The 120,483-nt window shown below is 56.3% G+C and overlaps 2 protein-coding genes across 13 annotated transcripts; both read left to right on the forward strand.

The window, feature by feature from the left end:
• Positions 1–60,144: 60,144 nt before the first annotated feature.
• TCF3 (transcription factor 3) lies at positions 60,145–106,621 on the forward strand. 12 transcript variants are annotated; one of them, XR_004433962.1, is made up of 21 exons: positions 60,145–60,461; positions 62,426–62,536; positions 66,259–66,331; positions 85,431–85,504; positions 85,716–85,794; positions 89,070–89,137; positions 90,485–90,617; positions 92,335–92,384; positions 93,941–94,043; positions 94,132–94,301; positions 94,383–94,515; positions 94,996–95,054; positions 95,148–95,226; positions 96,262–96,335; positions 96,631–96,789; positions 96,870–96,993; positions 100,458–100,593; positions 100,760–100,995; positions 103,482–103,708; positions 104,060–104,205; positions 104,550–106,621. XR_004433962.1 is itself a non-coding variant. In XM_033197581.1 (20 exons), the coding sequence occupies exons 2-19, from the start codon at positions 62,465–62,467 to the stop codon at positions 104,200–104,202; spliced, it is 1,965 nt and encodes a 654-aa protein (XP_033053472.1). In that variant the 5' UTR covers positions 60,145–60,461; positions 62,426–62,464; the 3' UTR covers positions 104,203–104,205; positions 104,550–106,621. The 12 variants fall into 12 exon arrangements, 7 of the variants coding, with proteins under 7 accessions (XP_033053472.1, XP_033053475.1, XP_033053476.1 ...); XR_004433963.1 differs by having other exon boundaries at positions 103,485–103,708; XR_004433964.1 differs by lacking the exon at positions 103,482–103,708 and having other exon boundaries at positions 100,795–100,995.
• A 3,475-nt stretch (positions 106,622–110,096) lies between these two features.
• On the forward strand, positions 110,097–118,436 carry LOC117075323 (cytochrome b-c1 complex subunit 10). The gene is made up of 3 exons (XM_033197592.1): positions 110,097–110,257; positions 116,909–117,057; positions 118,269–118,436. Exons 1-2 carry the CDS (start codon positions 110,208–110,210, stop codon positions 117,027–117,029), a joined length of 171 nt encoding a protein of 56 aa, XP_033053483.1. The 5' UTR covers positions 110,097–110,207; the 3' UTR covers positions 117,030–117,057; positions 118,269–118,436.
• The last annotated feature ends 2,047 nt before the right edge of the window (positions 118,437–120,483 follow it).

Genomic DNA, 120,483 nt, shown 5'->3' on the forward strand with positions numbered 1-120,483 from the left:
CAGGTCTTGGCGTGTGTCCTGGAGAGTCAGGAGTGACCCACCTTCCCAGGGCCCGGGAGGCCAGGTGGGATGGCGTTTGACCTTGTGGACTGGGCAGTGAGGGGGGTGCTGCAGGTTGGCAGCATCTGTCTCCCACGCCGATCAGCCCTCTCCCAGCAGATCCATGTGGGTCGATGCAAAATTAATTAGAGTAATCAACTCGGCCACACCGCGGAGAGCATGCTTGCAGGGTTAGGTCACTAATTGGTAGGAGCTGCCACTGTGTCCCTGTGTCTTTAAGGTATTAACATCCCCCTCCCGCCACAGATTAATTACCATTTTGCATCTTCCACCGTATTCGTGGCTCCTGGATCTGCTCTTGCTGGGGAGGAGGTTTGCAGGCTAGCGTGGGAGGGGCAGCAATGTGGAATCTGTGTCCCCTCCCCCAGGGTGAGTCTGTGCAGGGAGACTGGGACCCGGGGAAGTGGCAGGTGGCTACATTCAATCCTGGAAGTGCAATACCTGTGAGCCAAGAGGCCCTTGGAAGGGATGGCATGCATTCCCCATTGAAGTGGGACTCTCAGGGACGATTGTCCACCTAACTGTCTATTCATCTCCTCACCCATCCATGCGTATCCTTATCCATGCACCCATCCACTCATCCATCCGTCCATCCATTCATCCATCCATCCACATACACATGCACCTGCCCATCCATCCATCCATCCATCTATCCATCCCTCTGTCCATCTATCCACCCACCCATTCATCCACCCACCCATCCATCCATCTACCCATCCACTCATCCACCCATCCACCCATTAATCCATCTATTCACCTATCTGTCCATCCATTCATCCATCCACCCGCCCATCCATCTACACATTCACCTGCCCATCCATCCATCCATCCATCCATCCATCCATCCATCCATCCATCCCTCTGTCCATCCATCCACCCACCCATTCATCCACCCACCCATCCATCCATCTACCCATCCACTCATCCACCCATTTATCCATCTATTCACCTATCTATCCATCCATTCATCCATCTACCTCCCATCCATCTATACATTCACCTGCCCATTCATCCATCCATCCAATCACCCACCACCCACCCATCCATTCATCCACCCATTCACACACCCACTCATCCATTCATTCATCTGTCTATACATCAATTCATCCATCCACCCATCCACCCACTCATCCATCCTTCTGCATATGCACCTGCCCATCCCTCCATTCATTCACACCTCCATCCATCCATCTACCCACCCTGCCCATCCATCCATCCATCCATTCATCCTTCCCTCCTTCCATCCATCCATCCATTCCTCCCTCCCTTCATCTAGCCCTCCCTCCTCCCGCATCCCTCCCTCCATCCATCCACCCCACCATCCTCCATCACACATGCATATGCCAATCCATCCATCTATCCACCCACCCACTCATCCATCCATTCACACATCCATTCATCCATGCATCCATCCATCCATCCATCCACCCATCCATCCATCCATCCTCCATCCATCCATCCCCCCACCCACCACCCATCCACCCATCTACACATGCACCTGCCCATCCATCCATTGACCCATCCATTCCTCTATCCACCCATCCACCCATCTATTGATCCATCCATCCATCCATCCATCCATCCATCCATCCATCCACCCATCCTCCCATGTGCCCAGTCTATTCATCTCCTCACCCATCCATGCGTATCCTTATTCATGCACTCATCCATCCATCCATCCATCCATCCATCCATCCATCCACCCATCCATCCATCCATCCACCCATCCATCTACACGTGCACCTGCCTGTCCATCCATCCACCCACCCACACATCTATCCATCCACCCACTCACACACCTACCCACCCACCCATCTATTTATTCATCCATCCACCCACCCGTCCATCCATCTACAGATGTACCTGCCCACCCACCCACCCATCCATCCATCCATCCATTCATCCATCCCCCTGCCCATCTATCCATCTACACATACACCTGCCCATCCATCCATCCATCCATTCATCCTTCCCCCTTCCATCCATCCATCCATCCATCCATCCATCCATCCATTCCTCCCTCCCTTCATCTAGCCCTCCCTCCCTCCCGCATCCCTCCCTCCATCCACCCACCCATCCATCCATCTACACATGCATCTGCCAATCCATCCATCTATCCACCCACCCACTCATCCATCCATTCATCCATCCATTCACACATCCATTCACCCATCCATCCACCCATCCATCCATCCATCCATCCCCCCCCCCACCACCCACCCATCCACTCCCCATCGACACCTGCACCTGCCCATCCATCCATTGACCCATCCATTCCTCTATCCATCCATCCACCCATCTATTGATCCATCCATTCACACATCCATCCATCCATCCATCCATCCATCCACCCATCCATCAATCCATCCATCCATCCATCCTCCCCCATCCCCCCACCACCCACCCACCCATCCACCATCTACACATGCACCTGCCCATCCATCCCATCCCGACGACCCATCCATTCTCTATCCATCCATCCACCCATCTATTGATCATCCATCCATCCATCCATCTATCCTCCCATGTGCCCAGTCTATTCATCTCCTCACCCATCCATGAGTATCCTTATCCATGCACCCATCCATCCACCCATTGACCCATCCATCCATCCATCCATCCATCCATCCATCCATCCTTCCATTCATCCACTCATCCATTCATCCACCCACTCATCTACCCGCCCATCCATCCACTCATCTACCCATCCACCCATCCACCTATCCACCTGCCCACCCATTCATCCATCCATCCACCTATCCATCCATCCATTGTCATCCATCCACCCATTCATCCCTTCCTCCCTCCATCCATCCACCCACCCACTCATCCATCTGCTATGGTTTGGATATGATTTGTTTGGTCCCAAGTCTCATGTTGAAATTTGATCCCCAACATTGAAGATGGGGTCTGGTGGGAGGTGTGTGCATGGTGGGGGTGGATTCCTCATTCATGGCTTTGTGCCATTCTCACAGGTGTGAGTGAGTTCTCACTCTTATTTCCTGCAAGAACTCATTGTTGAAAAGAGCCTGGCATCTTCCTTCTCTCTCTCATTGTGTCACTGCACAGGGAGGCTTCCTGCCTTGAGTGGAAGCTTCCAGAAGCCCTCATCAGAAGAAGACATTGGTGCCATGCTTCTTGTACAGCATGCAAAACTATGAGCCAAATAAGCCTCTTTTTTTTTAATTTTTTAATTTTTTTATTTTTTGTTTTGTATAAGCCTCTTTTTTAAAAAATGAATTACCCAGACTTAGGCATTCCTTTGTAGCAACGCAAACAGATTAAGACACCATCCATCCACCCACTATTACCCATCTGTCTATCCATCCATCTGTCCATTGATCTGTCCATCCATACTTCCACCATACATTCACTATCCATTCATCTGTCATTGATCTGTCCATCCATACTTCTACCATCATATTCATCATCCATCTATAGACTCATCCATTCACATATCCATCCATTCATTCATCTATCCACCTATCATCATTTGTCCATCTATACATTCCTCATCTATTATAATATACCTTCCATAAATTCATCCATTCATCTGTCCATCCTTCCTTCCATTAATCTGTATACCCATTCATCCATCTATTTCTATATCGTTCATCCATACACCCATCCAACCATTCATCTATACACTACCTACCCACTGATCCATCAACCCACCTCTTCCATGCATCCATCTATCCACTCATCCACCAACCATTTACTGACATATTGATATATTGATATTATTAATGTATTGATATTTACAATCAAATATACTTATGTATATATATGTATGTATGTATTTATTTTGAGATGGAATCTCGCTCTGTCTCCCAGGCTGGAGCACAGTGGCACAATCTAGGCTCACTGCAACTTCCGTCTCCTGGGTTCACACCATTCTCCTGCCTCAGCCTCCTGAGCAGCTGAGATTACAAGTGCTCACCACCACATCCAGCTAAGTTTTTGTATTTTTAGTAGAGACGGGGTTTCACCGTGTTAGCCAGGATGGTCTCGATCTCCGGACCTCGTGATCCACCCGCCTCGGCCTCCCAAAGTGCCGGGATTATAGGCTTGAGCCACCGCGCCCGGCCTATGTATATTTATTTATATAGCCACTAACTAGTGTACCTAGTGTGCCTATGTATTCTTTTGTCCATCGTGGCTTCATTCATTCATTTATCCACCCTTCTACTACATAGTCACTCATCTACTCCGCTGTCTACCCCTGAATCCCTCCCCAAACAGCGAACAGCTCACTGACTGCTCACTAGATGCTGGGCCCTATTCTAAGTCCTCCCCCTCCATGTATCCATCTTTTGGGCTGTCTCTCCATCTGTGTTCCTGTCTATATGTCTGTCTTCTCCTCATCCAGTAAACACAGTATGTGCAGGGGGAGTTCAAGTGGGGACTTCCGGCCGGGCGCAGTGGCTCACGCCTGTAATCCCAGCACTTTGGGAGGCCGAGGCGGGCGGATCACAAGGTCAGGAGATCGAGACCACGGTGAAACCCCATCTCTACTAAAAAAAAAAAAAAAAAAAAAAAAAAAAAAAATTAGCAGGCGCGGTGGCGGGTGCCTGTAGTCCCAGCTACTCAGGAGGCTGAGGCAGAAGAATGGCGTGAACCCGGGAGGTGGAGCTTGCAGTGAGCCGAAATCGCGCCACTGCACTCCAGCCTGGGTGACAGAGCAAGACTCCGTCTCAAAAAAAAAAAAACAAAAACAAAAACTGGGGACTTCATCAGCAAAGTATCTTCAACTCAAGAAACAATGTCCGCCGGGCGCAGTGGCTCATGCCTGTAATCCCGGCACTTTGGGAGGCCAAGGTGGGTGAATCGTGAGGTCAGGAGTTCGAGACCAGCCTGGCCAATGATGAAACCCCGTCTCTACTAAAAATACAAAAAATTAGCTGGGCATGGTGGTGGGCACCTGTAATCCCAGCTACTCAGGAGGCTGAGGCAGGAGAATCACTTGAACCCGATAGGCGGAGGTTGCAGTGAGCTGAGATTGCACCACTGCACTCCAGCCTGGGCTACAGAGACTCCGTCTCAAAAAAAAAAAAAAAAAGAAAGAAAGAAAGGCCGGATGTGGTGGCTCATGCCTGTAATCTCAGCACTTTGGGAGGCCAAGGCGGGTGGATCACGAGGTCAGGAGATCAAGACCATCCTGGCTAACACTGTGAAACCCCATCTCTACTAGAAATATAAAAAATTAAATTAGGCCGGGCGCGGTGGCTCAAGCCTGTAATCCCAGCACTTTGGGAGGCCGAGACGGGTGGATCATGAGGTCAGGAGATCGAGACCATCCTGGCTAACCCTGTGAAACCCCGTCTCTACTAAAAAATACAAAAAATTAGCCGGGCGAGATGGCGGGCGCCTGTAGTCCCAGCTACTCGGGAGGCTGAGGCAGGAGAATGGCATAAACCAGGAGGCGGAGCTTGCAGTGAGCCGAGATCGTGCCACTGCACTCCAGCCTGGGTGACAGAGCGAGACTCCGTCTCAAAAAAAAAAAAAAAAAAAAAATTAAATTAGCCAGGTGTGGTGGCGGGCGCCCATAGTCCCAGCTACTCAGGAGGCTGAGGCAAGAGAATGGTGTGAACCCGGGAGGTGGAGCTTGCAGTGAGCTGAGATCACGCCACTGCACTCCAGCCCGGGCGACAGAGTGAGACTCTGTTCCAAAAAAAAAAAAAAAAGAGGAAAAAAAAAAGAAACAATGCCCAGTGCCAGCAGCAATGATTTTTTTTTTTTTTTTTTTGAGACATAGTCTCCCTCTGTCACCCAGGCTGGAGTGCAGTGGCCTACCAGGTACAAGCAATTCTCCTGCCTTGGTCTCCCGAGTAGCTGGGATTACAGGCACCTGCCACCATGTCTGACTAATTTTTTGTATTTTTTTTTTTTTTTTTTTTTTTTTGCGACGGACTCTCGCTCTGTCACCCAGGCTGGAGTGCAGTGGCTGGATCTCAGCTCACTGCAAGCTCCGCCTCCCGGGTTCACGCCATTCTCCTGCCTCAGCCTCCCGAGTAGCTGGGACTACGGGCGCCGCCACCACGCCCGGCTAACTTTTTGTATTTTTAGTAGAGAAGGTGTTTCACCAAGTTAGCCAGGATGGTCTCGATCTCCTGACCTTGTGATCCGCCTGCCTCGGCCTCCCAAAGTGCTGGGATTACAGGCTTGAGCCACTGAGCCCAGCCATGTATTTGTTTAAACACCGCTTTTCAATTATTTTGGGCACATATCTAGAAGTGAAATAGCTAGATAATATACTTTGATTTTTTAAAATATAACAACTCCCTTTATTGGCATGAATGAGAGTAAATGAACAGGCTGATGTACAACGGAAAGATATGTATTTTATGAAGTTTCAGAGATAATTTAATAAAATGTATCAAAAGCCTTACTATTTTTTTATGGTCTCTTAACAAGCAACTCCAGGATGAATTTGTCCTGAAGAAAAACTTCAGCGTGTGTAAGAGATTCATGTCCAAGGATGCGCATTGCTGCGCTTTTTCTTTTTTTTCTTTTTTTCTTTCTGAGACGGAGTCTCGCTCTGTCGCCCAGGCTGGAGTGCAGTGGCCCGGTCTCAGCTCACTGCAAGCTCTGCCTCCCGGGTTCACGCCAGTCTCCTGCCTCAGTCTCCCGAGTAGCTGGGACTAGAGGCGCCGCCATCTCGCCCGGCTAGTTTTTTTTAAAAAATATTTTTAGTAGAGACGGGGTTTCACCGTGTTACCCAGAATGGTCTCGATCTGCTGACCTCATGATCCGCCCGTCTCGGTCTCGCAAAGTGCTGGGATTACAGGCTTGAGCCACCATGCCCGGCCGCTTTTTCTTTTTTTAAAAAAAAAAAATTTCAGCCGGGCGCGGTGGCTCATGCCTATAATCCCAGCACTTTGGGAGGCCGAGGCAGGTGGATCACAAGGTCAGGAGTTCGAGACCAGCCTGGCCAATATGGTGAAATCCCGTCTCTACTAAAAATACAAAAATTAGCCGGGTGTGGTGGCAGGCACCTTTAGTCCCACTACTGGGGAGGCTGAGGCAGGAGAATCGCTTGAACCCGGGAGGCAGAGGTTGCAGTGAGCCGAGACTGTGCCACTGCACCCCAGCCTGGGTGACAGAGTGAGACTCCGTCTCAAAAAAAAATTCTAGAGATGGGGTCTTACTACGTTTGCCAGGCTGGTCTTCAACTCCTGGGCTCAAGTGATTCTCCCACCTTGGCCTCCCAAAGTGCTGGGATTATAGGCATGAGCCACCGCACCTGGCCTGTGGTGTCTCTTTTCTTTTCTTTTCTTTAGAGACAGGGTCTCCATCTATCACCCAGGCTGGAATGCAGTGGCATGATCTCAGCTCACTGCAGCCTCAACCTCTAGGCTCAAGTGATCCTCCCGCTTCAGCCTCCCGAGTAGCTGGGATTATAGAGGAGAGCCATGTGCCTGGTCCAAGGTAACACGTTAAAATTGTAGACATTTTGGAAAATGCTGATACTGCAGCTGGATTTGAACTTCCACCCCACCTTCACTCAATTGTTCTTGCCATTTGAGTACAGTTTCCTAGTTCTTTTGTTTGTTTTCTGTGTGGTTTTTTTTGTTGTTGTTTGTTTGCTTGCTTTTGAGATGGAGTCTTGCTTTGTTGCCCGAGGTGGGGTGCAGTGGTGCGGTCTCGGCCCACTGCAACCTCTGCCTCCCGGGTTCAAGTGATTCTCCTGCCTCAGCCTCCCGAGTAGCTGGAATTACAGGCGCATGCCACCACGCCCGGCTAATTTTTGTATTTTTAGTAGAGACGGTTTCTCCATGTTGGCCAGGTTGGTCTTGAACAGGCTGGTCTCGCACTCCTGACCTCAGGTGATCCACCCACCTAGGCTTCCCAGAGCGCTGGGATGACAGGCGTGAGCCACCATGCCCAGCCCAGTTTCCTAGTTCTTGTACCACAAGTGTCTTGGCTGTTAAGGGGCCCCTGCCTGTCTCCAGGAAATGGTGTGTCCTAAAACCCCCATTTTGCAGACGAGAGCCCTGAGGCTCCAGGGTCCCACTCTGAGGAAGACGCCAACTTGGGAGGGTAGAACTCCCCCACGCAGTGCTCTTTCCACCACCTGAGGCTGTGGATTCTGGCCGGGTGGCTGGGGAAAGGAGGGGAGACTGCTTTCATCTGCCCACTGGCAAGGGACCCCACCTCACAGCCGGTGAGGGGTCAACCAACCCGTGCCAGGAAGTCGGCCACGGCGGGAAGTCTGTGGGGCCAGGACCCACCCAGGATACGGACGTGGTGGCAGCATTGGAGTGGCCGAAATAGGATTCTCCAGGGAAATCCGAAGGCTCTGGTGTGTTGGGAAGGTTCAAACTTGAACAAACACTTGGTGGACAGGAGACAGCCAAGGCGGGCCAGGAGCCACCGGAGTAATCCGGACTCTGCCCGTCCTCAGCTGGGATGGGCTCCCTAGGACACCTTCTTGGGGAGATTTCAGGTCCTGCTTCGGGTTCTGTGATGGAGAGAAGGGAGCAAAGAGAGAGAGGGAGAAGGAGAGAGGGAGACAGAGAGAGAGAGAATGAGATATATATAGAGAGAGAGGCAGAGACAGAGAGACAGAGACACAGAGACAGAAAGATAGAGGCAGAGAGAGACACAGACAGAGGCAGAGACAGACAGTCAGACAAAGAGAGACAGATAGAAAGAGATACAGTCAGACAGAGGCAGAGACAGAGACAGAAACAGAGATAGAGGCAGAGAGAGACAGTCAGACAAAGAGAGACAGATAGAAAGAGATACAGTCAGAGAGAGGCAGAGGCAGAGACAGAAACAGAGATAGAGGCAGAGAGAGACAGTCAGACAAAGAGAGACAGATAGAAAGAGATACAGTCAGAGAGAGGCAGAGACAGAGAGACAAAAAGATACAGAGACAGAAGAAATGGAAACTGAGAGACAGAGACCCACAGAGACAGAGAGATACGGAGAGATAGAGAGACGGAGAGCACGCAGGAGCCAGGGACACAGGAGAGACGCCTGCAAATGAGAGGCGGGAGAGGAGACCCGGTGGGCTGCAGATTCGCCGGCCGGTCTGCACCTCTGGCCCCAGCTCTGGCTGCCCCGCACCCAGCCCCCACCCCACAGCCAGAGGAGAGAAGCCCCCGCCGCCGGCCTCCTCAGCTATTGATCGGCCTTAGTTGCTGCGGCTGGAGCAGGCAGGGATCAGAGTGGCCTCCTCTCCCTCCGCGGCAGCCACAATGCCGGGAGACCCAGCCCAGAGACCCCAACACCCGCGGGCCAGCGACGGGGGCCAGGAGGAGTCACGTCCCGTCTCTGCCCCTTGGGAATACAGATGGGGGTCAAGATCTGGGCGCCCCCACCCCAACCCACGGGTTTGCCCCAGGCACCATCTCAGCCTCTGACCCTCTGACAGGTGTGCATGGAGCATTCTTCCTGCTGCAGGTTCCAGGGCCGGGGGGCCGGGACCCCCAGCACACAGTGGGTCTTGACACCCCTTTGTTCTGGAAATGGAGCGTCCGTCTGGACCCTCCTTGGCTCCCTGACAGGTCTACGCTGGAGCCTTGAAGCCGGGCACAGTCGGATCTGACACCCGGGCCCCCGTGGGCGTCTCCCAGGCCTCAGTGGCCACGCCTGTTAAATGGGGCCGCGTCTCAGCCATGAGGGAGGCGGTGACAGTCACTCCAGAGCCTGGGCTCCTCCTGGCAGGCAAGGACCAAGGTCCAGGCCAGCTCCTGTCTCCCGTCCCCATACAGGGGTCGGCGTGGGGGTGGGAAGTGACCGGGACCAGCAACCCCCCGGCTCTGTGAGGCTTGGGCGGGGAGCAGGACCCCACCAGCTTCCACATGCTGGTGCCTTCTGAGCCCCACTCTGTGTTTGCATCCTTGGGGGGTCACAAGCGCGGGAACCCCTGGACCTGTCACAGACCAGGACACTGAGGCTGGAGCAGTGCCCCTGCCTGGGCTTGCCTGCGGCCCCCAAGACCCCCATCCCTTCCCCTCCAGGGGCATGGGTGCCAAGGACCAGTCTGCCGTCGATGTTTAGAGCAGCCAAATCCCCAAACCCAGGGTGCCTCCAAGTCCTGCCTGGGGCCTTCTCCACCTCCTGGTGAGGGACCCACCTTCCCATCCCCAGCAGCCGGGGCCAGGCTGAGTATACCCTGGGTTCTGGTTCATTCCAGCACGAAGCCCCATGCCCCCAGCCCCACTGTCAGGGCCGCCCCGGCCCGAGTAGAAGGCAGAGCCCGTTGCAATCAGAAGGAAATTCAAGTCCTGACTCCGAGACAGGCCGGATCGGCTGGAAGGTGGCATAGTGACACCGAGACTCCCTCGGCGGGTGCCATGTGGAGAGGGTGCAACACCCAGAGACCGCCCAGGGAGCCAGCCCCAGGAGGGTGGGAGCTCCAGGGCCTCCCTCCTGGCAGGGATTCTCATCCCCCAGACAGCCCAGGGTCACAGGACCGGGCACCCAGCCACCCATAAAGGCTTCTTAAACAGCCTGCTTGGCCAACTGTCATCTCCATTAATGCATAAAAATCATTAGGCACCAGTCCCGAGACCCCGATCGTAAACCAGCAGGTCCCTGGGGCCCTCACCCAGGCGGCAAATGGCATCCAGGGGAGGCTCCCGGGCCCCCACGGCGCCCGCCCCGCCCGGCCCTCCACTCGGAGCCTCTTCCGATCGATTTTATGAAGCAGCTTGGGGTTCGTCAATGCTCCCGCTCCCGCTTTATGCCCCTGTTTAAAAATTCTTAATTAAGCAGGTTTTTTCTGTTTACACTTGAACTAATTACACTTTTAAAACCAACAATAAAACATTAGGCCCAGGCTATTAAGAGCTTCGGTGCAGGCCTGCGGCGCGGCCCACGGGGCAATTCAGGAACTGGGTCCTTCCATGGGAGATAGGAGTGCCGGGCGGCGGGCGGGTGCCTGGCGTCCTTTAAGAGGGTCCCCGGGCCTTATCCGCCTTCCTGGAGGGTGGGGAGGGGATAGCAGGCGCCTGGATGAGCTGCGCTTCCGCCCCGCCGGTGGCCGATGGACCTATTGATCGCATGGCCTTATCCACGGTGCATCTTCCGGGACATCCTCGGAAGACGAGGTCCGTGCCAGGGAGGGCCCAGGGCCAGCCAGAGGGAGAACGGGAGGGCCAGGAGGGTCTCAGGCGGAAGACTCGGGTACCGGGTCAGCAGACAGTGACTCCGGCCCCTGGACAGTGTCCTGAAGGGCGTTCAGTGGCCTGGCCCCAGAGATGGGAGCATATTTGGGACTGGGGCGACACGTGCAGGCCCAGGGGGCCCCATGGGGTTCCCAACAAAGCCCCCCATCCCCTGATGGACATCTGAAGCTCTGTCTGGGCTGGACGGAAGCCGGCCTCCCCTCCCACTGCAGGGGCACCTGGGCCGGGTCACTGGTGGTGACTTTAAATGCTCCAAGTACACCACCAGCCATGGCTTATGGGCGCCTTGGCATGAAATGTCCTCCACCAATTTCCTTCTCTTCTTATTTATTGAGACAAGGTCTCGCTCTGTCACCCAGGCTGGAGTGCAGTGGCACAATCATAGCTCACTGCAGCCTCCACCTCCTGGGCTCAAACAATCCTCCTGCCTCAGCCTCCAAAGTAGCTGGGACCACAGGTGTGCGTCATCACACTCAATTAATTTTTGAATTTTTTTTTTGTTTGCTTTGTTTTGTTTTTTGAGACGGAGTTTCACTCTTGTTGCCCAGGCTGGAGTGCAGTGACACGATCTCAGCTCATTGCAATCTCTGCCTTCTGGGTTCAAGCAATTCTCTTGCCTCAGCCTCCCAAGCAGCTGAGATTACAGGCACGAGCCATCAGACCCGGCTAATTTTGTGTTTTTAGTAGAGACAAGGTTTCACCCTGTTGGTCAGGCTGGTCTTGAACTCCTGACCTCAGGTGATCCACCAACCTCAACCTCCCAAAGTGCTGGGATTAGCGGCGTGAGCACCGTGCCCGGCCTTAATTTTTGAATTTTTTGTATATGTCAGAGGGTCTCACTATGTTGCCCAAGCTCATCTCGAACTCCTGAGTTCAAGCAGTCCTCCTGCCTCAGCCTCCCAAAGTGCTGGGATTACAGGCGTGAGCCACTGTGTCTGGCCAACCTCCACCAACTTAGGCCTTAGCTGCCTCCGCCCATCCCTCAGCCCAGCTTACTGGCTGCTCCAGAGAGCTTCCCGAACCTGATGTGAGCCTCCTGAGCTCCTCAGACTCTAAGAATTTTGGAGGTGTGGGGCCTTCTAGGCTGTATCCGCAAGTTGCTGTGAGCACTGATACCTCGGGGGCTGCTCTGAAGACAACCACAGTGTCCTCCAGGGTTCACTGGGGCCTTGGTCTGCCCTCTCTCCATGACCTCATCTCACCCACGGCCCCACCATCCATCCCATCTCCCAGGAGAGTTGCTGTCCTCTTTCCCACCCCGCCCCGATGGTTACCTTCTCCAGCATCCTCGGGTCTCACCCCTGAGTCTCCCTGGAATACACTCACTCTGCCATGTCCCCGCAGACCTCAACTTCTCCCAACCTCACTTCTGAACTCCACCCTCGAGACCAGGCTCTGCAAACTTTCTGTAAAGGACCAGGTAGCCAACGTTTTTGGCTTTTGAATTGGACGGTCTCTGTCAGGACTGTTCAGCTCTGCAGTGGCAGTGAAACCAGCACAGACAATATGTAAGTGAGTGGCTGTGGCTGTGTGTCAATAAAGCTTTATTTATAAAAACAGGCTGGCCGGGCGCAGTGGCTCACACCTGTACTTTGGGAGGCCAAGGTTGGTGGATCACCCGAGGTTAGGAGTTCAAGACCATCCAGTCTGAGTAACACGGTGAAACCCCATCTCTACTAAAATTACAAAAATTAGCCGGGCATGGTGGCGGGCACCTGTAGTCCCAGCTACTTGGGAGGCTGAGGCAGGATAATCACTTGAACCTGGGAGGTGGAGGTTGCTGTGAGCTGAGATCACACCAATGCATTCCATCCTGGAGGACAGACTGAGACTGTGTCTCAGAAGAAGATAAAGAAGAAAGGAAGGAAGGAAGGAAGGAAGGAAGGAGGGAGGGAGGGAGGGAGGGAGGAAGGAAGGAAGGGGAAGGAAGGAAGGAAGGAAGGAAGGAAGGAAGGAAGGAAGGAAGGAGGGAGGGAGGAAGGAAGGAAGGAGGGAGGGAGGGAAGGAAGGAAGGAAGGAAGGAAAAAAGTATCATTCAAGGTACTAACATATAAAGCTTTTTTCTTTCTTCTACAGTCTCTCTCAACTTGTCATAGTTTTCTTCAGCTTGCTATTCCACATCATTCTACATTTTATTTTACGTATTTTTTAGACAGGGTCTCACTGTCACCCAGACTGGAGTGCAGTGGTACAATCACAGCTTGCTGAAGCCTTGACTTCTTGGGCTCAAGTGATCCTCCCACCTCAGCCTCCCAAGTAGCTGACACCACAGGCATGCACCACACTGTATCAGCCTGTTTTCATGCTGCTGATAAAGATGTACCTGAGACTGGGAAGAAAAAGAGGTTTAATGGGTCAGGCGCGGCGTCTCACGCCTATAATCCCAGCACTTTGGGAGGCCTAGGCAGGCGGATCACGAGGTCAGGAGATTGAGACCCTCCTGGCTAACACAGTGAAACCCCATCTCTACTAAAAATACAAAAAATTTAGCCAGGCATGGTGGCGGGCCCTTGTATTCCCAACTACTCGAGAGGCTGAGGCAGGAGAATGGCATGAACCTGGAAGGTAGAGCTTGCAGTGAGCTGAGACTGCGCCACTGCACTCTAGCCTGGGCAACAGAGCGAGACTCTGTCTCAAAAAAAAGAAAAGAAAAGAAAAGAAAAAGAGGTTTAGTGGACTCACACTTCCACACGGCTGAGGAGGCCTCACAATCATGGCGGAAGGCAAGGAGGAGCAAGTCATGCCTTACATGGATGGCAGCAGGCAAAGAGAGAGCTTGTGCAGGAAAATGCCCGAATTCAGTCACTTCCCACAGAGTTCATCCCACGACACATGGGAATTGTGGGAGTTATCATTCAAGATGAGATTTGGGTGGGAACACAGCCAAACCGTATCCACCACACTTGACTAATGTTTTCATTGTTTTCTAGAGATGGAGTCTCACTATGTTACCCGGGCTGGTCTCAAACTCCTGGGCTCACATGATCCTCTCACCTTGAACTCCCAAAGTGCTGGGATCCCAAAGATGTGAACCACCTAAAATTTTTAAAATTTTAAAACTTTAAAAACGTTTAAAATATTTTTAAGCCTGAAAATTTTTAAATTTAATTTATTATTGTGAATTTGACCATTCATCTTTATGTTATGCAATGCCAGGTTTAAATACAAATATTGAAACAATTTCATCATTTGGTCTGAAAATATTGACTATCTGATTCTTTCAGAGCATGTGACTTGTCTACAGAATCACCTAAATTAGGCCATTTGTGTTTTGTAGATTGCATGAACATATGTGTTTGATTCTGATGGGAACAACTGAAACGCTGAACAAAACTAACCTGTTTTTATTGTTTTTATTTCACTTTTACTTTTCTTTTTTCTTTTTTCTTTTTAGAGATGGGGTCTCACTCTGTTGCCAAGGTGGGAATGCAGCGAGTGGTGCAATCATAGCTCACTGCCATCTCAACCTCCTGGGCTCAAATGACCCTCCAGCATCAGCCTTCAGAGTAGCTGGGACCACAGGCATGTGCCACCATGCCCGGCTTATCATTTGTTTGTTTATTTTTTAGAGATGAGGTCTTGCTATGTTTTCACAGCTAGTCTTGAGCTCCTGGGCTCAAACAATCCTCCCACCTTGGCCTCCTAAAGCACTGGGATTACAGGTATGAGCCACCACGCCCAGACTTTTTTTTTTGTTAAACAGAGTCTCGCTCTGTCACCCAAGCTGGAGTACAGTGGTGCGATCTCCGCTCACTGCAAGCTCCACTTCCCGGGTTCACACCATTCTCCTGCCTCAGCCTCCAGAGTAGCTGGGACTACAGGCGCCCACCACCTCGCCTGGCTAGTTTTTTGTATTTTTTAGTAGAGACGGGGTTTCACTGTGTTAGCCAGGATGGTCTCATCTCCTGACCCCCAGGCTGGAGTGCAGTGGCATGACCTCAGCTCACTGCAACCTCTGCCTCCCAGTTCAAGTGATTCTCCTGGCTCAGCCTCCCAAGTAGCTGGGATTACAGGCATCTGCCACCACACTTGGCTAATTTTGTATTTTTAATAGAGACGGGGTTACACCATGTTGGCCAGGCTGTCTCGAACTCCTGACCTCAAGTGATCTGCCCGCCTCGGCCTCCCAAAGTGCTGGGATTGCAGGCGTGAGCCACCGCGCCCGGCCCACGCCCAGCCTTTATTTTACCTCTTTGTACATGCCTATTCCACCAACTCTCTCACACACTCACCTGGCACTCGTTTTGGATCTCACCGAACTCTCATGGGCTGTGGGACCCTGGAGCTCTGTGCATAGTGCCCCTGGGCATAGTGATTGCCAGGTGCAAACAGACCAGCATGGAACATCTAAGCACACACGTTTTGAGGATTTTCCCTGCTCTGAGGCATGCTCCGTTGTTCCACTGGACTTCACTTATAAAACACAAATTCGGCCGGGCGCGGTGGCTCAAGCCTGTAATCCCAGCACTTTGGGAGGCCGAGACGGGCGGATCACGAGGTCAGGAGATCAAGACCACCCTGGCTAACACGGTGAAACCCCGTCTCTACTAAAAAAATACAGAAAACTAGCCGGGCGAGGTGGCGGGCGCCTGTAGTCCCAGCTACTCGGGAGCTGAGGCAGGAGAATGGCGTAAACCCGGAGGCGGAGCTTGCAGTGAGCTGAGATCCGGCCACTGCACTCCAGCCTGGGCGACAGAGCGAAACTCTCCGTCCAAAAAAAAAAAAAAAAAAAAAAAAAAAAACACAATTCAGGCGGCGTGGCCAAGGTGGGCAGATCACGAGGTCAGGAGTTTGAGGCCAATATGGCCCACATGGTGAAACCCCGTCTGTACTAAAAATACAAAAATAATTAGCAGGGTGTGGTGGCGGGCACCTGTAATCCCAGCTACTTAGGAGGCTGAGGCAGGAGAATCGCTTGAACCCGGGAGGCGGAGGTTGCAGTGAGCTGAGATCACTGCACTCCAGCCTGGGTGACAGAGCGAGACTCCATCTTGAAAAAAAAAAAAAAACAAGTTCAAAGATCAAATTAGCAAAAGTATCAAGATGGTGACAGACAGCAGAGCGTTAAACCAAACATGAACCCTGAACCGCTGGGCTGCACATCCGTGAAGCCGAGCCAGCCAGATCGGCCTGGTACACAGCAGGCACTTAATAAATGCTTGCTGAGTAAGTAAATCGTTGGAGGATGTTGGAGATCATCTCATCTCCGGGAGGTTTGCAGTGTTCCTGGCAGCCTCAGAGACTGTGAACATCTCCCAGCTCTAAAGTGGGGTCAGGAATGGGGGGGTGGGTAGGGAAGTGTCCTCTGGGTGAGTTGAATAGTGGCCCCCCCACAGATGTGCACCCCCTAATCCTAATCCCTGAAACCTATGGATAGGTCACGTTATATCCCTAAAGGGACTCTGCAGGTGGGACTAAATGAAGGACCTTCGATAGGAGATCATCCTAGATTATCTGGCAGGGTGCCCAATGTCCTCACAGGGTTCTTTTTTTTTTTTTTTGAGACGGAGTCTCGCAGTCGCCCAGGCTGGAGTGCAGTGGCCAGATCTCAGCTCACTGCAAGCTCCGCCTCCCGGGTTTACGCCATTCTCCTGCCTCAGCCTCCCGAGTAGCTGGGACTACAGGCGCCCGCCAACTCGCCCGGCTAGTTTTTTCTATTTTTTAGTAGAGACGGGGTTTCGCCGTGTTAGCCAGGATGGTCTCGATCTCCTGACCTCGCGATCCACCCGTCTCGGCCTCCCAAAGTGCTGGGATTACAGGCTTGAGCCACCGCGCCCGGCCCTCACAGGGTTCTTTTAAGAGGAGGCGGGAGGGCCAGGCGCAGTGGCTCATGCTTGTGATCCCAGCACTTTGGGAGGCCAAGGCGGGCAGATCACTTGAGGTCAGGAGTTCGAGACCAGCCTGGCCAACATGGTGTAACCCCGTCTCTATTAAAAATACAAAATTAGCCAATTGTGGTGGCAGATGCCTGTAATCCCAGCTACTTGGGAGGCTGAGCCAGGAGAATCACTTGAACTGGGAGGCAGAGGTTGCAGTGAGCTGAGGTCATGCCACTGCACTCCAGCCTGGGGAGTCAGAGAGAGACTGGAAGAGGTGGCGCTGTGGCTGTGAAGGGGGAGGAAGGGCCCTAAGATGAGGGATGCAGGTGCCTCTAGACCCTGGGAAAGGCAGGCAATGGGTTCTCCCCAGGAGCCTCCAGGAGGGACCAGCCCTGCCCATGCCTTGATTTTAGGATTTCTGATCTCCTGAACCATGACAGCATAAATCTGCGAAATTTCAGGCCAATACATTTGAGGTCATTTGTTACAGCAGCTGCAGGGCAGGCACCCAGCCTGCACCCCCACCTGGAGGAGAGGACTCTCTGCTTGCATCCGTTTGACACACCCACCTTCTGAAAATTGATTCTTCCCGCCAGGCGCAGTGGCTTATGCCTGTAATCCCAGCACTTTGGGAGGCCAAGGCGGGCAGATCACTTGAGGTCAGGAGTTCCAGACCAGCCTGGCCAACACGGTGAAACCCTGTCTCTACTAAAAGTACAAAAATTAGCTGGGTGTGATGGCGGGTGCCTGTAATCCCAGCTATTCAGGAGGCTGAGGCAGGAGAATCCCTTGAACCCAGGAGGTAGAGGTTGCAGTGAGCTGAGATCACGTCACTGCACTCCAGAGCAAGACTCCAACTCAAAAAAGAAGAAAGAAAGAAAGAAAGAAAGAAGAAAAAAGAAAAAAGAAGAAAGAAAGAAAGAAAGGAGGGAGGGAGGGAGGGAGGGAGGGAGGAAGGAAGGAAGGAAGGAGGAAGGAAGGAAGGAAGGAAGGAAGGAAAAAAAATTGATAATTCCAATACAGCATTCTGACCAGGCAGTGGCTCACACCTGTAATCCGAGCACTTTGGGAGGCCGAGGCGGGCGGATCATCTGAAGTCACGAGTTTGCGACTAGCCTGGACAACATGCTGAACCCTCATCTCTGCTAAAAAATGCCAAATTAGCTGGGCGTGATAGCACACACCTGTAATCTCAGCTACTCGGGAGGCTGAGGCAGGAGAATCTCTTGAACCGGGAATGCGGAGGTTGCAGTGAGCCAAGATTGCACCATAGAATTCCAGCTTGGGCGACAGAGTGAGACCCTGTCTCAAAATTTTGTATTTTTAGCAGACATGTGGTTTCAGCATGGTGGCCAGGCTAGTCTCAAATTCCTGGCTTCAGATGATCCGCCCGCCTTGGCCTCCCAAAGTGCTCGGATTACAGGCGTGAGTCACCATGCCTGGTCGGAATGCTATATTGGAAGCATCAGTTTGGAGGCTGGGAAATTTGCAGGCTAGAGGTGACCCATTAGTGATTTCAGAAGGAGCGGGGACACACCAGGGGAAGGAAGAAGGTTGCAGGGCATTCATGGGGGGTTACCCCATGGAAGACCCCAAAGGGGGGACAGTGGGGACCTCTGAACTGAGACACCCTAGGCACAGAGGCAGCAGGCGCCAGGCTGGGGACCTCTCCACACGCAGAGGCTCCGGATCCTTCCAAAAAGACTGCCTGGATTTTCGGGGCAGGTGCAGGTCATGGTTTGTGTCCCTCCCTGACACTGGGCCTCCCCTGCATTTTGGCCTCAGCTGCCTACAGCCCCCTTCCTTCTCATGGGCACCTGGGACAAGTAAGGGGCACAGGTGAGTTAACACCTCACTGAGGATGAGTCTCTCTCTTCTGGGCAGGGCCCTGGCTGAGACCCCCGTCAAGGGCGGCCATCAGCTGGTCAGTCCAGAGCCTGCTCCAGGGCTGCAAGATCGGGGCGTGGGGTGGGGTGTGCTCCTGGGCTGAGGGCAGTTGAGTCTGTTTTGGGGAGGATCCACTCTGGGGAGGCTCCTGTGTCCAGCATGGCCGAGCTGGTGGGGAGGACGCGCTTCAGGTCACAGTGGCCCCCTTCCCCGTGTAGGGAGGGACAGAGGGCACGGCAGGTGGACGGCAGCAGGCGGGGAGCATGGGGACCCCTTGGGGACAAGCAGGTGGCAGGAGACACTGAGCTGGGGTGGAGGTCACAGCTGGAGAAGGGGGACATTCCCAGCAGCCTGGGGCAGGGGCTCCAAAGGGACCGGTCCTAGCCCCCTGCCCGCAGCCAGCCCAGCTTTGTGGAACAGGCGTCTTCCCGAGTCTGGGGCGGGGGAAGCATTTCTGGGAAGGAAAAGAGTCCCTCAGGGTCTCGGGGTTTCTGAGAACCGTGTCCACCTCTTCTCAGAAGTGCCTCCCCCAGACCCAGCCCCGGGCCCCAGCCTGACAGGCATCACATCTCCACTCCACTCCAGGGCGCTGGGAGGGGGTGAGCTCCCCGTCCCTGGGGAGTGCAAGCCCGCGCGGAGATGGGGGCCGGGTTGGGGACCAAGGCTCCCTCCGAGCCGGTGAGGGTCTGTTCCCAGCTCAGACAGGGGCACGGAAATCAGTTGCGGTCACTTCAGTGTTGGAGAAACTGAGGCGCAAAGACGAGACCTGCTCCGGTGATTTGCATGAGTTCAGAGAGGCGAACCGAGTGGGTGGGGCGTGGCCTCATCTGGGGAGCAACTGACCAGGGGCGGGGCGGGTGGGCGTGGCCGTGTTGGAGGGGCGCGGCCTGGTGTGGGCGAGGCCTATGTTTGGGCGTGGCCTGCCCGTGGCTGGCTTTCTCAGGGGGCGGCGTGGCGCCGGGTCCCCTAGAGGGAAGGGGACATTGCGACCCCCCTCCCTCCCTTTCACATCCAGGCTCTGGAGAAGCAACACAGAACGAAGTCAGACGGCCTCTCCCTGCAGGAGCTGAGAGTCTAGCGGGGCGAGGATGTGGACGGCGGCAGTGGTTCCTTTGACACGGAGTAATTTCATTCTCGCCACCCAGCCCCTGACTTGCTGCTTTGGAACTCCACCCTCTTTCACCATCGCTGCAAATCACCTGTCTCACAGATGGGGAAACTGAGGCTTTGAGAAGCCAAACAGCTTGCCCAAGGCCCACGGAGGGTCTGAACTCGGGTCCGGCTGCCTCTAGAAGGTTTACAGAGAATCTGGCCTCAGCCTCCTCCAGACCACCAATTTCCAAACTCATCCAAAATTGTCCTCCAACTGCCAGCTTCCTCCTTTCTACCAGGCGGCTCCAGAAAGAAATGCCAACTGTCTGTCGGGCGCAGGAGCTCACGCCTGTAATCCCAGCACTTTGGAAGGCTGAGGTGGGAGGATCGCTTGAGGCCAGGGAGTTGAGATCAGCGTTAGCAACACAGAGAGACTCCCATCTCTAACAAAAAAATAAAAAATAAAGCCAGGTGTGGTGGCTCACGCCTGTAATCCCAACACTTTGGGAGGCCAAGTTGGGCTGATCATGAGGTCAGAAGTTCAAGACCATCCTGGCAAATATGGTGAAACCCAGTCTCTACTAAAAATACAAAAATTAGACCAGGTGCGGTGGCTCACACCTGTAGTCCCAACACTTTGGGAGGCTGAGGCAGGCAGATCACAAGGTCAGGAGTTCGAGACCAGCCTGGCCAACATAGTGAAACCCCTTCTGTACTAAAGATACAAAAAAATTAGCTGGGCATGGTGGCATGCACCTGTAGTCCCAGCTACTTGGGAGGCTGAGGCAGGAGAATCGCTTGAACCCAAGAGGCAGAGGTTGCAGTTAACCGAGATCACACCATTGCACTCCAGCCTGGTGACAGAGCCAGACTCCATTAAAAAAAAAAAAAAATTAGCCGGGCGTGGTGGTGCGCGCCTGTAATCCCAACTGCTCAGGAGACTGAGGCAGGAGAATTGCTTGAATCCGGGAGGCAGAGGTTGCAGTGAGCCAAGATCGTGCCACTGCACTCCAGCCTGGGCAATAGAATGAGGCTCTGCCAAAAAAAAAAAATTATCAGGCCTGGTGGCATGCACCTGTAGTGCCAGCTCCTCTGGAGGCTGAGGTGGGAGAATCGCTTGGGCCCGGGAAGTCGACGCTGGCACAGTGAGCTGTGTTTGTGCCACTGCTCTTCAGCCTGGGAGACAGAGTCAGACTCTGTCTCAAAAAAAGAACAAAAAAATCTGTTCCTAATCCAGCGACTTTTCCCCACCTCTGCAGCCCTCGGCAGTCCTTAGCACCCTTTGTCTCCAGCCTGGTGTTGCTCCCAGACCTCCTCTTGTCTCTCCTCCTGCACTCCAGGTGGTCCAAGAAGTGACAGAGTCTGGCTCTGTCACCCAGGCTGGAGTGCAGTGGTGTGATCTCAGCTCACTGCAACATCTGCCTCTCGGGTTCAAGCGATTCGCTTGCCTCAGCCTTCAGAGTAGCTGGGATTACAGGCACCCACCACTGTGCCCAGCTAATTTTTTGTATTTGTAGTAGAGACGGGGTTTCACCATGTTGGCCAGGCACATCCCAAACCCTGACCTCAGTTGATCCACCCACCTCAGCCTCCCAAAGTACTGGGATTACAGGCGTGAGCCACCGCGCCCGGCCAGAAGGAACTTTTCCAAGTCGGGGATTTCACCGTGTTGGCCAGGCTGGTCTCAAACCCCCGACCTCAGGTGATCCACCTGCCTCGGCCTCCCAAAGTGCTGGGATTACAGGTGTGAACCACCATGCCCGGCCCTAATTTTTGTATTTTTATACAAACTGCATTGTGGCCCATCTCCACCTGCAAACTGCATTGTGGCCCATCTCCACCTTTCAGAAGCCCCCATGGCTCCTCCACTTCTCAGGAAAGCACAAATCCCCGCCCTGTCCCCGTCTCCACCTGGTCTCCCAGGCTCTTCCACGCACCATGCACCCTGCTCCAGGCAAACTGGCTTTTACGCTGCTGGTGTCTCAAGGCCTTTGCACATGCACCCCCTCTGTCTTGTCACCCGGCTGTCCTCTGTCAATCCTCAAAGCCTCCTCCTTCAGGAGCCCTCCCCGACCCCCAGGCAGAGATTCCGAGGTCCCCTCGGGGTCCTCCTCAGCCCCGGCTCTCCCTCTTCCGCCCCATTCTGGTCCCACAGGGCTGGAGGTCATCCATACCTGGCAAAGGTCTACCGGGTCTCAACGACTCCTTGGGTGGATGGGTCTTTGCAGCCTTAGGCCTGGTCCTCAAACAGGGGAGACCCTGGCCGGGCGCGGTGGCTCACGCCTGTAATCCCAGCACTTTGAGGGGCTGAGGCGGGCGGATCACGAGGTCAGGAGATCGAGACCATGCTGATTAACACGATGAAACCCCGTCTCCACTAAAAATACAAAAATTAGCTGGGTGTGGTGGCGGGCACCTGTAGTCCCAGCTACTCGGGAGGCTGAGGCAGGAGAATGGTGTGAACCCAGGAGGCAGACCTTGCAGTGAGCTGAGATCACGCCAATGCATTCCAGCCTGGGTGACAGAGTGAGACTCTGTCTAAAACAAAAACAAAAAAACTGGGGAGGCCAGGCACAGTGGCTCAAGCCTGTAATCCCAGCACTTTGGGAGGCCGAGACGGGTGGATCACGAGGTCAGGAGATCGAGACCATCCTGGCTAACCCGGTGAAACCCTGTCTCTACTAAAAAATACAAAAAAAAAAAAAAACTAGCCAGGCGAGGTGGCGGGTGCCTGTAGTCCCAGCTACTCGGGAGGCTGAGGCAGGAGAATGGCATAAACCCGGGAGGCAGAGCTTGCAGTGAGCTGAGATCCGGCCACTGCACTCCAGCCTGGGTGACAGAGCGAGACTCCGTCTCAAAAAAAAAAAAAAAAAACCCGGGGAGACTCTGTCTGGGACCCCCTTGGCACGGTTGCACCCAGGCCACCCCCCGGGAAAGTCGGCCCCTATAGACCACGCCCACATGTAGTTAGTGCGTTTGGCCCCGCCCCTCCACAAAAGCCTCACTCACCTGGCTCTGCCCCCTCGTCAGTTGCTCTCAATTGCGGCCACGCCCTGCCCATCCCACCCATTCGGCTCCCCCAGCTCCAGCATGGTTCCAGGTTTGGGGGCTTTTTTGATCATACGTTTTCTTTTGTTTTGTTTGTGTTTTTTGAGACAGAGTCTGGTTCTGTTGCCCAGGCTGGAGTGCAGTGGTGCGATCTCGGCTCACTGCAATGTCAGCCTCCGGGGCTCAAGCGATTCTCCTGCCTCAGCCTCCCAAGTGCCTGGGATTACAGGAACCCGCCACCACGCCCAGCTAAGTTTTGTCTTTTCGATAGAGACGGGATTTCACCATGTTGGCCAGGCTGGTCTCGAACTCCTGACCTCAGGTGATCCACACGCCTCGGCCTCCCAAAGTGCTGGGATTACAGGTGTGAGCCACTGCACCCGGCCCAAATTTTTGTTTGTTTGTTTGTTTGTTTATTTTGAGGCAGAGTCTTACTCTATTGCCCAGGCTGGAATGCAATGGCCAACCTTGGCTCACTGCAACCTCCACCTCCCAGATTCAAGTGATTCTTCTGTCTCAGCCTCCTGAGTAGCTGGGATTACAGGTGCGCACCAACACGCCTGGCTAATTTTTGTATTTTTAGTAGAGACGGGGTTTCACCATGTTAGCCAGGCTGGTCTCAAACTCCTGACTTTGTGATCTGCCCACCTCGGCCTCCCAAAGTGCTGGGATTAAAGGCATAAGCCATGGCGCCCAGCCTGATCATAGGTTTTCTAGAAACCCCTTCATAGCAACCCCATTCTTCTTCTTTTGGGGATAATGATAGGCCGTTGGCCACGCCTCCCTCTTGGCCCTTCTTCTTCCAGGTCTTATGCCTCCTCCTCCAGGAAGCCTTCTCTGACTCCTCCGTGGTTGTCTTGTGTGCGTGTGTGGGTGTGTGGGTGTGTGATGAAGTTTCACTCTTGTCACCCAGGCTGGAGTGCAGTGGTGCGATCTCAGCTCACTACAACCTCCGCCTTCTGGGTTCAAGTGATTCTCCTGCCTGAGCCTCCCAAGTAGCTGGGATTACCAGGGCCCACCACCACGCCCGGCTAATTTTTTGTATTTTTTGTAGAGACAGTTTTGCCATGTTGGGCAGGCTGGTCTCGAATTCCTGACCTCAGATGACCCACCCACCTCGGCCTCCCAACATGCAGTGGTACGATCACAGCTTCCTGCAGTCACTATCTCCCGGGCTCAAGCCGTCCTCCCACCTCAGCTTCCAGAGTAGCTGGGACTACAGGCGTGCACCACCATGTTCTGCTAATTATTTTTTAATTTTTTTGTAGAGGTGGAGTCTTGCTATGTTGTCCAAACTGATCTCAAACTCCTGGCCTCAAGTGATCCTCCCACCTTAGCCTCCTGAGTAGCTGGGACTACAGGCATGCACCACCATGCTCAGGTAAATACTTTTTGGTTTTTATTTATTTATTTATTTTTAGATGGAATCTCACTCTGTCGCCCAGGCTAGAGTGCAATGGCACAGTCTCGGCTCACTGCAACCTCTGCCTCCTGCGTTCAAGCAATTCTCCTGCCTCAGCCTCTTGAGTAGCTGAGATTACAGGTACCCACCACCATACCCGGCTAATTTTTGTATTTTTAGTAGAGACAGGGTTTCACCATGTTGGTCAGCCTGGTCTCAAACTCCTGACCTTGTGATCCGCCCGCCTCAGCCTCCCAAAGTGCTGGGATTACAGGTGTGAGCCACCACGGCCGGCCAATATTTTTTAATTTTTTTGTGCGGCGGGTTTTGCTCTGTTGCCCAGGCTAGTCTCCACCTCCCGGGCTCAAGAGACATTCCCACCTCAGCCTCTCATAGTGCCAGGGTTACAGGTGTGTGCCACTGCGCCTGGCCAAGCTGTTATTATTAGCCGTTTTCCAAGCCCTTTGCCAATCTGCTATTGTGGTAGCATGATCCCATCCTGTAGAAGTGGAAACTGAGGCTCAAAGAGCAGCCAGCACCCACCCAGACCCCTCTGGCCGCCTTCCCCGGGCTGGCCATGCCGAGTTGGAGAAGATAAAGCCGTGAGCCGTTATCAGCCGGTGCTGTTGTGACGGATGAGACGGAGAATTCCTGGCCGTCGCCGAGCCCATCGATCGGGCGTTTCAGCCTCCGTGGCCGGCCACGATTAATTTATGTGGGACTGGAGAACACTAATTAAGTCTGTTTAAGAGGAAGTTAACTTTAATGCCCTGACCGCCCGCCTTAAGCACCATCAGAGTGGCTGAGAGTTTCTGCACATGCGCCAGGGCCACCCCAGACTCGGTGACACTTCCTCTGGGGACTGGGTGTCCTGCCTGGGATGGAACCCACACTGGCCCGTCGCACACTATCAGGCCACCGAGAGCTGGCTCCCAGCTCCTGACCGCTTCAGCAGTTTCCACCAGTGCAGGCAGGGCAGGGGGTCCCTGATTTGAATGCCTGGACTGGCCTATGGGGCTGGCCCCCAACTGTGTGCCCAGGAGCCTGCGTGTGATCTCGCCTCTAAGGCTGAGGCCAAAGACAGGCACACAGTAGGTGCTCAACCCATGCTTGCCAAACCGGAGCTTCCTAATGGAACCTTGAACGCTGCCACTTGTACTGAGTGCAGCGATCAGTCTTGAAGGCCAGCCGAGGCACATTCCTCCCCCTGCTTGAGATCCTGAATGGCTCCCCAGTGCCCTCCCGAGCTCAGAATCCCTAACTGGAACTTTGGGAGGCTGAGGAGGGAGCATCACTTGAGGCCAGGAGCTCAAGACCAGCCTGGGCAACATAGGGAGACCCCGTCTCTACAAAAAATTAAGATATGACGCTGCTGTGGTGGCACCTGTAGTTCCAGCTACTTGGGAGGCTGAGTCCGGGAGGAGGAGGCTGCAGTGAGCTGAGATGGTCGCTGCACTCCAGCCTGGAGGAGTCTCTAGGGCTGCCCCTTCACATCTCTGAGCCTTTGCACGTTCTGGTCTCTGCCAGAGGTCCCTTCCTGCTTCCCTTAGCCGATTTCCCCCCACTCATCCTCCAAGCCCCACTCCCTGCAGCCCTCCCACCCCCCAGGCCCAGCCCTCAGCCCCACTGCCCCATTCCCCAATCTCAGGTCTCTCCCTCTGATCCCACCCTGAACGCACAGAGCCAGGAATGCCAGTGTCCAGCTCTGTCCAGACCATGCCTGGGACGCACCCACTCAGGCTCCAAATCCTCCAGGGTGGGGTCTGAGCAAAGAAAGGTTCAGACACCCGGGTGTTCGAATGAATGAATGAATAAGCAGCTGACAATTCGCATGACAGCTGTGTAGTAGAGGTTTAACCATTATCATTATTATTATTATTTTGAGACAGGGTCTCACTCCGGTTGCCCAGGCTGGAGGGCAGCGGTGCAATAGTAGATCACCGCAGCCTCAACCTCCCAGGCTCAGGTGATCCTCCCGCCTCAGAGTAGCTGGGAGTCCAGATGCGTGCCCGGCTAATTTGTTGTATTGTTTGTAGAGACGAAGGGCTTCCCTGTGTTGTCCAAACTGGTCTGGAACTCCTGGACTCAAGCGATCTTCCTGCCTCAGCCCCCCAAAGTGCTGGGATTACAGGTGTGAGCCACCACACCCAGCCTCATTATTAATATTACTATTATTAGTAGATTATTATTATTGAGACAGAGTCTAACTCTGTCACCCAGGCTGGAGTGCAGTGATGTGATCTCAGCTCACTGCAACCTCTGCCTCCTGGGTTCAAGTGATTCTCCTGCCTCAGCCTCCTGAGTAGCTAGGATTACAGGTGTGCACCACCCCTCCTAGCTAATTTTTGTATTTTTAGTAGAGACTGAGTTTCACCATGTTGGTCAGGCTGATCTCAAACTCCTGACCTCAAGTGATCCGCCCACCTCAGCCACCCAAAGTGCTGGGATTACAGGCGTGAGCCACCGCACCCCACTTAATATTATTATTATTGTTATTATTAGTGCCTGCTGGGCAAGCCCACTAACTGCTGCCCCTCCGTTTCCTCATCTATAAAATGGGCAGTGGCCGGGCACAGTGGCTCCCAGCACTTTGGGAGGCCAAGGCGGGAAGATCACCTGAGGTCAGGAGTTCAAGACCAGCCTGGCCAACGTGGTGGAACCCCATCTCTGTTAAAAATATAATAATTAGGCCGGGCGTGGTGGCTCATGCCTGTAATCCTAGCACTTTGGGAGGCCGAGGCGGGTGGATCAAGAGATCAGGAGATCGAGACCATCCTGGCTAACACGGTGAAACCCCGTCTCTACTAAAAATACAAAAAACTAGCCGGGCGAGGTGGCGGCGCCTGTAGTCCCAGCTACTCAGGAGGCTGAAGCAGGAGAATGGCGTGAACCCGGGAGTCAGAGCTTGCAGTGAACCGAGATTGCGCCACTGCACTCCAGTCTGGGCGGCAGAGCGAGACTCCGTCTCAACAACAACAACAACAAAATATATATATATATAGCGGGCATGGTGGCGGGTGCCTGTAATCCTAGCCACTAAGGAGACTGAGGCAGGAGGATGGCTTGAACTTGGGAGGCAGAGGTTGCAATGAGCCAAGATGGTGCCACTGCACTCCAGCCTGGGAGACAGAGTAAGACTCTGTCTTAAAAAAAAAAAAAAAGAAAGAAAGAAATGGCCTGGATATTGGGAGGCTGAGGCGGGAGGATCACTTGAGACCAGGAGTTCAAGATCAGCCTGGACAACATAGTGAGAACCCCCCATCTCCACAAAAAAAAATAAAACTTAGCCAGGCGTGGTGGTGAGCACCTGTGGTCCTGGCTACTCGGGAGGCTGAGGCAGGAGGATCGCTTGAGCCAGGGAGGTTAAGGTTGTCGTGAGCCATGATTGCACCACTGCACTCCAGCCTGGGTGACAGAGCGAGATCCTGTCTCAAAACAAACACAAAACAAAAAACCTGGAGACCCGGACGCGGCACCTAGCGCCTGCAGGGAACGGGCAATGGGGGCCAAGAAGCCAGAACACAGGGCCCCAGAAATGTCTGCTGTGGAGGGGCGGTGGCTGCTGAGTGCCATCTACTCTCTGGGACAGACCAAGGTGAAGCTGGAGGAGAAACAGATAACAAAAAACTAAACCCGGAAATCACCAAGATCTCGGAGGGAAATCACACAGGGTCATGGGTGATGCGGAGGTGCTGGGGGCCCTGGGATTGGGGAGGTTGGAGAAGGTGCTCCCAGGGAGATGACGCTGACGCTGAGACCCCAGGGAGTGAAGGAGCTGGGAGGAGACGTGCGACGGCAGCTCCCAGGTGAGGGCACAGCCAGGGCACAGGCCCTGTGGCCGGAAGGACCTGGGAAGGTTCCAGCAGCAGCAGTGGGCAAAGGGAGACAGCAAGTGGAGAGTGAGGGAAGACGACGGAGCCACAGAGGCCGCCCAGGGTTGGATGAATGTGGGTTTTTCTCTTCAGGGCACTGGGGAGCCATGGACAATTCTTGAGCAGGGTAGGTATGTCATCTGATTATTTATTTCTTTTTATTTTTAATTTTTTTGAGACAGAGTCCCACTCTGTTGCCCAGTCCGGAGTGTCGTTGCATGATCCCGGCTCACAGCAACCTCCGCCTCCCGGGTTCAAGCGATTCTCCTGCCTCAGCCTCCCAAGTAGCTGAGACTACAGGTGCCTGCCACCATGCCCAGCTAATTTTTTGTATTTTTAGTAGAGACAGGGTTTCGCCATGTTGGTTAGGCTGCTCTTGAACTCCTAACCTCAGATGATCTGCCTGCCTCAGCCTCCCAAAGTTCTGGGATTACAGGAATGATTTTTTTTTTTTTTTTTTTTTTTTGAGACGGGGTCTTGCTGTGTCACCCAGGCTGGAGTGCAGTGGTGCGATCACAGCTCATTGCAGTCTCAACCTCCCAGGCTCAAGTGATCCTTTCATCTCAGCCTCCCCAGTAACTGGGACTACAGGCACACACTATCACACCCAGCTAAAAAAAATTTTTGTATTTTTAATTTATTTTATTTTTTAAATTTTGAGACAGAGTCTCGCTCTATCACCCAGGCTGGAGTGCAGTGGTGTGATTTCGGCTCACTGCAACCTCCACCTCCCAGGTTAAGTGATTCTCCTGCCTCCGCCTCCTGAGTAGCTGAGACTACAGGTGCACGCCAACTACACCCAGCTAATTTTTGTATTTTTAGTAGAGATGGGGTTTCACCATGTTGACTAGGCTGGTCTCGAACTCCTGCTTCATGTGATCAACCCGCCTTGGCCTCCCAAAGTGCTGGGATTATAGGAATGAGCCACTGCGCCTGGCCTGTATTTAAATTTTTTTAATTATTTTTTTATTTTTTTTTTATTTTTCGTAGAGATGGGGTCTCAACGTTACCCAGACTGTTCTCAGACTCCTGGGCTCAAGTCCTCCTCCAACCTCAACCTCCCAAAGTGCTGGGATTACAAGTATGTGCCACCATGCCCAGCTGACATTTCTTGAGACTACCCTTAAGACCCAAATCTGAGCCCCCTTTCTGCATTCCTGGCCCCGCCACCAACTAGCCTCCCCTCTCAGGCAACATCTTCATTATGGAGCTGAGTTGTTTAAATAAATGAATTAATATTGACGAACCATCAGTGACCTAATAAATGATTAGTTAAGGTGCACATACATCACGCCGCGGGGACGCTGGGAGCCCTTAATTACTGCTGTGGAGGGGCCGGCAGGGCCACAGCCACTACCCTGCACCCCTTGGTCCCCAGACCCCTGCCCAGCCGTCCAGCTGCCCCCGGGGTCACAGGAGCTGGGCAGGAAGGCAAACCTTGCCTCTCTCCTTGTCTCTCCATCTCTGACACAGTCTCCGGCAGAGATCATCTCCGTGACCTTAAATCAACCTCAACCCAGCCTCCCAGCCTCCCCATCTGCTTCCAACAACCCTTCCCTGGAAGCCAGCAGGGCTGGTGGCTTAAAAAACACGACTTTAGGCCGGGCGCGGTGGCTCAAGCCTGTAATCCCAGCACTTTGGGAGGCCGAGACAGGCGGATCACGAGGTCAGGAGATCGAGACCATCCTGGCTAATACGGTGAAACCCCATCTCTACTAAAAAAAATACAAAAACTAGCCAGGTGAGGTGGCGGGCGCCTGTAGTCCCAGCTCCTCAGGAGGCTGAGGCAGGAGAATGGCGTGAACCCGGGAGGCGGAGCTTGCAGTGAGCTGAGATCCGGCCACTGCACTCCAGTCCGGGCGACAGAGCGAGACTCCGCCTCAAAAAAAAAAAAAAAAAAAAAAAAAAAAAAACACGACTTTAGGCCCGGGTGCAGTGGCTCACGCCTGTAATCCCAGCACTTTGGGAGGCTGAGGCAGGAGGATCATCTGAGGTCAGGAGTTCGAGATCCGCCTGACCAACATAGTGAAACCCCATCTCTACTAAAAATACAAAAATTAGCCAGGCGTGGTGGCGCACGCCTTTAATCCCAGCTACTCAAGAGGCTGAGACAGGAGAATTGCTTGAACCTAGGAGGCAGAGGATGTAGTGAGCCAAGATTGCGCCGCTGCACTCCAGTCTGGGTGACAAGACTGCCCAGAGCTTTGGGAGACCAAGATGGGAGGATCACTTGAGTCCAGGAGTTCAAGACCAGTCTGGGCAACATAGCAAGACACCATCTCTCTCTCTCTCTCTCTCTTTTTTTTTTTAAATGTTTTTTGAGACTGAGTCTCTGTCGCCCAGGCTGGAGTGCAATGGCGTGATCTTGGCTCACCGCAACCTCCCCTTCCCGAATTCAAGGGATTCTCCTGCCTCAGCCTCCTCCTTAGTAGCTGGGATTACAGGTACGAACCACCACGCCCTGCTAATTGGCAAGACCCTATCTCTAAAAGAAAAAAAAAAAGGAAAAAGAAACAAGGAAACATGACTCTGTTCACAACAGCCTCCTGGGGCTCCCCAGTGCACCCCAGAAAAAGACCTAGGTCCTCAACGCAGCCCACAGGACCCTGCATGGCCTGGCCCCCAGCTCCCGCATCCGGTCTTGCTTCCCCACAGCCTGGTTCCAGCTTCAGGGCACTGTCCTCCTCCTCCCTGTACCAGGAGTGCTGTCCACTCTCTGAGCTCCTGCTCACCTCAGGCCGCAGCTCAAATGTCCCCTCCTCCAGGAAGCCCTCCCTGACTCCAGCCCGTGCTGGGTCCTTGGCGCTGCCCTAGGAGTTTCCTTCTCTGCCCGTCAGCCCCACCCTGGGCTACGCTACTGTATTTAGGGGTCCTCATGTTGAATGCACCTCCTTCTTTGCCCTGAAGCCTGGGAGGGCAGGGCGGGGCCTGGCCGGATCACTGCTGGGAAGGGCATGGAGTTGGCTCTGGGGAAGTGTGTTGAGGAGTGGATAGGACCAAAGCCTCCCACAGATCCTGGCCTCAGTCTCCCCGTCTGTCCAGCGGAAAGTGACCCTGACCAGGTGCCTGACGTGCAGGCAGAGCCCCTTCCTGCCCATGCCTTCATTAAGGCTGGAAAGAGGGCCAGGAACCAGCATGGGAGCACTTGGCAGGGCGCCATGGAGGAGGTGGTCCCAGCCTCAGCCCCAGGCCTGAGGCATCTCCACACCCTGCAGACAACGAGAGGGACACCCGGGCGCGACCCCTGTACCCTGCCTGTGCCTCAGTTTCCCCAGAAGATGGGGGATCTTTGTGGGGATCTGGCAGAAGCAAGGTGAGGCCTGAGGGGCTGGTCCTGGCTGGCTCATTTACTCTCTTCTCCTCCCAGCTCTGGGGTGTCCACCCGCGGTGGGCGCTGGGCTCTTAGGGAGTCCCAGGCTGGGGGGACCGAGCCAGACACCAACCCTCCCAGATTTCAATGGCAGGGCAGGGCTCAGGGAGGGCAGTGGCTGGCCAAGGCCATGCGGCCTGCTCAGGTCGGGGGACAGAGTGGAGTTAGGGCACCCAGGAGCTTCTCAAGTCTAACTCTCCAGCACTAAGGCCCACCAAGGGCATTGGGTGCGATGGCCCCACTCCCATGAGGGGCACCTTCTGTCAGGGGAGGGGGCACCCAGAGAGACCGTGGCTGAGGGCTCCCGAGGTGGGTGGGGAGGGGGCCAAGGAGCTGGGAAGGGGAGAGATGTGGCTCCAGAGTCAGGGGGAGGAGAGGGCTGGAGACAGAGATGGGAGCATGGAGAGAGAGATGGACAGACAAAGAGAGACAGAGACAGAGAGAGGGACTGGGGGTCGAAGAGATAGAGATGAAGAGAGCGTAAGAGACAGAGTCATAGAGATAGGGAGACAGAAGAGATGCAGAGAGAGATGAAGATGGAGAGACAGAGACACAAAGGGAGAGAGAGAGACAGACAGTGGCAGAGATGGAAGGGAGCCACAGAGAGACAGAGATGGAGAGAGATGAAGATGGAGAGAGAGACACAAAGGGAGAGAGAGACAGAGACAGTGGCAGAGATGGAACAGAGACACAGAGAGAGACAGAGATGGAGACAGGGATGGAGAGAAAGAGACAAAGATGAAGAAAGAGTAAGAGACAGAGACATGGAGAGAGACAGAAAGAGGCGGAGATGGAGAGAAGAAAAGAGAGATAGAGAGGGAGAGAGTGGTGGAGATGGAAAAAGAGAGAGATGAAGAAAGAGAGAAGGAGAGAGACAGAGGAGAGAGATACAGGCTTGCCCTTCGGGATGTCCGGCATTTGGGGGCTGCAGGGGAGACTCTGGGGGAACACGGTTGGACCCCCATCCCTGCTCTGGCCCTGCCCAGAGGCTGAGATGCCCTGGCAACCCGCTCCAGCAGAAGGAATCACCTGCCTTGACCCCTAAGTATGACCTCCCCGACATTCCTCTCCTGAACTCCCTCCTCTCATGTCCCCCCCACCATGGCACGCCCAACTGCTCCCTACTGAAGCGGTCCCAGGTGGTCCTGTGTGGTTGTAGCTCAAGCCAGCCACATCCCCTCCTTCTGCCTGCAACCTGGAGGGTGAGTCTTGGCCTCCTGTCTCCTCATGAAAGCTCTGTGACTCGGTTTCCTCCCATTCAGAGCCTCAGAAATACAAGCCCAGGCCCCTTTCCCAGGAGGCAACCTGAGGTTCAGACCCAGATGGGTCTGGCCGGGCACAGTGGTTCACGCCTGTCATCCCAGCACTTTGGGAGGCCAAGGCGGGCGGATCACTTTAGGTCAGGAGTTCAAGACAAGCCTGGCCAACATGGTGAAACCCCCCTGTCTCTAATAATAATACAAAAACTAACTGGACGTGGTGGTGGACACCTGTAGTCCCAACTACTCGGGAGGCTGAGGCAGGAGAATCGCTTGAACCCGAGAGATGGAGGTTGCAGAGAGCTGAGATTATGCCACTCAACTCCAGCCTGGGCAACAGATCAAGACCCTGTTTGAGGAAAAAAAAAAAAAACAAAAGACACAGATAGGTCTCGGTTTACGATCTTATCTTCTGGGCTCTGCGGCCTCAGACAAGGTCCTCTACCTCCCAGATCCTCAGTTTCCCCTCTGTAGACTAGGCCAGTCATATTTCCTGCCTCACAGGCTGCTGGGAGGATGAAGAAGGTAGCAGGGGCATACAGTCGGTGCTCCATAATGTTAGGAACAATGGAAGGATAGAGGTTTTCGGGGACAATGGGACAGGGAGGGTCACCGAGACCCAAATGAAGTCCAGCCTAAGCGGTTTGGATTTAATCTACTGCTATTGCAAAATACTGTCATTTGGTCAATCAACAAACGTTGACTGTGGGACCATTCGATGGGGTCTCTGGAGGTGCATCTGGGTGAATGTGGGTGAGCACTGGAACCAGCTCCTACTGTGCCACAATTGGCAGGGGGACGGTTCAGGGCCTGGCACACGGTAGGTGTTCAATGAATGCATGTTTGCCCACCCTCCAGGCCCCCGTGGGCACGGGGTCGCATGTGTGAGCAGACAGCCGCGGAGTGGGAGGGAAACTGGTCCTGTCCACTGCCCGCCAGCTCCCCACTCATGCTCATGGGCCAGGGGGCTTTCTGCTGAGGCTTCAGAAATTGGTGGTGGAGGGGCCTCCTCCTGCCCCCAGCCATCCGCTGGCCCATCCTTTCCTCCCACACTCCAGGGTACATCTGCTTCAGCTCAAGCACCTACCAGAGGCCTTGGAGGGTGCATAAGGGGTCACAGTGGATAAAGGGGCTGGTCCCCAACTCTCCCCACAACCTGTCCCTTCCCTTTCTTCTACAGGGACCCAACTAGGGAGGCTCCCCAGAAGCGAGCCGGGGGCCCGCCTGTCCCGGTTGGGCCCCTCTGGCTTGTATGAGCTCCGGCCTCGGTTTGCCCATCTGTATAATGGGACCAGGGCCTCTGCAACTCTAAGTGTTGTCGTGAGGATCACAGACAACGCGCATAAAGGCAGGAGCGAGTCAGGAGCACAGACATTCATCATCACCATCATCATCCCTGACTCCGTTTTTATATGAAACGCTAATTGGACTAATGGGCCCATCGCACGCGGGGCACACACTAGGCGCTCAATAAATGCAGCTGAACAAATAAACGCGTCTTCCTGGGTATGTGGCCTCGCAGAAAGGCGCACCTCTCTCTGCGCCTCAATTTCCAAACCCACAAAATGGGGGCCCCAGTTACCCATTCCCCGTCCCAGGAAGCGCTGGGCCTCACCGCACCGGGACGCCCCCGCAGCGGGAACGAGCCCCTCAGGCCCCCGGCCCAGCTCCCTTCGGGGAGCCGTTTACAAGAAGCGGCGCGCTTGCCCCGCGCGGCCCCCGCCAGGCTGCCGTTCCCAGCCGGGATAATCTAATCGCGTTTCCAAGGCTGCGATCGATAACCCCGAGGCGGCGCCAAAACGAGGCTCTTAAAGGGCCAGCAGCCCCGCCCGGGCCGGCGGGGAGGGGACCGTGAGGTTGGGAGGGGCTTTGCGCGTCTGCGCCCCCCGGCCGGCCCCCACCTCCAGGCTGTGTGGCCCTAGACAGGCAGCCTGACCTCTTGGAGCTGCGGTGCCTGCCGCAGCCAGAAAACGGGGTACCCGGAGGCCAACGGCAAACCTATTGCCTATCTGCGTCTTCCCCCTTTGCCCGGATGGGGAAACTGAGGCTTGGGAAAGGAAGAGAGCAGCCTGAGCTAGGTTCTGCAGGCGATCCCACCCTCTCCTGCCTCTGGCCCCCCAAGGCCCTGCCTCCCCTCCTGCTCCAGAATCCACACAAATGCCTTTAGCATGCAAGTCCTCCAGAGCCTGGCTCACCGACCTGCCGCAGGGCCCCTGGTGGCCCCACCTGGGCTGTGCCGCCCCGAGGAGGTGTCCCCAGCGCCCCACCGAGGAGGGGGAGCCAACTTCTCTCGTGGGCTTGGAGGGTCCTCTCCCTGCCTAGACTGCCCACCTGTTCCCCAAAGGGAAAAACCTAAGGCCAGGGCACCTTCTTCCTTCTGCCCTGGTGGCTGGAATGCGGAGCTACTAAGACAGGCAAAGATGGAAGCTTCCAGACATGGCAATGGTGGAATCTTCTAGAAGCAGCAATGGTGGACTGCCCGGGAGCTATAATGGTGACTTCTTTTCTGGTGGGTTCCCAGCCCTGACCACTGCCTGGCCCGGCGGCCTGAGGCCAATGTCTTCTCCTGGGCATGTAAATTGGGATGAGGGCACATTGTCCTTCCTCACCGTCAGCCCAGGGACTGTGTCTCCCAGGTACTGGGTTCTCCAAAGGACTGGCCTGGACTGGACCTGGAGTCCGGACGGACATCAGAGAGGCTATGCCTCAAGGGAAACTGGGCCCAGGGAGGGTCACAGTCAATGTGTGGCCCAGGGCTCACCGGACCTTTGGCCCTGCTGACCCTCCCAACAGGGGCCAGCTCCCCCTCTCAGAGTCCCACCACCCCTGCTGCAGCTGAGGGATCCCCGTCCTACACACACCGGGTCCCTCCCGGGAAGCCAGGCCTGACCCCACTTCCTTGTCACCTTCCGGGTCGGCGTGAGGGCTGCAGGGGTGAGAGGAGATTGATCCAGCAGACGACCTTGTGGCCACTGTTGCCAAGGAGATGGCCCCGGGGGGCTGTGGGGGTGGCCAGGGCCAGGGAGTGACAGAGGGACAGAGGGAGGGAGGGATGAAGGAAAGGAGGGAGGGACAGAGGGAAGGGAGAGACAGAGAGAGGGAGGGAGGGAGAGAGAGGCACCAGCAGTGGGTACGGTCCTCACGTCAGAGCCTCATGGGCAGCTGGTCTGCTGTGGTGACACAGCCTGGGAAGACTGGGAACCAGCATTCGCCCCTGCCTGGCGGTCTGCCATTGATGAACCACCACTGGGCTCCTGTCTGCAGACGTGGCTTGGAAGTGAAGCGCAGCTGCCACCGCCCAAGTTCACCCAGGAGGGCTGGGAGCCTGGGAGCTGGCATCTGGTCTGCTCTCCAAGGTAGTCTCTGGTCCATTCACCCCCAGGACCAGGATAGATATCCAGAAGTAGGGCCCATGTTCCAGGGCCCCGCAGGATGAATAGGAGTTCGCCAGGTGGAGAGGGAACGGTAAAGAGGAGGGAGGTGGCCCGCTCATCCAGCCCCACCAGCGGAGAGGAAGGGGTGGGTGCGTGTCAAGAGGGTCTCTGCTTGGCAGGCTCTGTGACGGGGGAACCTCTGGCTAAGGCCAGCTGGTGACCGCTGGGATGTGGGAGCTGAGCATGGATTTCCCATAATGATGGGAGCTGCTGGCATGGCTGAAGGACAGTTAGGTTTCTGACCTGGTTACCGCGTGCCGGCTGGATACCAGAGATCAGGGTGCAGCCGTGGACCCCAGACACAGCGCTGCCTCCTAAGAGCTCTGCATCTCTTGGGGACACAGGCAGCAGCTGGGACTGACTGGGGACCAGACCCAGAAGCCACCACAGCAGGAAGAGGGTGCGGGTGCAGAAGGCGCAGCCACTGAAGTGGGGGAGATCAAGTGGAGAGCTGGGGGTTGGGGCAGACCAGGGAGAGGCTGGCTGGGGGCGACCTGGACCCTTGGGCTGCAGGGACGGGCCCACAGGGTCAGGGTGTTCAGAGCAGCGGAGCTGTGGGAGGGCCCTGGGGTATGTGGGGCCTGACTCAGAGGTGGCCTGCAGGGACCCGGTCCATAAGGGGCCATTGCACTTGGGCACCCGAGCATGAACTGTGGCTGTGAGTGCACCCGCATGCACACACACAAATGTACATATGCGAACATGCGCAAGCACACCAGAACATGCAAACACACGTGTTTACCAGAACACGCATGTGCAGATACAGCAGGCTGCACATGAGGTGTATGTGTGAACATTCTCAGCACATACCTGCCCATGCGTGCACATGTGTAAACATGACTGTTCACGTGCAAACACACCTGAGCTCATGGCAGTGAGCGAACATGTCACAGCCTCTGTGTGCACCCACACGAACATGCCAGCACACGCATACAAACCTGTGTACAGGCGTGAGTGCACATGCTAGGATGCACATGAGCAGATGGGAGAACACGCATAAACATGCCCTGTATACATCACGTGCGGCACACCTGAATCTATGTGAGCACTGTACACGCAGAAACACACTAACCACACAAGAGCACATGTGCCTCAGGGTCAAAGTGCCTGAGCCGGCTGGGCGCGTGGCTCATGCCTGTCATCCCAGCATCTTGGAAGGTGGAGGTGGGCAGATCACAAGGTCAGGAGTTCGAGACCAGCCTGACCAACATGGTGAAACCCCATCTCTACTAAAAATACAAAAATTAGCTGGCCGTAGTGACACGCGCCTGTAGTCCCAGCTTCTCTGGAGGCTGAGGCAGGAGAATATCGTTTGAACCAGGGAAGCGGAGGTTGCCGTGAGCCGCGATCGCGCCACTACACTCCAGCCTGGCGACAGAGCGAGACTCCTTCTCAAAAAAAAAAGAAAAAAAACGCCCGAGCCGCGAGGCACTGGGGAGCCGCGGGTGCACGTGTGAGCGCGCACGTGGGGAGCGCCCGCGGGTTTCTGGGCTGCGGGCGCGCCCTGGTGGACGCCAGCCCCGCTGCAGCTCCGTCCCTGGAAGGGGGTCCCAGTCCTGCCTCCCTCGGTCTGGGTGTCATGCAGGGATGAGAAGCGGACAGGACGGGTCCAACAGCAGAAGTCCCAGGGGAGGCAGCCCGCAGGACCCCCACTTCCTCATCATCCAGCTCCCTCCATTCTTCCCATGGCGCACCCGAGTTTAGAGGAGTCTGGCGAAGCTCCGTGTCCCACACCCCTGGCGTCCCGAACGGGGGCCGCGGCTTTCCTGAGCCCACCTCCCCCAGCGCAGGTTGGGCTTCGTGGGGTGGGGGCCCGGACGACCGGGGGGGACCCACGGCCTCGCCCCAGTGGCCACCAGGTGGCAGCACGCACGCCCGACTGAACCCCAGGACCAGCGAGGCCCCCGCGCCCCACCCCACCGCACCCCCGGACCACAGGGAGCAGAGGGGCCTGGGGAGGACCCCGGGGGGCCGTGAGAACCAGCCTCGCAGCTCTGCGCCTCGGTTTCCCCACCTCCAGGGAGAAGGAGAGTAACTGAAGACACAGGTGTGGTGAAGTAACCAGGAGGGCTTCCCTGGGGAGGTGGGCTTGAAGGAAAAGAGCAGGCAGGTGCAGAGGCCCGGGGAGGGCGCGCTGGGGGCGAAGGGAACTGCGTCCTGTGCCTGGGCGGGATTGTGGGGTAGGGTTTGGAGGCAAAGGTCCCAGGTTTCCGATCTGAGCGCAGGAGGTGGGGACAAAGGCAGGATTTAGGGTCTACCTAGGACAGAGATTCCAAAGGGTTGTTCTGATTTTTTTTTTTAAATGATATTCTTGGCCGGTAAATATTCTTACTATCCTCAACCTCAGTGGGTAAAATCCAAAGGTTTTAAGATACCCGAACGTGAATTCACAGCTTTCCAAATATGGGATTCTCAGGATGGAGCCAATTGGAGAAAATTCCAGAATCCCAGTTCCCCTGGCCAATGCCAGCGTTGATGCTCAAATGCAAGAGTGGCAAAGACAGGGCGTGATGGCTCACACCTGTAATCCCAGCACTTTGGGAGGCTGAGGCAGGAGGCTCATTTAAGCCCGGCAGTTCGAGACCAGCCTGAGAAACATAGCAAGACCCTTGTCCTACAAAATTTTATTTACTTTTTTTTTTGGGGGGGGGCGGAGTCTCGCTCTGTCGCCCGGACTGGAGTGCAGTGGCCGGATCTCAGTTCACTGCAAGCTCCGCCTCCCGGGTTTACGCCATTCTCCTGCCTCAGCCTCCCGAGTAGCTGGGACTACAGGCGCCCGCCACCTCGCCCGGCTAGTTTTTATATTTTTTTTAGTAGAGACGGGGTTTCACCATGTTAGCCAGGATGGTCTCGATCTCCTGACCTCGTGATCCGCCCGTCTCGGCCTCCCAAAGTGCTGGGATTACAGGCTTGAGCCACTGCACCCGGCTATTTACTTATTTTTGAGATGGAGTTTCACTCTTGTCCAGGCTGGAGTGCAGTAGTGCCATCTTGGCTCACTGCAACCTCTGCGTCCTGCGTTCAAGCGATTCTCCCTGCCTCAGTCTCCTGAGTAGCTGGGATTACAGGCACTTGCCACCATACCCAACTAATTTTTGTATTTTTAGTAGAGACGGGGTTCCCCTATGTTGGCCAGGCTGGTCTCCAACTCCTGACCTCAAGTGATCCACCAGCCTCGGCCTCCCAAAGTGCTGGGATTACAGGCGTGAGCCACAGCACCCAAACTCAAAATTTTAAATAATTAGGCAAGTGTGGTGGTACACGCCTGTGGCCCCAGCCACGTGGAGGTGGGAGGATCAATTGAGCCAGGAGGTGGAGGCTGCAGTGAGCTGTGATTGCATCACTGCACTCCAGCTTGGGCAACAGAGCAAGATCCTACCTCAAAAGAAAAAAAGAGTGGGCCGGGCACAGTGGCTCACGCCTGTAATCCCAGCACTTTGGGAGGCTGAGGTGGGCGGATCTCCTGAGGTCAGGAGTTGGAGACCAGCCTGGCCAACATGGTGAAATCCCGTTTCTACCAAAAATACAAAAAGTTAGCCGGGCATGGTGGCACACACCTGTAATCCCAGCTACTCAGGAGGCTGAGGCAGGAGAATCACTTGAACCCGGGAGGCAGAGGTTGCAGTGAGCCGAGATTGTGCCATTGCACTCCAGCTTGGGCAACAAGAGTGAAAGAGAGAGAGGAGAGAGAGGAGAGAGGAGAGAGGAGAGAGGAGAGAGGAGAGAGAGAGAGAGAGAGGGAGGGAGAGAGGAGGGAGGGAGGGAGGCAGGGAGGGAGAGAGAGAGAGAGAGAGAAGAAGGAGGAGGAGGAGGAGGAGGAGGAGGAGGAGGAGGAGGAGGAGGGAAGGGAAGGAAAGGAAAGGAAGAGAGAGTGGCAGAGACTCTGTGATTCCTGTGAGCCTCAGAGGCAGGGACCCCATAATCCCCAAGAGTCCCTGCAGCTCCCAGAGGCAGGGGCAGCTCCTGGGGCAGAGACCCTGTAACCTGTAACCTGAGGACCAGCACTCCCCAGGCCAGGTAAGGAAGGCCCGGGTCCTCACCCCCTTACCGTCTCAGTAGTTTCAGAGCTACTGTACCTTTAAAATCGTGCCAAAATCAGCAGCTCTGTTGTCATTAATATGCAAAAATGCAAATCAGGAACTGATTAAGCCCCAACCCCAAAGGATGTTTCTACAGTGATGAATTCTATTGTCTGCGAGGATTGGTGGGGTGGATGTGCTGGTGGGGGGATCAGGGGTGTAGATCCCGGAAGGGAGGGTCTTTGGGGGGAGTCCCAGCCCTGCCCCCTAGTGCACACACAGCCCCTTCTAGCTGCCCTCCCCAGGACCAGTGGGCAGGGGCGACTGGGCAGGTTCCCTGTGTGACCTGGGAATGTGGCTGGGGGCGGCCTGGGGAGGGACTCTCAGGGCCCTTACCCTGCCTGCTCCCCGACCCGGGATTCCTCTGGCCTCTGCCTGCAGAGTTTCAAATGCCTGTAAGGTGATTCCTTCAAAATTCTCCTTCCCCATCTGGCTGAGAGCACCGAGGGGCTGAGACCTCTGCCCTGTTGTTCCCCAGAGCGTTGCTGTGAGAGGGCTCTGCAGACACCCTGCATGTGGGGAAATGGAGGCTCACAGGGGAGCGATGCGCACCGGGTTCCCAGCCTGGGAGAGGGTCATGGGCTCCTCCTGGTGGGTAGAGACCTTCATGCCAGCACAGAGGCGCTGGCTGACTCAGGGGTGCAGGCAGCCGGGAGTGGGGTGGAGCAGGAGATCCGGAAGAGAGGGCGCAGCACCGTGACCAGCCCCTGTCCAGGCCAGTCAGGGGAGGCCCCAGTGTGAAGGAGAAGGAGAGAGAGACAGAGACAGGGAGACAGAGAGGCAGAGAGAGACAGAGAAAGAGAAAGACAGAGATAGGAACAGAAATAGAGACAGAGAAGCAGAGAAAGAGACAGAGAAAGAGAAACAGACAAAGAGATAGAGAGATAGAGATACAGAGAGACAGAGAGGCAGAGAGAGACAGAGACAGGCAGAGAAACAAAGAGAGAGACAGAGACAGGCAGAGAGACAGAGACAGAAAGAGATAGAGAAAGAGACAGAGACAGAGAGACAACGAGAGAGATGGAGACAGAGAGAGAGATGGAGACAGAGAGAGACAGACACAGACAGACTGACAGAGACAGAGGGATAGAAAGAGATACACAGAGACAGAAAGAAACAGAGACAGAGACAGGCAGAGAGACAGACAGAGACAGAAAGAGATAGAGAAAGAGACAGAGAAAGAGAAACAGACAAAGAGATAGAGAGATAGAGATACAGAGAGACAGAGAGCAGAGAGAGACAGAGACAGAAAGAAACAGAGACAGAGACAGGCAGAGAAACAAAGAGAGAGACAGAGACAGGCAGAGAAACAAAGAGAGAGACAGAGACAAAAAGAGAGACAGAGACAGGGGAAGAGAAAGAGACAGAGACAAGGGAGGCTGACACAGAGAGAGGACAGAGAAAGAAGACAGAGACACAGACAGAAAGAGACAGAGACAGAGAGACAAAGACAGAGATGCAGACCAACCAAGAGAGGCTGAGGGGGACTCAGACGGGGACCCAGAGGCGGCGTGAGCCGACCCGGCGCTCTCCCTCTGCACAGGCTCCAGCTGGCCCAGGGCCAGCCACCAGCTGCTGCCTGCCGCCCACCCTCCCCCACGGCCGGAGCCCCAGCTGCCACCGCCACACACACGGCCACCCTTTGGCGGCCCCACCAGCTGCCCCGGGACCCCACAGAGCACTGGGCCGGGAGGAAATACCTTCGCCTGGACCAGGCTCCCAGACGCCTGTCAGGCCTCCCTCTTTGGAGCCTCAGTTTCCTCACCTGTAAGATGGGGAACCCCCCCAACTCAGCCTGTGCATTTATGGAGCACCTACTGTGTGCCAGGCCCCAGCTGGTTGCTGGAGATGTGGGGTGGCCAGGTTGGGCCCAGGGCTCCCCTCACAGAGTCAGGCAAGCCCAACAGGCGCAAGGGGGAGAAACGATAAACCGGTGAAGGCTGGAGAGTGGGGAGGAACGGCTCCCGGCTAACGGACATCCTAGGCACAGACCCTGAGGTCACAGGGAGAAAACGGTGTCCAAGCAGCAGCAAGGAGGTGGCCAGCGCGGCTGGAGGGAGGTGGGCAGAGGGGATCGAGAGACTGGACATGGAGGGGAATGGAGCCTTCCGAGACAAAATAAAGCTCTGGGTCAGCCGGGCCAGGGGGGGTCCCACCTGGGATCCCAGCGCTGTGGGAGGCTGAAGCAGGAGGATTCCTTGAGGCCATGAGTTTGAGACCAGCCTGGGCAACACAGCGAGACCCCCCTCTACACAAAAAATAAAAGTTAGCCGGGCATGGTGACGTGTGCCTGTGGTCCCAGCTACTTGGCAGGCTGAGGTGGGAGGATTGCTTGAGCCCAGGAGGTAGAGGCTGCAGTGTGAAATGGCTGCACTCCATCCTAGAGGACAGAGCAAGACCTTGTCTCAAAATAATAATAACGAAGAAGGAGAAGGAAGAAGGAGAAGGAGGAGGAGGAGAGGCCGCGCACGGTGGCTCATGCCTGTAATCCCAGCACTTTGGGAAGCCGAGGCGGGCAATCACCTGAGGTCAGGAGTTCCTGACCAACATGGAGAAACCCTGTCTCTACTAAAAATACAAAATTAGCCGGGCGTGGTGACAGGTGCCTGTAATCCCAGCTACTCAGGAGGCTGAGGCAGGAGATTTGCTTGAACCCGGGAAGCAGAGGCTGCGGTGAGCTGAAATCGTGCCATTGCACTCCAGCCTGGGCAACAAGAGTGAAACTCCATCGGGGCCGGGCGCGGTGGCTCAAGCCTGTCATCCCAGCACTTTGGGAGGCCGAGACGGGCGGATCACGAGGTCAGGAGATCGAGACCATCCTGGCTAATACGGTGAAACCCCGTCTCTACTAAAAAATACAAAAAACTAGCCGGGCGACGAGGCAGGCGCCTGTAGTCCCAGCTACTCCGGAGGCTGAGACAGGAGAATGGCGTGAACCCGGGAGGCGGAGCTTGCCGTGAGCTGAGATCCGGCCACTGCACTCCAGCCTGGGCGGCAGAGCAAGACTCCGTCTCAAAAAAAAAAAAAAAAGAGTGAAACTCCATCTCAAATGGGAAAAAAAAAAAAAAGGAAAAGAGGAGGAGGAGGAGAAAGAGAAGGAAGGGAGAAGTAGCCGCTGCTGCCAGGCCCAGCCAGGTGCAGGGCAGACACTTCCCACCCCTTCCCCAGTTTGCTGCTTCCCTGGACTCCTCCCATGCCCCTGGGCCTGCCCTGACTCAGCCCTAGCTGCAGGCGCCTGTGCCCAGTTCTGTGTCCCCTCTCAGCCCAGGTCTCCCTGGCAGGGTCAGGTTCAGGGTCAGGACAGGAATAAGGAGTGGCTGGTGAATTTCTTGTCTGTCTCTGCCCAGTGTTCAGACCTTATGCATGAGGTACAGAGAGGCCACGGACCAGCCGGGGACTGGCATTCTGCCCTGCCCTGCGGGTAGCTGAGGTTAGGAGGGGGCCATGCCCCCACCCAGACAGCCAGGGTGTTAAGGAGGCCAGGCCTGATGGAGCAGGAGCTGGGGGAACCAACAAGAGTCTAAGGCAAATAGAAAACCTGAGACCAAGCTTTAGGGGGTGGCTGAGACCAAGCTTCAGGGGGTGGCTGGGGGGGGGTTGTCACATGACCCGGTTCCTCCCGGGCAGTCCTTGGGGCCGTCCCTGGCTTCTGGAAAGGGGCCTCCCCTTCTCACACCCCTGCCACCTGCTGGGAGACCCAGAGGCCCAGCCTCTGCTGGGGCCTCAGCCAGAAAGCACCTGCTCCTTCCCGGGCAGGACTGCTGTGTAGGGCTTTCTGGGGCCAAGGCACTTTTGCCATCCTGAGTCCTTTCCTCTACTGAAAAAAACATATATATGCTTGAGGTTAGAATTATTATTATTATTGTATTATTATTATTATTTGAGACAAAGTCTCGCTCTGTCGCCCAGGCTGGAGGGCAGGGGCGCCATCTCGGCCCACTGCAAGCCCCACCTCCCAGGTTCAAGGGTTTCTTCTGCCTCAACCTCTCTAGTAGCTGGGATTACAGGCGCCCACCACCACGCCCAGCTGATTTTTCTATTTTTAGTAGAGACGGGGTTTCACCATGTTGGCCAGGCTGGTCTTGAACTCCTGACCTCATGATCTGCCTGCCTCGGTCCCCAAAGTGTTGGGATTACAGGTGTGAGCCACTGTGCCCGGCCTTAATTCATTATTATTACTGTTCATTGGAAAACAATTATTATTCATCAATTTTCTTCTGATGTAATTTTTTTTTCTTCCCGAGACAGGGTCTCACTCTGTCTTCCATCCTGCAGTGCAGTGGTGCAAGTTTGGCTTACTGCAGCTTCAACCTCCTGGGCTCAAGCCATCCTCCTCTCTGAGCCTCTCCAGTAGCTGGAATACAGGTGCCTGCTGCCACGCCCGGCTTGTTTTTTTTGTTTGTTTGTTTTTGAGACGGGATCTCGCTGTATTGCCCGGGGTGGTCTCGAACTCCTGAGCTCAAGTGATCTTCCTGCCTCGGTCTCCCAAAGTGTTAGGATTACAGGTATGAACCACACCGTGCCAGGCCCTGATTTTAAAAGAAATTAAAACATTTTCTGCCAGGTATGGTGGCTCATGCCTCTAATCCCAGCACTTTGAGAGGCCAAGACAGGTGGATCACCTGAGGTCAGGGGTTTGAGACCAGCCTGACCAACATGATGAAATCCCATCTCTAGTAAAAATACAAAAATTAGCCAGGCATGGTAGTGGGAACCTGTAATTCCAGCTACTTGGGAGGCTCAGGCAGAAGAATTGCTTGAACCTGGGAGGCAGAGGTTGCAGTGAGCCGAGATTGTGCCATTGCACTGCAGCCTGGGTGACAGAGCAAGACTCTGTAACAAAGGAAGAAAGGAAGAAAGAAAGAGAGAGAAGGAGGGAGGGAGGGAGGGAGGGAGGGCAGGGGAGGGGAAGGGAGGGAAGGAAAAGAAGGGAAAGAGAGAGAGAAAGAGAGAGGGAAAGAGAAAGAAAAGAGAGAGAGAAAGAAAAAGAAATAAGAAAGAAAGACAAAGAAAGGAAGGAAAGAGAAAGAAAGAAAGAAAGAAAAAGAAAGAAGAGAGAGAGAGAAAGAAAGAAAGAGAAAGAAAGAAAGAAAGAAAAGATGAAAGAAAGGGAGGAAGGGAGGGAGAGAGGGAGGGAGGAAGGAAGACAGACACTTTCATGGGACCCTAAAAGCCTCCGGGGCCTGGGTCTGTTGCGTCTGATGGACAGATTGAACTCACCCTGGCGGGTGCTGCTGTTAACCTCCTTTGACAGATAAGAGCTCGCACTGTTGTGTGACTACAGCCACAGCGGACTCGCTCAGCAGTGCTCCTTGTCCTGAGCTCCTGCTCAGGATCAACCTGGTGGGGCCTCCCCAGGACACCAAGGGTTTCCCCCAGGGGACCCTGGGACAGCAAGAGGCCTCCCCACCCCCAGGGAAACGCCCAGGCAGTGCGGATCCTGCAGGACAAGGGGGTGTCCCGGTGAAAGCCCACCCACGCCCGTTCCGTGGTTCTGCAATTTCAGTCATGCAGCATCTATGGTGAGGTGAAAAACCAAACGTTCTTTTAATTTTAAAAAGGGGCTGGGGCCAGGCACAGTGGCTCACACCTGTAATCCCAGCACTTTCAGAGGCCAAGGCAGGGCTGATCACCTGAGGTCAGGAGTTCGAGACCAGCCTGACCAACATGGAGAAACCCCATCTCTACTAAAAATACAAAATTATCTGGGCATGGTGGCACATGCCTGTAATCCCAGCTACTCAGGAGGCTGAGGCAGAAGAATCGACTGAACCCGGGAGGCGGAGGTTGCAGTGAGACGAGATCGCACCACTGCACTCCAGCCTGGGCAACAAGAGCAAAACTCTGTCTCAAAAAAATAAAAGGCGGCGGGGGAGGGAATGGAGCCAGGCATGATGGCTCATGCCTATAATCCCAACACTTGGAAGGCCAAGACGAGAGGATGGCTTGAGTCCACGGGTTGGAGACCAGCCTGAGCAACATAGCAAGATCCCATCTCTACAACAAAAAAAGAAAGAAAGAAAAATTAGTCGGGTGTGGTGGTGCATGCCTGTAGTCCCAGCTACTTGGGAGGCTGAGGATGGAGGATGGTTTGATCATAGCTACAGTGAGTCATGATCGTGCCACTACACTCCAGCCTGGGTAACAGAGCAAGACCCCATCTCTCTTTTTTTTTTTTTTTGAGACAGAGTCTCACTCTGTCGCCCAGGCTGCAGTGCAGTGCTACAATCTCAGCTCACTGCAACCTCTGCCTTCCGGTTTCAAGCTATTCTCCAGCCTCAGCCTCCCGAGTAGCTGGGACTACAGGCGCCCGCCACCACGTCTGACGAATTTTTTGTATTTTTAGTAGAGACGGTGTTTCACCATGTTGGCCAAGATGGTCTTGATCTCTTGACCCCATGATCCACCTGCCTCAGCCTCCCAAATGCTGCAATTACAGGCGTGAGCCACTGTGCCCAGCCGAGACCCCATCTCTTTAAAAAAAAAATTAAAATTAAAAAAACATAAAATACACACAAAGAGAGAAACCATCGTCTTAGAGCATGAAGATGAAGTAGATGCTGACAGTCTTTTTTTTTTTTTTGAGACGGAGTCTCACTCTGTCGTCCAGGCTGGAGTGCAGTGGTACAATCTCGGCTCACTGCAGCCTCCACCTCCTGTCAAATGATTCTCCCACCTCAGCTTCCTGAGTAGCTGAGAGTACAGGTGCCCACACCACCACACCTGGCTAATTTTTGTATTTTTAGTAGAGAGGGGGTTCGCCCTGTTGGCCAGGCTGATTTCAAACTCCTGGCCTCAAGAGATCTACCCACTTTGGCCTCCCAAAGTGCTGGGATTACAGGCATGAGCCACCATGCCTGGCCCCTGGCAGTCTTTAATCAATGTCTCCAGGACAGCAGCTCACCTCTAAGCCTCACCTTGCAAATAGTCTGTGGCCTTGAATCCAGGGGCCATTTGCATTTCTTCTTGAATGAATTAATCATTCATTTCTTTGCATGGTCTTTTTAAGTTTTTTCCTTATTGATTTGTTGGAACTCTTTGTATATGAAGAACCCAAATCCTTTGCCTCTTATGATTTTTTTTTTTTTTTTTGAGACGGAGTCTTGCTCTTTTGCCCGGGCTGGAGTGCAGTGGCCGGATCTCAGCTCACTGCAAGCTCCGCCTCCCGGATTTTACGCCATTCTCCTGCCTCAGCCTCCGGAGTAGCTGGGACTACAGGCGCCCGCCACCTCGCCCGGCTAGTTTTTTGTATTTTTTTTTTTTTTAGTAGAGACGGGGTTTCACCGTGTTAGCCAGGATGGTCTCGATCTACTGACCTCGTGATCCGCCTGTCTCAGCCTCCCAAAGTGCTGGGATTACAGGCTTGAGCCACCGCGCCCGGCCGCCTCTTATGATGTTGCAAGGGACGTTCCAACTGAGCTTCACGCATGTGGCCTTATACATATTGTCAAAATGATTTTTTTTTTTTTAAGGAGACAAGGTCTCGGTCTATCCCCCAGGCTGGAGTGCAGCGGTGCAATCATAGCTCACTGCAGCCTCCAACTCTTGGACTCAAGGGATCCTCCCACCGCAGCCTCCCTAGTAGCTGGGACTACAGTTGCACACCACCATGCCTGGCTAGTTTTATTTATTAATTTATGGTAGAGATGGGGTCTTGCTATGTTGCCAGGCTGGTCTTGAACTCCTGAACTCAAGCGATCCTCCCACTTTGACCTTCCGAAGGGCTGGGATTACAGGCATGAACCACCACTCCTGGCCCCCAAAACAAACATTTTCAACCAAAGGAAAGAGAAGATAATATCCAATATAAACTCTCAAGCTAATCCTGCCTCTCAAGAAGATAAAGTAAGAACTGAAAGTCTCCCCACCCCCAGAGTAACCACCAAGCCCTTGGGGCATTTCCTCCTGCACTTTTTCAATATGCTTTTTTCCTTTACAAAAGCTTCACCCGAAAGTGGCAATGGTGGGTCTTCAACTTGTATTTCGTTCCCCCAGAGGGGCGGCCTCAGGAATCTCTTGGCTCCAAGTAGGCACGGGAACCCGACTTGCTGGATGGTCAACAACCGGGCTCCTGGTGCAACCAGGACGGAATCTTCTTATACAGCCCTTGTTGTTGGACACTTGGGTGGTTTTCAAATCAGGTGTTCTGTGCCACAAACCACGTTCTAATGCACAGCCCTGCTCATGCCATCACGTTTTGTCTTGTTTTTAAAACACTGCCTTGGCATGGGTGAGCAGTGGTGGTGCCATCATTGTTATTAGATTTTATTAGATTTTTAACACTGGATTTGAGGGGTGATTAAAGGGATATAGAGGCCGGGTGGCGTGGCTCATGTCTGTAATCCCAGCACTTTGGGAGGCTGAGACAGGCGGATCACTTGAGGTCAGGAGTTTGAGACCAGCCTGGCCAACATGGCGAAACCCTGTCTCTACTGAAAATACAAAAATTAGCCAGGCGTGGGGGCGCCTGTAGCCCCAGCTACTTGGGAGGCTGAGGCAGGAGAATTGCTTGAACCTGGGAGTCACAGGTTGCAGTGAGCCAAGATCACACCACAGAACCCCAGCCTGGGCAATGGAACCTGACTCTGTCTCAAAAAAAAAAAAAAAAAAAAAAAAGGGTCGGGGACATAGAGGCTTTTCTTTTTCTTTTTTGAGACAGGGTCTCACTGTGTTGCCCAGACTGGAGGGTGGTGGTGCAATCATAGCTCACTGTAGCCTCGACCTCCTGAGCTCAAGTGATCCTCCCACCTCAACCTCCTGAGTAGCTGGGACCACAGGCATGAATCGTCAGGCGCAGCTAATTTTTTTCTGTTTCCTTTTTTTTTTTTTTGAGACAGAGTCTTGCTCTGTTGCCCAGGCTGGAGTGTAGTGGCACCATCTCGGCTCACTGCAAGCTCCATCTCCCGGGTTCACGCCATTCTCCTGCCTCAGCCTCCCGAGTTGCTGGGACTACAGGTGCCTGCCACGGTGCCTGGCTAATTTTTTGTATTTTTAGTAGAGACAGGGTTTCACTGTGGTCTCGATCTCCTGACCTCATGATCCACCCACCTCGGCCTCCCAGAGTGCTAGGATTACAGGCATGAGCCACTGCGCCCGGCTTTTTATTTTTTTTATTTTATTTTTGTAGAGACAGAGTCTGTCTGTCTCTCTCTGTCACCCACACTGGACTTAAACTCCTGGGTTCAAGCCTTTCTCCTGCCTCAGCCTTGTAAAGTGCTGGGACTACAGGCATGAGCCACTGCGCCTAGCTAGAGGCTTTTTTTTTTTTTTTTTTTTGAGATGGCGTCTTGCTCCATTGTCCAGGCTGGAGTGCGGTGGTGCAATCTCAGCTCACTGTACCCTCCATCTCCCGGGTTCAAGCAATTTTCCTGCCTCAGCCTCCCAAGTAGCTGGGATTACAGGCACGCACCACCACACCCGGTTAAGTTTTGTATTTTTAGTAGAGACGGGGTTTCACCATGTTGGCCAGGCTGTCTTGAACTCCTGACCTCAGGTGATCCACGTGCCTCGGCCTCCCAAAATGCTGGGATTACAGACATGACCCACTGAGTCCAGCCTACTGGAGGCTTTTTATTGCAGCAAGCAACCTCTTATGATCCTCCATGTCAACTTTCCCCTCTTTTACTGTTTGACAGATGTAAAGACAAAAATGAGGCTTCTCTTTTGCATATGCATTTATATTTCTTTCTTTCTTTCTTTTGTTTTGTTTTGTTTTGTTTTGTTTTGTTTTTTGGAGACGGAGTCTCTGTCGCCCAGGCTGGAGTGCACTGGCGAGATCTCGGCTCACTGCAACCTCCGCCTCCTGGGTTTAAGCAATTCTCCTGCCTCAGCCTCCTGAGTAGCTGGGACTACAGGCACATGCCGTCGTGTGTGGCTAATTTTTTGTATTTTAGTGGGGATGGGGTTTCACCATATTTCCCAGGCTGGTCACGAACTCCTGAGCTCAGGCAATCCGCCCGCCTCAGCCTCCCAAACTGCGAGAATTACAGGCATGAGTCACTGCACCCGGCCCGTTTGTATTTCTTTCACCATGAGTGATTTTAGGTTTTTTTTCCCTCTGTGTATCCAGTGGCCATTTGAATTTTTTTTTTTTTTTTTTTTTTTTTTTTGTTGAGACGGAGTCTCGCTCTGTCACCCGGGCTGGAGTGCAGTGGCCGGATCTCAGCTCACTGCAAGCTCCGCCTCCCGGGTTTACGCCATTCTCCTGCCTCAGCCTCCGGAGTAGCTGGGACTACAGGCGCCCGCCACCTCGCCCGGCTAGTTTTTTGTATTTTTAGTAGAGACGGGGTTTCACCGTATTAGCCAGGATGGTCTCGATCTCCTGACCTCGTGATCCGCCCGTCTCGGCCTCCCAAAGTGCTGGGATTACAGGCTTGAGCCACCGCGCCCGGCTGAATTTTTTCCTGTATGAATTAATCGTTCATTTCTTTGCATGGTTTTTTTTTTTTTTAGTTTTTTCCTTATTGATTTGTTGGAACTCTTTGTATATGAAGAACCCAAACCCTTTGTCTGTTACAATGTTGCAGTTTCTCCCTAGCTTTCTCATCTCATCTAACTTTATTGTGAGTCTGTGACCACGCAGAAGTGATTAATTTTTATGTAGTCAAAAACCTTTTTTTTTTTTTTTAGTCAGAGTCTCACTCTTGTCTCCCAGGCTGGATGCGGTGGCGTGATCTCGGCTCACTGCAACCTCCTCCTCCCAGGTTCAAGCAATTCTCCTGCCTCAGCCTCCACATAGCTCAGATTACAGGCACCTGCCTCTGTGCTCTGCTAATTTTTGTATTTTTAGTACAGAGGGGGGGTTCCATCATGTTGGCCAGGCTGGTCTGGAACTCCTGATCTCAAGTGATCTGCCCGCCTTGGCCTCCCAAAGTGCTAGGATGACAGGCCTGAGCCACTGTGCCCCGCCTAAAAAACATTTTTTTATTTTTATTTTTGAGACCGAGTCTCATTCTGTTGCCCAGGCTGGAGTGTAGTGGCACAACAATGGCTCATTGCAGCCTCAACCTCCCCAGACTGAGGTGATCCTCCTGCCTTAGCCTCCAGAGTAGCCGGGACTACAGGCACATGCCACCATGCCCGGCCTAATTTTTGTATTTTTTTGTAGAGATGGGGGTCTTGCTATGTTGCCAAGTTTGGCCTCAACCTCCTGGCCTCAAGTGATCCTGCTGCCTGGGCCTCCCAAAGTGCTGGGAATACAGACATGAGCTGCTGTGTCTGGCCTGTGTGGTCAAATTTGAAGAATTTTCTCCTTTTTTTTTTTTTTTGAGATAGAGTCTCACTCTGTAACCCAGGCTGGAGTGCAGTGGCCGGATCTCAGCTCACTGCAAGCTCCGCCTCCCAGGTTCACACCATTCTCCTGCCTCAGCCTCCCGAGTAGCTGGGACTACAGGTGCCGCCACCACGCCTGGCTAATTTTTTGTATTTTTAGTAGAGACGGGGTTTCACCGTGTTAGCCAAGATGGTCTCGATCTTCTGACCTTGTGATCCACCTCGGCCTCCCAAAGTGCTGGGCTTACAGGTGTGAGCCACCGTGCCCGGCCAAAGAATTTTCTCTTTGTATATGGTTCCGGACTTTGTGTCTTTTCTGTGCCTGAAGAGGGCAAGGGGGCTGGGTATGAGGCCGACCTTTGATGAGCCTCTTCTGATCCCAGCACCTCCTGCTCACCCTCTCCTGTCTCACATGCAGCCACCCCCAGCTGTTAGAAAACTCCCAACCAAGGCCGGGCGCGGTGGCTCACACCTGGAATCCCAGCACTTTGGGAGGCCAAGGAGGGGTGGATCACCTGAGGTCAGTAGTTCAAGACCAACCTGGCCAACATGGTGAAACCCCGTCTCTACTAAAAACACAAAAAATTAGCTGGGCATGGTGGCGGGTACGTGTCATTCCAGGCTAAGGCAGGAGAATCCCTTTAACCCAGGGGGCGGAGATTGCAGTCAGCAAAGATGGCGCCATTGCACTCCAGCCTGGGCAACAAGAGCGAAACTCTCAGAAAACCAAACAAAAAACAAAGCAAAGGAGGCTCCCCAGAGGAGGTGGCCCCAAGCTGAGGGTGGAAGGATGAGGAAGAGAAGACAGCCAGGTACAAAGAGAGGAAAGTTGTTCCAGGAGAGGACACAGCCAGGAAACAGGCCCAGAAACCGACAGGCGCTTGGAGAGGCAGCCAGGAGGGGCAGGCCAGGGAGCTGCGGAAATTGGGAGGTGAGCCGGACTTTCAGGCTCTGGGCAGCAGCAAGACGTACAATGTCTGGGGAGTGCAAGGAGGAGGCGAGGGTGGGGTCCTGGCTCCAGAAAGGGTGGCCCAGATGGGGGTGGGTGGCACATCCATCAGTGCCACCTGCCCCCGCCCCCAGGCCCTCAGTACAAACCCAGGGAACAACTTGCATTTCTCCATCTCGTAGCGTTTGCCTCTGCTGTTCCCTCTGCCCAGTTACCCTTCCTCCCTGTTCCAGCTCTGTAGGCTCAGCTCCAGGCAGCCATCCCTGCAGCCCCCAATCCTCGAGTCTCCTCCTGGAGTCTACTTCTCACCCTTTGCGGTTGGGGGCACCTGTGCTCCCCGCTCTCCTAGGATCCTTGTCGACTTTCCCCAGGGGTGCTCCCCCCATCCAGTTTCCCGTCTGCCTAACAGGCATCTCTTTCCACCCCGCCTGTTGCCCTAAGCATCCCACCCCACAGCCACATGGCCAGCCTCCACCTCGGTCTCCCAGATGCCCTTCCCCACCCCCAGTGAGACCATGTGGCCCCCTTGGCTCCTCCAAACCCGCGAATCAAACCCAACCTGCTTAGTGTGGCAGGGCATCCCTGGATGGCTTCTGACCTCCCGGCCTTTGTGCCGCAGGGCTGACAGCCTGGAATAGCCTCCCCCGTTTCTGGAAGGCACCAGGTGCGGGTGAAGGAGCCTGGCAGGATGAGGTGGGGTAAGGGGGGGGAGGGCCAGGTGGACCGGGGGTGGGAGCCTGGCTCAGCTTCAGATGTGAGGCCACTTGAGTCCTGCCTCGGTTTCCCCATCTGAACAACGGGATGACGTCCTCTGTCCCTTGAGCAAAGTTCAGGGGAGCTGAAGACCCCCAGGAACAAGGGAGATGCCCCATGATGCCCAGGGTGTCCCACGGAGGCGCCGCCACCCCGTCGAGGCGGGTGCAGGTCAGCCGGGCTAACTGTGGGCAGGTGCATGGGTGGTGGGAACTGAGAATCCGGCTGGGCTCCCTGTACCCTACCCCGCCTCCGCCTCGGGATAACTGGGCCAAACAATGCCCCGTGGGGGTTGATGGGGAGGCGCCCCGTGTTTGCACAGGCCGCCCCGGAATGTGGCGGGACAGGCCCCCTGGGGCCCCTGAGTCAGGAGCTGTGGGCACCTGGCCAGGAGGGACTGGGCCCGTCCTCGGCAGTTGGCCCTGGCCCTGGGAGTGGACAGGCATCCGGCAGGTGCAGAGGGGCTGCGTGGGGGACTGAGACACAAGGAGGGCCCCGTGGGGCCAGCCTGCATCCAGAGCTGGGCTCCCCCCGACTGGGGACTGTGATTTCTTCACTGGTGCCTCCTCCCACGCAGCCCCTCCTGGCCATGACCCGGCTCATCTCATGGGGCCTGGACACCGCCCTGTGACATAAGCCACCTGTTCCCCCTTCACACCTCTCCCTTGACCCACGCTGGCCCCACTCAGAGAACGGTACCGCCATTCACACGCCCAGGTCCCTAACCCCACACCCAGCAGGCAGGCTGCTGACCCCTCACACCCAGCCCCAGGGAGAGCCCTCAGTTATCCCCCAAATGTACCCCAGATCCACCCAGCTCATGGTACCTGTGATCACGCCCCTCTCCTGCTCAAACTCCCACCATGGCTCCCTAGTCCTCTTACCATGAAGACCCAATTCCTCCCTGTGGCATAGGAGGCCCTGCCCCTCTCTCTGACCTTGGCTTCTCTTCTCTGGGCTCTGGCCTCACAGGCCCATTTCCTTGCACACCCCACACCCCTTCCCACCTTCACACCTTTGCCCCTCAGCTTCCCCTGCCTGGCATGCTATCCGCTCTCTGCCTCTCCCCCCGCATGCATCTTGAGGTCATAGCCCAAGGGTCACTGCCCCAGGGGACCCACTCCCTGTGGTTGATGGTCCTCCTTCCCCTGAATGCTCTACAGCAGGAGGTGTGAGGCTGCGTCCCCATCACCCTCAGAGCCTCCTGCCCAGCTCTCCTGGCCCCTGGCTCCCAGGGACAAGTCCAGGTGGAGGGGCAGGGGTCTGATTGCCAACGAGCCTCTTCCCCTGCTTGGTGTCCTTGTAGCTGGAAGTGCCCGAGGAGTCAGGATCCCTTGTGATCAGACCCCAGGAACTGGAGTGTGTCCCCACTGCCCCATTTCACACCAGTGTCTCCTTCCTCCACTAGGGGAGAATGGTCATAAGCCCCCACCACCCCGAATCTCAGGAGGCTTCCCTGCCTGGGTCCAACCAGCAAGCCTGGAGACGCCTCCTCCTGGAAGGCAGGAAGAATGGGGCCGGGCGTAGTGGCTCATGCTGGTAAACCCAGCATTTTGGGTAGGCCAAGGCAGGAGGATCGCTCGAGGCCAGGAGTTCAAGACCAGTCTGGGCAACATAGTGAAACCCCGTCTCCACAAAAAAATACAAAAATTAGCCAGACGTGGCGGTGGGCACCTATAATCCCAGCTACTCAGGAGGCTGAGGCAGGAGAATGGCATGAACCCAGGAAGCAGAGGTTGCAGTGAGCTGAGATCATACCACTGCACTCCAGCCTGGCGACAGAGCGAGACTCCGTCTCAAAAAAAATTAAAAAATAAAAAATAAATTAAAAATGAAGTCAGGGAGAATAAGGGAATGGGCCCTACCCTGGCCAAGTCCCAGTCCAGGGCTCCATGGGGTGGTCCTGAGCTAGTCATGTTGGGATCAAGCCCCTTGCTGGGGGTCTGAGCGGGAGTAGGAAGCCCCCACCTCGGAAGGCAACACCAATCACCCCAGCTGCTGGCGCGCTGTGGATGCTGCAGCGAGGTCTGTGCTGGGGGAGCGAGGTCTATGCCGGGGGAGCGAGGTCTGTGCCGGGGGAGCGAGGTCTATGCTGGGGGAGCGAGTTCTGTGCTGGGGGAGCGAGGTCTGTGCTGGGGGAGCGAGGTCTGTGCTGGGGGAGCGAGGTCTGTGCTGGGGGAGCGAGGTCTGTGCTGGGGGAGCGAGGTCTGTGCTGGGGGAGCGAGGTTTATGCTGGGGGAGCGAGGTCTGTGCTGGAGGAGTGAGGTTTGTGCTGGGGCCTGACACCAGTGATAAGAGCTGGGCCGCCACTCCCTTCTCCACCCTGCTGGAGGGCGCTGGATGTGGGGGGAGTTTGTTCACACCCTGGGAGAAGTCAAAGGTCTCCCCACTTCAGGGACAAATGGAAACAGAAATCTGGAGGGTGGCCCCGAAGTCCTAATCCAAGCCCACTCTTTCTGCGGACGGCTGTGGCCTGCACACCTACTGTGTCTGTCTCCGGAAGCCTCACCATCGCCTCCCAGCCACCCCGCTCCTGTGTCTCCCGTTCCCTAGTGGGAACTTGTCCTTGGCCTCAGTTTTTCTCACATACGTGGTTCATGTTGGTGAGGGCGCACACAGTAGGTGTGGAGGGAACAGGCGGCAGGTGGAGAGGCCCCGCTTCTCCTCCTGCCCGGCCCCAGAGTAGAACAAAGGCCACAGTCAGGAGGATGGCTCGCTGCCTGTCCCCGTGCCAGGGCCTTGGCGGGAGCACCCAGGCCTCGGGGCTGGGCAGAGGTGGTGGCCGAGTGGGGGCCCCCACTGGCTGCTCCACCCAGTGACTCAGCCCCGGGACGGACCTCCTCGGGGAAAACAATGGTGGCTTGTGGTTGCCGGCAGAGCCTCCTGGCAGGCGTGAGCCCCAGGATGTCCTGGGGCCCAGGGAGGAGATCTCTGAGTCTCAGTTTCCTCATCTGTACAATAGGTGGAACCCCACAGGCGGGAGGACCTCACAGGAAAGAGCCACATTCAGGACTAGACAAGGTGTCTCTGATGGGTCATCCTGCCCAGGACAGCAGGGACTGGGTCCGTCACCATCCGCAGTGCTACAATGCCCAGCGCAAGGCCCCGTACACTGTCAGAGGCCAATAATTGAATAGTCCTGCCTGGCGCGGTGGCACAAGCCTATAATCCCAGAACTCTGGGAGGCCGAGGCGGGAGGATCACTTGTGTCTAGGAGTTCAAGACTAGCCTGGGCAACTATAGGGAGAACCCCGTCTCTATAAAAAATACAAAATTGGGGCCGGGCACGGTGGCTCAAGCCTGTAATCCCAGCACTTTGGGAGGCAGAGACGGGTGGATCACGAGGTCAGGAGATCGAGACCATCCTGGCTAATACGGTGAAACCCCGTCTCTACTTAAAAAAAATACAAAAAACTAGCCGGGCAATGAGGCGGGCGCCTGTAGTCCCAGCTACTCGGGAGGCTGAGGCAGGAGAATGGCGTAAACCCAGGAGGCGGAGCTTGCAGTGAGCTGAGATCCAGCCACTGCACTCCAGCCTGGGTGGCAGAGCAAGACTCCGTCTCAAAAAAAAAAAAAAAAAAAAATACAAAATTAGCTGGGTGTGGTGGTGAGTGCCTGTGGTCCCAGCTACTTGGGAAACTGAGGCAGGAGGATCGTTTGAGTCCAGGAGGTCAAGGCTGCAGTGAGCTGTGATTTTTTTTTTTTTTTTTTTGAGACGGAGTCTCGCTCTGTCACCCAGGCTGGAGTGCAGAGTGGCCAGATCTCAGCTCACTGCAAGTTCCGCCTCCCGGGTTCACGCCACTCTCCTGCCTCAGCCTCCCGAGTAGCTGGGACTACAGGCGCCGCCACCTCGCCCGGCTAGTTTTTTGTATTTTTAGTAGAGACGGGGTTTCACCGTGTTAGCCAGGATGGTCTCGATCTCCTGACCTCGTGATCTGCCCGTCTCGGCCTCCCAAAGTGCTGGGATTACAGGCTTGAGCCACCGCGCCCGGCCTAGCTGTGATCTTACCATTGCACTCCAGCCTGAGCGACAGAGACTTTCTCAAAATAATAATAATAATAGTAGTAATAATAATAATAATGAAATTGGTTGCTTCCCTTCCATGGGTGAAACTAAAGGACTCCTTGGGGGGACTCTGGCTCCCACACTATGGCTTGGACCCGGAATGTGAGTGGGGAGTGGCCCACATTGCGTGAGGCTCCAGCCCAGCCTTCAAGAACCCCCTACACTGGAATGGGGAGAGCCAGACCCGGCCACAGACACCCTCAGACTCATGGGATCAGGGCTGGGCCACAAGGGAGGGCCGAGGGCTGAAGAGACTGGAGTGGGATCGGAGCTGCTTGGAGACCCTCACTCTGGAGAGGTCTCTCAGTGGGGTGGCTGAGGAATGCAGGCATCAGCTGTGAGCACCTACTCTGTGCCAAACGTCCCCCGTTCCACTGTCCAGATGGGGAAACTGAGGCCCGGAGAGTAGCATGAACTTGCCTGAGGTCAGAGTGAGGTGGAGAGGGATGAGGGATTGCAGCACAGACCCCGTGACCCACAGCCCTCTCCCCAGACCTGCAGCATGTGGGGAACTCTCTGAGCACGGAGGGTCAGACTGTGGACAGCCCAGGTGTATAGCAGGAGGGGTTTGTGGCTTTGGTGGGGGGCCCCTGTGGCCCTGCCTCCCTGCTGGCCTGGCCTAGGAGCGGCATTGAACTGTGATGACTTAGGGGCTCCAGACAGGGGTGGGAATAGCCTCCCAGGTAGAGGGCACAGCAAATGTAGAAGCCCAGGGTGGGGATGAGCTTAGCAGGTTCTGGACCATCCAGAGGGCGGGATGGCTGGAGCCAAGCGGGCCAGCGAGGTAGTGACATCTTCCCAGGTTGGAAGTGGAGTATTTCCCTTTGGGGCCCCAGGGAGTCCAGAGATTGTGTTATTTTCTTTTTTCTTTTTTTTTTTTTTTTGAGACGGAGTCTCGCTCTGTCGCCCAGGCTGGGGTGCAGTGGTGTGATCTCAGCTCACTGCAAGCTCCGCCTCCCGGGTTTACGCCATTCTCCTGCCTCAGCCTCCTGAGTAGCTGGGACTACAGGCGCCCGCCAACTCGCCCGGCTAGTTTTTTGTATTTTTTTAGTAGAGACGGGGTTTCACCGTGTTAGCCAGGATGGTCTCGATCTTCTGACTTCGTGATCCGCCCGTCTCGGCCTCCCAAAGTGCTGGGATTACAGGCTTGAGCCACCGCGCCCGGCCAATTGTGTTATTTTCATTTATTTGTTTAGTTGTTTATTTTTTGAGACAGAGCCTCGTTCTGTCGCCCACCCTCGAGTGCAGTGCTACGATCTCCACTCACTGCAACCTCCGCCTCCTGCCTCAGCCTCCCAAGTAGCTGAGATTATAGGTGTATGCCACCACGCCCAGCTAATTTTTGTATTTTTGTTTTATTTTACTTATTTATTTTTTAGAGACGGAGTTTTGTTCTTATTGCCCAGGCTGGAGTACAATGGCGCCATCTCGCTCATTGCAACCTCCACCTTCCAGGTTCAAGCGATTCTCCTGCCTCAGCCTCCCGAGTAGCTGGGACTACAGGCACCTGCCACCATGCCCGGCTAATTTTTGTATTTTTAGTAGAGACGGGGTTTCACCGTGTTGGCCGGAGTGGTCTTGAACTCCTGACCTCAGGTGATCTGCCCGCCTTGGCCTCCCAAAGTACTGGGAATACAAGAGTGGGCCACCGCGTCCGGTCAACATTTTAAATTATTATTTTAAATTATTCAAAAACTTTTTGGAGACGGGTGTGGGGGGAGGGTTTCACTATGTTGTTCAGGCTATTCTCGAACTCCTGGTCTCAAGCGATCTTCCCGCCTCGGCCTCCCAAAGCGCTGGGATCACAGGCAGGAGCCACCGCGCCTTGCCCTAGGCGGGGTCACTTTTTGCTAAGATGTAGACACGGACTACGAAGAATCAGGAAGCCAGATCTGGCCTGAGTTCTGTCCAAAGTCAGGTCCAAATTCACAGATGCCGAGACGGCGACTTAGGTCGGCAAAGGCACCACTGAGGCTCCCCGTGGGGATCTCTGACCCAGAGCTGGAGCGAGCCTCGGTTTTCCCGCCAGGAAAATGGGTCCGACTTGGCCCCCTCGGGTCCGGAGTACCCGCTCGCACCACTCGGCACGCAGGGTCGGCCCGATCAACGCAAATACAACCAAGCAGAAGGGGCCGCGCGGCCGGCCACGCCAACCTGAGAACAAAACTCCAGGACCCACCCCCGCCGCTTCTCGCGGCCTCTCGCTCGCAGAGTCCCGCCTCTGTCGCGGGGCGGGGCCTAAAAGAAACGAGGCGGGGACTCACCACGAATGGCTAGGATCCCCGCCCATCAGATATTCACGCCTTTCGATTGGCCAGACTGTTCTGTCTTATCTTTCAATCTCACGGGCCTTACTCGCTTGCGTCTTGGACTAAGCGCACAGCTCGTGTGTGCTTCCGCGGAGGGGGATAGTTCGTGTTTTCTACCTGCGTCGTGGCCCGACCGCCCCCTCTGCGCGTTCCCACTCCCAGGCTCTGGACCTCGCGGGGATTCGGGGTCCTTACGAGGGTGCTCGGGAGGCCGAGCTGCGGCGTTCGGGCCCGAGCCGCCCGGAGATGGCGGAGGGATCCGCGTGGGCCGCCGGGCGGGGCACGCGGGGGCGGGGCGGAGGCGGGGCCGGCGCGGGGCGGGGCGGGGCGGCGTGGGGCGGGGGGCGGAACATGTCTCCCGCCGCAGGAAGATGAGGCAGCGGCGGCGGCTGCGGGCGTAGCGGGCCGGAGCCGACGCGGCGGCGGGCACCGCGGGCACCGCGCACGCCGCTGCCCCAGGGGCGCCCCGGCCGGCCGCGCGCACGGGCCCCGCGGGACGGGCCACGCGGGGTGGGAGGGGCCCGGGCCACGCGCGCCGCCGCCGCCGCCCACGCGCGACCCTCGGGGGCCCGGCCGCGACGCCCCTTTGTCCGGGGGGGCCCCGCTTCATGCCACCGCCCCCCACGCGCCGCGTGCCCGGCCTCGCCCAGCAGGTGAGCCCAGCGGGGGGCGGGGGGCGCGGGGCTCGCCTGGGACCCCCGCGCTTTGTGCCCAGGGGACCCCGGCCCGCCTCGCGCGCGTTTTTGGGGGTCGCGGAGGAAGTCGGAGCGGGGGCAGCCTCGGGGGGCGCCCCGCGGCCCGGGAGTCATTGTTCTCCAACTTCGCGCGGCGCCGGGGGGGCGGCGACGTGGAGGGGCCCGGAGCTCGCCAGGCCCGCGCCGCCCCCGTCGGGCCGGGCACTTCGGGAAACTTTGCGCAGCCCCGGGCGGGGGTGCGGGGGGCGCCGGACGGGCTGTGCAACTTGGGCGCGAGGACCGCCCCCCCCACCCGGGCGCACGGGGACCCCGGGGCGCCCCCTTTTTCGAGTAGAGGGGGACCCGGCCCGGGCGCCGGAGTTTGGAGGGGGGAGCGCGCGGGAGGGGCGTCCTTTTGTCTGCGCGGGGAAGGTGCCGCGCGCTGCAAGCGCTGGTCGGGGCCGGGCGGGCCGGGGGGGGGGCGCGCGGGGAACATCTGCTCCGCGTTAATGCGGGGCGAGGCGGCGGCCGCGCTGCGAGCTTCAAAGGCTCCCGGGTCGCGCCGCCTGCACCGGCTGCGGGGGGGAGGGGATCCGGCTTCCCGGGCCGTCCTCCCCCCGGGGAAAAAGGCGTTTCAGGGCTCCCCCCTTCGGCGTCGCGCAAAGTGGCTTCAAACATCCTCCAAGTCTCTCAAAGTCCTTGGGACGCCCCAGAAGTCTTCCAGCTTCCCTAGAATGGCCATTTCAGCTCGCCATCCCCCCCCAACTAACTCTGTCTTAAAATCGGTTTCAACTACCCCACGAAAAAGTGCGGTTTCGTAGTCCTCAAAAAAAGTCAGTTTCACACGCCCTCCAAGAAAGAAAAAAACTGAGCGGGGGAGGGGCTGCGCTGGGGCGCCCGCTTCACACCCGGCCTCCAGTTGGCAGACAAAGAGGGGATTTCTCTGCTGCTTAAGTTGGGTCTCCCTCGACCTCGGAGGCCCCTCCCCACCCCCAGCCTCGGAGGTATCTCCCGGGCTGCCCCCGTCCCCACCTGGGGACCCCTGGGGAAAGTCGAGACTGGAGGGGCCTGGAGTGCATTTCTTTGGGACGGAGATTTTTCTCTGTACCTTTTTCTGGGGGTGGAATGGGTCCTGGCAGGTGGATCCCCCATCCGCCATTCTAGAATATCGGGGGCACCCTGCTCTTAGGACCCTCTCCCCGCTCAGGGAGGGCGGGCGAGGGATGTTGTCAAAGTTTTGCTTAAAAATAATTCCCGGATACATCGTGACAGTAAAGCAACCTAGGGTTGTTTTTTTTCCTTTTCTGAATACTGTTAGGGTTTTTTAAGGGGAGGGAGATTGAGGGTGGAGGGAAGCTTTACTGGTCCTTGCATAGAGTGCGCCCCCCCCCACTTTAAGTTGTGAAGCTTATAAAAGAGTTTCGTGGTTTTCTGATTTGTGGATTTCCTTCATGTCGAATTTGGGGGCGACCTGGTCTTCAACGGACTGTGACATCTGTGGGGGGGGATCACCAAATTTCCCTCAGAGTGGGGTAGGGCGGGGCTGTTCCTCCTCTTCCCAGGGGAGTAGGGGGGCCTCAGAGGAAACCCGGGGGTGGTTGGAAATGAGAGACGTGGGGAAAGGAGAGGTTCTGGCTGCCCTGTGTGCAGTTTAAACTTGGCAACTTGATGCCCTGGTGGTCTCTGGGGGAGTTAGGGAGTTTATATTTGCACACGCTCCCCCCATTTTTCAGACTCCCGGTGGCCTCTGGGGAGGGCTCCACAGGGACCCAGACTCTGGAATTCCATGTTCCCTGCCCCTGCTCTCAGGGCTCCGCTGGAACTCAGACCCCAGGGCAGTGGAGGGTTTTTCAGGCGGCTTCCCCACTCTGTGTTTTGGCCACTCACACCTCTTTTCTCCTCCGGTTTCTCCCTGTCCATCTGTCCCCACGTCCACCATGCAGGGTTTCCAGGCCTGAGGTGCCCGCCCTGGCCCCAGGAGAATGAACCAGCCGCAGAGGATGGCGCCTGTGGGCACAGACAAGGAGCTCAGTGACCTCCTGGACTTCAGCATGGTGAGCCAGGACCCCCGCCCAGCCCCCGACACCCCTTTGCCCCACAGTTCACGGGAAGGTTTTCAAGGGAGAGTGTTTGCTGAATACGTCAGCAATGGAGCCTCAGCTGTTTGGATGGGAGGCGCCGGTGGGGCTGGGGGTGTGCGTTGCTCTGGCAGGAGGCTGTCCTTGCACGGTGCACCATGGGGATCCCAGCCGGACGCAGCATGCTACAGTCCACTACTGTACAAATGGGGAAACTGAGGCCTCAGGGGCGTGGTCCTGGGTCCCCAGCTTGGCTGGGTAAGCCAACTTCGGCCTTGATCTTCTGATCTGTAAAATGGACCTGATCAGGGTCGCTTCCTCCATTGTAGATACAAAAATTAAAAGTTAAGTGAAAGGTCACTGCGCTCCAGCCCGGATGACAGTGAGACTCTGGAGACCTTGCTTCAATAATTGGGAGGGGGCTGGGCACAGTGATTCCCACCTGTCATTCCAGCACTTTGGGAGGCTGAGGCGGGAGGATCGCTTGAGGCCAGGAGTTCCAAGTCCAGCCCAGGCAACATAGTGAGACCCCATTTCTCAAATAAACAAAACAAAGCAAAAACAAAACTCAAAAAATTAGCTAGGAGAGGTGGTATATGCCTGTGGTCCCAGCTACTCGGGAGGCTGAGGCAAGGAGGATCACTTGAGCCCTGGAGGTGGAGGCTGCAGTGAGCTATGATGGCGCCACTGCTCTTCCTCCTGGGCGATAAAGACCTCTTCTCAAGGAAAAAAAGGAGGGGGTGCCCAGTACTGAGCAGACAACTCTCCATGAACAGGGTGGGCACCACCTGCCCCACACAGGACTGTCCTAGTGGGCAGAGGACACGGGCATGAAACCAACTGTGTGTTTAATTAGTCACGTGTGGGTGCTGAAGTTAAGATGCCAGGAGCCGAGCTTGGGCCAGGAGGAGGCCGGTTTAGGATTGAGTGGGAATTCGTGGGCCACTCAGCAGACAGCAGGGCCACCATTGTGCCTGTCACGGTTATCACCTCGGAGCAGGCAGGCCCGGTGGGGAGGGCGGGGCGGCTCCCTCGGAGTCTCAGGTTGTTGGGTCTGTCCCTGAAAGGCCCATTTTCCAGCTGGGTGGATGGAGGCTCAGAGGGTGCTGGTCCTCAGAAGTCACAGGGCTCAGGCAGGTGCAGTGAGGCTGGAATGCCGGAGCGCCCTGGGGTGCCAGGTGCTGTGAAGGCCTGGGGCCTCGGTGTACCTGCCGGCGCAGTGGGGCCACGTGTTGTGGTTCCTGGAGAAGCCCAGGGGCCTTGGTTTGTTTCTTCTGGCCTGTCCACAGAGGTCCTTACATCCTGCTCCCGCTACCCCGTGCCCAGTAGCAGCGTTTGGGGTTGAAACAGGTTGGGGGAGGGCACTTTCAGTCTGAATTTAACCCTCCCCCTTGTGAGGCGCAGGCCCCTGAGGTCTGTCAAAAACAAAAGTCCCCAAACTGAAACAACAGCGGCCACCCTGTGGAAAAAAACAGCCCAGAGGCCGGAGGGGCCAAGGCTGCGGAAGGGCCATGCTGGTATTTTTAAGCCGCGTTTTATTTTTGCCTTCCTGGCTGAGTAACCCGAAGTGCAGTTGGGTTGTTTTTTGTTAAACTGACAAGTCACAGACCGCTGGGCTGGAACAGAACGGCGGCGTTTTGGGGGAGGGGGCACAGGTTCAGCCCCAGGACCTGGCTCCTCACCTCCAGCCACTCAGCACATCTGCCAGTCCCAGGTTGGAGCCAGCAGTCGTGTTCCCAGATGAGGGAACAGGCTGGGAGCAGCGAGGTGCCCGTCCTCTCTGGGCGTCCCCCCTCTGGCTTTACCCAGAGCTGGAGTTTCACCTGCCTGGCTGGGACAGGGAGGCAGAGGCGGCCCCCATGGCTGCCCGCAGCCCTGCTCTGTTCCTGCATACCTGCCCTCTGCCCCCGTCCCAGAAACTCAGTCCTGAGGGGAAGCCCTTCCCTGGACCAGATTCGCATAAAACGAGAGAAAAGGGGACTCAGGTCTCGTTCTTGCGGGAGAACGTTAACCCAGGCTGTTCCCAGCGCGCCTTCGTCCTGCCCCAGCGCAGGCTGGCTTTGTCGGGAACGAAGGACCTGCCGGTGCTGGCCTGGGCTGACGTGCCCTGCCTGGGTCCCAGGCAGTCCCTGGGCCTGAGTCAGGGGCTTCTGGGATGAATGGGGAGCGAGTCCCTGGGACCAAGGCTGTTGGAAACCAGCTCCCCAGACCCTGCCGCGTGCAGGACTCCCATGGGAGTTTGGGTTTTACCATGTCCCACGCAGCCAGAGCCCTGAGTCCATTTCTCAGAAGAGGAAACCGAGGCTCCAAGGCGTGCAGGGGCTGTTTTGGGCTGCTCACGAGGTCAGCGGAGCCCAGAGGACACGGCCCAGTACCCCGTGGCCCATGGCACATTGGTGCAGCGCTGGTGTCGTGGGGGACGAGGCAGGTGAAGACGCAGTTGGCTGCAGCTCCTTCCATGGGCTCGCCCAGGCCTACCCGTCCCCCACAGCAGGCCTCTGTTTCCCAAATGGGAGGGTGGCCCTTGGAAACCAGGGTCCTGGGGCGGCTGGGCACACCCGAGCCTGCGGCAGGGGGTGCGGTCCTGGGCGAACACTGCCTGCAGCCGGGCACCACTCCTATCCACAAGGCTGTTCTTCCTCTCCAGGGCCAGGTGAGAATGTGGCCTCCGTTTCCCCTTCTGTAGGACCAGGGAGTGGGGGACAGAACCCTGCCTCCTGCGTCCCCTTTGGACCGGTGGATCGTGGCCACAGGCGCCGTGCCTTCGCCTCCTGGCTGCCTGGGGAAGGTGTTGGGGATCTTGGCCGCTCCTCAAAAACCGCCTGGCCCTGATTCCAGCCACTTTCATCACTTGAACCCCAGTGGGAGCTTTAAAACGCAGCCCCTTGGGGCAGGGCGGAGGCTTGTGTTTTTTTCTGTGGCAAAAGGGTTTGTTGCTGTTGGCTTTTCCGGTTAATGCTGCTGAGCCAGTTAATCTTTAGGGACTTAGTGCCCTGGGTACGGGTGAGCCGGGCAGGAGGGGGGTGGCAGTCCCACACCCCTGGCACCCAGGAGCTGGATCAGTGGTGGGGCGCAGCCTCCCCCCAGCCCCTCCAGCTTCCTGCCGGGCCCCGCGCGCCGTTCCATGTCTTTCTCCACCTGCTGCCTGTCTGAGCCTCGGCCTCCCCTTTGGCAAGCAAACCCATACCCAGCCCTGGTAGGGGACAGTGGGCGCCACCCCTGCTCCAGGGCCTGCCATGCAGGGCCAGTGCATACACCTGAAACGTGGAGTCAGCCAGGGCTCAGGCATCAGGGGACTCTCCACGTGTCTCCCTGTTGAGTGTAGACCTGTTAGTTTTCAGAGCTGAAAGGTAAAGACAACATTGTATGACTGTCAAGAGCCGATAAGTTGCATCCTTTGCCTAAATAGGATACCCCTCCCCCCAGAGCGAACGCAGGGGGAACAGCGAGTTCTCAGTGGCGGGGACTCTGTGCCTGGCGGCGCAGTGGGGTCATCGTCCGGAGTCTTCTCATTCTGGGCGTGGGTGTCCGGAGTGCAGTGTTGCTTGAGGGCACAGCGGGACAGGCCGGACCTAGATGGAGCCCAGTCTCAGGTCCCTGGACGTCCCCAGCTCTGCTCGCTGCCTGGGTTCGAGCCCAGGACTGTAGGGTTTGATTTGCTGCCCGCCCCACTCACCTCTCCCCTCCCCTCCCTGCAGATGTTCCCGCTGCCTGTCACCAACGGGAAGGGCCGGCCCGCCTCCCTGGCCGGGGCGCAGTTCGGAGGTTCAGGTAGGATCCCGCCTTCCTGCCGGCGCTCGTGGAGTGAGGAGATTGAGGGTCTGTTGAAGACAGTGCATGGGGCGAGGGAGGCTGGGGGCAGCAAAAGAGGCAGATGGTGCAGCAAAGGAGGGAAGGGGCCACAGAGGCCAGGTCAGGCAGCGAGCCTGAGGACCCCCAAAATCAGCTGCCCTTGCCTGTGTGACCTGCCTTGGGAGCCCGAGCCCTTCGTCCCCTTGTCCGTCCGGCGCCTGGAGCCTGGGTCTAGGGGCGGGGTGGGCCTTCCTCTCAGGACCAGGGTGGGAGCTGGGCCTGTGTGTGGATGGGGATCTCGAGCCTCCGTGTCTCCAGTCAATCCACAAGGAAAACAGGCTCTGGAGGGGCGTGGTGCGGGATCCCGGCTCTCACTGGATCCCACCCACCTCGTGAGCCTCGACTGCTTTCATTTAAGCATGTATTAGGCGCTCGCTGTATGCAGGGTCCGGCACCAGGGTGACCGGCCATTGTGGTTTGCCTAGGACTGAAGGGCAGTTCCTGGGACCTGGGGCTTTGAGTGCTCAAAGCAGAAACATGCCAGGCTGACCTGGATGAGCGGGTCGCCCTCGCCGATGACATGGCAGTGGGCGGGACAGATAGGGGAGACGTAGGGTCTGGGGGGCGGCCTGCGCATCACCATCTGGAGCGTGTGCCGGGCTTCACAGCACACCCAGAGAGGGCCAGGCTGCCCCAAAGTGGGGCCCCCAGGGAAGGTCTCCGTAGAGTGGGTGTCCTGAGGGTGAGAGGAAGGGGCTGTGGGAGGATGAAGGGAAGAGTTAGCCAGGCAGAGGGAACAGCCCATTCAGACACTCAGTGGTGGGACCGGCCGGTGGGGTGGGGTGGGAGGCGCTGTGTTCATTGCAGGTGCGGCAGGGAGCCCTGGATGGTTGTGAATGGAGAGAGGGTCTAGTCTGATGTGCATTTGGGTGGCCCAGGCTGGCTGTCGACAGGATTTGGTGGGGGAGATTGGGGGCCGGTGTCCCCGATGCTGCTTCAGAGCCACGGGTCTCTTTGTGGACATCAGCATCTTTCCGGGGAGTGGGGGCCTCGGGATGGGGGCCTCTGAAACTGTGTCTTTCCTGCCTCTGGGATCTGGGGAGAAAGTGCCATCTTGCAGTTGCCTCCAGAATCACCTGGGGATGGACCCTGGTTGGAGTCTTGGGGTTTTGAGCGGTGGGCAAGGGGGGGTCTGTACTTAGGCACCTGCACCCCCACACGGAGAGACATCGCTTTGCTGCCCCCACTGCCTCACACTGGCCTTCCCCTCTGCCTGAGGAAGTGGCCTCAGGGCTGGCCGGAATATGCTCCTGAGGCATGGAAATCCCCAGACACCACCCTGCCAGCCCCCCGGAAACAGCCCCAGGAACCGGACATGCTGACACTTCCCTGTGTGAGACAGAGGGTCAGGCCTTGGGGCCTTCCTGGAGGAGGAGGCACAGCTACCAGGGGCCGTACACCCTCATTCTCCTGGGCCTCTGCCTGGGCTTACAGCAGGGTGGGGTGGGAGGCGTCTTGCCTCATCCCCTGTCCTCTCTCACCCCCTCAGCCGTGGCGCAGACCCCTAGCTGTGAAACTGGTGCTGGGGTAGCCAGAGCTGTGGTGTGTGGACCGCCTGGTCCTGAGAATGCTCCCTCTGGGATGCCTCTGCCTGGACGCCCAGCCCGGTCCCAACAGGAGCCCTGTGAATGTTTGCAGATTAATTTCCTGTGGTTCCCGCAGAGTCTCGACCCGTGCTCTGGCCCTGCCCCAATATTGCAGGTTGGGAGTGTCTCGCCCTGTGCCCCCACACATCAGGGCGGAGGCTTCGGAGGGCCCAGTGTGGCTCAGTATGTTGCATTTCTTGCCTTCGAGGGACGTGATGTGGCTGCTGCAGCGCGGGACCCCTCCGCTCCTGGACACAGCGGGGTGACCCCTCCCTGTTCAGTCCGTGTATTAACGCCTGCCTGAGCCTGGGGTGGTGCAGGGTGCAGAGCCCAAGGCCTGAGTGGGTGGCACCCTCATCACTGCCTCCACTCCCCCAGGCCCCTGCAGGCTGTGGCGCTGGCCCCAGGTGCGGCCCTTGCGAAGCTCTCGCAAAATGGGCACCTGTTCTGTTCCCTCGTCAGGTTCAGCGAGTCAGTGGGTGCGAGTGGCGGAGGGATCCCGGCAGGGCCCGGGAGCTGCAGTAACTCATTTGCCCCCTCCCGGCTTTTCCTCTCCAAGGACCCGGGAAGAGGGGAATTGGGGGCTCATCAGCAGAATGGAGCCCCGGAGCTGTGGGATCCCTTCCCAAACTTTGGCTTCTTCCTGGAACAGTGGGTGCAGCTTCCTTCCATGCGGGGCCCAGTTGGCTTCAGGGACCCCGCCCTTCGCCAGGAGTCCGAAGCACTGATGGGGTCCCCCAGCCGTGTTCTCCACCTTGGCCCCTTCCTCATACGTCCTGTTCTAGCACCCTTTTTAAGTCACTTCGCTTTTCTTAAATACATTTGAAAAGAAACTTTAGATTTGAGAACCAGAAACCCAGGCGAGAATGAAAGGTATCCCTGAAAGTTAATTAAACAGAAGCTTTACCCTGTGAAGGGTCTACCTGTTCTTCGATATTTATTAATATGTAAAAATTGGTGTTGAGAGAGGAGTTAGGTACTGGGCGAGGTGGCTTACGCCTGTAATCCCAGCACTTTGGGAGGCCAAGGCAAGAGGATCACTTGAGGCCAGGAGGTCGAGGCTGCCGTGAGCTGTGATTGAGCCACTGCACTCCTGCGTGGGTGATTGTGAGACCCCAATTCAAACAAGCAGAAAAGGGCCAGACACAGTGGTTCTGCCTATAATCCCAGCACTTTGGGGACCAAGGCAGAAGGATCGCTTGAGCTCAGGAGTTCGAGACCAGCCTGGGTAACACAGCAAAACCCCATCTCTACTAAAAATATGAAACTTAGCTGGGCATGGTGGCATGCACTTGTGGGCCCAGCTACTTGGGAGGCTGAGGCAGGAGGATTGCTGGAGCCTGGGAGACTGAGCCAGACCCTGTCTCAAAACAAAAACAAAACAAAAAAAGCATTAGAGATGAATGAATAGGAAACCAAGATTTTCTGGTTGTCTGGATTGGAAGACATTTAAAACGGGAATAATTTTTGTACGCCTTTTCCCGCCCACCGCCTCCCATTTTTGGAAACTCTCAGGCACAGGTCCCTGAGTGACAGCTCATCTTCTGCCAAAAAAGACAGGATCTGGGGCCATGAGAGACACCAGGAAATTGCTTATTGACAGACCAAAGGAACGTTGTTTCCTAGTTTTCATTTCCCGGTCGCTTTCTCCGTCCGTGCGATTGTAAGTTTGACACAGGCTCAGAGTGAAAATCCACAGAACGGTACCTCTGGATTCTGATTGAGAGAAAACCCTGGAGGAACCTGGCGCACGAGTTATTTCCTCTGGGCGCGTGTCTGGGAATGGCATTGCTAGGTCCATGGATGTCCCTTGTGAGGTCGGGCGCGGTGGCTCATGCCTGTAATCCCAGCACTTCTGGAGGCTGAAGCGAGAGGCGAGAGGATTACCTGGGGCCAGGAGTTTGAGACCAGCCTGGCCAACGTGGTGACAGCATGGCGTTTCTCATTTAATAGGTGACAAAGATCATGGCCTTTCCCCTGCCACTCATTTGATTAATAGAGGGTGGTGGTCTTTTTGGAAGGGGACTGGCCATGTGAATGGCTGTTTGGTGAATTCTCTTACTCCCTTGAGCCCTTGTCCTTGAAGTTGATCAGTTTTTTATTCTGAAGTCATTCGGGATTCACGGGAAGTGGCAGAGTGTTCGCCTCTCACCCAGCTACCCGCAGCCCAGCCACCTGGAGTCTGGCCACCCCCAACCCAGCCACCCTCGGGGTACCGTCCCACCCGCCCATGGTGCCGCGTCAGACCTAGGAAGCTGACGTGGGTGCCGTCCACAGATCCTGGTCAGATTCCGCTGGCTTGACACGCACGTGTGTGTGTAGTTCTGTGCAGTTCTGAGGCATGAACCTTCCTTAAGCCCAGAAATCAGCAATCTGTTCTTCATCTCTACAATTTTTTTTTTTTTGTAAGACTGGGTCTCACTCTTAAAAAAAGTGAGGCTGGGCGCGGTGGCTCAAGCCTGTCATCCCAGCACTTTGGGAGGCCGAGACGGGCGGATCACGAGGTCAGGAGATCGAGACCATCCTGGCTAACACGGTGAAACCCCGTCTCTACTACAAAAAAAATACAAAAAAATAGCCAGGCAAGGTGGTGGGCGCCTGTAGTCCCAGCTACTCGGGAGGCTGAGGCAGGAGAATGGCGTAAACCCGGGAGGCGGAGCTTGCAGTGAGCTGAGATCCGGCCACTGCACTTCAGCCTGGGCGAGAGAGCGAGACTCCGTCTCAAAAAAAAAAAAAAGAAAAACCCAGTGAGGGCACTGGGGTGCAGTGGTGCAGTCATAACTCACTGTAGCCTTGAACTTCTGGGCTCAAGTGATCCTCCCACCTCAGCCTTGTGAGCAGCTGGGACCACCTAACTAATTAAAAAATGTATATATTTTGTAGAGGGCTGGGTCAGCAGCTCACACTAGTAATCCCAGCACTTTGGGAGGTAGAGATGGGAGGATCACCGGAGCCCAGGAGTTCAAGACCAGCCTGGGCAACCGGGAGAAACCCTTTCTCTGTTAAAAAAAAAAAAAAAAAAAAATTTTTCAACTGGGTGTGGTGGCTCACACCTATCATCCCAGCATTTTGGGAGGCCAGGGTGGGTGGATCACATGAGACCAGGAGTTCAAAACCAGCGTAGTCAACATGGCAAAAACCCCGTCTCTACTAAAAATAACAAAAATTAGCTGGGCGTGGTGGTGCATGCCTGTAATCCCAGCTATTCAGGTGGCTAAGGCATGAAAAGCACTTGAACCTGGGAGACGGAGGTTGCAGTGAGCTGAGATTGCGCCACTGCACTCTGGCCTGGGGGACAGAGGGAGAGCCTGTCTGGAGAAGGAAAAAAAGTTGTATAGATGAGGTCTTGCTCTGTTCCCCAGGCTGATCTTGAATTCATGAGCTCAAGTGATCCTCCCGCCTCAGCCTCCCGGAGTGCTGCGATTACGTGTGTGAGCCACTGTGCCCAGCCCAATTTTTCACTTTTTGAGTATTTTGTGTAAATGGAATCCTATAGTTTGCAACCTTCTGAGATTAGCTTTGATTCTGTTAGGTTAGCGTAATTCCCTGGAGATCCACCCAAGCTGTTGGCTGTATCATTTTTTTTTTTTTCTTTTTATTGATGCTTCATTAACCTTTTTTTTTTTTTTTTTTTGAGACAGTTTTGCTTTTGTTGCCCTGGCTGGAGTGCAGTGGCGCAATTTCGGTTCATGCAACCTCCGCCTCCCGAGTTCAAGCGATTCTCCTGCCTCAACCTCCCGAGTAGCTGGGATTGTAGGTGCCTGCCACCACGCCAGGCTAATTTTTTGTAGTTTTAGTAGAGACGGGGTTTCACCGCATATGTTGGCCAGGCTGGTCTCGAACTCCTGACCTCTGGTGATCCACCCACCTTGGCCTCCCAAAGTGCTGGGATTACAGGCGTGAGCCACCGCGCCCGGCCGCCTCATTAACTTTTTAACTACATCAGTAGTACAATTTACATCACCTTTTTTTTTTTTCTTTTTGAGATGGAGTCTCACTCTGTCTCCCGGGCTGGAGGGCAGTGGTGCAATCTTGGCTCACTGCAGCCTCCGCCTCCCGGGTTCAAATGATTCTCCTGCCTCAGCTTCCCGAGTAGCTGGATTACAGGCGCCGCCACAACACCCGGCTAATTTTTGTATTTTTAGTAGAGACGGGGTTTCACCATGTTGGCCAGGATGGTCTTGATCTCTTGACTTCGTGATCCGCCCACCTCAGCCTCCCAAAGTGCTGGGATGACAGGTGTGAGCCACCGCGCTTGGCCTCTTTTCTTTTCTTTTTTTTTGTGCCTAAGAGACAGGGTCTCACCATATTGCCCAGGCTAGTCTTGAATCCCCACTCTTGCTTCAGCCTCCTGAGTAGCTGGGACTACAGGTGTGAGCCACTGCACCCAGCTAATTTATTTCACTTTATTAATCATTTCATTTTCTTATTTTTTTTTGAGACAGAGTTTGGCTCTTACTGCCCAGGCTGGAGTGCAGTGGCACGATCTCGGCTCACCACAATCTCCACCTCCTGGGTTCAAGTGATTCTCTTGCTTCAGCCTCCCGAGTAGCTGGATTACAGGCATCCGCCACCACGCCCGGCTAATTTTTGTATTTTTCGTAGAGACAGGGTTTCTCCACGTTGGTCACACTGGTCTCGAACTCCCGACCTCAGGTGATCCAACCTCAGGTGATCCACCCGTCTCGACCTCCCAAAGTACTTACAGGCGCCTGGGCATATTTTTTAAGCAGATACAGGGTCTCCGTCTGTTGCCCAGGCTGGCCTCAAATTCCGGGGCTCAAGCGCTCCTCCTACCTCGGCTCCCACAGTGCTGGGACTGCAGGCGGGAGCCATCATGCTGAACCTCCGATGGATGGTTTTCTGTCCTGGGTGCCCTTCCTGAAGCTCTTTTTAGTTCTGGGTGGGAAGACTCGATCCCTTCGCATGGGCCTGTTCCCGCCACCTCAGGGTGAGGAGTAGGCAGCAGAGGGAGTTAGGGGGAGAAAAGCGTACCTGTGCAGCCCCTGGCAGAGGAAGGGAGTGAGAACAGGTGAGAAGCAGGGGACCCAATCAGTGAAGGGGTCAGAGTGGAGCTGAGGCTGGGTGAACATCGGCTCCCCCATGAGTCTGCTCAGGACACACACCTTGGCCCAGGACCGAGCACTGCTCTGGAGAGGGAAGGCCGGATGGGCCTGCGAGAGACGGTCCCTGACGATTCCTGGGGAGAAGCACTTGTCTGCTTTACTTTAAAAGCCACGCCCTGTAAATAAGGATCACACCCTTGTTATAAAAATTGGGTATGCCTATTTGGTACAAAGAAAACTTCTAGGCCGGGCGCGGTGGCTCAAGCCTGTAATCCCAGCACTTTGGGAGGCCGAGACAGGCGGATCACGAGGTCAGGAGATCGAGACCATCCTGGCGAACACGGTGAAACCCTGTCTCTACTAAAAAATACAAAAATCCAGCCGGGCGAGGTGGCGGGCGCCTGTAGTCCCAGCTACTCGGGAGGCTGAGGCAGGAGAATGGCGTAAACCCGGGAGGCGGAGCTTGCAGTGAGCTGACATCCGGCCACTGCAGTCCAGCCTGGGCGACAGAGCGAGACTCCGTCTCAAAAAAAAAAAAAAAAAAAGAAAACTTCTAATATGAAAGAAAGGAAGGCTGGGCACAGTGGTTCATGCCTGTAATCCTAGCGCTTTGGGAGGCCGAGGTGGGCGAATCACAAGGTCAAAAGATGGAGACCATCCTGGCCAACATGATGAAACCCCACCTCTACTAAAAATACAAAAATTAGCCGAGTGTGTTGGTGGGTGCATGTAGTCCTAGCTACTCGGGAAGCTGAGGCAGGAGAATCACTTGAACTGGGGAGGTGGAGGTTGCAGTGAGCGGAGAGTGTGCCACTGCATTCCAGTCTGGCGACAGAAAGACTCCATCTCAAAAAAAAAAAAAAAAAAAAAAAAGTATAAGCCATATCCTTTAAGAACAATGTAGTAAAACCAGAAATAAAAGACCAAAAAGCAAAAAATAAACAGCCTCCCTGCTGAGAAGTATCCAGATTCCTTTTTTATCCAGTTCTTGGGTTAAACAGGAAATTCAAATGGTTTTGACAATAGACAGAAATTGGCAGTAATGTAAACTCATAGAAACTGTGAGGTGTGGCCAAAGCCGTGCTTAGGGGAAGAATCATAGTCTTCTGCATTCTCATTATTAGCGCAAGTAGAGCAAAACCAGAAACAGATTAAGCTTTTTTTGTTTGTTTTGAAGACAGAGTCTTGCTCCGTCACCCAGGCTGGAGTGCAGTGGCACAGTCTCAGCTCACTGCAAGCTCTGCCTCCTGGGTTCACGCCATTCTCCTGCCTTAGCCTCCTGAGTACCTGGGACTACAGGCGCCTGCAACTGCGCCTGGCTAATTTTTTGTATTTTTAGTAGAGATGGGGTTTCACTGTGTTAGCCAGGATGGTTTCCATCTCCTGACCTCATGATCGCCTGCGTCGGCCTCCCAGAGTGCTGGGATTACAGGCGCGAGCCGCTATGCCTGGCCCAGATTAAACATTGAAGTCAAGAAGTTATCCAGCAACAGAACAAACTCAGTGAAACCTTTTCTTGGTGATTTGAAGTGCTTCGTAGCATTTCCTACATTGCTACTCATTTTTTGTTGTATTTTTTTCTTTTGAGACAGGGTTTTTGCTGTGTTGCCCAGGCTGGAGGACCCTGGTGTGACCATGCCTCACTGCGGCTTCGACCTCCTGGGCTCAAGCCAGCCTCCCTCCTCAGCCTCCTGCGTAGCTGAGACCACGGGCGCACACCACCACGCCTGGCTAATGTTTGCATTTTTTGTAGAGACAGAGGTCTTGCCCTGTTGCCCAGGTTGGTCTTGAACTCTTGGGCTCAAGGAGTCAGTCCTTCTGCTTTGGCCTCCCGAAATGCCGGGATCACAGGTTTGAGCTGCTGCAGCAGCTAACTACTCAGTTTTAGTTGCAGTCCTGCCTCCATCGTTCTTTTTCAAGTGTTTTTCCCCCATATTTTCCGACATGCTGATTCCTTTTTTTTTTTCTTTTCTTTTGAGACGGAGTCTTACTCTGTTGCCCAGGCTGGAATGCAGTGGCACGATCTCAGCTCACTGCAACCTCCACCTCCTGGGTTCAAGTGATTCTCCAGCCTCCAGGCTTAGCCTCCTGAGTAGCTGGGACTACAAGTGCCCGCCACCACGCCCAGCTAATTTTCGTATTTTTAGTAGAGACGGAGTTTCATGGCCAGGCTGGTCTTGAGCTCCTGACCTCAAGCGATCTGCCCACCTCGGCCTCCCAAAGTGCTGGGATTACAGGCGTGAGCCACCGCGCCCGGCCAGTAGTCCTTAGTTTTTAAATTAAACCTTCAAAATTACAGTATAAGACTTGGTTGTGTCACTGGTTTTGATTATTTGTTCACACACTTCCAGAGCGGGTTGCACGTAGGTATTTTGGGATTTTCTGTGCAACAGTATAGTGGTCTTTTCCTCTTTAGTTTGGGTTTTGGGAGTTTTAGTTTGGGTTTAGTTTTTTTTTTTTGAAACAGGGTCTCACTCTGTCACCCAGGCTGGAGTGCAGTGGTGCAGTCATGGCTCCCTGCAGCCTCGACCTCCCGGGCTTCTGAGTAGCTGAGACTGTGGGTGTGTGCCACCACACCCAGATAATTTTTGTATTTTTTGTAGAGATGCAGTCTCACCATGTTGCCCAGGCTGGTCTCGAACTCCAGAGCTCAAGCGATCCTCCTCCCTTGGCCTCCTGAAGTATGGGGTTGCAGGCGTGAGCCACTGCGTCCGACCATCCTCGCTTTCTGTCCTTGTTCCCTCCTGCCATCCCCTAGTTATATGTATTTTGTACTTGATTCAGTCTTCCAGCTGAGCCGTCACCCTTTTCATCCTCAGACCCGTAGCCTCCCCCCGTCCCAGCGCGGGGCTCTGTGTGCCTTTTTACATTGTCTGGTTTTTCTGGAGACATATGGTGGGGACCCCACTCCAGGCAGGCAGGTTGGCTCAGGTCTCCTTGGCAAGCCTGATACCGCCTGTGGATTTGAGGTAGACCTTCCTGTCTGCCTGTGTTTGTCACGTTCAGGGTGTGTCCTCCTGGTCCCATTTGAAGATCCACGGTGAGCGATCAGTAGCACTCGTGCACGTGTGTCTCAGAAGGGCCCCTAGCTTCCCACTAATACTTTCTTCAGCCTGGTGGTGTCTCACACCTGTAATCCCAGCACTTTGGGAGGCCGAGGCGGGCGGATCACCTGAGGTCCGGAGTTGGAAACCAGCCTGACCAACATGGCAAAACCTTGTCTCTCCTGAAAATACAAAAATTAGGTCGGGTGCAGTGGCTCATGCCTGTCATCCCAGCACTTCGGGAGGCTGCGGCAGGCGGATCACAAGGTCAGCCTGGCCAATATCGTGAAACCCCGTTTCTACTAAAAATACAAAAAATGAGCCAGGTGTGGTGGTGGATACCTGTAATCCCAGCTACTTGCGAGGCTGAGGCAGGAGAATCACTTGAACCGGGAGGCAGAGGTTGCAGTGAGCTGATATCACACTATTGCACTCCAGTCGGGGCGACAGTGTGAGACTGCATCCCTTAAAAAAACCGAAAAACAAAAAAATTAGCTGGGCATGGTGGCTCTTACTTGTAATCCCAGTTGCTCAGGAGGCTGAGGCAGGAGAATCACTTAAACCCAGAGGTGGAGATTGCAGTGAGCCGAGATCGCGCCATTCAGAAACAACATATATATTTATTTTAAATCATCCATTTCAGCCACATCTTAAGCTGTGCTACCATTTGGCTCTTTTTTTTTTTTTTTTTTTTTTTTTTTTTGAGACGGAGTCTCACTTTGTTGCCCAGGCTGGAGTGCAGTGGCACGATCTTGGCTCACTGCAAGCTCCGCCTCCCAGGTTTACGCCATTCTCCTGCCTCAGCCTCCCCAGTAGCTGGGACTACAGGCGCCCGCCACGGCACCCAGCTAATTTTTTTTGTATTTTTAGTAGAGGTGGGATTTCACCGTGTTAGCCAGGGTGGTCTCGATCTCCTGACCTTGTGATCTGTCCTCCTCGGTCTCCCGAAGTGCTGGGATTACGGTGTGAGCCTCGGCACCCGGCCCCGTTTGGCTCTTGGATAACGTTTGGAGGCGCCCGTCTCCGCCTGCACTGGGAGGCCGCGGGCGCCTTGGTCGTCAGTGCGCCCACTTGTCTGTCGTGTCTTTGTCCTTGACTCCGCCGCCCTGTGCATTCTCTCTCATCGATTTTTCTTCTGGAGGATCTGCTTCATTGGCGAATCAATACTGATCAATTGACTGCTTTTCTCTTTATCGGCATTTCTTCTCTTTCTAAAGTTTTTGGTGACTTTCAGATCACGCGTCCCCTTTGCTGACTTCTGCCCTCTTCCGTTCCGTCACTGGGGTGTTGAGGATTCCGCCCCATAAACCATCCCGTTGGTTTCCATGATGCTTGTTTTTCTCATATGACTGACATTTGGTTTTGTTTTTTGTTTTTTTCTTTTTTTTTTTTGAGACGGAGTCTCGCTCTGTCGCCCAGGTTGGAGTGCAGTGACCGGATCTCAGCTCACTGCAAGCTCCGCCTCCCGGGTTTTACGCCATTCTCCTGCCTCAGCCTCCCGAGTAGCTGGAACTACAGGCACCCGCCATCTCGCCCGGCTAATTTTTTTTGTATTTTTTAGTAGAGAGGGGGTTTCACTGTGTTAGCCAGGATGGTCTCGATCTCCTGACCTCGTGATCCATCCCTCTCGGCCTCCCAAAGTGCTGGGATTACAGGCGTGAGCCACCGCGCCTGGCCGGAGGTCCCTTCTTGATTTCTAGGTCTCCAGTGCCAAAAGTCAGCTTTGGCTTAAGTGGTAGCTGCTGTTTGGAGGACGCAGAGCACGTCTGCCGAGGCTGAAACATGGATTATTTTTGTCCTTCGTGAGTACTTGAGGGACAGTTGGATGTGGAGCTGCAAGGCCTTTGAACCATATTTAGATTTTTAATCTGTTTAATGTCAGGCTGAGAGCAGCACCGTCCCCCTCTGTTCTGTTTGTCAGTTTCTCTGTTGACGTATTTGGATGCCGGGTTTGTGGGCCCCTGTGGACTGAGCCAGTGGGATTTCGTTGTGGGCTGAGCCATCGTCAACAACAACAAAAAAACCCTCCCTCGGTTGGTCGTGGTGGCTCATGCCTGCAATTCCAGCACTTTGGGAGCCCAAGGCAGGTGGATCACCTGAGGTCAGAAGTTCAAGATCACCCTGGCCCACATGGTGAAACTCCATCTCTACTAAAATATAAAAAAATTAGCCGGGCGTGGTGGCGGGTGGCTGTAATCCCAGCGGCTCGGGAGGCTGAAGCAGGAGAATCACTTGAACCCGGGAGGCAGAGGTTGCGGTGAGCCAAGATTGCGCCACTGCACTCCAGCCGGGGCGACACAGCGAGACTCAGTCTTCGAAAAAGAAACCTCCCTTGAATTGAAACTGATATGAATGTTGCAACCCTTCCTTTTTGTTGGCATTGCTTGGCGGCTCTTTGTGCACCTGGTTGTATCTCCTGAGTTGCTTATTTCAGAACTGTCTTTCGTAGGCATCGTGTTTTTAGATTAAAGACATGAAGCACCTGTCCGTCTTCATTCTCAGCCTTTGCTTCCATCGTCTTATTTTATATTTTCCCATCTGTGTGCTTCCGACTCCGGATTGCTTCCCCTGGTGTGTGTTTTCTGAAGCTCTGTGCAGCTTTGCGGCTCTGCCACTGGTTCTTTTCCTAGTTTTGAATAACACGTTTAAGGCCACGATTCTGCGTCCTGAATAACACATTAAAATGCTGTTTCTCGTGCTCTCAACTTCCGAGGTGAAATCACATCTGCCCCCTTCTGTTGGAAAGTGAAAATTGAGCTTGTGTATTTCTCTTCCCTGCTGGTATTTGCTATCAGTAAATAGCTACTTTTTAAAAAACATTGTCGGCTGGGCGCGGTGACTCAAGCCTGTAATCCCAGCACTTTGGGAGGCCAAGACGGGTGGATCACCAGGTCAGGAGATCGAGACCATCCTGGCTAACACGGTGAAACCCCGTCTCTACTAAAAAATACAAAAGAAAACGAGGCAGGCGAGGTGGCGGGCGCCTGTAGTCCCAGCTACTTGGGAGGCTGAGGCAGGAGAATGGCGTGAACCCGGGAGGCAGAGCTTGCAGTGAGCTGAGATTGCGCCACTGCACTCCAGCCTGGGCGACAGAGCCAGACTCCGTCTCAAAAAAAAAAAAAAAACATTGTCCGAGGCGGGCAGATAATGAGGTCAGGAAATCGAGACCATCCTGGCTAACACGGTGAAACCCTGTCTCTACTAAAAAATACAAAAAACTAGCCAGGCGAGGTGGCGGGCACCTGTAGTCCCAGCTACTCTGGAGGCTGAGGCAGGAGAATGGCGTGAACCCGGGAGGCGGAGCTTGCAGTGAGCGGAGATCCGGCCACTGCACTCCAGCCTGGGCTACAGAGCGAGACTCCGTCTCAAACAAAAAAAAATTGTATCTGTTCATAATTGTGTATTTGCATCTTACTAGGAAACATTTGTATCATTAAATAGTGACTGCTACTTATTCTGAGGAACTGAGCAAATGGCATCTATCTTTTGCCTCAGTTTCCTCATCTGTAGAATGGGGATAATATAGCCATTGCAAGGATTCAGTGAAATGAGAGAAAACTCAGACAGTGCCCTCAGAGGGCTTTCCTTGTGTGTCTGTCTTGTTATGGGTTCTAGGAGTCTCTGATTCGTGGTTAAATGTGCTCACCATCTACTTCATTCCGTAGAACCCCCAGGCTCTGCCATTTCTTTGAGGATCCGTGCGGCTTACAGGCTTAGGACAGTCTTCTGGCTTTTTAGGGTAAATCATTGAACTTCTTGAACTTCATCCTTTATGTTCTATGTTGGGTTCCCTCTTGTGTCTCTCTTTTTCTTTTCTATTCTTTTTTTTTTTTTTTTTGAGACGGAGTCTCGCTCTGTCGCCCGGGCTGGAGTGCTGTGGCCAGATCTCAGCTCACTGCAAGCTCCGCCTCTCGGGTTCCTGCCATTCTCCTGCCTCAGCCTCCTGAGTAGCTGGGACTACAGGCGCCGCCACCTCGCCCGGCTAGTTTTTGTATTTTTAGTAGAGATGGGGTTTCACCCTGTTGGCCAGGATGGTCTTGATCTCTTGACCTCATGATCTGCCCGCCTCGGCCTCCTAAAGTGCTGGGATTACAGGCGTGAGCCACCGAGCCTGGCCCCGGGTTGGTTTCTGAGCTTGTTTTGAGGGGCAGGTTCTCTGATCCCCACACTCAGGTACCGTGCGCTGGTGGTTCCCATAGACATGGAAGCAGGAGCGAAATGGGGGTCTCAGTTATCTCTGTGGTCTCTGAAATTCAAAGCGGGTGCGTTTCTCTAGTTGTTACTTATATCTGTGCTTGACGCCCACTCTCGGGTCCCGCTCTGCCCTCGTAGGAAACCCCAGGGCCGTGGGGGAGTGGGGTTGCGAGGCGTCCCCGGTTCTGGTGGAGGAGGTTGTGAGGCGTCCCCGGTTCTAGGGGAGGAGGTTGCGAGGTGTACCCGGTTCTGGTGGAGGAGGTTTTCCCCGATTCTGGCGGAGGAGGTTGTCCCTGGTTCTGGTGGAGAAGATTGCCTGGCGTCCCTGGTTCTGGTGGAGGAGGTTGTCCCGGGTTCTGGTGGAGGAGGTTGTCCCGGGTTCTGGTGGAGGAGGTTGTCCCGGGTTCTGGTGGAGGAGGTTGCGAGGTGTCCCGGTTCTGGTGGAGGAGCTTGTCCCGGTTCTGGTGGAGGTTGTCCGGGTTCTGGTGGAGGAGGTTGCGAGGCGTCCCGGTTCTGGTGGAGGAGCTTGTCCCGGTTCTGGTGGAGGTTGTCCGGGTTCTGGTGGAGGAGGTTGTCTCCGGTTCTGGTGGAGGAGGTTGCCTGTGTTGCCCACACAGCCTCACTGTCCCTCTGCCCGAGGGCACATCCTGCCACTTTAGGGGCTCTGGGGACCCCCACTCTTAGGGTGGTGTGTGCTCTCCACTCACTTTCTCTTCAGCCTCAGGTTTGTCTGCTCACGGGAGGGAATGGGGCCCTGCTTTGCTGCCCCCCACCGCCAGACACTAGGGGCAGACGGAAGAGGGGCTTTGTGGGATGTCCTCAGCCCCGCAACAAGGAAGGGCTCTGTGCTGCCCCAGAAACATTTTCTCCCCGACTCCGGATCCTGAGAATGCTGGGTGCGTGTGCCACGGCCTGCGGCCCCTGACCAAGAAGACAAGACAGGAAGATAAACCCAGGGCAGCCGCAGCACGCCAGCCAGGCCAAGGGCATCCTGGTCTTTCACCTTCTCCCGTAGCTTGAACTTAGATAAAATGGAGGCTGGGCCTGCTGGTGCACACCTGTGATCCCAGGGCTTTGGGAAGTACAAGGTGGGAGGAGCGCTTGAGTCCAGGAGTTTGAGACCAACCTGGGCAATGTAGTGAGACCCCATCTCTACAAAAGATTTTTTTTTTAATTGTCCAGGCATTGTGGCTCATGCCTGTAATCTCAGCACTTTGGGAGTCTGAGGTGGACGGATCACCTGAGGTCTGGGGTTCAAGACCAGCCTGGCCAGCGTGTGAATTACCTGGGCATGATGGCGGACTTCTGTAGTCCCAGCTATGTGGGAGTCTGAGGCTGGAAAATCACTTGAACCCACGAGGCAGAGGTTGCAGTGAGCCGAAATCGTGCCACTGCACTCCATCCTGGGCAACAGCAAGACCCTGTCTCAAGAAAAAGAAAACAATTTTTTTTTTTTTTTGAGATGGAGTCTCGCTCTGTTGCCCAGGCTGGAGTGCAGTGACACGATCTCGGCTCACTGCAAGCTCCGCCTCCTGGATTTATGCCATTCTTCTGCCTCATTCTCCCACGTAGCTGGGACTACTGGCGCCCGCCACCGCACCCGGCTAATTTTTTGTTTTTTTAGTAGAGACGGGGTTTCACCGTGTTAGCCAGGATGGTCTCGATCTCCTGACCTCGTGATCCGCCCACCTCGGCCTTCCAAAGTGCTGGGATTACAGGCGTGAGCTACCGCGCCGGGCCATTAAGTGTAATTTTTAATGCTCTTGAAAAAATGCTGGCCATGTTTCCAGCAGTTTATAAAGTGTGGCTCCCGTATTGGACAGCAGAGGTGGAGAACGTTTTAATTCTCCAGGAAAACGTTCTTGGAAGCACAGTTATTTATGAGTGAAATGAAGACGTTGAGGATGGGTGTTTTGGGGGCCTCCGCTGTGTTTCAAGCAATGCTGAGGACAAAGAGGGACCCCAGGCTGGGAAGGAGCTCAGGCAGGGGACATGGGTGGGGGTCACCTCATGTGTTGGGGAAGAGGAGAGTGACAAGATCAGGGAAGAGTTTGGTCTTTATCCTGAGGATGATAGGGAGCCATGAGAGAGGCTAGAGGGAGGGAGAAGAGCCAAGTTTTGCTTCTAAAGGCTCCATCAGGCTGCCTGAGGATGTCAGCAGACTTGGGAGGAAGCTGCTGCAGGGACAGGGCTTAACCCGCTGCTGTATAGCTGTGGGGCGAGCTACTGTTCTTTGGGAGGAGGGAAGGTGAGAAGACTCCCAGGACTTTAGGCTGAGCACCTGAGTGGGGGGCTCATTGCAGAGCTGGGGCTACAGGATGAAGTCCCAGGCCTGTCTGAAGCCAGACCACCTGGTGGTGTGCCTGAGGGTTTGGCAGGGGCAGTATACAGGGCTGTGCTTAGGACCCATGTCCACCAAGAGTTTTGCCTGCCCAGCATGGTAACCCTACTCCTGGTACTGAAGTCTGTCAGTTGAGTTCTTGTGCAGAGGCAGCTAAAGCCACTTGGGCAGTCTTCTGTATGAAGGTCAGCCGGCCATCCCCAGAAAGGACAAGGGAGTGAATATTTTTGGCTGTGCAGGACAGATGGTCTCTATTGGAATTATTCAACTCTTCTCTTACTGCAAAAGCAGCCGTAGATAGTACATGGACAAATGGGTACAGTGTCTGCCAATAAAACTTTATTTAAAAAGCAAGCTGGGGGCCAGACTTGGCCCATGTGTACTATTTGCTGATCCCTGCTGCGGACAAATCTCAGTCCTACCCAGTATTTACTGAGCACCTTTTGAAGTCCCCCCTCGCATTTTGCCAGCAAGCCAGCAGGCAAGGACCAGTCCCCGGTCCCTCTCAGGAGGGGACCCAACGGGGACTGGGGCTGGGAAGCCACCAGCACTGAGCGTTTCTTGGCCACCGATGGCCTCTCTTGAAGCAGCATCTTTCATTGTTACCCTCATGGCAGCCCAGGCAGGTGGGCAGCTTCCACACCCCTGTGACTGGAAGAGGAACCGAAACCCAAGGGATGAGCAGCTCCTGGGGCCTTCACCCCAGCTCCCCCACGCCGTCCACTTGCAGGCCTCTCCTTAGGCAGCCGGGCTGGCCCAGGGCAGGAAGGTGCCCTTCCTGGCTAAAACTCTGCAGTGCTTCACCAAAGAAAATCACAGAAAACCACCCTCTGACAGCAGCGTCTTACTCTATTAGTACATTTTAATTAGAAAAGGAGCAGGGGATGCGTTATGAATATTCATGGTGGATTATTAAAATGCATAATTAATGGGTGGGGGGATTTTAATAACTATTTATGTGGGGGCTGTCCCTATTTTTGTCATTTCTAGGAGGAGGAGGCCAAGGACTGGGTGAGGGAGGGTTCCCCGAAAGAGCAGATTGAGGCATTGCCTCTGCCAGGGGCCTATTGGAGTGAGCCTCGGGGGCGATCCCTGGGCATGGGGCCCCAAGGAGGCCCCCCACCATGCCACGCCTTCCAGGGGATGCGGGCTGGGTGCCAGGAACCTCCCATTTGCTCAGTTGGGGGTCTCTGCACTTCCTGGGGAGCGGGCTATGGCCAGAGGGGACCGGACAGTAGGCAGGTGGTGTAGAGGCAAACTGAGGCCCAGAGGGTGCCAGCGCTTTGTCCCCGCCCCCACAGCCAGCACGCCCTGGCCTCAGCAGCTGCCCTGTTCGCCTGGGCCCACGTGCAGGACCAGGATCTCGGGGTGCAGAAGGCCTCGATCTGGCAGCGAATGCCGTGTGGATTCCTGGAGACTACAGGAGCCCCCTGCCTGGCCCCCAACTCAGCCAAGACAGCATCCCAGTCCCCCACTCATAATCACATTGGAAATTTTTGATTAGAAAACAAAATCTAAATGAGGCATATGAATATTCATTAGACTTGGAGATTGATATGCATAATTATGCAAATCAGACAGCAATTAAACACCAATACTCCCCGAGGGGAGTGATTAACACAAAGGCACCAAAATAGAAGGATGCAATTTGAAAGAAGTTTCTGGTGCGGTGGAGCAGGGAGGGCAGAGGGGTGGGGCGGAGGAGCTGGGTCCGGCAGCCTGCTGTGTGGAGTCAGCGTGGGGAGAACAGCCTGAGGTTGTACCTGTGACAGACAGCAGACAGACAGCAGCGCCGGGCTGGGTACCCCAGGCCTGGCTCTTGGGAAGCCCCGGACTTGAGAGTTGGACATGGACACCCCAAGCCCTTTAAAAGTAGGGCCTGTTGGTAATTCGTTTATAGAGAGGGAAACCAAGGCAGGGCAGTGACCCCGTGGCCACGCTGAGGCGGCCCAGGGCTGCTCCTGCTTCTCCAAGGGTGTGCTCTGTGGCCCGTGATGGAAGGGGGAAGGATCCAGGCAGGCCCGCCCTGCCCAGGGCAGAAGATTCTGGAGTCCTGGGCATTGCCTGTGAGTGTTCTGAGAGATAAGGGCCCCGCCCGCCCCGCCCCGGGACCAAGGTCCTCATCCCGTCCCTTGCTGCACCGGGAACTCCTGCCCCACGCAGGCCCCTGGTGACACTGGGCTTGTTCCAGGTGACGAGATTCGGCTCCACCCTCACGGGCTGCCAGTCTCCTGCCCGGTGGGTGGGCCTCTGCTGCTGCTTCAGCAGAGGGCGGCCCCCACCTCCCACACTGGCCACTGGGGACAGGGAGACCCTGGGTCTCCCCAGAGCTCATGGTGTAGCTTCCACACCGTCCTGCTCTCATGAGCCTTTCTCACAGGGTCAGAAGAGTCTGCATCTGACACAGACCCCAGCCCACATAGTCAGGGCTGGGCCAGAGGGAAGGACTTGGGACTGATGGGGAGGAAGCTTGGTGTGAGAGCGAGGTCTCTGTCCAAGGAGGGCGTGATAGCTGGGGCTTCAGTGGGTGGGTAGGAGTTTGCCAGCAGAGAGCCGGTGTAAGAGTTATTCAAGTTTATGGACCTGTGAGTGCTCCGAGTCCCAGGGTGTCTGGGTGTTAACTGCTGACTAGTGTCCTTATAAGTCAGACTGGGTGAGGCTGGGTTAGGAAGGGTTCCACAAGCCCCCTGGGTCCACTGAGGCTTGCCCCTGAGATGACAGAAACGGAAGCTTTTAGAGCTGGGCAGGCGTGAGGGTGACTTGTAACTCTCTCTGTCCTGCCTGCAGGTCTTGAGGACCGGCCCAGCTCAGGTTCCTGGGGCAGCGGCGACCAGAACAGCTCCTCCTTTGACCCCAGCCGGGTAGGACCCCCCATGAGGCCTGAGACCCTGAGTTTCCTGTCCCCAGAGTGGGGGGCAGGCGGCATGGGGAAACAGACTGAGAGAAGGGGCCAGTCTTCCAGGGGTTTGGACCAGGAGACGTGGGTTTGAGTCCTGTGTCTCCAGCTGTAATATGGGGTGGGGGGCGGATTGTGGAGCCCCAGCACCTCTCATCCCCACCCGTCTCCCCTAGACCTTCAGCGAGGGCACCCACTTCACTGAGTCGCACAGCAGCCTCTCTTCATCCACATTCCTGGGACCGGGACTGGGAGGTGAGTGCCCGGCCTGGTGCGGTCCCTCTGCCGTGCACAGATGTGCAGACGTGGGCCTTGGCGTGGTCAGTGCACGCACAGTGCCAGGCAGGTTCCCAGTGTTCACCCAGAGGGTGTCGGACAGCCAAAGCCTCTGCCCGTCCTGGGAGCAGCTGCGGGAGGTGCAGGGGACGCAGCCTGAACTCTCTGGCACTGCGCTCTGCAACTCGGCTTCCCCGCCTGAGTGTAGAGGCAGGGAGGCTGTTCCAGACGCCACTCCGTGGATTTCTTCCTCCTGCTTCCCGGGGAGGGGTCAGCAAGGCCAGCCTGTGCCCGCTGGGAAGGAGGCGTAGGAGTCCTGGAGACTCGGGAAGGCGGTCAGCGTGTGTGGTGGTCAGAGCCTGTGCCCTTCCATAGACCGTGCGCCTGCCCTCTCTCCCTGGGGGGCCCTCCTGTTAACTGAGAGAATCGTGACTCAGGCCGGGCGCGGTGGCTCACGCCTGTAATCCCAGCACTTTGGGAGACCGAGGTGAGTGGATCACCTGAGGTCAGGAGTTTGAGATCAGCCTGGACAGCATGGTGAAACCCCACCTCTACCAAAAATACAAAAATTAGCCGGGCACGGTGTTGGGCACTTGTAGTGCCAACTACTCTGGGGGCCGAGGCAGGAGAATTGTTTAAACCTGGGAGGTGGAGGCTGCAGTGAGCTGAGATCACATCATTGCACTCCAGCCTGGGTGACACAGCGAGATTCCATCTCACAAAAAAAAAAAAAAAGGAATGACAACTCAGGCCAGGTGTCTGGTCCCACCCCACCACGGAACCTGGGCAAGCACCATCCTCTTCTGCGCCTCAGTTTCCCCACTGTAGGAAAGGGACCTTCTTGGAGGGAGGCGGGTGAGGACTGGCCCAGCTCTGCAGGCCCTGCTAAATGCCAGGTGGGGGTTGGTGCCTGGTCCTGTGAATATCCCAGCCTCAGTGCAGGCTCACCCGTGCCGCAGGGGAACGAACCAACGCTTGGGAAGGGCACCTGGCCGAGGGTCTGTGGCTGGGTGGGGCTGAGCTGGGGCGCCCTCCTCCAGGGACGTGGGGCTGTGGATGGGATGGTGTCCTGTGTGCCGTCCCTCCTGCGGGTGACCCAGGGAATCCCCCGAGCTGCACATCCTCCATCTCCTGCGGGAGTGGCACGTCCTGTGTCCTGGGGTTCGGGGAGCTCGGGTAGGGGTCTTGGGGGGGGTCTTGCTGCGTGGGGGGCTAGCGAGGGGCTTGGGAGTCCCGCTGTCGTGGTCAGCCTCCTGCCCCAGTGCCTCCGCTGTGGAATTTGTGATTTCGTCCCTCAGTCATCTTGGGATGCGGGATCCGTCCCTGTCTCTGGAAGCCGACAGTTTGAGACAGGGTTTCTTTGTGGTTTCCGTGGTGCAGTGGGGGCATGTGCTGCTCAGAAGCCGGGAGCTGTGGAGCGCTGGACCTGTTGCAGGGCCTGGGTGCGCACCGTGTACCCCTCAGCATTGTTGGCCAGGGGGGAAACTGAGGCCCGAAGGACTTTGGGGGACCCAGCCTTTTCTCTGGACCTTGAGGGGCAGCCCCTGGTTGGGCCCCACAGCGGGGCAGGGGTGGTCCTGTCTCATTTTGCCCGGCCTAGGACTTGGCACACAGTAGAGTTGGTCGGTATCCTGAGTAGGAAGCGGATAGTGTGAAGATGGGAGCAAGTGTGCTTGAGGGCCCACCACCTGCCACAGGCGATTTCCGCCCATTCCCCACACGGGGTAGGTGAGGCCTGGCCCTGGCCCCCCCGCCCTGGGTGACCCCTGCACCCGGAAGGGCCGGTTCCCCACTGGCTGTTCCTTCTTCCCGGCCTGTTCCTCATGTCCCCAATGGCCCCAGGGTGGGCAGGGCTGACGCGGGCACTTCCCATGGCCCAGCCAGCAGTGTCCCGACCCCAGCTGTGTCCCCCCTGCCTCCCCCACGGGTGGGGCCTGAGCCATAGCCAAGCAGCTTGGAGAGGACAGGTGGCAGTCCCAGGGAGGCATGCGGGGGCATAACCTCAGGCTCCTCTGGCCTCAGTTTTCTCACCCGAGTTGTTAAGCAAGCAACTCCTGTAGCCGGGTGCGGCCTGTGGGGTGGGTCGTGGCTGTCGTTTTCCCCATGTCCCCAGGGTCACCAAGATGAGGAAGTGGGAGGCAAAAAACAGCAGCATTTGTTCCAGGAGTTGGGATATCATTGAAATTTTAAAAATCAAAATTTGGGGAACTTTTTCCTGGTTTGAGAATAATGTACATTAGTCAATCGCGCTTTTCAGCCCCTCACAGCAGCCTCAGTCACATTCTGTGCCCAGTGTCAGCCAGAAGGGGATTTAAGTGACTCAGGTGCTGAGTAATCTGGTGCCTACTTCAGGCGGGGCTGGATCCAGGCGTCTCTGCAGCAGCCCCAGGCCCTCCACACTGGCTGCTCACCCAGGCAGGCTGTCCCCTCTGTAGCCCAGGCCCTCCATGCTGGGGGCTCACCCTGGCCAGCTGTTCCCCTCTGTAGCCCCCCAGGCCTTCCATGCTGGGGGCTCACCCTGGCCAGCTGTCCTCCCTCTGTAGCCCCAAGGCCTCACCTGCCCTTTGTCACTGAGCACCCCAGGGAGGTGCTTACTGGCGGAGCGCAGGTCACATGCTCATTTGTGAACGAACCCTGGTCTGAAGGCTGCATGCTGCGCACTTTGGGGGAGCCTGTGCCAGGGGAACCCAGGGGCCCGTGCACTGAACCTGATGCTATGTGCACAGGCCCCGGGGCTCCCTGCCAGGGCCCCCAGGCCTGTCCCCTGGGACAGACAAATGCCTCTGAGCCCAGCAACCCAGGGCATCAGCCCCTCAACGCTAGAACAGAGGAAACAGGCTCAGGAAGGGCAGGGTCTTGGCCAGCAGAAAGCATGGCCCCGGCGAGCTCTGCTGTCCCCTTCCCACCGCACCCCCTATGCAGGGCTTGTGTGGGCTGCAAACACTCAGTGTCGACGCTGAAATCATCGGGGACCCCAAACCCGTCACTGGTGGGCAGGAGACAGGCATATTGAGGTCAGGCTCTGTGGGAGACAGGCACACCGAGGGCAGAGCTCTGTGGGAGACGGGCACACTGGGGTCAGGGCTCCCTGAAACGGGCACACTGGGGTCAGGCTCTGCCAGCGTCCTGCCGCGGTGCGCTCAGTCGTGTGCACTTACCGAGAGCCTATGTATGCGGGCACATGTCAGGCATTGGGGGGCCCTCAGGATGCTCCTTGGAGTCACCTCCCACTAACCTTCCTTCTCCCCTTGCAGGCAAGAGCGGCGAGCGGGGTGCCTATGCCTCCTTTGGGAGAGACGCAGGCGTGGGCGGCCTGACTCAGGTGAGGGCTCAGGCCAGCCTGGGGTGTGTTTTAATTGTAAACAGATGTGTCTCCCACCCTCCCCGGTCTGCAGAGGCTCGCCTGGCTCAGCCAGGTTCTGTTTGCTTCCTGATAGCAGCGAAACCAGGCTGGGCCTGGGCCTGGGCCGCGGTGGGCTGGGTGGGTGTGGACTGGGAGGAGTGGGGAGGCAGATGAGGACCAGGGAGGCCAAGGCCTGCGGGGACTGCCATGCTCAGCTGGAGGGGCTCCATGGCCCGCCCACCTGAGTGGTAGGTAGGAAAACGGAGGCCACGCAACAGGCCTTTGCAGGTGTGGACCCCCTGGGGAGCCCTTACAGCAGGTCCCTGTGCGGCCGAAATTCTCACCCACGCTGGCCCTGGTTGTGAGGCTGGGGGTGGGGATGTTGGGGGCTGTGACCAGCCACAGGGGTCCCGTGCAGCCTCCAGTCCTGGGCACCCCCAGGGTTCCTCCCTCATCCCAGGACTTCATCTCTGTCCCTGCCCTCAGCTCCTGGCCCTCGGTGGGGCTCGGCCTTGTCACAGGTGGGGCCATCTGTGTGCTCTCTGTGCCCCAGCCAGAACAGCAGCAGCCACCGTGATGGAGGGCCAGCCGGGTACCAGGCTCTGTGCCAGGGGTACACTCGCGTTGCCCCAGTCAGTCCCCACGAGGGGCCCCGGCCTACGTGCCCGTTTTACAGACGGGAATACACAGGTCCGGGGCTCCGCATCCGAGAAGCAGAACTAGGTCTCGGGCCCTCCTCTCTGGCGTTCCCTGGTGACTCATCGAGCCCCGCAGTAGCCACACAGGGTGTGGGCTCGGGACAGGCTGGGCCTCGGGAGAAGGCCCTGTCCTGGGCGCTGGGCCACCCCATGGGGCCACTGGATGATGATAGAGCAGATGAAATGCAGGAGTCGGTTCGGGACCCGGCTCAGGGTGGCCCTGGCTCCCCAGGAAGAAAGCCCGTTTCACACTAACACGTACGGAATCCAACTGAGGGTTTTACAAAACAAAACCAAAAAGATAGGAAGCAGCCGGGTGCACAGACGCTGAGCCACACCGCTTTGTACTTTCGCGCCTCAGGATCCAGGGAGCAGCCCGTTGGGTTAGCCGCACTGGTGTCTGTTTCTCAGTCTTTCGTTCTTTGTGAAAACAGCAGTGTGGGTTGCGGTCAGTCTTAAGTCGGAGAAACACGGCAGGTGTCAGACAAACTCCGTGAGCAGGCAGAAGGGGCATCCCCCACCGCGGGGCGGGTCCAAGCGGCTTCAGCCTTTGCAGTTTTTTCTTGAATGGAACGGTCTGGGGTCTGGATGCCAGCCCGGTGCTTCCTGACCACCCGCTCCCCACCAGGCTGGCTTCCTGTCGGGCGAGCTGGCCCTCAGCAGCCCCGGGCCCCTGTCTCCTTCGGGCATGAAGGGGACCTCCCAGTACTACCCTTCCTACTCCGGCAGCTCCCGGCGGAGAGCGGCAGACGGCAGCCTGGGTGAGTGGGGTCTGGCCAGGGCATCGGGGGCTTCGGGGAGGGGGCCTGTAAAGGGAGGTGGGGGTCCCCCGTTAACTGAGGGCACCAGACGGAGCACACCCTGCACCTTCCAGGTTCTGGCTGGATGCCAGGCGCTTGGGCCATGGGAGGGATGGACGGTGATGGGGGACGAGGCCGGGGCAGGCGGGACTCGTTGCTCCCGGTGGCCCTGGCCCATGAGGCCGCCACAAACCGTTGTGGCAAAACCTGCAACTACTTTTGCACGGGGCTAATAGATTGTTCCTGTGACAAGTCCAGGGAGAGGTTCCTACGAGCCTCTGGTCCCGAGGTTCCTGTGGCTGATGGGTGCGGGCTCTGTGCATGTGGTTTCTGTGTAAGACGCCTCACGAGGTACATCGTGGTTCCTCCACACTGAGCCCTGCTGCTCACGCCTGAGCAGAACGTGCACACCTAGGCATCCCCTGCAAGGCACATCACAGCCTTCTGGGCTCAGGAGCACCGGATGGCACCTCGAACTACCCGGCGCCCATTCCACGCAGCACACTCGCCAGGCATGGTGGCGCTCACCTGGGTCCACGCAGTGCACTTGCCAGGCGTGGTGGCACTCACTTGGGGTCCCAGGTACTCTCGAGGCCGAGACAGGAGGATCACTTGAGGCCAAAAGTTGGAAACCATTCTGGGCAACGTAGGGAGATCCCATGTTTGCAAAAAATTTTAAAAATTAGCTAAGCGTGGTGGCACACGCTTGTGGTCCCAGCTACTCAGGAGGCTGAGGCAGGAGGATGGTTTGACTCTGGGAGTTCGAGGCTGCAGTGAGCTGCGATCGCACCATTGCACTCCAGCCTGAGCAACAGCGCAACACCCTGCCTGAAAACAATAAGCGTGAAATCACCCACAAAAAGCACAAAAATGTAAAAGATTGTGGCTCTGAATCCACCAAGGACAGGAGCCCCGTGATGCAGGAGGAGGCCTTTGTTCCGCTTCGGCTGGGCACGTGCGCCTGGGCCACTCGACCTTTTCCCGCTCTGTGCACGTCCACGAGTGATCAGGAAGGCTCCTGAGTGCTGATTTCCAGGTTACGGATTTTGTCCCATAGGCGAGTTTGCAAACAGCAGCCCCGAGTGGTGAGGCCTGACTGCGTGTGATAGTCGGGGCCATCTTAGAAGGAGGGTGGGGCCACGGGGCTTCTCATCAGAGCCTTGGCTCAGGACCCATCAACTCCTCGTTTTCCGAACTGTACATCGCAGGGGAAAACCGTCATGGTTCTTTTACATTTTTGGAGCCATGTAGATAGACCCGAGGTTTTTTGTTGTTGTGTTTTTGAGACGGAGTCTCGCTCTGTCGCCCCGGCTGGAGTGCAGTGGCATGATCTTGGCTCACTGCAATCTCAGCCTCCCGGGTTCAAGTGATTCTCCTGCCTCAGCCTCCCTAGTAGCTGGAATTATAGGCGCCCGCCACCACACCCGGCCACTTTTTGTATTTTTAGTAGAGCTGGGGTTTCACTGTGTTGGCCAGGCTGGTTTCCATCTCTTGACCTCATGATCTGCCTGCCTTGGCCTCCCAAAGTCCTGGGATTACAGGTGTGAGGCACTGTGTCCGGCTGACCTGAGGTTTTTTATTTATGAAACGGGAATTCTGAGGGTCTGTCCTCCAGGGTGCAGGGCAGGGGCTGTTCTCATGGCCGGTGGCCGGTTCTCACCCCTTTCGCTCCTAACAGACACGCAGCCCAAGAAGGTCCGGAAGGTCCCGCCGGGTCTCCCATCCTCGGTGAGTCGCACGAGGGAGAAGGGACCCCACAGTTCGTCAGTGGCAGCGCCAGACCCTGTGTCCTGGCGAAGCTTGGGAACACACGTGGGGGGTGGGCCATGAGTGAACACGCCCCCCGCAGTTTCTGAGCCAAGATCTGCCCCAAGGCCCTAGCTCTGACGGGAGGCTGCTTCCAAGGGAAGGCAGGGAGCTTCTTCCCTAGGTCCAGCCTCTGTCTTTCAAGAGAAAGGTGGTTCTGGTGTCTGAGGCCCCTTTAGAAAGGGCACAATTGGGCCGGGTGCGGTGACTCACGCCTGTCATACCAGCATTTTAGGAGGCCAAGGCGGGCGGACCAGCTGAGGTCAGGAGTTCGAGACCAGCCTGGCCAACATGGTGAAACCCCCGTCTTTACTAAAAATACACAAATTAGCTGGGCGCGGTGGCTGACGCCTGTAATCCCAGCTACTTGGGACGCTGAGGCAGAAGAATTGTTGGATCCCAGGAGGTGGAGGTTGCAGTGAGCCAAGATCGTGCCACTGCACTCCAGCCTGAGCAACAGAGTGAGACACCCTCTCAGAAACAAGGGGGAGGGCGTGCACAGTTGGGGCTCCCTGTTATGTCCTCGGGGGTTCAGGCTGTCCCACATCCCTGCCTCCCTGCCAGGCCCCACAGATGGGCCAGGCTGCTGTGCCACACTCCTGCGATCTCATCTCACTGGAGGGGGCGGCAATTTGCTGATTCCCCAGCTCAGTAGCCACCAACCACCCTCTGCCCAGCCCTCGTGCTGGCCCCAAGAGCCCTGGGCATACGTCTCTTCTCCCCTCAGGCTGACCAGCTCCCTACAGGCCCGGGTTTAGGGTTAGAGTCAGGCTGGTTTCCCAGGCCAAAGGCGTGGTCAGGCTCTGCTCCCAACAGTACCTCTCCCCTCCTTCCCTGGGACACACTTTTTCTGCCCTGAAACCGCCCCCCAGTGTCTTACAACATCAGGCCCACCCAGCACACTTTCTGCTACAGCACAGGGGCAAACGTTACCAACTGGTTCCAGCCCCACCGTCCAGGCAGTGCCAGCCAGAGTTGGCACTAATCACAGACCCCTCTTCCTGTTACTTTAGCCAAAGATGAATGTTGCTCTGGGGCCAGGGGAAGCTCGGTGCTGGAGGATTGATTCCAGCTGGGGAACAAGGGAGAAGAATGGGATGGGGGTGTTGGAGCTGGGGTTTTGATGGATCAATAGGAGTTTTTTGGATTAAGGAGGAAAAAGGCTTAGTAGGCAGAGCCAGATCCAAGTCCTCAGGTACAAAGGTCAGAAGTTCAGGGAGGCAGGAGGTAGGGGCTGGAAAAGGAGCAGGAGAGAGAGATGAGGACACCATAAGAACCTCAGACTGGGCCAAGGGGCTGGTAGTTACCCAAAGATGGGGGGGGGGCTTTACAGGGAAGGGAAACAGGGTGGTAGATGTGCTACCAGGAGAGGGGACAGGAGGCCAGGCTCAGTGAGGCCTGCAAGGTGTATGGGCTGATTGACCCAGTGCGGCCCCTCCGTCCTGACTGTGCACCCCCCACCCCCCACCCGCCCACAGGTGTACCCGCCCAGCTCAGGTGAGGACTACGGCAGGGATGCTGCCACCTACCCGTCCGCCAAGACCCCCAGCAGCGCCTATCCCGCCCCCTTCTACATGGCAGGTACACGGCGGCGGGGGGCTCGCCAGGGACGGTGGGGCAGGGCCAGGGTTCCCCACCTGGCCCCCGCCTTACCAGTCCCCCTCCACAGATGGCAGCCTGCACCCCTCAGCCGAGCTCTGGAGTACCCCGGGCCAGGCGGGCTTCGGGCCCATGCTGGGTGGGGGCTCATCCCCCCTGCCCCTCCCACCCGGCAGCGGCCCCGTGGTCAGCAGTGGAAGCAGCAGCACGTTTGCTGGCCTGCACCAGCACGAGCGCATGGTAGGGCCCGGGGCGGGGGACGGGGTAGGTGGAGGGTGGCAGTGCCTCATCTCATCCACCCTCCTCCTGTCCGGCCCCCAGGGCTACCAGCTGCATGGAGCAGAGGTGAACGGTGGGCTCCCGGCTGCATCCTCCTTCTCCTCGGCCCCTGGAGCCACGTACGGTGGCGTCTCCAGCCACACGCCGCCTGTCAGCGGGGCCGACAGCCTCCTGGGTATGGCCATTCCCTGGGATGCGGCCTCTCCGAGGGGACACTGAGCTCCAGGCAGGGCCTGGGTGGGCTCAGTGTGGGGTGGCGAGGAGTCCACGGGGGGGGGGCCGCAGGCACGTTTGCTGACCCTGAGAGCGAGCTGTCGTCAGCTCACATTGTCCGCTGTCGGTAGGGTCTGCCGCGTGCATTGGGCTTGGGATGTCTGGAAACAGCTCTTTGAGGAATGGCTTTCCCACCTTACAGCTGGGAAACAGGCTTGGAGAGGGACTCCCTCACCCAGGGTCCCCTGCCAGTAGTCTGTCCCCAGTGTGTCAACCCCTGCGGAGGCCAGTTTTGGGGGGATCAGACAGAAACCGGACCCGAGTCAGGCTGCTCTCCCCAGCGCAGTGGTGTCTGTGCGGGACGGCGGAATGCGGGAGAGCTTGCCCGTCGGTGGCGGCACCCAGGCTGGGCTGCATGGGCCTCACCTCTCTCCACCCACAGGCTCCCGAGGGACCACAGCCGGCAGCTCCGGGGATGCCCTCGGGAAAGCACTGGCCTCGGTGAGGCGTGGGGCATGGGGGGTGGCCAGGCAAGTGACCCGAGAGGCGGGCCCCTGATCTCCCATCTCTCGTCTCTCCTGGTCCTACTCGCAGATCTACTCCCCGGATCACTCAAGCAATAACTTCTCGTCCAGCCCTTCCACCCCCGTGGGCTCCCCTCAGGGCCTGGCAGGTCTGTGTGGGTTTTGGGAGGCAGGGGAGGCTGGTTCTGGTGCCTGCTCCTTGCTGAGATGGGCAGGCAGGTGGGAGGGAGCAGCTCACCCCCAGGGGCTTGTGGCATCTCTGGTCGGGAACTGACAGTGGAAGGGAATCCCTTGTGGGCTTGTGTTCCGCAGGGCAATCCAGAACGGCCGCCTGGTAGAGGCAGTCTCCAAGCCAGCCCTCCAAAGCTATGGCACATAACCAGTCAGTGAGGGAGGGCTGGGAGGTGGCGCCCGGGTTAGGTCACAGCACAGGCAAAGCCAGGAGGCAGAACCTGGCAGTTCACGCTGCATGAACATGAGGGGACACTGGCGTGCCCAGCAGCTCCCAGATCCGATGGGGCCAGCGGCACCAGGGCTGTGGCCTGGACTCTAGAACGTGTGCATGTTGCTATTTGCTCACCCACCGGGTATTTATTAGATACTGGCTGTTTACCCTTTGTGGGGCTCTGGCCCGGGGGGCAGACCTTCTTATCCCTGTGAGGATGTGCCTGCTTATTGGCGGCGGGGTGCAGGTGCAGGCAGAGCGGGAGTGAGAGCTGGAGGTTTCCAGAAGGTCTGGGTGGTTAAAAACACCTGTGAGTCCTCACCTCTGCCCCATGGGAAGTGCCAGGAGTCCTTACTTCACCTCGGCCTGTCTAGTCCCACCTGGAACTTGCCACTTCCCTGCCTGCTGCTGAAGCCCAGAGTGGGTCAGCCAGAGTGGGGCAGCATGGGGAGGAGCCCCCTACTGTGTGCTGCTGAGCCGCTTCACCCCCTGGGGTGGGGGGTTGGACTTTGTAGATGGGGAAACAGGCTCAGATGGGAATGGCAGTATCCACTGGGCACCCAGCATCCCTGCCTGGTGGGCTGAGAGCTGCTTTGTGTCGGTGTGGGGTGCCCCGGAATGGACGTCGTGGGCATCACTGGAGGCTGGACAGGAGGTTCATGAATCCCTCCCCGCAGGCATCAGGCTGTGCTCACACCCTGCCCCTTGCACCCCATTCACGTGCCCCACCCCCTTCCAGGGACGTCGCAGTGGCCTCGCGCGGGAGCCCCCGGTGCCTTATCGCCCAGCTACGACGGGGGTCTCCATGGCCTGGTGAGCGCCCACCCCGCCCCACCCCACCCCGCCCCACCTTTCCCTGGCAGAATTTGCAGGACAGATGCCCCTTGAGAAGGAGAAACCTTTTAGTTAATTTCTCGTAAATAAGCCCCAAGCTGTTATTGAGGCCTTGTGGCCACCAGGGCACACACGTTTTGAGCTGGTCCAAAACACAGCTTCTTGGGGAAGGGGAAAACAGGACCACCGGCCACCTGCATGCGGAAGGGACACGAATGGGGTCCTGTGGGGTCCCGCGGCCTGGGCCCCTCACCACCCATCCCCCACCCTGCAGCAGAGTAAGATAGAAGACCACCTGGACGAGGCCATCCACGTGCTCCGCAGCCACGCCGTGGGCACAGCCGGCGACATGCACACGCTGCTACCTGGCCACGGGGCGCTGGCCTCGGGTTTCGCCAGCCCCATGTCGCTGGGCGGGCGGCATGCAGGCCTGGTGAGTGCCGGGCGAGGGTGGGGCTGGGCAGTGGGCAGGGACCCGGCTCCCCCTGACGCGCCCCTCTCCCACGCCTGCAGGTTGGAGGCGGACACCCCGAGGATGGCCTTGCAGGCAGCACCAGCCTCATGCACAACCACGCAGCCCTCCCCAGCCAGCCAGGCGCCCTCCCCGACCTCTCTCGGCCTCCCGACTCCTACAGTGGTAAGCCCTTGAGCTTGGGACTGTCCCATCTCTGGTTCCAGTTGGGGAAACTGAGGCACTCCCATGGTGGGAGTCAGGGTGGGAACCCAGGGCAGGTGTGCGGTCACCGTGGGGGTACCTGGTGACACAGGCGCCCCAGTCAGCAATTTCAGGAGGGTGGGCGAGACCAGCGGGGCCAGCGTTGGCCCTGGGTGTGTGAGGTGGACAGCTCTGGGCTCCCTCTTCATCCACCTGCTCCCACATGCCATGTGCCTGCCAGTGTTTGGCACTGGGGAAGGGGGGGCAAGGGGTGCAGCAGGATGACCCTGCCTCGGGGGAGACAGACTAGGAGCTCGCTGTACAGCACAGGTGCCAGGGAGGATGAACGAAGTGGCCGGAGTGGGTTGGGGGTTTTGTATGGCTTTGAAGATGGTGGCCCTGGAGGCAACAAGGTGATGTCTGGGCAGCGTCTGAGAGGAGGTGAGAGTAGGCAAGTAACTGGAGGAGGAGGGTTTCAGGCAGAGGTCCTGGCGATAGACCACACCCGGGAGGAACAGCCAGGAGACCCATGGGGTTAGAGCGGGGAGAGGAGGGGGAGAGAGGGAAGGGGGGAGGGCAGGGAGAGGAGGGCAGGTCAGGTCATGCAGGGCCCTACGGGCTGCAGGGAGGACTTGGGATTTCACCGTGAGAGAGGTGGCAGCATGGAGAGCTGCGGGCCGAGGAGGGATGGGACCTGACCCAGGTGCTCACAGACACCCTCTGGTGGCTGCTTGGAGGACAGACCATGAGTGGCACCCAGAGACCAGGGCAGAGGCCATAGGGCTGGTCCAGGAGCCTTGGAGGGGTGAGCAGCGGCGGGTGGTCCCTGCATCTCCGGAAGGCGGGGCCCACAGGATTTGTGACGGACCGGACTTGAGGGAGAGAAAGTAGGGTGGCTCTGGGATTTCTGGCCCGAGCTGTGGGTGACACTGGGGCTGGGAACCCCGTATAAGGAAGGGGACAAAGGAACGGGTTGGGGACAAATCTGGGTCTGAGGATTGTTGAGCGTCTCAGACACCCATGAGAGGCCCAGGAGAAGGCGGGGTCATTGTGGGTCCTGTCCTGGCCCCGTCCCCTCCACCACACCCGGAATTCTGCCTGTCTTCCAGTCAGCCTTTCCAAGTACCTTGATTTTATCACCCCTAGGCCAGAGCATCTCACCCCAGCAGCTCTGCCCCCAGGGGACACTGAGTGATGCCTGGGGACATCTGCAGTTGTCAGAGCTGAGGGGGGCTCCTGGCATGGAGCGGGTGGGGACCAGGGATGCTGCTTACCACCCTGCAGTGCCCGGGATGACCCCGTCCCAGAGAAGGGTCCGGACCCACAGGTCAGCCGTGCCCCGGGACGACCCCGTCCCAGAGAAGGGTCTGGACCCACAGGTCAGCAGTGCCCCGGGATGACCCCATCCCAGAGAAGGGTCCGGACCCACAGGTCGGCAGTGCCCCGGGATGACCCCATCCCAGAGAAGGGTCCGGACCCACAGGTCGGCAGTTTCCAGGGGTGGCCCAAGCTTAGTCTTTTGCCTGCAGGTTCCCCTCTGGTTCCTTCCTGTCCTTCACTTCGTGTATTGAGACCTGGGCTGGTCCTGGTGGCTGGTGTTGGCCAGTTGCACCAGAGTTCACCGTGTAGGGGTTGGGCGCATTTCTGAGGTTCCCCCTCAGGGTATGGGGGTCTCGGGGGATGGGAGCTGGTTTGCTCCGTGTGCACCCTGACTCTGATTCCTGGACTCCCTGATCCCGGGTTTTGGGGGTGGCCCAGGTCCTGCTGAACGCAGAGTGTCCGCATTCGTTTGGGGTAGCTGTGTGCCCTTAAGCCACATTGTTTTGCTTTTATTGTTTTTGAGCTTCATGAACACAGCGTCCCACTAGCATGTTCTTTACACCCCAAACATGGTTTGCTGGCTCATGTTGTGTATGGGGTATGTGTGTGGTGCAAGTGGCTGGGGTCCCATTTTGAGTGCACCGTTGGCCCTGGCCCGGGCATGGGGCACTAGGCCATCCCAACATCATGCTTTCCTGCCAACCTGCTCATCAAGGGGGTGATACACCTGTCGTCAGTTCAGAGGAAAGGCTGATGAACTATTTTCCAAAGCAGCCAACTTGCCCTCCCACAGACAAAATTTTGAATGTGCAGGTCTCTCAACTTTGCTAGCTGACTGGGTATGAAGGGGTAGCGCATCGCAGCCCTAATTTGCATTTCCTTAATGTCTTGATGTATGAAGCGGACTTCCATGTGTTTATGGGCATGTGGTTTCGTTGTCTATGAGATGCCTGTTTGAATACCTCGCTTATTTTTCTACTGAGCTCCTTCCTTTCTGTCCTTTCCCCTTGATTTGTCAGAGTTTTTATATGTGCGGGAGATCACCTCCTTGTTGGCTGCATCTGTGGCGGGTGTCTTCTATTCTTTGGCAAATGCTTTTTTTTGCCTGGTATCTTTGCTGATCAGGAACTCTCAACTTTGATAAAAGTTAAGCGTATTGATTTTTGTTTTTTCTTTTTTTTTTTGTTATGAAACAGGGTCTCATCCTATCACACAGACAGAGTGCAGGGGCGTGATCACAGCTCACTGTAGCCATGGCCGCTTGGCCTCAAGTGATCCTCCCACCTCAGCCTCCCAAAGTCTGGGATTACAGACATGAGCGAGCCAGTGTGACCAGCCTATTGTGTTCTTTTAAAAGCAGCTCTTGGAGCACTTGCTTGGACAGCTCTTGGACTAAAATGAGAATGACAGATATTAGCATAGCATCTGCAAAAGATGACATGGAAATTCCTGAAGTGTTGCAGATTTTTTTTTTTTTTTTTTTTTTTGAGATGGAGTCTCGCTCTGTCACCCAGGCTGGAGTGCAGTGGTGCAATCTTGGCTCACTGCAACCTCCGCCTCCTGGGTTCAAGTGATTCTCCTGTCTCAACCTCCCAAGTACCTGGGATTACAGGTACCCGCCACCACACCCGGCTAATTTTTTGTATTTTTAGGAGAGACTGGGTTTCACCATGTTAGCTAGGATGTTCTTGATCTCCTGACCTTGTGATCCACCCACCTCGGCCTCCCAAAGCACTGGGATTACAGGTGTGAGCCACCATGCCTGGCTGAAGTGTTGCATATGTTTAAATCAATGATTGAAACAATTTCCTTCCCCAAAAAACAATAGCATTCTTTTAGCATCTTAGGAGATTCCTGCCCCTGAGTTGCTGCAGAATTTCTGCACACTGTTCCAAAGGTGGTAAAACTCTTTCCTTTTCACCTTCTGGTCCTTAATCTGTTTGGCATCGGTAGCTACACATGGTGTGAGGTAGGGATCCAGTTCTGGTTGTTGGTTTTTTGTTTTTATTTTTGGCAAATACCTGGTTTTTCCAGGAAAGCCCAAGCCCCTCACCACAGGAGCACAGAGAGATATGTCAGTTGGCCCTGGAGGCCGATGCAGGCCCCTGACCCCAGGCCTGTTGCAGGGCTAGGGCGAGCAGGTGCCACGGCGGCCGCCGGCGAGATCAAGCGGGAGGAGAAGGAGGATGAGGAGAACACGTCGGCGGCTGACCACTCGGAAGAGGAGAAGAAGGAGCTGAAGGCCCCCCGGGCCCGGACCAGGTGCCAGCCCCCACCTCGGCTCTCCCCACCCCCACCCCATCAGGAAGCACATGTGCACAGACCACACACACACTGCACCCACACCGGGAGGCCGTCGGCGGGCCCCACGCCCGTCCCCCAACCTCACTGTCTCCCTCTGGCCCCCTCCTGGCGCCCTCCCCCATAGCCCAGACGAGGACGAGGACGACCTTCTCCCCCCAGAGCAGAAGGCCGAGCGGGAGAAGGAGCGCCGGGTGGCCAATAACGCCCGGGAGCGGCTGCGGGTCCGTGACATCAACGAGGCCTTTAAGGAGCTGGGGCGCATGTGCCAGCTGCACCTCAACAGCGAGAAGCCCCAGACCAAACTGCTCATCCTGCACCAGGCCGTCTCGGTCATCCTGAACTTGGAGCAGCAAGTGCGAGGTCAGTGGGGGCGCGGGCCACCAGCGTCCCCGCAGCGCCACCCTCCCTCGTGTTCCTGCCCTTGCTCTCCTTCCCTGCCCGCCTTCCTGGAGCCAGCCCTCCCTCTGCAGCAGTTGCCTCCTTGCAGTGACTGTGCCCTTCACCTCCCTGACTGCACCGCCATGACTGTCCCCTCCTGACTGCTGGCCCTTCTCCGTGTCTGCCTCAGCATCTGCTCCACTGTGGGAGGACTGGACTCTTTCTAGACCCTTAGCCCTGCAGGCCTGGGCTCTGTGGCTCAGAACTGCATCTCCCGGCTCCAAGGGCTCCCACCCGCCCCCATCCTTCTTTCGTGGGAAGCCCAGAACCCAGCTCAGAGGCCAGTGTCCCTCGAGCCCAGAGACAGGAGCTGGTGTGCAAACCACCCTGGCTCCTTCCCCTCGAGCAGATGCCACGCAAGGCCACGTGAGCCCGTCCCCTGCCTCTGACTCAGTTTCCCAATCTGAAGGTGGGTGTTAATCACCCCATTTCCCAGAGCCAGGGGGATGAAAGATACAGACAGACCCTGCCCCCACCCCCGGATGTGAGCTGACTCCTTCCCCACTGCTGGTGACTGCTTCCTTAACTCCTTCCTCTCCTCGCCTGTACCCCGTTAACCCTTTCTCTCCTGCAGCACTGTTGCTGGGACCGGAGCCAGAGCCCCGGCCCGGCCCTCCCACTGTCCCCTCAGCTCTAAGGTTTCTGAGTCTCCGCAGCCGTGTGTGGCACGCCTCGCGCCCCCAAGCCCGCCTCTCTGCTGTCTGCCTTCCGCTCTCCCCTCCATCCCGCCCATCCATCCCTTTGCTTCCCGTGGCAGCCCCTCCTCACCTCGCACTTGCTGCCCGAGCACCGGGAGCGGCTGGGCTGCGGCCTCAGGGCGTTTCCTCCCCCAAAGCCCCCATCAGGGCTTGCGGGAAGAAACCAGACGCGGGAGCACGCAGCCCTGGTCCTGTCAGTTTGGTCTGTGCGCTTGTCCTGGGCTCCAGGGGCCGCCCCGCCACCTGGAGGGATCCCTCAGGCCCCAAAGGCAGAGTGGGCAGGCAGGTGGGTGAGGCAGCCCCCTAGAGCCTAAGACAGGGCACCAGGCATGCTGGGCACTGGGCCAGGCCTTTGCCCATTTCATCTTCACCACAACCCGCAGCAGTGGGTGCCTTGATGGGGACTGGCATCCCTTCTACTGAGCAGGAAGCCGGGGAACAGAGCCAGAGAACAGAGCTAGGTCCCCCGTGCAGGGCCACGCAGCATGGAGGCCTGGGCCGGGACCTGTGCCCCCACGGCGGCAGCAGCAGTGCCCGCTCGCCGGCTGCATGCTGCTCAGCGGGAGGGGGGGCTCAGCCTTGGGCCTGGCACAGAACAGGTGCTTGGAACCTCAGAACTGCCACTGCGACCATTCACAGAGGCAGTGACAGCAGGGTTCCCGGAGGCCCCGGGAGCCAGTGTTCCCAGCCAGGGTCAGGTGCTACAGGGAGGCCTCATCTTGGGGCAGCTGGAGTTCACTGTAGGGGGTGGGTGCATTTCTGAGGCTCCCCACAGAAGCCTGTGGGGGTGTGGGGGTCTTGGGGGATGGGAGCTGGTGTGCTCCATATGAGCCCTGACCCTGAGTCCTGGACTCCCTAGTCGCGGGTTTTTGGAGTGGCCCAGGCCTTTGCCTGGTGAGCCTGTGTCTTCAAGGCCCCCTCTGTCCACAGTGGGTCTGGCCGGGCCTTGCTGTCCATCACCCCGCAAGCGGCTGCTCTGAATGGGGAAAGTCATCATCTTGGGAGGGAAGAACAGAGAGAGGAGCAGGCACACTGGGCCTCCCGTGTGCCCCACCCCCACCCCTAGCCCTGCCCTGGGGCCCACAGAGTGAGCAGGGTCAAGGGAGAAGCAGTTACCCGGTGCGGGCCCAGAGGGGGAAGCAGAGCCCCACCTCCCTCCACAGAAACGTCTGGGAACAGTCAGACCTTGGTTCTTCCTGGGTGTGACCACATCCACAGCCTCCCCTAGAGCTGAGTCTGAGGGCACTTGCACCTGGGCAGCCAGTTGCACACACACACAGGCGCCCGCCGTGGGGCTCTGCTGCATTCCAGGGAGCACATTCCCCACGCACACAGAAGAACACATTTTCATGCATGTGACAACACACAGCAGCATGTGAACCTTCACTGCTGCGCACACCAACACCAGCCGTGTACCCGCACTGCTGCCCATACCAACACCAGCCGTGTGCCTGCACTGCTGTGCCCAACACCAGCTGTGTACTCGCACTGCTACCTGCACCAACACCAGCCATGTACCCGGACTGCTGTGCCCACACCAACACCAGCCGCGTATCCGCGCTGCTGCCCACACCAACACCAGCTGTGTACCCGCACTGCTGCCCACACCAGCACAAACACAAGTAGCTGGATACCCTCTCCACAACCCAGCCCCGCCCTCCCACCCAGCCCTGGCCCGTCACTAACAGAGGCCTCGGTGCTGTGACCCAGCAGTACGGAGGAGGTGCTGTCCCTGGAGGAGAAAGACCTGAGGGACCGGGAGAGGCGCATGGCCAATAACGCGCGGGAGCGGGTGCGCGTGCGGGATATTAACGAGGCCTTCCGGGAGCTGGGGCGCATGTGCCAGATGCACCTCAAGTCGGACAAAGCGCAGACCAAGCTGCTCATCCTGCAGCAGGCCGTGCAGGTCATCCTGGGGCTGGAGCAGCAGGTGCGAGGTAGGCTCCCCAGCCAGGGCGGCCCCAGCACCCTCTCCCCTCCCCACACCCAGGAGCAGATGCCGGGGTCCTCCTGTGCTTGCCGGCCCCGGGCTCTGTCCGTGTCTCTCTTTGTGACTGGATTCAGACCCAGTGACGTTCCACAGACACCGTCTGATCCCACTCTCTTCTTTACAACCCCCCCCCATCTCCCCAGCCTTCTCAAGGAAGGAGGTGAGAGTCGGAAATGCAGGAGGCCACACGTGGAGCCCTGCCCCCACCCCATCCTCCCTGACATCCGACCCCCCACTCCCACCTCACCTCTTCCTCCTCCTGGGACCGTCTCCCACAGAGCTCTCCCCCTCCCCCCAGAGCGGAACCTGAATCCCAAAGCAGCCTGTTTGAAGCGGCGAGAAGAGGAAAAGGTGTCGGGCGTGGTCGGAGACCCCCAGATGGTGCTGTCGGCTGCCCACCCAGGCCTGAGCGAAGCCCATAACCCCGCCGGGCACATGTGAAAGGTATGCCTCCGTGGGACGAGCCACCCACTCTCAGCCCCGTGCGCCGGGCCCACAACAGCCACTCGAGACCCCAGGCTTCGTCCACGTCCACACCTCACACACCTGTTGTCAGCATTGAGCCAACACCAGCCTGACGAGGTTTGGAGCGATGGGGGCAACCAAGGTGACGCTGGGTCCAGGCGCTCCCTGGGACCCTGGCCCACCCCTCCCTGGCCTTGCTCCCCCCGTCCCTGAATCTCAGCCACCGTGTCACCCTGTGACGTGCCCTGTGGATCCTGAAACTGCGTCTTGGCCCTGTCGCCTGGGCTGACAGGACCTTGTTTTTTGTTTTTTGTTTTTTCCAGTAAACAAAACCTGACAGCGAGCAACAAAACACACACTTTGTCAGAAAAGAAAAAAAATGCCTTAACTATAAAAAGTGGAGAAATGGAAACATGTCACTCGAGGGGCTGCTGTGGAGACCCGGCTTATGCTTCAAAAGCCACCAGCAAATCGTGCCTAAGCCTAATATTTTTTTTTAAGGAAAATAAAAAGAACATTAGTTATAAGATTTTTTTTTTTTTTTCTTAATGTAGATGAAAATTAGCAAGGATGCTGCCTTTGGTCTCTGGTTTTTTTTAAGCTTTTTTTTGCATATGTTTTGTAAGCAAATTTTTTTGTATAAAAGTCCCGTGTCTCTCGCTATTTCTGCTGCTGTTTCTAGACTGAGCATTGCATTTCCTGATCAACCAGATGATTAAACGTTGTATTAAAAAGACCCCGTGTAAACCTGAGCCCCCCCGCCCCCCCGGAAGCCACTGCACACAGAACGGGGACAGGCGGCGGGTCTTGTGTTTTTTTGATGTTGGGGGTTCTCCTCTTGGTTTTGTCACGTGGAAAGCGATGCGTGGCGTTCCCGATGAAGGCGCTTTGGAGCTTCCCTGCCGCGTCCTCTCCCCTCAGGAAGGGGGCTGACCTGGGCTTGGGGGAAGGGACGTCAGCAAGGTGGCTCTGACCCTCCCAGGTGACTCTGCCAAGCAGCTCTGGCCCCCAGGGCTACTCCACACGATGTCCTCCCCAGGCCCCCATAAGCTGCTCTCCCTTGGAACCTGCACACTTCTCTGAAATGGGGCATTTTGTTGGGACCAGTGACTCCTGGCATGGGGACCACACCCTGGAGCCGGGTGCTGGGGACCCTCCTGGACACCCTGTCCTTCACTCCTTTGCCCCAGGGACCCAGGCTCGTGCTCTGAACTCTGACTGAGGGGACGCGGCTCAGGAGCCAGCACAGGACCCCCCCCCCCCCACCTCAGCATGTCCCCATTACACCAGAGGGCCATCGTGATGTAGACAGGATGCCAGGGCCCTGGCCGGTCTCCCGCAACGCTAGGGAGCATCCCTGGGCCTGGGGCCGTACCTGCTGCCCTCCCTCTGTGGGGCCCAAGGGCAGGAGTGGCTGGAGCCAGGAGACTGTGCTGGTCTGAGCCCCACGAAGGCCTTGGGCTGCGCAACCTGGCTGCAGAACCAGCAGGGTGACCCCTCGGGCCCATCTGTGTCCTGTGTCCCAGCACCCAGGCCTCTCTCCAGGTCCCCTTTTCTGGTCTCTTGCCATGAGGGTAACCAGCTCTTCCCAGCTGTCTGGGGACTGTCCTGGGTTTAAAACTGCAAGTCTCCTACCCCGAGATTCGGTACACTTCAACTAGGGTGATGGTCACTGTGGCACCCAGGTGTGGGCCGGGCCAGCTGGGCACCTTCATGTGCTCTTCATGCCCCTCCCTGCATTGAGGCGTTGCGGACCCCCGGGCTGGCTGTGCTCACCCCGGCAGCAGGTCAGGCGTCTGCCCCTGTGCTACCCCTGAGACTCCCACCATTAGCCCCAGGAGAGCCTGGACTGCCTGACTCCCCTCCCCAGACTTGCTGGGGAGCCTGGGCCCCATGGCAGATTCAAGGGAAACCGCAAGGCCAGCTCAAGGCCTGGGATCTGCCCCTAGTCCAGGCCAGGTGGAGGGGAGGGGCTATCTGCCACTCTCCCTTCTCTGGTCAGGGTTTCCCCTGTGCCCTGGGGATTTGGTCTCTTAGGGAACCTGCCTCTGTCTCCCTCTTGTTTTGATCCTGGCCCTGCCCCTAGGTCTGGGTGGGCAGTGGCCCCGTAGCCTCTGGAACTGTGCGTTCTGCATAGCATTTAAACGAGATTCACCCAGCGCCAGGAGGAAGAAACAGCAGTTCTGGGGAACCACAATTATGGGGGGGTGGGGGGTGTGCTCTGAGTGCCTCAAGATGGTTTTCAAGAAAATTTTTTTAAAGAAAATAATTTTATACGTGTCAACACAGCTGGCTGGATTATTGGGACTTTTAAACGATCCTCTTTAAAGTGGATTCAGAGACCTGTCCTGTATATAACAGCACTGTAGCAATAAATGTGACATTTTATAACGATGTTCTGCAGTCCCTGGATTCTTTCTGGTGTCCCATGTTTAGGAAGGGAAGTAGGGGGCAGGGTCAGAGGTCTTGCCCTAAACTCTCGGCCCCTGACGTTCACCTTGGTGGGTGCAGCAAGGACCGTGGTCTGCCCTGTGCACTGGGCCTCCTCGAAGTCACTCATTGTGAGGGGCCCACAGCTCCCAGGGCTGCTGGGAACCTGCACCTGTGCCCAGGGCTCCAGGCCACCTGGAAGCAGGATTGGCTTCCGGAGAAAAGCGGCTCCCTGGGGGCTGCACTTGGGCGCATAGGAACCACCCAGGACCTGTGGTCCTCCCAGCCCGAGGGCTCCCGGTCTCCCAATGTTCCCGTGGGCTGTTGGAACCCGCTTTACTCCCCCTTCCTGCTCCCGAAGTCTGAGCCTTGTCACTGCCCCTCTGAAACCTTCCACGGCCCCCTGTTGCAGGCAGCATCAACTCCGCACTCCTTAGTGGGGCATTCGTGACTTCCTCCACAACTGGACACCCACGGAACCCACGGACAAGGCTCTCTGGGGGGAAGAGGTGTGGCAGGACCCGTCGGGGCACTGCTCATCCGAAAGTGCCCACTGGCATCTGCTGTTGTGCTCAGAGGCTTCCCTGTTCTATCTCTTCGAGGACACAGCTGGACTGCCCTGCTCCCCTGTGGGGTTGGTGTGGAAGGAGTGCCTTCCTGGCCACTTGAGGGGGGTGGCCCCCAGGAGAGAGCCCTTTGGTGCACAAGTGCCTTAGGGAGAAAGGTGAGCACAGTGACTCATGCCTGTCATCCCAGCACTTCAGGTGGCTGAGGTGGGAGGATCGTCTGAGGCCAGGAGTTCCAGTCCAGCCTGGGCAACATAGTGAGACCCCATGTCTGTATTTTTTTAAGGGGAAGAGAGTGGCCAGGAGTTGACAGAAGGTGCTGAGGGAGCCCTGTCCACCACTCAGCACCCAGCTCACCTCTATATTCATGCTGGAAAACAACTTTTAAAATATGCATTGGCCGGGCGCGGTGGCTCACACCTGTCATCCCACCACTTTGGGAGGCTGAGGCGGGTGGATCACTTGAGGTCGGGAGTTTGAGACCAGCCTGGCCAACACGGTGAAACCCTGTCTTTACTAAAAATACAAAAATTAGCCGGGCATGGTGATGCATACCCGTAATCCCAGCTACTTGGGAGACTGAGGCAGGAGAATAGCTTGAACCCAGGAGGCGGGGATTGCAGAGAGCCGAGATTGCACCACTGCATTCTACCCTGGGCGAGAGAGCAAGACTGTCTCAAAAAATTAAAATTAAATTGGTTGTGCCTGGTGACAAACACTTGTAGTCCCAGCTACTTAGGAGGCTGAGGTGGGAGGATCACTTGAGACCAGGAGCTTGCAGTGGCAGTGAACTGTGATTGCACCACTGCACTCCAGCCTAGGCAAGAGAGCCACACCAGACCCTGTCTCAAAAAAACGTGGAGGGGGCATCCAGATGGTCCAACAAAATAACAACAACCAGCTCAAGAAACAAAAAGGAAGTTCTATGTCATGTTGAATGGCTTCAGGCACAGCTGGATCCAGGTATCATTACAAATCTCTCTCCATCTCCCAGCTCTTGTTATATCACTCTCATTCTCTGGTGAATTTTTTTTTTTTTTTTTTTTTTTTTTGGAGATGCAGTTTCACTCTTGTTTCCCAGGCTGGAGTGCAATGGCGTGATCTCAGCTCACCACCACAACCTCCGCCTCCCAGGTTTTCAAGCGATTCTCCTGTGTCAGCCTCCTGAGTAGCTGGAATTACAGGCATCCGTCACCATGTCTGGCTAATTTTGTATTTTTAACAGAGATGGGGTTTCTCCATGTTGGTCAGGCTGGTCTCGAACTCCCAATCTCAGGTGATCCGCCCGCCTGGACCTCCCAAAGTGCTGGGATTACAGGCGTGAGCCACTGCGCCTGGTCCCTGGTGAACTCTTACTAAACTGTGGCATCTGGAAACTGGGCTGACATTCCAGCAGCCCTTGTGTTCCTGTCCTTTCTCTTAATAGTCTTTATGTCAGACCCTGCATTCCACTTTTTAAAGTTTCCACTAATGGGAAGAGTCTTATTCAGGTGTTCTGTGATCCCAAGCTGAAAAACCCCAAGGCAACTGGAAAGTTCTACAAACAACGCCCAGGGCTGGGCCTGGTGGCTCACGCCTGTAATCCCAGCACTTTGGGAGGCTGAAGTGGGTGGATCACTTGAGGTCAGGAGTTCAAAACCAGCCTAGCCAACATAGAGAAATCCCATCTCTACAAAAATACAAAAACTAGCTGGGCATGGTAGCACGTGCCTGTAGTCCCAGCTACTTGGGAGGCTGAGGCAGGAGAATCGCTTGAATCCGGGAGGTGGACGTTGCAGTGAGTCGAGATCGCCTCATTGCACTCCAGCCTGGATGACAGAGCGAGACTCCATCTCCAAAAAAAAAAAAAAAAAAAAAAAAAACAGTGCCCAGACTGTGGTGTCCAAAACCTATTTCTGGCTTTTCCGGCTCCCACCCTTGAGTCCTTGACCAGGGATAGGGATGGGTTAGCACCTGCAGCCTGAGACAGCTGCAGGCTTGGAGAGTACCGAGGGCCGACCCCAGCAGGACAGGCCAGGCTGGGCGGACGAACCCATGGTGTCCATTCCTTATCACAAGGCCTGCAAATGACGCTGGCGCCCCGGAGACAAATCACGCCCAGTTCCCCGTCTAGGTTATGGCCTTTCCTTTCATGCTGTAAAGGTGCCTGGGGGTCAGGCAGTCCAGGAGGGCTTCCTGAGGGAGGCGACTCTTGAAAATGGGGGAAAAGACAGAAAACTGCCATGGCAGTGTCTGGGAATATGCCCCTCTTCCTTCTGCCCACACCGGCCCGGTGTGCATGGGGAGGCTGGAAGCTGAGTGAACATGTACGGTGCTGCGCCGGGTTGTGGGAGAGCAGAGGAAGCAGGGACTGGAGAAAGGCGAGCCCAAGCGAGCCTGGTGCGGTGGAAAGAAGGAGGCAGAAGGACCTGCCTGTCATCAGCTAAGACCATCCAGAGACGTTCACCGTGCAAGGAGCCAGGCCTCCCTCTGCTGCCTGAATGAGGAATCACCCAGGCTCGCAAACGAAAACCGGCAAAGTGATTTCCGACAGAGCCTCCAAGAAATCGGCAACTTTGAGGCTCAGGGAAGCACTGCCGCTCGGCCAAAGTCCTACAGCGAATCAGGAACAACGCCTGACGCCTCCAAAAGTGGGCTCCAGACCCAGCTCTTCCCTTGTGTGACTCTGGGCAAGACCCTACCCCGCTGGACGTCCTAGCACATGCTAGGCGCATAAAATCAATGGCAGGTAGCCCCGTGGAACCCAGAGGCAAAACCAGCCGCCAGACCACGTGGCCATAAAAGCCCCGCCCTAACCCCGCCCACTCCGGGCCACCTCTCCCTGGTCGTCCAACCCTCGCCGGAAGTTACTGTAAGCGGCTTCCGGGTCTGCGCGCACAGCGGCGGATTCCCCCCTTCCCTGCGCGCGTGCGCGCCTCGGTCGCGCCTGCGCAGTGTGTCCGGGTCAGCCGGACAGGGTCACCCTGAGGGTGCGACTCCGCCGCGATGGTGACCCGGTTCCTGGGCCCGCGCTACCGGCAGCTGGTCAAGAACTGGTGAGGACGTCGCCCCGCGGCCCCATCCGCGCTCCCGCCTCGGCCCACCCCCGCGCCGCTGCGTTCCGTGTTTGTGCGCGTTTCCGGGGGCTGGGCCCGGCCCAGGTCCCTTGTTGTCCTCGGTGACAGAGGGGGAAACTGAGGCCGAGAGGCGGAGCGGCGCGTCCCGGCGTGAACGGGACGTAGCGGACCCAAGGCCAAACCCCAGCATGCCTGGCTCCGCGGCTAGGCCCCTCCAAGCCTCAGTTTCCCCGTCTCTACCGGGGAGTCCGGGTGGTGACCCCTTGGACGGAAATACCCAGAAGGCACTGAGCCCCGATCCCCAGCCCAGCACTCGCGGCATCTTCGGCCTTTGCCATTTTTTTGTTTTCTATGATTTTTTTTTTTTTTTGAGATGGAATCTCGCTGTGTCGCCCAGGCTGGAGTGCAGTGGCCGGATCTCAGCTCACTGCAATCTCCGCCTCCCGGGTTCACGCCATTCTCCTGCCTCAGCCTCCCGAGTAGCTGGGACTACAGGCGCCCGCCACCTCGCCCGGCTAGTTTTTTGTATTTTTTAGTAGAGACGGGGTTTCACCGTGTTAGCCAGGATGGTCTCGATCTCCTGACCTCGTGATCCGCCCGTCTCGGCCTCCCATAGTGCTGGGATTACAGGCTTGAGCTACCGCGCCCGGCCTGTTTTTTATGATTTTTAACAAGGAACGTGAAAGCTGCAGCTGTGCCTGATCCCACGTGGGCAGCTGGCCGGCACAGGGGTGGCCCCCATAGAAGCCGGGCTGGGGGGTCCTCCGTAGGGTTGTCTCGTGTTTCCACGTGGGTTGCTAAGAAGCAAGGCCTGGCTGGGTGCGGTGGCTCCCGCCTGTGATCCCAGCGCTTTGGGAGGCTGAGGCGGCCAGATCACCTGAGGTCAGGCGTTCGAGACCAGCCTGGCCAACATAGTGAAACCTCCGTCTCTACTAAAAATGCAAAAATTAGCCAGGCCTGGTGGCTGTTGCCTCTAATCCCAGCTACTTGGGAGGCTGAGGAAGGAGAATTGCTTGAACCCGGGAGGCGGAGGTTGCAGTGAGCCGAGATTGCACCATTGCACGCCAGCCTGGGTGACAGAGCGAGACTCTGTCCCAAAAAGAAAAAAGAAAAAAAAAAGCAGCAGGGCCTTAGCCAGGCGCAGTGTCCCTGGCCTGTGATCCCAGTGCTTTGGGAGGCCCGGGCAGGAGAATCACTTGAGCCTGGGAGTTCAAGACCAGCCTGGACAACACAACAAAACCCCATCTCTACAAAACAAAAAATTATCGGCATGGTGGCGCCTGTCTGTAGTCCCAGCTACTGGGGAGGCTAAGGTGGGAGGATCGTTTGAGTCTGGGAATTTGAGACCCGCCTAGGCAACACAGCAAGACCCTGTCTCTACAAATAATTTAAAGCTGCTGGGCACAGTGGCTCACGCCTGTAATCCTAGCACTTTGGGAGGACGAGGCGGGCGAATCACCTGAGGTCAGGAGTTCGAGACCAGCCTGGCCAACATAGAGAAACCCCGTCTCTACTAAAACCACAAAAAATTAGCCAGGCGTGGTGGCGGGCAACTGTAATCCCAGCTACTTGGGAGGCTGAGGCGGGAGAATCACTTCAACCCGGGAGGTGGAAGTTGCAGTGAGCCAGAATTGCACCATTGCACTCCAGCCTCGGCAACAAGAGTGAATGTCTGGAAAAAAAAAAAAAAAAGCTACAGCCGGGCGTGGTGGCTGACACCTGTAATCCTAGCACTTTGGGAGGCTAAGGTGGGCGGATCACCTGAGGTCAAGAGTTTGAGATCAGACCGGCCAACATGTTGAAACCCTGTCTACTAAAAATACAAAATTAGCCAGGCGTGATGGCGCGTGCCTGTAATCCCAGCTACTAGGGAGGCTGAAGCAGGAGAATCGCTCAAAGCCAGGAGGTGGAGGTTACGGTGAGCTGAGATTGCGCCAATTTACTCCAGCCTGGGCAACAAGAGCAAAACTCCGTTTCTAAAAAAGAAAAAAGCAAAGGCTTATGATTGGCAGTGTGTCTGGAAGTCAGAACATACTTCCTCCGTCCCAGACGGGGGACAGGTTGGGAACAGGGTCTGGACAGTGGAGCTGACGGGGACCATCAAGGGGAACGTGATAGTGGCGTTTTATAGCGTGGCTAACTCAGGCCTGGGATGAGGAAGCCTGCTCCTAGCTGAGAACCCAGCAGCCTGTAGTAGCCAACGCAGCCCCTCCCGGGTGCAGCAGGTCCACTTCTGTGCCCAGTCACAGTGGGAACCACCCGTCATCCGCGCTTTCATCCAACAGCAGGCATTTATTGAGCACCTCCTATGTGTTAGGGACACGCCAATAGAACCCTTGTGGGCGGACATTCTGGTTGGCAGGCAAGAAGTGAAGAAATGAGACCTGTGGTGTGGCGCTGACCTAAAGTAAGTGGGAGAGGAAGGGTACAGACACCTGCATGCGAGGGCCGTGCAGGGCTAAGCCACCAGACAGCGGCTTTGGGAGGCCAGGGAGCGGGTCTCATCCCCAGGAGACACTGTGGGGTTGTGTCTCAGAGTCTCAGACTCAGGACTGGGAGGGCCACAGTTCACTAGCTGGGGACCCTGCAGTCCACACCCGTTCTGGGCCCTGCTGGGGCTTGGTTTGAGGAAGGGGTTTTCATGGCGGCGAGGCCGTTGGTCAGTGTGGTCATGGTCTGTACATTCTTCCTCGGTGGCTAGTGGAAATCAGGTTTTGTGGGCGCTTCCCACACTGTCCAAATCCACAGGGTCCTACGTGGGGTGACCAGGATGATAGGGGAGGCGGAGGCTGGCCCACTGGGCATATTTATGAGCAGGCTTCTCTGGTGGTTAATAACCCAGGGCCAGGCGCGGTGGCTCACGCCTGTAATCCCAGAACTTTGGGAGGCTGAGGTGGGTGGATCCCTTGAGGTCAGGAGTTTGAGACCAGCCTGGCCAACCTGGTGAAACGCTGTCTCTACTAAAAATACAAAAATTAGCCGGGTGTGGTGGTGGGCGCCTGTAATCCCAGCTACGTGGGAGGCTGAGACAGGAGAATTGCTTGAGCCCCAGAGGTGTGGGTTGCAGTGAGCCGAGATCGCACCACCGCACTCCAGCCTGGGTGACAGAGGGAGACTGTATCTCAAAATAAATAAATAAATAAAACAAACAAACTTACCCAGAATGCCATCAAGACATAGGTATAAAGATTCCTGCCCTGTTGGTGGCATTTGCCTCTGAGCCAGGTTCCAGGAGCAGCTGTGCATGCCACCAGCTGTTGAGCAGGCACCTGGCCTGCACTTGGAGAGTGTCTCTGGTGAGGCCCTTGGGGCAATGTGTGCAGGGTTTGTTCATCCGCCTTCTCTGCCTCCAGGAGGAGCACCCCTTGCCACCCCAACATCCCAGCTATGTGATTCGCTGTGATCCAGGGAGGTGAATCGGATTTTTTTTTTTTTTTTTCCAAGACATAATCTCACTGTCGCCCAGCCTAGAGGGCAGTAGTGCGATCTCGGCTCACTGCAAGCTCCACTTACAGAGTTCAAGTGATTCTCCTGCCTCAGCCTCCCCAGTAGCTGGGACTACAGGTGGGCACCACCACACCTGGCTAATTTTTGTATTTTTAGTAGAGATGAAGTTTCACCATGTTGGCCAGGCTGCTCTTGAATTCCTGACCTCAGGTGATCCACCCCTCTCGGCCTCCCGAAGTGCTGGGATTACAGGCTTGAACCACCATGCCCTGCCTGGAATTGGATTTTAATTTCAGCCCTCTGTTGGCCAGCAGTGCTGTGTATATAAGAAATGGTCTCCTGGCCGGGCGCGGTGGCTCAAGCCTGTAATCCCAGCACTTTGGGAGGCCAAGGCGGGTGGATCACGAGGTCAGGAGATCGAGACCATCCTGGCTAACACGGTGAAACCCCGTCTCTACTAAAAATACAAAAAATTAGCCGGGCGAGGTGGCGGGCGCCTGTAGTCCCAGCTACTCGGGAGGCTGAGGCAGGAGAATGGCGTGAACCTGGGAGGCGGAGGTTGCAGTGAGCTGATACCCGGCCACTGCACTCCAGCCTGGGTGACAGAGCAAGACTCCGTCTCAAAAAAAAAAAAAAAAAAAAAGAATGGTCTCCTGGCCGGGTGCGGTGGCTGAAGCCTGTAATCCCAGCACTTTGGGAGGCCAAGGCGGGTGGATCACGAGGTCAGGAGATTGAGACCATCGTGGCTAACATGGTGAAACCCCGTCTCTACTAAAAATACAAAAAACTAGCCGGGCGTGGTGGCGGGCGCCTGTAGTCCCAGCTACTTGCGAGGCTGAGGCAGGAGAATGGCATAAACCCGGGAGGTGGAGCTTGCAGTGAGCTGAGATCCGGCCACCGCACTCCAGCCTGGGCGACAGAGCGAGACTCCGTCTCAAAAAAAATAAAAATAGGCCGGGCGCGGTGGCTCAAGCCTGTAATCCCAGCACTTTGGGAGGCCGAGACGGGCGGATCACGAGGTCAGGTGATCGAGACCATCCTGGCTAACACGGTGAAACCCCGTCTCTACTAAAAATACAAAAACTAGCCGGGCGTGGTGGCGGGCGCCTGTAGTCCCAGCTACTCGGGAGGCTGAGGCAGGAGAATGGCGTAAACCCGGAGGCGGAGCTTGCAGTGAGCTGATACCCGCCACTGCACTCCAGTCCGGGCGACAGAGCGAGACTCCGTCTCAAAAAAAATAAAAATAGGCCGGGCGCGGTGGCTCAAGCCTGTAATCCCAGCACTTTGGGAGGCTGAGACGGGCGGATCACGAGGTCAGGTGATCGAGACCATCCTGGCTAACACGGTGAAACCCCGTCTCTACTAAAAATACAAAAACTAGCCGGGCGAGGTGGCAGGCGCCTGTAGTCCCAGCTACTCGGGAGGCTGAGGCAGGAGAATGGCGTAAACCCGGGAGGCGGAGCTTGCAGTGAGCTGAGATCCGGCCACTGCACTCCAGTCCGGGCGACAGAGCGAGACTCCGCCTCAAAAAAAATAAAAATAAAAATAAAAATAAAAATAAAAAATAAAAAAATAAAGAAATAGTCTCCCAAAATTAGCCGCTTAAACCAGCAAATACTCCTTATCTCACAGTTTCAGTGGGTGTGCTGCGCCGACTCCTCAGGCTCTCTCGTGAGGCTGCAGTGTCATCCGAGAGCGGGACTGGGCAGATCCGTTTCCGAGATCCTTCGTGGGGTTGTTGGCTGGGTTCACTTCCTTCTTAGCTGGAGGCTGCCATCAGTTCTCTGCCACATGGGTCCCTTCGTAGGGCAGCTCACAGCATGGCAGCTGGCTTCTCCAGAGGCAGCTAGAGGGTGCACAAAGGTGCCCAGGATGGAAGCCAGTCTTTTTCTTTTTCTTTTTTTTTTTTTTTGAGATGGAGTCTCACTTTGTCACCCTGGCTAGAGTGCAGTGGTGCAATCTCGGCTCACTGCAACCTCCGCAAGCTATTCCCCACCTCAGCCTCCCGAGTAGCTGGGATTACAGGCATCCACCACCACACCCAGCTAATTTTTGTATTTTTGTAGAGATGAGGTTTCACCGTGTTGGCCAGGCTGGTCTTGAATTCCTGACCTCAGGTGATCTGCCCACCTTGGCCTCCCGAAGTGCTGGGATTACAGGCATGAACCATCACGCCCAGCCTCTTTTTTTTTTAATTTTAATTTTAATTTTTTTTTGAGATATGGTCTCATATTCACCCAGGCTGGAAGGCAGTGGTGTAGTCACGGTTCACTGCAACCTCTGATTCCTGGGCTCAAGAGTTCCTCCTGCCCCAGCTTTCCTAGTAGCTGGGACTGCTGGCATGTGCCACCACACCCGGCTAATTTTTTTTTAATTTTGTGTAGAGATGGGGTCTCTGTTGTCTAGGCTGGTCTCAAACTCCTAGGCTCAAGTGAGCCTCCTGCCTCAACCTCCCTAAGGGCTGGTATTTCCCTTCTGAGCCTCCGTACCTGAAGCCAGTCTTTTCTCACCTGGCCTCAGCAGTGAGGCCCCATTGCTCGTGCTGCATTCTGCGCATTAGAAGCCTGTGCCCAAGTTCACACTGTGCGAGGGCGTGAATGCCGGCAGGTGGGCTTGCTGGCCTTCCTAGAATCTGCTGATCCCAGGAAACTTGGGGGAGCTCCCACAGCACGTGCCGTGGTGGGCAAGAGCGTGGGCTTGGCACCCAAGGCCTTGATCCTCACCAGCTGTGTGGCCTTAGGTGAGGGCTTCGCCCTGTCTGTTCTTTGGTGTCCTCACCTGGGAGCAGGGACTGCGATGGTGACTTCCCTGAGGCCTGCAGCTGTGGCGGGGATGGATGAATTTCTGCAGACTGCAGCAGACCGGACCCATCATCATGGTGGCTGGAAACTTACAAACACCTACACATGCCCCAGGCCCAGCCTCCCGCCAGCAGCGCTCCCACCCCGGGAGCCCCTGGAGCAGTTCCTGGAGATGCAGAAGCCCAGCTTCCTGAGGGCCAGCAGTGTGGGCAGGGCCTGTGCTGTTGGTGCCAACCCGCAGGGCCCACAGCACTTGGTGGACACAGGTGCCAGGCCCACGCCTCAGCCATCACCGCTCAGGACAGGGGGCCAGGACTGGGGCAGGAGAGGCTCTTGGAGAAGGCGTCCAGAGCAGGCCTGACCATCCCCTCTCCTCTCACAGGATCCCGACGGTCTACACGTGGGGCGCCGTGGGCACCGTGGGGCTGGTGTGGGCCACCGATTGGCGGCTGATCCTGGACTGGGTACCTTACATCAATGGCAAGTTTAAGAAGGATGATTAATTACACTGGCTCTTCGCACACCCCTCTGGTAAGTTTCAGTAGGCTGTGGTGGGTGCAGTGCATGATGGCCAGATGGTGGCCGAAGAGTGGGTTCTCCAGGCTCCCAGAGCCAGGGCGGCAGGCCTCACCGTTCCCCCTGGAGAGGTCTGCATGGGAGTGGGGCCCTGGGTGCCCTCTCTGGCACCTCCTGCCCACGGGCACAGAATGGTCACCCCACAGCCTTCGGTTGTGTGACTGGAGCATGGGCCCTGCCCTCTCTCTGGACAATCTCAGTTAGTCTTTGAGGTACACCCTGCTTCCATCTCAGTGGGCACCCCAGCCTGAACTGGGTGGGGGGCCCATGTTACAGATAGACGGGGACGGTGGAGGCTGGCCCACAGCGGCTGGCCACCCCACGAGCTCTTGCAGGCACCTGTGAAGCCCTGGACACATCCACACGTTTCTCCAGCATGCCAGCTGCCCTCTTCACCACAGTGCCTGTGGCGTCTGCCCAGTGCCCACATGACAGCCCCACGTGGCCCGGCTCTTACACCCCCATTTTCCAGGTGCCAGCCTGAGGCCTGAGGCCATGCCACTCTGTTTGAACCTGGCCCTCAGAGCGCTGCACCGGTCTGTATTCCTCCCTGCTGCATGGAGCCTGGGGCCTGTGCCGTGCCGGCGTTCCTACTAGGCTGCTGTCCTGGGCCACTTGCGCAGCCAGCTTCATATGGAAGGGACATTTTCTTTTTTTTTTTTTTTTGAGACGGAGTCTTGCTCTGTTGCCAGGCTGGAATACAGTGGCGGGATCACAGCTCACTGCAACCCCTGCCTTCCGGGTTCAAGCGCTTCTTGTGCCTTAGCCTACCGAGTAGCTGGGACTACAGGTGTGCGCCACCACACGCAGCTAATTTTTTTTTTTTTTTTTTTTTTTTGAGACAGAGTTTTGCTCTTGTTTCCTAGGCTGGAGTGCAGTGGTGTAATCTTGGCTCACTGCAACCTCCACCTCCCGGGTTCAAGCGATTCCCTGCCTCAGCCTCCCAAGTAGCTGGGATTACAGGCATGAGCCACCACACCCAGCTAATTTTGTAGTTTTAGTAGAGACGGGGTTTCTCCACGTTAGCCCGGCTGGTCTCGAACTCCCGACCTCAGGTGATGCGCCCGCCTTGACCTCCCAAAATATTGGGATACCAGGCCTGAGCCACCACACCCGGCCCGGAAAGGACACTTCTACTCACCCTGCCTTATCCTCTCTCCCTCCAGGTGCCTGGTGGCGCCAGCTCCTCCCGCCTCAGCGCCTGCTGCATCTGGAGCAGCCCAAGCCTCAGGATGGACATGAGGAAATCCACAGCTCAACTTCAGACTTCTTATGTTTCTGAAAACAGCTTGGATCTTTTAATTCACGTTGCATTAAACCTCCCTGAAACCTGCCCCGTGCCCAGATGTTGATCATGCTGATGGCTTGGTTACTGTGACTGTAGCTGGAGTGGCACAGGTGACCCAGGGATCCTTTCAGCTCCAAAATGTTGCGAATCTAGGAGAGTTTCCCAATGGCTGGCAGAAACTGCTTATTTAAAATGTTTCATAAGTAATATCTGCAGTATGTTGATCCATTGCTGCCTTAACAAGTTACCCCACACGTAGCGGCTTAAAGCCACGAATGTTCACCATCTCACTGTCTGTGTCAGTCGGGCATTTGGGAGTGATGTATCTGGGTGGTTGTGGCCCAGAGTCTCTCATGAGGTTGCAGGTAAGACATCAGTCAAGACCACTTCATCTGAGGAAGGCTCCTCTGGGGCTGGAGGAGCCACTTCCAAACCAGTACCCTCAACTTGGCTGTCGGTGACAGCCGCAGTTCCTTCCCATGGCGACCCCTACACAAAGCTGCTTGAGCATCCTCACAGCATGGCCGCTGCCTTCCCCAGAGCAAGTGAACCAAGGCAGAGGAAGGAGAAAGCCACAGTGCTTCCAGGACCCACCCTGAGAAGTCTCACGTGGTCACTTCTGCCACACTGTTTATCAGAAGCAAGCCCCGAGGTCCAGCCCACATGCAAAGGGAGGAGAATGGGGTTCTGTGTTTTGAAGGGAAGAGTATCAGAATTGGTAGACGTTTCAAACCATCACGTTAGGGTTACAAAAATGAACAGGCTGGGTGTGGTGGTTCACGCCTGTCATCCCAACACTTTGGGAGGCTGAGAAAGGGGCATCACTTGAACCAGGAGTTCAGTATTAGCCTGGGCAACAAAGAGGCCCCCGTCGCTGATAAAAAGAAAAAATAAAAATGAACAGGTACAAAAAGAGTATATGGTACAAAGTCACACTCCCTGATACAGCTGCCCAGTTTTTTCCAGCTCTTGCCCATCTCTGAGCCGAGACTGCCCCACTGCACTCCAGCTTGCGCAGCAGAGTGAGACTCAAAAAAAAATAAATAAATCCTTCTAGACATACACTCTGCATACATAAGTGTATTGATGGAAATAGCTATTGTATCAGTCTGCTAAGGCTGCCATAACAAAATCCCACAGATCTTGCATGGTTCAAACAACAGAAATTTATTTTACTTTTTTTTTTTTTTTTTTTTTTTTTTTTTTTTTTTTTTTTTTTGAGACGGAGTCTCACTCTGTCGCCGGGCTGGAGTGCAGTGGCCGGATCTCAGCTCACTGCAAGCTCCGCCTCCCGGTTCCCGCCATTCTCCTGCCTCAGCCTCCCGAGTAGCTGGGACTACAGGCGCCCGCCACCTCGCCCGGCTAGTTTTTTTGTATTTTTTAGTAGAGACGGGGTTTCACCGTGTTAGCCAGGATGGTCTCGATCTCCTGACCTCGTGATCCGCCCGTCTCGGCCTCCCAAAGTGCTGGGATTACAGGCTTGAGCCACCGCGCCCGGCCTACTTTTTTTTTTTAAAGGCAGTCTTGCTCTGTCGCCCAGGCTGGAGTGCTGTGGCATGCTCTTGACTCACCGCAACCTCCGCCTCCTGGGTTCAAGTGATTCTCCTGCCTCATCCTCCTGAGGAGCTGGGATTACAGGCATGCGCCACCACCACGCCTGGCTAATGTTTTGTATTTTTAGTAGAGATGGGGTTTCACCACGTTGACCAGGTTGGTCTTGAACTCCTGACCTCAGGTGATGCGCCTGTCTCAGCCTCCCAAAGTGCTGGGATTTACAGCTGTGAGCCACCGCACCGGGCCTATTTATTTATTTAGTTTTGGAGACGGAGTCTCACTCTGTCACCCAGGCTAGAGTGCAGTTGCATGATCTTGGCTCACTGCAACCTCTGCCTCCAGGGTTCAAGTGATTCTCTTGACTCAGCCTCCCGAGTAGCTGGGATTACAGGTGCTCGCCACCACACCCTACTAATTTTTGTATTTTTAGTAGAGATGGGGTTTTGCCACATTGGCCAGGCTGGTCTTGAAGTGACCTCAGGTGATCTGCCCGCCTTGTCTTCCCAAAGTGCTGAGATTACAGGCAGGAACCATGGTGC

The sequence above is a fragment of the Trachypithecus francoisi genome, unplaced genomic scaffold (genome assembly GCF_009764315.1).
Source record: "Trachypithecus francoisi isolate TF-2019V2 unplaced genomic scaffold, Tfra_2.0 Lachesis_group5, whole genome shotgun sequence".
NCBI lineage: Eukaryota > Metazoa > Chordata > Mammalia > Primates > Cercopithecidae > Trachypithecus > Trachypithecus francoisi.

Coding starts and splice junctions, on each gene's coding strand:
- TCF3 (XM_033197581.1), top strand. CDS start 62,465: ATGAACCAGCCGCAGAGGATGGCGCCTGTGGGCACAGACAAGGAGCTC. Junction 66,332..85,430: donor GGCGCAGTTCGGAGGTTCAG/GTAGGATCCCGC, acceptor TCCTGCCTGCAG/GTCTTGAGGACCGGCCCAGC. Junction 94,044..94,131: donor CGCCCCCTTCTACATGGCAG/GTACACGGCGGC, acceptor CCCCCTCCACAG/ATGGCAGCCTGCACCCCTCA.
- LOC117075323 (XM_033197592.1), top strand. CDS start 110,208: ATGGTGACCCGGTTCCTGGGCCCGCGCTACCGGCAGCTGGTCAAGAAC. Junction 110,258..116,908: donor CGGCAGCTGGTCAAGAACTG/GTGAGGACGTCG, acceptor CTCCTCTCACAG/GATCCCGACGGTCTACACGT.